General features: G+C 35.9%; 1 protein-coding gene across 1 annotated transcript; it reads right to left on the bottom strand.

The window, feature by feature from the left end:
- Nucleotides 1–55,696: 55,696 nt before the first annotated feature.
- On the bottom strand, nt 55,697–119,767 carry NETO1 (neuropilin and tolloid like 1). Its single transcript, XM_061995524.1, has 10 exons — nt 119,740–119,767; nt 116,198–116,251; nt 113,474–113,611; nt 105,034–105,282; nt 82,553–82,594; nt 82,306–82,433; nt 70,925–71,153; nt 59,738–59,851; nt 56,940–57,498; nt 55,697–55,757 (listed from the first exon to the last, which is right to left on the bottom strand). Exons 1-10 carry the CDS (start codon nt 119,765–119,767, stop codon nt 55,697–55,699), a joined length of 1,602 nt encoding a protein of 533 aa, XP_061851508.1.
- Between the last annotated feature and the right edge of the window lie 24,412 nt (nt 119,768–144,179).

Raw genomic sequence — 144,179 nt, 5'->3', positions numbered from 1 at the left:
AATTTAAATATCTGTATTACTTGAACTTTACTTTTTTTAACGTCATCCTAGAATTTAGTTTCCATTCCAGCAACTTGGTGTGAAAGGGCCACAAGGGTCAGATCTTAATTAGGTTTTGTTGGTACAAGAATGAAAATAAGTTTGAGAGACAAGGTTGTGAGACAACAAGATGTTGTGTTTTATACAAATTCATTCTTGTGTACACAAACCTACATGCATATTGTACCATATTTATCTCTAGACTTTCCACAGAGCAAAGGCTACCCGGATGAGGGCAATTTTTTCTTCCTTGGTAGGCACACATTTACATATATTTATTTACATATGTGAAAGCTGTAATATATGTATAAATGTAACATATAAAAACAAATAATTACTGAAGCCTTTTCTTGCTTGTCATTTTTTGGACTTCATGAATGATATGATAGGAAGTGTATTGGTGTTTAATTGTTTCCATAGATTCAACAACAATTCCTTCTACTTTTTAAAACAAATTCTATTGCAGATTGAATACTCTTTTATTGGAATGTAATACTTCCTAAGAGCTTAATACTTTTCCAGATGTTGATGCTTATGGTTTTTCTTTCAATACTGAAGATTTTTCCAAGCAGTATCATTCTTTATTTATTTCTGTGAATGTATTTGCATTTCTGCTCTTCATAAATATCAACCAGTAATATCAAAGGAAAGTCATAATTTGAAACCATGAAACATTTAATTTTTTCAAGAAACACGTGAAAATTATCTTATGGCCACCTATGCTTTATATTCCTGTTCTGTTAGATTATAACAAGCAGAACACAGATAATATGCCTGAAAGTAGTGTTTTTTCCCTGTGAAAGTGCAAGGAGTTGAGAGCAGGCTTTTTTCTTTAATGTTTTGAAATGTAGTATCATTTGCATAACTAAAATATTTCTGCTTAAATATTACTTTGAAAAATATTTTGTAACGACATTGAGAAAGTTCTTCAATATTTTACCTCTGGGGATGGAATTCTGACTCCACCAAAGTCAAACTTCATTCTCACCTTATCAAGGTTGAAAATTAGCTATTCTTTTTCAGAAGATTATATCAGGAGAAAAAAAAAAAAACATTTCATACATATTTACAAAGGATAATATTTAGAGATAGTGTTAAAAAAAAAGGCAATTATATATTGCTTCAAAACATTCAATAACAATGTGGAATCGAGATCCAGAAAATTCATTCTCCAACACACAAATTCTGTTCCTCAATAAGCTTAGAGTACAGTTTCCACTCTATATTCCGATCAGTGTGCATAGTTTGATGAAATTATTGTTCCTGTAAAGGAAAAATTCACTTGTGAACTTCTCATCCACTGTTCATTTTAGTGTCAGAATGCACTTCTTTTTGAGCAAGAGGAGAAACTGTTGTACAAGTACAGAGATGAAAAGTCAGGTAGGTCTTTTACCCTTAGTTGTTCTAACTGGAAGAACTACATGGAGCTGGTCTAAGTATAGGCAAGAAGACATGTACATTCATGTCATAAAAGTGGTTGAGATGCAATATTTATACCAACCTTTAGAGTCCAGTTAAGAGTTTCCTACACAGTAGAATTAGTGCAGAATATTATTGAGACATTCAAGTACAACAGAAAGCAATTAATTATGTAAAAAATGGAAATGCATATTTATGTACCAGATTCAGAAAAGCGCTCAATATGTCAATTAAAATATAGTAAACTCTAAATAATTATCTTCTTTGGAATGTGGAGCTAATTGCCAGGCAGGTTGAGAAGAGCTGCCATTTTTGGCAAGGAACTGTATAGCTAAATTTTTTTCAGTTCACCTATTTGTTTTGGGGTTTTAAAAAATTCTTTAACTATACATAGGCATGAAAATAAACCAGAAAACTGTCAGATAAATCTATCTAATGTTAGTTTTACAAACATTCTGCCTTCACAAAGATTGTCGATATTTTAAAACGAGGAAGAAATACCTTAAGGTTTCTTTGGTAGACTTTTTGTCTGAATTCTGAAAACCTGTGGCATTTTATGAATGTCTTTAATAAAAAAGAAAAAACCAAACTTAAATGAACTAAAAAAAAGACCAAAAAGAAAAAAAACCCAAACTTTTGAAGAACAGAGATATTGTTCTAGTGTATTGTTATGGAGGTTGATGATGATTTTACGCAATCATGTCTTTCATTCCTGAGCACTTACACATTGAAAGATTTGATGGTGTTATGTCTAGAATTAATATGAATTTATGGTTTAAAATGAACTTATCACAGGAAAAGAACACATCCACAGTGAAATTTCCATCTTGTGATATAATTTTGATGCAATGGTAAGTCAACTGTCTGTCTGAGGGGTTGTTATTATTTTCACATCTTCCAGTGAGAATGTCAACTTTTCCATAAGGAAATTATGCAGTTAAAAAATGTCAAAGTTTCTAGTTTCATCTAAATGATGATAATTTCTCTTCTACTCAGTCTTCAAATTAATTCTGTTTTCCAGCCAATTGTGGGTTTTTTTCACCTAAAACAGAAAAAAAAAGCCTACCCAATCCCCCAGATAATACAATAAAAGAAAACATGACTAGAAATCCCCCAAAGAAATAAATAACTCTTTAAGAGATTACATGGTGAAAGACAGATCATTGTTCAGAATGCAGAAAAGCCCGAGCAAGGACTAGGTTAATTTAATTCTTGTTTTCTGGGGAATGAGATGGCAAAGCAAGAGTGGCATGTCAGCTGGAGTGTGCTGAGAACAAAATCCACTAGAAAAAAATGAATGAAGAGAAACTGCAGCATGGTGACCACAAGGAAGATGGAGAATTTCTTCTGAAAAAAAGATGGATAGAAAAGAAAATATGAACTATGAGCCAAGAAACTGACTTCTCGTATTTGTCCCTGTTAGGTTCAAAGAAATAGTACACTCTCAGTACATCTTCTGTCTAAATAAACAGATCTCTACTTGTAAAATACCCAAAAGAATATCTTCTAAAAACAGGCTATCTTCATAAGTTTGAATCACAGAATGGTAGGAGTTGGAAGGGACCTCTAGAGATCATCTAGTCCAACCCCCTGCAGAAGCAGGTCCACTTAGGTCACTCAGGAAAACATCCAGGCGGGTTTTGAACACCTCCAGAGAAGGAGCCTCCACACCCTCCCTGGGCAGCCTGTGCCAGGGCTCTGTTACCCTTACAGTAAAGTCGTTTTTCCTTAAGTGGAACTTACTGTGTCCCAGCTTCATCCCATTACCCCTTGTCCTGTCACTTGAGACAGCAGAACAAAAAATGCCACCCCGTCCTCTTGACATGTACCTTTTAAATACTTGTGTTAATGAAATTACCTCTCAATCTTCTTTTCTCTAGGCTTAACAGTCCCAAGTCCCACAGTCTTTTCTTCATAAAGAAGATGTTCCAGTCCCCTGATCATCTTGGTGGCACTGCACTGGACTATTTCCAGAAGTTCAGAGGGGAGCCCAGAACTCGGCACGGGACTCTAGATGAGGCCTCACCAGGGCAGAGTAGAGGGGAAGGAGAACCTCCTTCGACTTGCTGGCCACATTCTTCTTGATGCACCCAAGAATGCCATTGGCCTTGTTATGAATCAACCAGTCCTCTCAGTTTGGTGTCATCAGGGAACTTGCTAAGAGTACACTCTGTCCCTTCATCCAGATCATTGATGAAGATGTTGAATAAGACTGGCCCCCAAACCGGATATTAATATATTCAAATATGAACATATCTATATCAGAAACCAAATATGCTGAATGAATACTAGTTAAATTATCACACGGAAAGGGAAAATATGTTTTAACATATACAATCACTGAATAGTTTATGTTGGAGTGACCTCTGGAGATTATCCAATTCAAACTTCTCACAGCAGGGATAATTTAGATCAGGTAGTTAACTGCCTATATTGTACTGTATCACAGCAAAACCTTTCTAGCAAGTAATCGGAATTTTACATGTTATAGACTGGTTTTTTTTGCCACTTATCTAGTCACTGTGTCCTTCCAACATGAGTCTGGATCCATCTTCAGCTCTGTCTTTTATTAGCGTATATGTGAAGACAACAACTAGATCCTCTCCTTAGCCATCTGTTCTTAGGATTGAACAAAGCCAGTTTTCTCTGCATCTTGCACTTCATGTGCTTTAGCCCTTTGACCATCTTGGTGCCTCTCTGCTGGATCCACTCAGGTATGTCCATGTCTTTCTTCTTCTGTAGAGTCCCAAACTGGACATGGTGTCATAACTATGGGGTAAAACTGCTATTACAAGCCCAGATTGCACCTGGAAACAAGGACATCTGTCTCGTGTTTAACTTGTGAACCACCAGGGTGCCCAAGGTCTTTTCTGCAGAGCTGCGTTATGCCCCAGCCTGTACAGTGGTATAGGCTTACCAGATGTAAGATTTCTCATTGCTTTTTGTTGAATTTCTTGAAATTCTGCTCAGCAGAATTTTTCCAGCAACTGAACAGCAGCTCTGCTTTCAAAAGTATTGTTCATTCTCCCCAATTTGGTCTAGTAGAAAACGGAGAAACATCTTTAGTAACCAACTTCCACATGGACTTTGGAGCTCTAATCACAGCTTTTTCAAGCCAGGGCTCCAGACAGTTTTCTTTCAAACTTATCCACCTATTCCATCTCTATCTTGTCACTTTACCTATAAGTATACTACGGCAGAACATGTCAAAATTCTTGTGGAAATCAAGAATCAAGGTTTACAACATTGAGGTGTCTCCCCTTGTACAGTGTGGGTAATCTCATCATAGAAGGCAATCACGTTGGTCAGACATAATTTGTCCATGGTGATTCTGTGTTGGGTCTTCTCAATCATATTGTCCTTCCTGAGCCTGGCCATAGCTTCAGCAACAAAACACTGCATGCAAACAGGAACTACTTCTAAATTATTTCCTTTGAGAAATATGTTATCATCTTAGACCTGAACTGGGTTTTTTCCCCCTTGCTTTTCTTTTTTTAATTTCTTTTTTTTTTCTTTTTTCTTTTTTTTTTTTTTTTAATACAAAGGCTAAATAGTATTTGGAGTGAAAAGCTCACTGTCTTGTTAGAGCTTTGTGTTATCAATAATAGCCATAATGTGAAAAAGTTCAGCTCAAACTTTTCTCTGGTCTCAACTGCTCTTAGCATTACTATCTTAAGAACGATTCTCTTTTTCTATGAAAGTCATTATTTCTGAGGCTCATTTAACATTTTCTATCTGCAAAAAATGGAAGATGTTCCAGGCAAACCCTACTAGCTTGCACTCTAAATCAAACAGCAAGCTAGGACATATTATTATGAACATTCATTGAGCCTGAAGGGTCTTGAAAGGTGCAACTCAGGTTTTCCTTTTTCCTTACAATTAAATTAATAGATTGAGGGAGTTTTCTGTCTATCTGACTAGCATATATTTTATCTGACAATGTTTTGTTTGAGAAAACCACAGGGAAATCCCAGGTTAGAATTTTGATTTCTTCTCTTCCTAATGGACTCTGACTGCTACCTTGCCATATAAGCTGTCAATATATATTGCAGCCACTAGAGAAGGAAACTCTGTCAGTACTTTTCACAGATGAAAGGCACATTAGAAACATTTCCACATCTGACTGGTAAAAGTGGAAATTGGCAAATAGAAAGCTATTACATCACTCTCCTGCATAATTATTGACAATTAAAGCTCATATTTTTTCCCTAAACCTACCTGAGACTTTTAGCACTCTCTCATATTCAAGAAATATGAAGAAAATTAAATTAATTGTCAGATAAAAGTCAAAAGTATGAATGGCCTGATAGCTATAATGGAAAGGGAAGAATATTTTGTGTAAGGTTTGGGCAAGGATTTTGGTCATAGATTTTTTTATTAATTACTTTAGTAAAAGATAGGGAAAAGGTCAGATAAGCTGAAACGTAGTATCAAGAATGACACTACAATTTTCATAGCCTGTAGTTGAATGCTGTGGGTTTTTACGTGGAACTGGCCACCTTAATACAAATAATTAAAAACAATGTAACAGACTAAACAAATAGATTAGCAAACCTCAAAAAAAAAAAAAGAAGGAAAATAGTATAGATAAAATAAGAAAGATGAAGGTGGGTGTCTGATTTCTCACAAAAAAATTATTGTGGTTAGTAGAGAACATGGAAACAAATCAAGATTTGTAGATGTTCTGAAAAAGATAAAGCCCCAAAAAGGTGGCAAGAAAAGTCCAAGAACAAGAGCAGGCTGAACTGACGAAATTAATTAACACATAATTGCCTATCTTGCTGGTTTAACATTTGGAATATTGGAGTCTTTTAATCCAGACTATAGGAGGAAAAAAAAACCCAACCAAAAATAAAGAGGTTTGTCATTTAGCAGAATTAATAGAATAAAATCATAGAATCATTTAGGTTAGAAAATCTTTAAAGTCTTTAAATCTTTAAAGTCTTTTAATCCTAAAAGTCTTTTCCAACCTAAACACTACCACAGGACTTGTAAATTTGTAAGAACTGACAGCAGCATCCATTGTATTCTGTCATGCTTTATAATAGAGGTGTAATTTTTTGGGGGAATGTAAACTTAACAATAAAATAAGAGTGAGTTAATTTAGTGCAACATTTGATTTAAATCACTTTCCCATGTGTGTGTATATAGACCGGAGTTGAGGATCAAAAGTTGCAACAATTTAAAATCACAACAATCCAAACTCCTTTCCAGCGCAGACTTTAAATCTAAGCCATCATCTACCCCTGAGTTATTTTTACTCTTCCATAAATGCCTCAACAAGTATTCCTGTATATTAAATGAAAGACATAAGTGAAATCAATAGATTTTTACATGATTAATACTTATTTAAAAATTGAGAGTTGGTTCTATAAATAATCAGGGCAGCAAGTTCATATTCCTTAAGTTATGAATTATAAATCACCACTGTGGAGCTCAGAGGAGCAACACAAAGAGAATGGACAACACAGTTGTCCTTCATTTCAAGACTAAGCTACTGAGAAAACCCCAGAGACATACATCTATGGTTATCTCCAACACATCACTGTAATAATATTACAATTTGTTGAGTTAGCCCTCAACATTTTGTGGACAACAACAAAGACATGATATCTTCAGAAGAGATATGGAGTAAGTGGTAGTTTGTATGTCTCATGACTGAATTCTTCAGTGTTGTTTTCATAGAATAACCATAACGCGGTAAAGCTGTGCATTAGAAAAGGCTGATACGTTTGTTCCCATTATCCTTTTGAGTACCAACTTTAAAGCCATGGAAAATAAAAAGCAGAACTTTTGGCTTTTAATGCCTTTCTTCAGTGAGAGTTTATAGACTGAAGAGGATGGTCTCAATGGAAATGTTAACATAAGAAGTGCATTAATGGTTGGTATCATTAAAGTGGTTTTGAAGAAGACTCTTCCATATTCTTTCCTCTTTTTCCTTCAGAAAGTATCAAGGACTCACTGGAATGTAATTTAATAAAACCCCTAACTACAATGAGTTATATGGACAATTTCTTTCCTTTTTTTTTCTTCTCAAATCCAAAACTTTAACATTTGTTAATGGTTATAAATGAAAAACTAAGACACTATAGCTGGAAGCAGCACAGACTTTAAACAATTGTAGTTTACATATTAAGTTAGGTAAAGACCAAAAAAAAAAAAAAAAAGCTTATGTACTTCTGGCTTGAAGATGGAAGAAGTCTGAGTCAGCCCAATGGTTTATTTTGCCCTCGGGAAAATTAAGATCACCACCCCAATGCTCAGTTTCTAAATTCCATATTACATTTGTGGTAGAAAAAATGGTACTTCATAACCAACATCATTAATCCTAACTATCAACACTTAAAAGTAATTGTGTTAATTAAAGACTCTGTGCATAATCTTTATTTCTTTTGGTGTATATGGTATTAAAACACATCTTTCCTAAACTGACATTGTTAATATCCAACATATCTTCTTTTTATAGCTCTTTCAGAGACTATCATTTTGATCATGTGAAGAGATGTTTTTAATAATGGCATAAGTGTAATGGGACTTTAAGCAGCTATATGAAAAGGCTCATTAACCCTGTACCATATAAATGTTAAAACACTACTAACTGGAGGGAAAAAAAAAAAAGTTATCTGCATGATACAAGAAATGAAAAAAACACTATCTAGCATTGCTGAAGGCTGCCAGAGTACTAACTTTCCAAATATCCAAACTATTTCTGGAGTATCACACCTTATATAGGATGGCAAAGTTCATCACATTCTGCTCTCACCTCAATGGCAGGTTTCTTTCTTCCTCCCCAAAATTGTCTTTAATATTTTTTCAGAATAAATAACACCTGTCTATAAGTCCAAAGCTGAAATTTAAATGATATTTTAGATTAAGGCTGAGAAAAAAAGTGATATCATAGTATTCAGTTTTAACATATATAAGGTTTTATTCAGGAATTGTTCAAAGTTCTAAAGCCTATTATGTAATGGTTATTTATGATGTCTTCAAACGTCAGCACTATGCAGACTAGTCAGATGCTAAAGTCTGAAGGTGCTGCCTATTAGATTTAAGAGTGTACAGAAAGAAGCAAACAAAATATCACAGTCGTAGTGTCATTTTCTTTTGAAATTTATCAAGCTTCCAATTATTTTTAGCTCCCACAGATTTCATTTTGGGGAACAACAGGAAAATCAGTAAAAACCCGACTGTAATTAAAATACTGAGAGCAGAAAAAATAACGTTAAAATAAAAGGACAAAAACTCCCCCTTATGAAAAGCGTTTTCATACCATCAGAGATGGTCTTCAAAGACTTCAAGTCTGAATTCAGGAAAACAGATCTACAAAAGAGACCTACGAAGCTATTGTCGTTTGGTTCTAAATGACTAAAATTACAAGGAACATCTTCTTTGGTCATCTCACAGGGACAGACAAAGGAATGAAAACAAACACAATATTCAGAGTAGGAAAGGGAAGAAGCACAGCCATCGCACAAGACCTGTGTGGAAATACCAGTGGAATGCTCTGTACAGTCCAGAGTACACAAGGAGCTCAAGCTGGGACAGGAGTAGGGAGGGAAAGCCACTGCATGCAACCTAATTTACAAGAGGAAGTTTCATCTCTATCTAAATGGATGGAACCTGCTGATGAGATAACAAGCCCTGCTGAGATTTTCTCTTTCTCTTCAGAAACATTTATGGTACTGCAACACAAATAAAAAACCACTAACAAACAGCTCAAAAGAACAGACCTTTATTTGAAGGCTAATTTAAAAAAAAAAAAAAAAAAAAGTTTCTGCATGATACATTTTATACTTCAACTAAAATTTCACATTTGTAAAGTAAATTCATGTTCCATGACTGGGATGTTATTACACAGAAAACATTACTATAGCCAGTGCTGTAGCAAAACATTCTCTTCAGCACAATTATACATAGAAAGCTTTCTGTTTTGCTCAGTGGAAACGGCAACATATTGAGAATATTGAATGCAAGGAAAGTTTCACATGATGGTAGCAACTTAACTATTAAGTATATTTCAAAGGCCCTCTCCAAAACACACATTAGGCAAAAAAAAGTAGTGTTGAGTAGTATAGCCTTTCCTAAGATATTTTAAGAAGCAAACTCTTAAAATGAATTAATCCAAGTTTACCTAGTGTATTAGAGTAATTGTGTTTTACACTTTTTTTTTTAAAGGAAGTAAAAACATAAGTGCCTTTAAAAGTATAAAAAGCTATTCTGTACCTTCGAGAGTTCAGATAACAGGTGATCCAAAGTTTCAGAAATAGCGGAGAACCATTTCTGAGCCAGGAGACAGGCTTACAGTGAAAAGGGAGATTACAGTTCAACAAAAAACTTTCTTAAAAATTCAAAAGCAATGTCAATTGTGGTGGTTTTGTCTGGATCGGGTTTTGGTAGTGGGAGGATACAGGAGTGGTCACTTTAAACAAAGAGCTGCTAGAAGCTTCACCTGTAGCTGATAGGGCTAATGTCAGTAAATTCTAAGACAGACCCCACAGCTAACCAAGATCTGGCCAGTTCATGATGGAGGTAATGCCTCTGTGAATAACATATTTGAGAAGAGGGAGAAGTTGCTGTGCAATTAGTAAACAGCAACAAGCAGAACAAAGTGAGAATGTCAGAACATCTCCACAGACACCAAGGTCAGTGGAGAAGGAGGGGGAGGAAATAGCCAGGCACTGGAAGTAAGATTCCCCTGTGACCTGTGGTGAGGACCATGGTGAGGCATCTGTGCCCCTGCAGTCCATGGAGGCCATCAGGGAGCAGAGATCCACTCGCAGCCCATGGAGGACTCCATGGATGCCTGAAAGAGGCTGTGACTCTGTGGGAAGCCCACCTCAGAGCAAGTTCCTGCCAGGCCCTGGGAACCCGTGGGGAGAGAGGAGCCCATGTCAGAGCAGGTTTGCTGTGAGGACTCATGATTCTGTGAGGAACTCAAACTGGAGCAGTCGGTACCTGAAGGACTGTTGTCCCAGTGACTGACCCACGTTGGGGCAGTGTGTGAGGGGCTGCCCCTGTGGGAGGCCTCATGCTGGAGGAGTTTATGAGGAACTATATCCCATGGGAAAGATTCACATTTGAGAAGTTTGTGAGGGATTATCTCCTGTGGGGAGGGATCCCACAGTGTAGAAGTGGAAAGTGTGAGGAGGCCTCCTCCTGAGAAGGAGCAGTGGCAAAGTCCATCTGTAATAAACTGACCATAACCCCCATTCCCCATCCCCCTGGACCTCTGAGGGGGAGGAGGAAGAGTCCTGGGAAGAAGGAGGAGTGGAGGGAGGTGTTTTAAGATAAAATTTTGTTTCTTATTTTTCCTGCTCTGGTCTGATTGTTCATTAATAAATGAAACCAAATCTCCCCAAGTTGCGTCTGTTTTGCCTATGATGCTAATTGCTGAGTTATCTCCCTGTCCTTATCTCGACTCAAAAACCTTTCGTTATATTTCTCTCTCCCCTGTTCAGTTTAGGAAGGGGAGTGATGGAATGACTTGGTGGGCATCTGGCACCCAGCCAGGGTTAAACCACCACATCATTTCACTGAGGAAAAAAGGTCATATTCTAAACCACAGAGAAAATACACTGTATGAATTGAAAATTGAACATTAGCAGAGTTAGGAGACAAGAATATGGATTTAATTATATTGAAGAAAATAGTAACAAGCATATCTAATGGATCACCAAGAATCACATTTCATTTTTGTATGGCACAAAATGCCATACATTTTAGAAGAGAGGGATAAGGTTCATTAAAGAAAATATCTTTGCTACATAAACTCAAAACAGAGTGAAGAGACTTCAAAAGAAGACATTTGCTGAAAACTCAAGTGGTACTAAATAAAAAACTATCAATTGAAAATTCAAAACGTTAATAAAGCAAGCTTCAACATGTAAGACAAGGAGACATTTGTAGCATGTTTTCTGATTATATCAAAGAGCTAAAGGTACTGTGCTCTCATGTTTATAAATGTATCCTCTTTCACTTAAAATATAGATAGAATTAATTGTATTTTGCACATCTTTTACTGAAGACTGCAATCGTATTTCTCCAGTAGATCCAGATGCCTATTACATCCATTTGCTCTCGTGCCAGCATTATTCCTTAACTGAAAACAAGACTCTACATAATATGCTTTCTTTTTCAGAATAAGCAAATCCTCTTCAGATATTTATGTCAGTACACTCTTTAAGGCATGGAAGACATTATAGATCACCTCTACTCTGATATCCCTGTTATGGGGAATTTACTGCAGTTGGCTTGTCCTTGAAGGCTGTTTTCAGGAAATTTTACTACCAAGCTGAAGAGAATAGGTTAAAAGAAAGCTCTGCACAAGGATGTTTTATACCCAGATGGCCATTTAAGGTGGATGACATACACACAAAATTGTGTCATTCCCTAGTGTGCCATGTGTTACACTCTTTCTGTTGGCCATATCTGTGGCTGCTTTTTCCTTATTCAAACATTATATATCAGTTTACTTTTTGGTTCTTTTTTTTTCCCCTTAAGCATAATAAAAAGTCAGTGGCATCTCATAACTTGCACTATGTCTCACTGATGTTTTTCTTTTGATCATATGTTGGTTACTTACTTTATACTGACATCTTACTTCAACTTAATCACAGAGGCAAAAAAAACCAACCCAAACTCACCATCATCAACAAAAATTCTCCCTCACAATCCAAATCAAATCAAATAAACAAAAGACACCATCTATTTTAGAATTGGTTGAGGGGTCTATACTAAGTGTTTTCTTACTACTTGAGAGTTTGGTCCCCAGACCCCAGAACTGTTTTCTGTTTCTTGAAGCCTGTGTGGTTTTTTTGGGTTTTTTTTTTTTTTTTGTATTAATGAATACAAATACTCTTTACAAAAAGAGAAGTTTTCTTTCACACAAGGGAAAATAAGAGTCAAGGCATTTTACTTCGTCTGTTCTGGAGCTATTTCCTCTCTGGGAGAATGTCACACTCTTCTGCACAACAGAAGAAATTTGAAAAATATGTCCCTTTAAAATATTGGATGGGCTTGAGACTGGTATACGATCAAACAGCAGATTGTACCTACACAGAAACACTGCATCAGACAAACTAATTCATGCACCATATTCTCACAGAATTTATTTTCATTATTAACGCATTTATTTGAAGAGTAATTTGAGGAGCTTAGCTGCATTTACCAAAGGCTACTTTTTTGTTCTTTCTCCCCTGAAAATGATAAGTGTAACAGAGAGATCAAAGTGAAAGCTAGAATATCTGATCTTAGTGGGGACTTACCGTTGTAGCAGTAGGTTGTCAAATTGAAAGGAATTCATGATAGCTATTTACCCAGGAAGATCTTTTTCTATTTCTTTTTATTTTTTTATCCCCAAAAAGCTAAGATTTTTTTCCTCACAATGAAAAATGACAGAGAGTAAAAACAAGAAAACAAAACCCACGCACAAGCCCGGCGTATATTGCCCATTAACTTACTTCAAACTTTAAAATCTTATAGCCTACAATAAAGTGATACAGTTTAAACAAAATTAGATTGGTGGCTAAACACTGAATCATTCATGAGCACATTACATAAATATATTTACATTTTGTGCTACATTTTTTGCATTTGGCCTAAAATGCAGCTCTGGAGTTTGACACTTTAAATTATCTTTTCTTGAAATCAAGGCCTTTAGATAATTAAAGTTACTTTTACATAAAATGAAAGTGAACTCTACAAACTTTCTAACTAATTTCTACATGGAACTTTAATTTTCATGGTTTTATTCTATTGCTTTATTGTTAAATAAATGGTAAAAATATTTGTCAACCAGCAATGTTTAATCTTTATACTTTTCTTTTCTCCATGCAGTTTTTTAATGAAGTGCCTTCAGATAGATTTAATTCCATAAATTAAAAGTAATACATTTTTTCAGAACTACCTAAATACCTCGAGAGAGATATGAATAAAATATGATAGTAGTTACCCACTTACCACTTCTGGCTGAGATCATATGGACATATGAAAATGGAGTTGAAATTTCTTGTCATGCATGTTCTTAGAAAATTATGCTTGGATTACACAGTAAGATTATTGTAACTTTTCAGAATTTAAATTTAATATATATTTTTTACTAACTGAAGGTTCTGTACATAGAACATTACCTTCTTGAATTTTCTGAGAAGACAACAGATAAATGAGATACATAAACAAGATTCCACTGGAATATTTTTTTACAACTTGCCATAAATTTAACTTCTTAAGTTTCAAGTACTGATGAAGGGTAAAAAAGAATAGATGAAAACATCTCACTGTAGCCCACTGGTATCAACTGCATGAATTTTGGCAGTATAGAATCATAGAACGGTAGGGGATGGAAGGGACTTTTAGAGATCATCTAGTCTAATTCCCCTGCAGAACCAGGTTCACCTAGATCAGGTCACATAGGAACATGTCCAGGCAGGTCTTGAAGACTTCCAAGGAAGGAGACTCCACAACCCCTCTGGGCAGCCTGTGCCACTTCTCCTTCACCCTCACAGTGAAATAGTTTTTTCTTATATTTAAGTGGAACTTTTTGTGTTCCAGCTTCATCCCATTACCCCTTGTCCTGTTGCTAGCTACAATAGAAAAAAGAGATGTCCCAACCTCCTGACACCCACCATTTAGATATTTATAATTCATACTTGTTCTGTTACAGGAACATGAAAGCTTTTATGGCTATTTGAATGATAGGACAATGGGTAATGGATATAACTGGAACATAAGAGGTTCCAAAGAAATACAAGGAAGAATTTCTTTACTGTGAGGGTGAGGGAACACTGGACCAGGCTGCCCAGATGGGTTGTTGAGTCTCCTCTCCAGGGACATTCAAACACACATGGACGAGTTCCTGTGTGACTTACTCTAGGTGGTCCTGCTCTGGCAGGGGGATCTCTAAAGGTCCCTTCCAACCCTTGAGATTCTCTGATTCTGTGAATGAAAAGAAGGAAATGTGAATGAAAGCCTCAAAGACAAAATATAGGCAGAATTCAGATGGACAAAGATCATAAACACCAATTGTTCTAAGACCCTATCATGTATTTGTGAGCTGGTGAGAACTCTACAATGTCCATGTGTTCAGACTATCTTCTTCTGAGTGCTCCCCATAAGGATCAAGACTTTTAAGTTCTAAAAGCACAATTTTATTAGATTATAAACTAAAAAGATAGTAATCTTCAACAAAGAAAAATCAAAGTGACTTGAGCAAGCATAATATGGATAAAAGGATTCATACCCATCCTATCCATTGCCTCATATGTCTTTGCAAGAGTCTTCCTTCTAAGCTTGACTTGAGTCACTCAGTATCTCTCTGAGCTGCAGCAATCTGAGCAGCTTGGAAAAGATTAGAGAAGCCCTTCCTTCTCCACTAAAAGTGAGTGACCCCTGCTCACTTCAGTAGCCTTGAAGGCTCGCTGTTTGAGTTGCTGACAGTCTCTCCTCTAGCTCTTCACAACACTCCTTGCAATTTCTTCTGTATTTGACCAGGGTCTATAGTCACTAAAGGCAAGGAATGATCTCCCTTTCAAGTGGCTTTAACTGACCTAATCTTTGAGGAATTAACATAATGTAACTATGAATAAAAAAGTAAAATCCAATTATCATATCTCTTGTTGACCATCTTCCTATTAAGTTGCATTATTTATAGAAAACAAAGCATCATAAAAAACAAATAAGATAATAAATTATGGTCAGATACTACCATTAAAAAATATTCAAATTTTCCACAAACAGCAAACAAATTTCATTAACACTGGAGGATGGTATGCTTTTCTATGTGTAATCTCACCCACAACGGAACTGACAGTCTCTTGAAATCAATCTGCAACTCCTCCATACAACATTTCAAACACTCTTGTCAGGTCAGAAATCATGGGTGATCTACTTAAAATTATTTTCCATCCCCTAAAAGATCTTCATGGAGTCTGTTATGGTTTAGGCCTAGCTGGCAATGAATGACCATGACAATCTCTTCCTCACTGCCCCCTGTTCACCCCCACCCTCCTTAGGATGGTGGAGGCTCCAGCAAGATCAGAGGAAAAAAGATAAGCAAGGTTTGTGTGGATTGAGACAAGGGCAGAAAGGGCTCATTGCCAATTACAGGTCTGGGCAAAAGAGACTCCAGTAATCGACTTAGAGAGGAAAGTAGGAAAGTTTATTCTACTACCTACAAGAAACAAAACAGAACAAAAACCAAAAAAACCCCATCCCAGAATGATGAGAAAAATACAACCAGCACATTAAGATGTCCCTCCCCCATCTCTCCTTTCTTTCAGGGCACAGTTCACTGCTCCCCATACCTCCTCCCCCCTCAATGGCTCGGGGGGGGGGGGGGGGGGGGCGGGCAGGGAATGGGGAATGTGATCAGTCTCTCACAGATGGGCTCTGCCACTTCTCTCTTCTCAGAGGAGGACAACTCCTTGCGTTCTTCCCCTGATGTGATATAGGTTCCCTCCCACAGGATACAGGCCTTAATAAATCTCTCTGGCATGAGTTCCTCCTAAGGACTACATCTTCTGCTCACAAACTCCTCCAGCATGAGACTCCTCTGTGGTCAGCAGCATTCTGGGCACCTTCTGCTGCAACGTCACCGGCCCACAAATTCACAGCCTCCTCTGGGCACAGTTACTGCCCCCAACGTGGGGTCGTCTGCAAACTGACAACAAATCTCTGCTTCACCACTCCTCTCCACAGGGTGCAGAGGGACAACCTGCCATTTCCCCACAGGATGCAAGGGGCTTTCTACTCTAGCACACCTCTTCCTTTCCTTGCTGACCTTGGGTTCCATATGGTTGCTTCTCTCCTCCAACTCCTTCCACCACCAGCTGGAAAAGAAGGAAGAACAGGTAGAACAGGAAGAACAGAAAGATTCCTCCTCTTTTTGCTGCTTCTTCTTAAAAAGCAGTTGTGGAGGCACCCAATTGGCTCAGCCCCAAAAGTGGGTCTGACTCAGCTGAGGAAAGTTTCAAGCAATTTCTTACAGGAGACATCTTTACATTCCCTTCCCCATTACCAGAAATGGCTCCACACAAACCCATGGCAAAGTCCTGTATGTCCCATTGACATCAAAGATAATTCTGGAATTCGCCTCAGGTCCCTCAGATGGCTCCTTTGCCTCCAAGACTCTGAAAACAAAGATATGGCTTTGTACCATGTGAATGAACCTGTAGTCAGTACCTTGTGAATGCCATGCAAACCCAGATAGGCAATTTACTGCCACTACTCTGTCACATTGCTAACAGTCTAAATAGAAAATTAGTCATTTTCATGTGCAAGTAGCCTTAAACTGATAAAAAAAAATAGTCATCATTTTATTTGCAAAATACAAAGATTTTCTGGAGGGAATCCTGCACCTGCTTAACATGAAGATCCAGGACAGATAGATGTCTCGCTGTGTTTTGCAGATCTGGTCTCATATGTGTTTCCTGGTCATGTGAGCTCCAGATCTGATAGGGTTTCATAAGGAAGTGAAGGACAGGTCACATTGCAAAGTCAGGATCTGCAACACAAACACTGCAGTGAATGGTGATATATCACTCCTGAGAACAACTGACTCCATGACTTCCTCACTAATGGGCACTTACAGTGCTTTAAAAAGACATAAGAGTTAATATTTTCCCACATACAGACAATACTTTTATAATGTATTTCCTCTGACTGCTTGGTCAGCTCTAAACAGAGACAGCTGTGTGGAAACACCTGACACCTTTTCTGAAGCTGGAGGCAGAGAATATGGTACAAGCACATTTAGTTATGCAAGATCCTTCTTATAATCTTGTGGACCTAGATTCAGCAGAGGACTGGGGCATAACTTTAAGCCTGTAAGATGTCCTACCACATTCAAAATAGGACAAATTTTGTGGTTAAAATACCAATATCTTGGTTGCTTTAGTGAAGTAGGCAACTACCATCACCCTTTCCTGCTGTTTTGGCCACGGCCAAAAGAACTCAGCAACCGTCCCAGTAGCCAAGAATGAGATTTACTGCTTATCACAGAAACACTTGTTTACCTGTAGCTCTTAACCTTTCTAAAACTAAGTCATCAGACAATTAATTGATTTATTATTGCTGTCCAGGAAGAAACTTAATTGCTGGAAAGCAGAGAAGATGTCAACAACATTACCTTGGGTCAGACATTGGTTTCGCATGAAATGTGATTGGACACATCAATTAATTCATGTACATTCAGATAAAACACAAAAGTATCTCAAAGAGAAACTGCAAGGCTAACTAGTATATTTCTGCAAGGATAGGATGCCACAGGGAATGGAAGTCTTGAGTTTAATTCACCTCCACTTTCTTTTTGCTCCATCTTCCTCTCAAATTGATTTTGGTATTTCTTTTGTGAAAATAACCACTCAGAGAAAATGAAATAATACAGTCATGGTGCTGGGTTGTTTTATTTTTTTGTTGTATATTAGTCTGCCCATTGGAAAATTCTGGCTACAGCCTGATCTGCCAGGTGTCCTGCAGGACTCAGGTATCCTTCTGTACAGCTTGCAACTCCCTCTTTCATCCAGGAAACCTCAGTCTCTTGATTAACTTCTCCTTCACTCTCTTCTCCATTTCTCCCCTCATCTTGGTATTTAAATGCCCTAATTTTCTCTAAGCCTTCGTATCTGGTGTAGGTGCCCAGACACTGACTGAGTTGGGGTGGGGCTGCCAGTGGTGGTCTCTGTGAGGAAAGGCTGGAACTACCCTGTGTCAGACACAGCAGGTTTTAACCAACTCACTCTAGGGTGCACTCAGCCATGCGTGGGGTGCTTCTGAGAACATGTATTTAAGAAAGGGTGAATAACGCTGCACAGCAGTTGAGAGAGAGTGAAAAAAATGTGTGAGAAACAACCCTGCAAACACCAAGGTGAGAGAAAAAGGAGGGAGCGAGAGTGCTCCAGGGGCACGGAAGCAGACATTCTCCTGCATTCCCTAGAGACTTCCATCCCCCATCGCCCTGCATGACTGTGGGGGAGGAAGTTCAGGTGTCTGGGGGGAAAGAATGAAGTTGAGTCTGGAGGGAAGGACTGGGAGGAAGGTGTTTTATTTTTTGCCTTTCTTTCTCATTTTCCTTGTCTTTCTCATTGTTCAATTCTTAACTGACAATAAATTAAATCAATCTTCCCTAAGGAAAGTCTGTTTTACTTGTGACAGTGATTGGTAAGCAATCTCTCTGTCTTGATGTCAACATATGAACTTTTTCCATTCTTTTTTCTATTAGTCTTGCTGAGTATGTGGAGTGTTAGAGCAGTTAGGCGAGCATCTGGCAGACAAAAGTTAACTCACCACATCCCTAACCTCACCTCCCCAGCCTCATCTCCCCCCAGAAATAGAAAACAATCAAAATAGGGCCACCGGTGCATTCGCCACTCTGCTTATTACAGAGCCTTTCAGTCCAGAGTACAGCTTCTATAAAAAAAGAAAACAAAACAAAAAACCAACCAAACAAACAAAAACCCAAAAACCCCAGAAATCTGAATTGTTGGAGCACAGACTGCTTTAATACTGTATAATTGTAACAGAGTACTATTACTCTAAAATGCTCATAATTCATAAGTGGTTCCTTCAATACAATTGCCCCCCAACCTATCTTCCTTTCATTATGTTTCCTACTAATGGCTTCTTTGGAGGCCCAGAGAAGCAATAAGGCTGTTTATAATGGAAGCATTTGCAGAAGGGAACAGCTGCAATAGCAGAGAGGAAAGGGCAAGGGGAGATCCTTATCAAGGCATTGCTCTATAACAAGGAAAACCTCCTGTATCATCACATTCTGTTAAATTTTACCCATGCAGCTCATGCAAAGATGACCAACGTCTCTGCACATATCACAGTTAAAATGCTACGCTGTGAGTCTGCTGCCTGCTCTGCTAGAATACCACTCCTAGCACATCTCTGTGTGCTCACACCTTGTCACCCACTTACCTGCAGATTTCTCGTCTGTGGAATATTGCGTGCTTTAAAATCACATTTGCAGTCACACAAATCATACCGTTCTCTGATCCTTTCTCTGCAGTTAGGCCCAGAGGCCCCTGATCACAGGGCAGTGATGTATGCTTTGGCTCACATGGCTTTATGCTCCTATGAAGTGTCAACCAGAGACTTTCGATGGTCAGTATAATGCCTATCACAATCTTCCGAACGTGTCCAGGCAGCAAATAACGTAGCGTTTACCTAACGAGATTCTGTGAGTAGTTGGCACCCTCTAGCGGTCCCTGACTCCAGTTGCTTGAGAACTCCTTTCCCCAGATGTCACAGGCCATGCTGAAAGTATGATACCGGTTTCTGACGTGATGACAAAATCGCTTGCAAGCACTGGGAAAAATGCCAGAGCTGCTCAAATCTGAAAGCAGACTCTACTACGTTGAACTGCTTAGATTTCAACCCACTATGCTCTCCAGAGTCAAAAACAATTAAGAAAAAGGCTTTGCTCTTCTTAATATCCAGATATTTGAAAAACAAAACAAAACAAAACAACAAAAAATTCAGCCTAAATTTTTACTTTTTCTTTGTTTTTAAGATGCTGAAATTTTACAAAACCACCGTAGGCAAGCAAAATGAAGTCAAACAGGGAGATAACAGAACTATGAAATTTGCAGTTGCTTTCTTACCCATTTGTCTATTCCTACAGGAAATATTAACGGTAAAAGTAAGATCTGGATTTAGCTTTTTGAGGGGTTTTTTTTAGTTTTACAGTAGCAAAGTGTAATGACAACAACAGAGTTAATCTAATTCAAATTTCAGATTGGTTTGATTGACATTTAGGAACAAGGAAGCTGGCTTTACCAGTGCCTACCCAGTCATGCAAATGATTATGTAAACTCCCCCAAAGCATTTATTCATAGAAAGGGCAACAAACAGAACTATACACATCACATGTCATGTTATGAAGGGCAAAAAGGCAACTATTATCATACCTGGGGCTGTGTGTGCCCTCATTCTTTTCTTTTTTTGTCAATGGAGCGTTATTGCTGACAATATTGAGAATGTCATGGCCATTACTCTGACTGCACATGAACTAGTGGGGTAGGGATGACCGATGTTGCAAAATTGTGTCATTTGAAGGCAGCCCTTCACATTTGTAAAGTCCAGGTGGGAGATGCAGTTTTATTCAATGCTGCCTCAACAACCATCTCAGCTGCCTGGAAGTAATTGTGGTGATGTATTGAGCAGTTTGACAAACAAACAAACAGCAAAGATTTCCCTATATAAATATGTTCAATGGAAATAATTGTCTTAATTACTTTTTCCTCATGAAAAAAGTATTTCCCCTGGTATTAACCCAGTCTTGTCACTATTTTCTTGGAAATGTGTTAAATCATGCTTCTTTGCCTTTCTTCCAAAGAAAGACATGGTGGCAAGAAGATCCACCATATTTTGGACCCTACTTGCTTGTTTCACAAGTAAGCTGGTATCTTATGCTGTCTTTAGCTCTTCCACCACCACACTGGATTACCACTCTTATGAAGAGGAGATGTCTGTTATCTCCACGTCACAAACAGCAAAACTGATTTAAAGATTCACAAGATGACTTGTGAAAAGTTACATAGCCTGTCTGCATCCTAGTGCTAATTTATTGTCAGTTTTGCTGCCCTGCATCCTAACATCTCTGTGAAAAGAGAACTCAACAATTTAATGGTCACTGTTCCCCAGATGGCCTCCAACTGTGACATCCTTCACAAGACCTTCTCTGTTCACAAACAAGAGGTCCAACAGAGCACACTCCCTGGTCGGTTCACTTACCAGCTGTGTGAGGAAGTAATCCTCCACACATTCCAGGAACCTCCTGGTTTGTTCCCCCTCTGCTGTATTGCATTTTCAGTAGATGTCTGGGAACTCCCCAACAAGAACAATGGCAAGTGACTGCAAACTTTCTCCCAAGTGCTTACAGAATGTTTTGTCTACCTCATTATTCTGGTTGGAAAGTCTATAGCAGACTCCCATGGCAATAGAAGCTGTATTGGCCTTGCCCCTTAACCTAATCCAAACACTCTCAAGCCCATCATCACTATACTTCAGTTCTGAACATTCAAAACAGTCTCTAACATACAGTTCATGCAGTATGTGGTCTTTAGAGTCAGTTAAGTTGAGGAGAATAATTCAGGAAATGTCAGCTGAGACTTTCAATGCGGATAATATTGTTTGCTAATGTCTGCACATGCTCAAATTTTATTTAGTTTTTTTTTCTCACTAATGACTATGTATGTTTATTTTCCTTCAGCTGGTAAGGAAAACTGTGTATGCCGTTCATCATGTTTACTTTTACTTTTTATTTCACACGTGGTGTGGTGGTTGGGCTCAGCTAGTACAGAAGCACCATGACAGTCTCTAGCTCAGTGCCCTCCATTCACCTCCACCCTCCTTAAAGTGGTGGAGGCCCCAGCGAAATGGGAGGAAAAAGATAAGCAAGGACGTTATGGATTGAGACAAGGGCAGGGAGAGCTTGCTGTCAATTACAGTTCTGGGCAAAACAGATTCCAGTACTCAACTTAGAGAGGACAGTAGGAAAGTTTATTCTACTATCTACAAGAAACAGAACCGAGTAACAGCAAAAAGGGAATAGGATGATGAGAAAAATACAACCAGCACTTTAAGATCTCCGTCCTCCATCCCTCCTTTTTTCCTGGGCCCAGTTCACTGCTCCTGATATCTCTACCTCCTCCCCCCTCAACAGCTCAGGGGGGCAGGGACTGGGGGATGTGGTCAGTCTCTCACAGATGGGCTCTGCTGCTTCTGCCTTCTCATATGAGGACAACTCCTGGCATTCTTCCCCTGCTTCAACACAAGGTTCCTCCTCTGGGACACAGTTCTTAACAAACGTCTCTGGTGTGGGTTGTTCCCAGCAGGTGCAACTTCTGCCGATACAGGGTCCCCCACACAGGACACAGTCCATAGTGAGTATCTCTGGCATGGATTCTTCAACATGATTGCAGTTTCGGCCGCTACAGAGTCCCTCACATGGGACACAGCCTCATCTGGGCATAATTTTAACAAGCTTCTTTGGCATGAGTCCTTCCCCACAGTTACAGGTTCTGTGAATATTGGGTCCCTCCCTCAGGACATGGCCTGCTCTGGCCATAGTCACTGTCCCTGACTGGGGGTTTTTAGTGAAGAGAATCACTGCCCCTGGCTTGGGGTTTTTAGTAAAATGAGACTCTGCCCTTGATGCAGCATCTTTAACAAAATGCAAACAAATCTAAGTTTCACCAGTCCTCTCCGTAGAATGCAGGGGAGTCTCTGATCCAGCACACCTTCTTTCTTTTCTCAGTGACCTTGGAGTCCGCTTTCTCTCTCTCTTCCCACTACTTGCACCACCACCAGCCAGAGAAGAAGGGACAGAAGAAGGAAGAAAAAACAGGAAGAAGCCTTTTCTTCTGACTTCTTCTTAAAAGTGATCATGGAGGCATCTAATTGTCTCAGCCCCAGAAGTGGGTCTGGCTCAGAGATGGGGAGAGTTTTGAGCAACTTCTTACACGGGCCATCTTTACAGCCCCTTTCCCCTTACCAGAAAAGACTTTCATGTCAAACCTTGACAGGTGGATATGCTATTTATGATGAATATAGATCTCAGATGTAGTTATCATAGCCATTAGGAACGAAAAATCTGGTCTGTCATGTGAGCTATTAGCTATTGAGTTTAGTTTGAGCATGCACAAGTTAAGGAACAAAAATATAATGATCCACACATACAAGAAATAGGAGAGAAAACAAGAAATCTTCTTTAGATGAAACTTGTAATTTGTTTTTGCAGACCTAAGAATAAAGCAACCTTTCATCCATCTGATGGATTTACAACAAAGTAATGTTAATACACGTATTTGAACACAGAAAAATCTGTGTCATGCATGACACTTGTTCAGTTTCTTTCCCCTGTGGGTCTCTGGATGTGGGAATCATTAACTATGTTTGAGATTTTGTATGCACATGCTTCTAAGCAATAGAGATGCAAAAGCCATTGCTTGGAAGATCCTTTAGGATTCAGTCAGCCCACCTTCCCTCAAAATCAAAACCTTTCATTTTAGTTCTGTGGAAAGAAATAATAAAGCTAGTCTGAATCAATTTTTCCCCAGATTTTATGTTTGAAGACAAGATTGTCAAGGCTAGAAGTCAGATCAGTATTGAGTCTGCAACTAGAGATAAATGTTGGGTTCTTGTGACAAGATGTCAATAAACTAGATTATGATTAGACTAGATAGCAATGTTTGCTCTTATTTATTGTGACACTGATACCAGAAAAATCCTAAAGCAGATTCTGGTTCAGATTGCATAAGAGTATGTTTGCATGCTTTATATGTCTCCATTATAGTACTAATGCATATATCATCAGAGATCTGCTTGCTTTGTTTTGCTCTGGAACTCCTATTGACTCCTGTGTGTAATTAAAGCTAAAATTAGGATTGGAAGCAGTGTTCAGGTTAGTAAAAAACTGTAAGATAAGAGCTGTGTCTAGAGAGATTGGCCAGCTTTGAACAATTCCCACAGCTGTTGCCTTTCTCAGTTCTGATTCTGACAAGGATAGCTGAGTTGTTTGGACTGTCAGAGACTGATGAGCCACAGCTTTGGCAGCTGTCTCCAAGAGAAAAAAAAACTACTACTTTGGGTTTGTTTTGTTTTCTGGAATTGGAACTGTGTAGCAGAAGGCTGTTGTAGAGAGCTGATTGTTCAAAGCTGTAGCTGTTTGTAAGGTAGATACTAGTATAAATTTAATGCAAGCATCTATAGCTACGGCCAGCTTTGCATTGGTCTGGCAGGGACTGCATGGCTGTTATAAAAGCAAGGGATGGGGTTAGGATTAAGTCAATAGACACCTCTGGATTCAGGTGGGTCTACTACATAGAGATGATTATGTCTGAAACCAAGTAATCTTAAGGATTTATGCAAGCAGGTTTCCTGACTGAAATTTTTATTTGAAACACTTGTTGTCTCCCTCTTGGCACAAGTCTATCCACATGATGACACCATAGGACTTGATGCCAGTTTGTAAGAATTACATTTAAAACATTTTGAGACACCACTTAGTATTTTTTAACTAGAAGTTTGTCAATAAAAGGTGTGGGTTTAAAAAAAAAAAAAAAAAAAAGATTGTGTAGCCTTTTGGAATGAACCATCTTTTAAACATTTCCTTAGATGTGTCACAAAATCTGTTCATTTTCCAAACCAATCTAATAGACATGGAGTCGGTAGTGTGCTAGAACTACAGCACAAGTACGTAGTTTTAATGATGTCTTTGAATATTTTGTAACTGAGATTGGCACTTTTGCTTCAGGCTGTATCCCAACCCTACAATCCAGACTAATTATGAAACAGACAGACATTCCCAGGGACAAAGAGGTGATCAGAACAAGAGTCCCACTAGCAGCTGACTTTGTGTTTTTCTTATCTTGTGCAACTTAATATCTTAGACACATTCAAGATTGTCCATGCTTTTCTTTCTCTTATAATGTGAGATTTCAGCATGTTTTGTGTGTTAGTCTTTACTCATTTCCATTCTATCTGTTGCAACCAAGAACCACGTGATTTCACCTCCACGTATCATAGCGATTTTGATGACCTCTCTGTTGATGCTAGTAAAGTAGCATTTACTTAGTGAGACAGCTATTACAAATGTGCTGAGTTCTGTATACTGTATGTATCTGATGTGCTTGTTTGAATTTGTCTGCTGATGAACAGGTAAACTTCCTTTTCAGTTGTCACTTGATTTCCACTTCCACCACAGTTTTAGGACCAAGACAGAGGAAAGGAGTGATTCCTCTTCAGCTGCTTGCTTTACTTTTTAAGAAAATTCTCAGAACACATTCCTTCATATCTTCTTGACTGTTTGAATTCGTACCAAAAATCTAAATAAATTAAGTTAAAGTTTTGATAAAGCATTACAATTTTTTTAATGATGTTTTGAAATAAATAAAAAACATTTTTTTTCACCACTAATCAATCACTTTTTGCCTTGATACTTGTAAAAAAGACAGGAAAATAAATTTTAGATTGGAATGAGTTATTTTGGAGGTAAGAACTTTGAACTAAAAAAACAATCAGGAGACAACGATCACCAGATATTATGCAGTGCATAAATTCCTATCCTTTATGCACTTGTCTTTATTACAACCAGATTAGAATATCAAAAATTCCTTTGGGAGTGCATCTCATATTACCTCGAATTTTCCTGCAAGGACTTTTTGTTCACTATGAACATTACACAAGTTCCCTCTCTCTGCCGATAGGTGTCTCTGTTATCCTTTGTAACATACAAAATGCTGCAAGTCTTTTTCAGTTCCCTCAATCGTGCCTAGAAGTCTCTTTATTGCTCTCTTATGCTTTTATTTGGAAGGAAGAACGTATGTATTAGTTTAAATTAGTTTAAATATGGTAGAACGGATCTCTCCCTACATAGTTAACGTTTACACAGAAAAACTAATTAGGAAAATATTTGCAGTGTTGCACCTCAACACAGTGCAAGGAACTTCTTAGTACTGGTATGTCAGAGTAAAAATAAAATTTAAATAATCATTTTAAAAACATATGAAAAGTCTTTTTACATCAATTTTATGCATATTTCCCCTCAGAATGCCTCTTTCTCAAGTGGTGCAAAACAGGAAGATAAGGTCTTGCTCCATGCTCTCACTGCATCTGTACTGTCATTTAATTATCATAGAATCATAGAATGGTAGGATTTGGAAGGGACCTTTAGAGACCATCAACTGGTCTTCCAATCAAAATGCAACAATCGTTTTTTTTTTCTCCGTATTAAAGCTTTCCAAAGTTTCCAAGTTTTTGTAGACTGTAAACCATTCAGCTAACTTTATACCAGACGTGTCCATACCACTGTGTTACAGGAAAAAAAGCTAGGAAAAGAAATGAAAAAGAGACAGCTGTAAGATAACATCTCTCAGTAACCCCTGTTACTTCACATGAAGAGATTAATCAAATCTGCACAATCTAAACAGGTAGCAGTGAGAGACAAAAATTTTTCATAATAACTTGGATTATCTGAGCAGCAAAGAAACTTCATCTGCCAGTTTAGCCAATGACACATGATCTGCCTAAGTTTTGGGTACTTCCTAAGCAAACACCAGCAACCCACAGTACTTTCTGAGGGATGATAGACAGCATGGCGGCAATCATAGCTAAAGGTTGATGTAGACTGCATTAAGCTGACAGAAATAGTTCATTAATTTATCTATCTGGTTTAAGAGAATAGTTAGTCATATTCTGTTTTCCATATTTTGGTCATCCTTTCTTGGGAAAGTTAGTACAAATCTGGGGACTGAGCTAGAATCTTTGTCCAACTGTAAGACATGAAAAAAGAGGTACTTAAATGTTCATTACAAAGTCTTTTTCCTTCGTACATTCTGGTACTATCAAAAATAACTTTGTTTTCACAAACCACTCTAGCTTGCAAGGACCTGAAAAATCCAATTTGTAACTTATAAAGAAGAGATTATTTTATCCAGGAATGATTGAGAAACAGTAAATCTGGGATCTACAAAGTGTATTTTATGAAAACCACTTTTCATAGCAGAAACACATTTTAATGTCTATGGAGTGCACGGTTTATGTTGAAGAAAAAACAGCTTAGTGTGCCATCTGTTACTTTTATTAGTAAATGAACAACATGAGTTGCAGTTAATACTATTGATGTAAAATATGAGGGATGTTATAAAACTGCTAACTGACATATATAAACACATTTTGAAATATGAATGATCTTAAACAATTCAGTATGCAACTTTTACAAGCCAGCTGTTCTCAAAAGATAAGGCAACATCAGAGTTTTTACAAATCCTGTGCCAGGCAAATGCAAGCTCACTTCGGTGGCTCACAAGACGATGGGAGAGGACACATAGGGTGACAGATTCATCCCATTTCCCTTAAGGGAAATAATTCTGTCTTCTGTAGAATTGTCACACTTCTCACAACATGAGAAGCAATACGAAAATGTCATCATTAGTGTGTATATATATATATATATATATATATATATATATATATATCTTTTTAGCAGACAAGCCTGTGACAAATTAAAGATTTTTTCACAGAAGTGTTCAGATCATTCCAAACAGCACTTCTTAAGCACTTCTTTGCTTGACATATGATGCTGCAATAAGATTAGTTATAACATAAGTCATGATCCTGTAAATACTTATGTACTGAAACGTCCTACATGAATAACAGGCCAACCAATCTATATTACATCTCCCTTTGACAAGTTCAATATTGAACTACAAAGGAGTAGATTTGTATTACTTCTCCCTCAGTTTAAAATGTAACGTTATAGACCCTGTATATAATATGTATTTTCAAATTTTGGATGATCAAGATTATGATTTAAGAAGTTTGCTTATTCATTGTTTTTCTGTGAAAAGTTCTTTCTCATCCTGAACAGTTTAAGAAAACAGACAAAAGAGTTTCTAGTCAGAGAACAAATTGCTAAACTTATTTTAATATTGCCTATTAATGTTTGGCCTTCTGACTGGTTTTGTTGATTTGTCTAGAACACAAGCTAGATGTTTTTTCTCTTCACAAATTTGAAATAATAAGACATAGAATACTTATGAAATCCAATTATTTTTCAAAGATTCTTCAGATTTCATTGAAAATATGCAAGTTATAAATTATTACAGGCTTTAATTCCACCATCCCCAATAGGGTGGGGAGAAGAATTAAAAAAAAAAAAAAAAAGATAAAACTTGTGGGATGAGATAAGAAGAGTTTAGCAATTGACATATTACTTGTAGTAGTAGTAGTATCAATGAAAAGATATATAATAAAAAAGAAGAGAAATAAAACTAAGACAAGTAATGCACAATTAAATTACTCACTGTCTAGTCAGTCCCTTAGCAGTAACCCATCCCTCCCAGACAACTATCCTCAGCTTATATACTGGGCATGATATCCTATAAAATGGAATATCTCTTCAGCAAGTTCAGGTCAGCTGTCCTGGCCGTGCTCACTCCCAGCGTCTTGTGCACCTTCTCACTGACAGAGCCTTGGAAACTGAAAAAACCTTGTTGTTTTATTAACATTATTCTCATTCTAAATCGAAAAAACAGCATTGTACTAGCTATTAGGAAGAAAATAAACTCTGTCCCAACCAAACCTAGGACGATTTCTTAGCCATGTATGAATTACATCCTATTTAACTAGAGCTATACTAATTTTGGTTCCAGTTCTCAGCACTTACACTGACCATTGGTCAATAATACATGCAAATTACCTGATAAAGTAAATTTAGATCAAAACTACTTTCAAAATTCTCAGAAAAAAAGGTGAGATCATTTCATTGAATCATAGAATGGTAGGGGTTGGAAGGGACTTTTAGATGTCATCTAGTCCAACTCCTTTGCTAAAGCAATCTACCTAGATAAGGTCACACAGAAATGCATCAAGGAGTCTTTTGAAGACCTCCAGAGAAGGAGACTCCACAGCCTCCTTGGGCAGCCTGTGCCAGTGCTCTGTCCTCCTCACAGTAATGTATTTTTTCTTATGTTTAAACTGAACTTTTTGTGTTCCAGCTTCATCCCAGTACTCCTTGTCCTATCACTAGATATAACAGTAAAAAGGTATGTCCCAACCTCCTGACATCCAACATTTATATACTTATAAACATATAGTCTCCTCTTATCCAGACTAAACAGCCCCCATTCCCACAGCCTTTCCTCATATTAAAGACGCTCAGCTCCCCTGATCATCTTGGTGGCCCTGCACTGGACTCTCTCCAGAAGTTCCCTGTTCCTCTTGAGCTGGGGAACCCAGAATTGGCCACAGGACTCCAGATGAGGCCTCACCAGGGCAGAGTAGAGGGGGAGGAGAACCTCCCTTGAACTGCTGGCCACACACTTCTTGATGCATCCCAGGACGCCATTGGCCTTGGCCATTAGGGCACATTGCTGGCTCATGTTTAGTTTATTATCAACCAGGATTGAATTTTAGTCATGTAGAATGTGTGTAGTCTAACCTACTCCTTTTGATTATCTTTATAACATTTGCCTTGGTTTGACTGTTGTTAGTTTTTTAAACTTGTTTGAAATGTGACTGTAAATTAATAAATTAGCTCAATGGCAGTAAAAAAATGGCTTCTAAAAACAATACCAAAAGGATCTTCCATAGATTAACAGTTACCAGTTATGCACAAGGTTTTGTTGGTCTTCTCTCCAGGCCAAAGTGCTGCATCCAGATGTGAATCTCTCTAAAAGCAGTATGAAAAATGCAACAGAGAATTTCTGTAACTAGGTTAGCTTAAATATGAATGTACACACATATATACTAAATTCTGCTTGGTAGTGACTCCTTACAACAAGTGAAATCATCCTTCAGCTTTAAAAGAGGCTTTGGATTTAGTGAACAGTACTGTAAAGCAAAAAGACGTAGTCTTTTAATTATATAAGACAGTAGCTATTGCTTTTGATGTAAAATAAGTTGGGAAGTAAATGACATCTGAATGATAAAGGTATTAGCCTGTGGTCTTCTTAGAATCATAGAATCTTGTTGATTAATTTGCACACCAGCTATACCCTTTTATACTTCATATAAAACACAGTTCCCTTCATTATATATAAAAAAAAAAATGATATTATTCCACCGGTTAGAAGAAATTGCCAAAATTTAGAAAGCGTTGGCTGATGGATAGAAAAAAAAATATAATGAAAAAACAGGTGACATAATAAAAATGAAGTTAATAGATTCAGTTGATAACACTGCTCTACTAGCTTGATTTAAAATAGCAAAATACTTCTAATAGGTACATTTTTATTTCTTTTTTTAGATGCCAGATGCTTGATATTAAAGGACTAAAGAATGACAGCCATTTTTTTAGGAAAGAAATGTAGAAGAATGGCATACCAGGCAAATAACTTTTTTTTTTTTTTAAAGTATCTAATTTATAGAGAAGATATGACTGAAAATTTGTCATTTAGTAAATTTTTGCTTTATGGAGCTAGATATCCCAAAGTTCCTTGGTTCCTCTCACAATTTACCTCTGCCTCTTTCTAGGACAGAAAGTGGGAATGAAGAAAAAAAAAAAAAAACAGAACTAAATTTTCCATCTCTAAAAGTGAAGTAGTAAAGGTCCTGTAGATACAAGCTTACTGCTCAAAAGCATACAGAACAAGAGCCAAGAGCTACTGCTGCTGCTCTCAACCCCAGCAGTAACTGCACAACTCCTGTCATTTCTCTCTTTTTCAACAAAGAAGTTGTTTTGTTCTACCATATACAGACACAACAGTAGGATCACAGCCCCAGTTACTTCACTCATGGCTACAGTCTTGTACCAAAGATACAATTTTTCCCTCTTTGAATGACATGTGATTCATGTCATTCATAGATCTTCCTTATTTAGGAAACACATTCCCAGAACATCATAAAATTTGTTACATTTTGGTCTTCAAGTATGTTACTTGTGCCCTGCTGGTAGATAAAATCTTGACTTTTTGTTTTCAAGGTCCCTTCTGTGTACACTAACTAAAACATGAGACTTGACTTTAAAAAACCTTAAATTTATCCCAGTATGAAAATTTTCACAGTGATTGTATCACTTCTTCCACCATCATATTCAGGAGTATTGGGTGCATTGCATTTCCTTGATTTAATTTAATTTAATATCAATACCAAGCAGTGTCAACGGTGTCTTTTCACTGTTTTTAAACTGCAAGTCAAACAGATTTCTACCAAGTTAGTTTATCAAGGTTTTCAGAACCTTTCCTTTTTTGCTGTGGAACAGAGACAGTTATTTCCAAAACCCCTTAAGGATCTATGAATATGTGCTGGTTACATTCAAATTATTTAAAAAACATTCGATATCTCAAAAACATTTGATGTATGTTGTCTTTTTCATCATAATCCACATTAATATTCAGTAATATTTTTCTGCATGAGTGATCTATATAAAGGTATCAAAAGTAGCCTTTTTACACTATAATGAGGAAATATGAGCTTTAGCTTTTGTCTTGTCTGTCATTAAAAAAGGTTGTAATTAAAGTTAAGATAATAAGCATTCACTTGTAATTTTAACCTTTAAAGATAAAATTACTTATTACACTCCTTGGCTTAAGGTATTTGTTATTAAGCTGTTCCCTTGTGGCCAAGAAGGCCAAAGGCATCCTGGGGTGGAATAGAAGGGCTGTGGCCAGTAGGTTGAGAGGTTCTCCTCCCCCTCCACTGTGCCCTCCTAAGAGTGCATCTGGAATATTGTGTCCAGTTCTGGGCCCCTCAGTTCAAGGACAGAGAGCTGTTGGAGAGAGTTCAGCACACGGCCACCAAGATAATGGAGTGCAGCATCACCCTTACGATGAAAAGTTGAGGGAGCTGGGGCTCTTTAGCTTGGAGAAGCAGAAATTGAGGGGAGATCAAAGTAATATTTACAAATATGTAAAGGGCAGATCTCATGAGGATGGAGCCAGACTCTTCTTAATGCTGTCCAATCAAGGGGAAATGGATACAGCTGGAACATTAGAGGTTCCAAAGAAATACAAGGAAGAATTTCTTCACTGTGAGGCTGAGGGAGCACAGGAACATGTTGCCCAGATGAGTTGTTGAGTCCCTTTCTGTCAGGACAATCAAAACCCACCTGGAACAGCTTCTGTGCAGCAAATAAACAAACAAACAACAAACTCACAAAAGCAAGCAAGCAAGCAAACAAATAACTCCCCCAAATTTTCTGTTCTTGTCTATGCAGATCAGGCTTAAGTAGTACAAGACGTAGTTTTGGTAGAGATTTTTCGGGAGTTTGTTTTTTTTTTTTTCCCCAGATATGTTTTATGGCTCTCAAAATTTGGGGCATACTGAATTAGGGTGTTGTCTTAAAGCTCTGTTTAATTTGCAACTTCTACTTTGTGTGATGTAATAATTATCTAGAAGAAACTAAGAAGTGTTATATAACAAAATATAAGGCCAAATGTTCTGCTACACGTTTTCAGATAATATTTCATTTAACCTCATCAGAAAGCAAGTCTAATGTGTTGAAAGGATGGTTTCATTCTGATTCTTTTTCAACAGAATAATTTCAGTAAATGCTCTTTTTCATTCTGAGTCCCCAAGAGATGTGCTACTCTGCTCCTCTGTTTGTCTGCTACATACAGAATCCAGCCTTGCCAAGGATGCACACAGATGAAAGGCATACACTAAGCTTGTGTTACTGGAGAGAGATACTTTCCTGATATGGACCTGGATCTGGGTTCTACAATTTTCTTTTTTTTCTCAATTTGCTCACCATAATACATTTAATATCTACCAGAATATCTTCCTCTTTTCCTGGGTGGGAAGCTGCAACAGTGGTAGCGCTAGAAACTAGATATAGCCTTTACAAAGTCTCACATAATTTATTTGCCAGGATCAATTAAAAAAAATTTCTACCACAGCATTGCTACAGAAGTATAGTCCCTAAAGGCAGCTATCACAATACTGATCTGAAAACTAGGGTTTTTTTTCGAACCAAGTGGATTTTAGTGACATGTTGAGTAAACAAAGTTTTTAATGTAGATTCTTAGGTTCTTTGCTTCCCAGACAGCGGGGATGAATCATGTCTGCTTTTATACCCGTTCAGCAATACAAAACACATCTCTGCCCAGTTCAGCTGGTAGGTACCAATGGAATTTTGCCCATGACGGTTCCTTTTTATATAGATGGTTTTAAATATGTTACTGGAAGAGAAAATAGCCTGCACCATGGGAAACACCTTATATAGGAGACAAGACTTAACAAGGAACACTGTTTTAATTTTTCTCTTCATCTCAGCTACACACTTGAGCACAATTTTACTGTGAGTTTTGAAAATTAATTTAAACTAGGTTTGGTTTGTTATGATTAGTGATGTAAAGATTTTTAACAAGATATTTTGAAGAGTCTAGTTGAAGATTCGTTAGAACTATGAATATTTGACTTGCCTATATCAGTCTCTCCAAAAGAATGGAAGGAAACTATTGAGGTGAATCACCTTCCACATACTTCTTCACACTTGCCTTTACATTCTTGGAATGAATCACTGTCTAGAGTGGCCTATTTCTTCCTGCTGAATGAAAGCAGAACCAAGCAAAATAAGATGTGGATAAACTATAGATCAAGTGAATATTTCATTTCAGATTCATATTGAAGTCAGAGAAAAGTTCCCATCACTGCCAGACATTATCTGGCTTCTATTGTTTGTCATGTGAACTGCCATTTGTAGGACTGTGCCTACATTATTACTGTGACAGTAATCATAGAATGGTAATAATGTGCCTCAGCAAAGTGTATACTTCTTTTAAAGGTGTGAATGGTAGAAACTATACCAGCAGGTTTTTCTAATCCAGACAAAGACTCACGCTCATTCACTCATGAAAACAATTTTTTCCTGTCTGCATTCATATCTGACTAATTTTACAGACACCTCACCATCACTACCAAAAAAACCAGAGCAATACAGAAGAGCTGTCATTAATTTTTGCCTTGGTCTACAGTGAATGTAAATGAGACAGATGAAATCTGTTAAAGGCTCAGTGAGCCTTTAACATTGACTTCAGGAGATCAAGGTTTTGTCCCAGAAAAGCTTCTCTTTCTGTAGCCTAAAATCGTAAACCATAAGATGTACATGAAGTAAAAATACTTTATGTGCAAATAACTGCCCATTTTACAATTACTTTAACTTCAGTAGATGATCGCCTCATCTGACTGTTATCAAAACATGTCCATAATACCTATATTTCCATTAGGTTCAAAATAACGATAGAATAACACTGCAGTTTGCTGTCATTGAAGTTGTTGAACAGCAACAATATGTAAGCCTGCTGTAACAATATAGATATATATGTTGGTCTACCACTGAAGCCAAAATGAAAAAAAAAAAATTTGCAGAAATTAATAGTTCATACCATTAGCTGGAATAATGGTACTGTATTTATGTTACACATATTTTCCAAACATTTTTTTGGATTCAAAAGTAACACAGAAATTCTCTTGACTTTGAAGTGAACTTTTGTACAATCTATTCTATGAAGTTAATCTACACTGAATAGAATTTATTTTTGAACTAAAGTTCAGTCAGCTTTAGATTAATCCAAATAATGACTGCATTGGCAGTGCTAGGGTGAAAGCTTTACGTAAACAAATGTGGTTTTTTTCTTTCTTCTAAGTAGAATTAAGATATTTAGGCATAGCACCTGTAGTACTTGGAAGCAATTCACTTCATTAGAGAAGACTGCATTAGGCCTGGTAAAATTATCATGAAAGAGATCTATGGTAAAGACAGAGGTTTGTTTATTGGTCCAGGGCAGAGGGAGTTCTATTCCAGGATAAAGGAAATAAAAGATAAATAGTGATCATACTAGAGCCATGGATATTTACCCCAAACCAAAATGTTCATTTTCTAGACAATCAGCTACTTCTGTGAAGGCACTGTATAGAATTGAAGTGTACAATTTTGTCCCTGCTGACAGCATATTGTACAGCTATTAGGTACATCGGAGAGCCATTTAAATGTAAATAGGATGTGAGTTTGTCAGTAACTAAAAACAGTCTTCCAGGCAACAGTCTTAGTAATTACAAACAATCTGGTATCACGAAAGCGTACAGTACTTTTGATATTTCCACAAGCCAAAATGATGCATTTTATCTCCTAGAACAACAGAAACACTTATAAGTTAGAGCTCTGACAATCAATATGTAAAATCCAATCCAAATTGCTATTTTTCCTCTGGATCACTCCTAGAAAATAAATAAATGAGGAGCTTGGTAAAGATACTGGCATGGACTACAAAAAGGAAATTTAACAAGAACAAACACAAACAAATGAGTGCCTGACAAAACAAAAAAGCCTTTTTGAAACTTACCTCTCTTTTACTTGGTAAAGTTATAAAAGACAGAAAACAAAATATAAGTTTCATAGCTCATCTGTCAGATCTCTTTAATATTAAAATTACATTCTGTATTTTCTGTGTATGGTATACAGAAGCAGATTCAAAATAAAGTGATTTATCTTAAACCTCTCTCTTCTCTGGGCCTAAGAATCCTAGGGTTTAGGATTTTAATGCTGTAGAGACTGAAATAAAAATATTCCAGTCCATCAGTCTAAACCTGAACTACCTTTCATCATCTTTTTTTTCCAAGCTAATATAGCCTAGAGAATATATAGGCTGGATATTTTCTATTTAAAAAAAATAAAATCACATGTCCAGCGCTAGTCTGTGAGATTAAGTGACAATAGATAATTTGAAATTTAATTAAATATTTTCTTTAATAGTTTGATTTCTCAGTTCCTGTAATTTTCTTCTTCAACATCATATTCACATGATATTTGCAATTTTCATCTTCATTTTTTCAGCTTTGCTCACTTTATTCAATATCACTGCATGTAACAGCTATTTATGAAGTTAATTTTCATATCAGTGCCCATTTATACTCTTTTTGTATATGAGGAGTAACTATTTTTATGCATGCTTTTGAGCTATTTTCTTGAATAAACTTAATAAGAAAGCAAATCTATAAAGATATTCAATTCCCCAGAATTTTGAGGGAAAATTGTTTTAAAAGGAAATAGGAAAACTGTTTTAATAGTTTCTTTGCCAGCTCATCCATTAGAATGGTTTTCTAAAGTTCATCCATTTCACCTCTAATTTCAGCTAATGCACACACATTAATTTTATACAAGAAACTAGTGATGAGATATTCCTGATGATTTTGAAACAGTGATAGTTTCATCAATAGCTATATATCTAACTTCATTTAAAAGATTCTTAAAAATCAGAACATGACAACTGTTAAGTGGTCTGTGGATAACATAAAATTTTGAGAATACATACAAAGTTTATGCATAAACTTTAGAGAGTATATATAAAGTTTATGCAGAACACTGTCTCAGACAAGAAAAAAAAAATATATGTATATATATATACACACATCACAGAGGCATACTTGAATGAACTCTTGCATTTCATATTTCTCTTTTATCTCAAAGAAAAATAAAAGAAGAAAATAAAAAGTTTTATTTTAACTAGACAACAGAAATGGAAGTGTATTGACTCTCCCGTAATTTAGTCACTTTGAATTTTTACAGTCTGTAAAATATATGTAGATTCTTCTTCAAGTTGTAGATGTAAATCATCATCCATAATGCTAAATAATGTCCTTCTTTCATAATATCACTCACTCATACTCCAAATTCCCATTCATACTTACACACGTATTTTCCTTGCATGAATTATCTTGCCAAAGCTGTTGAAAGGTTTATAGTCTGTGCCCTTCACAGCGTGTTAGTTCAACTTTACTGAATCAAAATCTAATAACATAGATGACAGAAATAATTTACACAGTATAAAGGAAAACAATTTGAAAACTTTTCATCAGTATTATCATAGTTTTTTTTTTCAAGAATATAAAGTCATGCTACCAACATTCTCTTGCAAGTTAAGGAAAGAGGTTCATTACAGTTGGTAATACATTAGTACTTTCAGTTACTGTTCTTGAATGAAGTCCAGGAACTAGCAATAAGAAAACGATAAACTGAAGTGAAGAGACTATATAAAGAACAAAAGACTGTAACATTTATTAAGAATTTCAACAATTTAAGAGCAAGCTTCAAAAACCAGTAGCCCAAAGCCAGCCTAAAGAATGCGTTTACCATTTTCATATACAGATTTACAGTTTGGTTGCATTATAAACTACAGTTGGATCAATCTGCCCCTCAGCATATAACTTTGCAAAACTTAGTAGTGCACCTTTCCAGTGTTCAAAGAGAATTTTTGACATATACAACTTTTGAAACTGCCCAAATGGGGTCAAGTGGGGTCATATCAATCAAGAGAGATATGAACTCCGAGAAGAGTCACCTGTTAAGAAATATAACTTTTTATAAGAAAACAAATTATGAGATGAAATAATACCAATTATATTACATGCTTTGACTATAAACTTTCCTGTAAAATTTGAATTAATTGACAATATTAATGGATTCAATTTGTAATGGGAAAATAAATAAGTAAATAAATAAATAAATAAATAAATAAATTCTTGAGGAGTTCTGCTGTATCATTTTATTTCTAGAATAGATTTTTGAGCAGCTCTGTTTCTATTTAAAATCTATTGCAATCAGTGAGAGACTTTTAAGAAATTATTGTAGAGGATCGAACTACCTCAAAAGTACTAACAGTCTGCCCCATAGCTATTTGTTCATTAAAAATGGTTAGTTTTTTTCCAAGATTCTGCTAATTAATCTCTCTTCAGAGATGCCAGATAGAGTAAAAATTTCAGAGACAGTTTCTTTCTCTATATATATCTCTTGATGTCTAGAAAAGAAGGATAAAACTCTCTAAAAAATTATGAATTTCAACTGAATTTTCTACAAAATACGAGAAAGTAATTGCTTCAGAATGTTGATCAGCAATGGAAGATATTAAGCACCTTCATGTGGAAGGAATGAAAGGAGCAGAAGGTATCAGAGTGTCTGAACTTGAGATGTCTCTGAACATTTGGCATACATTTTTCAGGCTTTGTCTTCTTCCCTTCACAAACCACATGTTTTATAGCTGTGAAAATTGCAATTAACAGTGTTCCCATCCTCTCACTGTTAACAATAAGGAAGTCCAAAGGCTTCTCAGCTGCTTAACTCTTGAGCCTCCAACCTTGAATATAAGCCTTTTGGTGGTCCTGATCACATTTTAAGGTTCTAAATTTGCATAACTTAGGAGGAGGGCAAAAGCAAATCATGTGCTCAAATGTGTACATGTGGTTTTGATTTGTCATATTTATTCCATTTATGGTGAGTGAAGAGACAGAAGTAATTTTGGGGCATAGTTCATCACACCAGCTTTAAACAACTGCATGATCATGATAAAATTTCTACTACAAAATTGCTGTTTGTAAAGGAAATCTTAAGCAACTAGCTCAGACAAAAAGATAGTTCTGCAGATGTTTAAGTGAATCATCATGTAACTAATCAAGACTATGAAGCCAAAAAGCTTGAAGCTGTTGTTCAGTCTGTGTTCACAGGCATTCATGATTTCAGACATTTACATAACTTGAAACAAAACCTTTTATTTGAAATTACATTGGTTCAAGAAGAAGGGGAGGATTAAAATTTTTTTTCTATTTACTTTTCAAATTAGGAAAATTCTTTAAACTTATTCAGGAAAAACAACAAAAGCAGCAAAAAGCCCAGGAACTTTGTAACTCTCTACAGTTTGTTCTTTTTAAAGAAATCCTTTAGTTTCCAGTAATTTTGTAGCATAGTTAGATCAGTTTTGTAGAAATAGAATTTTTGAAAATGGTCACTCAAAGAAAAATCAATGATTCCATGTTGCTACTATTAGTTTTCATTACAGTCATTGTGACAGAAAGTAAAGTCACTAGTGATATTATTGTTTTTTATTTCTGAATGTCAAGGATTCAAGTTCTGGGAGCTTTAAACTTTAAATCTTCCCTTTCTCTTGGGAACTAAGAAATACTCAGAAATGTATTTGCATTGATTCTCACAATTTACCAATTTATTTTATGAACATAGATCCCTACGTCATATATAGATTTCTAAGTCAAGAGTACTGAATACTCGCAACACTTAGACTTTAAGGTTTTATTTTTTTATTTTTAAGATACAATAGATGATCCCCACAAGCACTACGCCACACATATAGCCACACTCATGAATGAAGTATAAGGGTACTATTGTCTTCTGTATCTTCTAAGATCTCAGGAAAGGATGTCACTTGCTTATATCAGAATTTTGCAGGGAGTATATTCATTTTAGGAAGTAAAGGCTTGATCCAAACCCCACTGAAGTCAATGGAAAAAGACTCCCATTGACTACAATGGGCTCTGGATCATGCCCTAAATCCAATCTCTTCATTAATGCAGGATTAATAATCAGACGTGTTTCCAGTAGCCTGGAGTACCTATGGTCCTGGCAATTTCAGCTGAACACTTGCACTTTAGATTGCCATCCACTGGAATTTGAAAAGTGAAGACGAGGTCTTTTTCAGTGACAAAAAAACCTTAACTGGGGATATTTTCAGTTCCTAGTTATATTCCATCCCACAAGTTCAGTCAAAATCCTTAGGCAGCCTAATGAGAAAATAAGAATAAGTGAAGCCAAAAAAGTATATATTATTCAGTGCATGCTTCAGAAACACAGGGTAGGCTCTGGTTTGATTAAATAACAGATGTTTGTTGACGCTTTGAGTAGATTAGCATAGAACCTGAAAGCATAGGACAAATTAAAAGATTTCAACACAATTAACTATATAAGGTTTTTTGTTGCATTTCTTTTTAACTAATAGACAAGATGAGATACATTTTTCTCAGCTTACACAACAAAATACAATAATTCAAAAATAACAAAAATAGAAGAAAGACATTAACACTGTAAATAATAACAACACTCTTAAGTTCCTAGAAATAGTAGATGTGAATTATGTTATGTTAGTACAGACTTTGACAAACAATAAATGAATTACTATAATGCTATTAAATCAGATAATACTTGTATCATGATCAGTTTTATAAAAAACAAAAACCTGAAATAAACATATTTTGTGGTTTTACTGTTTAAAATTTGCATTTCTGATAAACTGTTGGACAGATCAATCATTCCAAATTATCTCTAGTGTTACACATTGCTTACATTTCAATAAATTACCATTAGCAATAATTATTATTTTGTATTCATTAGTCCACTGACAAGAGTGGCCCAAAATCTGAAGAATTTTCTTTCTGTACTGGATTACTAATTGTTCTACTAAAAAAATATCCAAGCTACCATGTATGTTATAATAAAAATTGTTCTAAATTTATATTCCAGAACCAAAAAAAAAAATCAATGCAATTTTATGATAACTTCCACAGGATTTACTATTAACAGATCAGAATGTTCACTGATCCATAAATACTTGCTGACATGTCACCATCTTTCCACTAAGCCAGAGAAATAGATCAACTTAAGCTCAGTTTTGAGTTGAAGAGGAATTGATTTTGTCTTCACTTTTAGTTCAGAAATTTTACTAGAGTCATTTCTAGAATACTGTTTTTCCACTCAGATTTAGCTTTACGTAAATCAAAAAAATGCTGATAACATTTATACAAATTAATATTAGAGATAAAGAGAGCAGATCTTAAATATGTAAATAAAAAAATGCCAGTTTTCCAGAGAAATAGGTTTATTTTTCATATGTATCAGTACAAATGTGCTCATCTAAGTACTCTCCCAAAAAACAAAAAAACCTCACATTTAGGTCCATCACCTCAGACTCATATATTTTTCTCCAATATTCCTGAATATTAGAATAAAAAGATCTCTCGTTTCCTTCTTGTATTAAAACACAATGATCATGTGATTATTTTGCTGTAAAAGAAACTTATGTCTTGTTAGAATTTTTTTCAGTTTCTGGCAGAGTGAAATTTTCCTTACTGTACAGTATAACTTTAATCACATCCAAAATTCACATGGTCGTGGTGACATCAATGAACATCTGATTTGTGATAAATATCTGTAACATTAGTTTTATTTTCTTCTCGTCTAACAAGTCCTGACCACATACAGTACTTCAGTTTAAAATCTAATATTTTGTAACATAAAAGCTAAAATGATTGAAAATCTGTTCAAGAAAAATAAGTAGAAGGCCTGTTTTCAGTTTTACAATCCCTTCATTTTCTTTAAATTGTTATCTAGTCTGTACTGTTTCATTCAAAACAGTCTATTAAACTTGACGGAAAAAATGAAAGCCTCATCACCTTATGGCATTTATATGTTGTTGACCGGAGCAAACATAGATAAAATAGTATTTGTTTAAATAAGAAATATTAATTTACTTTGAGGTGGTTTTCAGGTTATCTAAGGATGTCCATTTATCATTTTCCAGATGTATGGTTATAATGTATGGCTATAATCAGGAAGATCAATAGACATCAAAGCTCTTTAAACAAGTTTTAGCAACTGCTTGCTCTAGTTTGGCTACTAAAATTATTATAAATAACACTTTGATCTATGGCTGCCATTTAATTTAACTAAAAAAAATGCTAAATTCGTCCCCTGGAGCCTCATAGTGATAATGTGAATTCAAACTCTAGAAGTTGTCCAGGATCTACAGTGCACAACAAAATTTTCTCCATTGATTTTCAGACAGAAATAAAATGTTTAAGTCAAGTATTTCAAGCACAATACTGTATTGAGAACAATTTTCTTTCCCTTACTACATCTACAGCAAGGAACGGAAAGAGTGTGGGAGAATGCTGAAATGCACTCATTAGAGGAATAGTTAATTCCATGATGACATACAATACAAGTTTAATTTAGTTTTAAAGTCAACAATTAGACAAAGGTATTTGTACATTAAATAGATTGTTCTCTGCAGTTCTAAGTATTTCAATATACATCTGAGGCAGAAATGTCAGTTCAGTATGTAACGTTCCCTAGAGACTTAGAGAAACCAATAAAAAGGGTTGTAAAGAATTCATAAGATGGTTTTGTCATTATAAAACCTTGTAAGAAACCAACAGTTTAATTCTTACAAAGAGTGAAAATTGCTGTCAAGCATCTAAAACCCTAAACTGTGTAATTTAGGTTTTTAGAATAAAAGGAGTTAGTAGATTTAATTACATTACACATCATTATAAATAACTTCTTACTGACTTGACAAGACAGTAGGTTGCATGAAATTTCAGTTTCTCCTCTTTTATACCCTACAGTTATTAAACACAAGTAAAATTTATTTTTTCATTAATTTCAGGTGCTCTACAAAGGTCTTCAAAATCATCTTGCATATAGCAATATACTTCATGTACTTGCACAGTCAAGAGATAACTACTATCTTTTGGGGCTTGCACGTAAGGTCTAAGTCAGTAGTTGTAGTGCAACATGTTCACTTAGACGTAGTGCAACATATTCACTTAGATCAGTTATGATTTTCAAATATTTACCTGAAAAAAGAAGTTCAAGTATTAACCAGGCAGTACTATTGGTACATACACTGCAAGCCAATAAGTAAATTGTAATTGGAAAACACCTGAATTAAATTAAATCAAATAATTTCTATTCTCTCTTTCTTTTTCTCCATCACTCCATTATGTATCTTCCTCTTTATAGAATATGGTAGCAGTCAAATATGTTTTCAGAGTTGCTTTGCCCACATCTCTTTCTTCACACTCTTATCTGAATCTGTAGTCCCTCATATCATATTCTGTTCAAATGTATTGTCAGGCATAAAAACCAATGGCATGAACTGGATCAAAGGACATTACTTTTAGTTGTCACTGATGTAAAACAGTAATAACTGTTCTGATAAATTTAAAAAGAAGAATGAACAGATATGTATATAATAAGGCTTCAGAAATGAACCCAAATATCAGTAATACTAATCTTGTTTTCACAATGAGTGTTCTTTGAAAGAGAAAGGAGCTTTATTTTCTCTGGAGAGGCTTGATGAGAATCAGGATTATTATTAATCAAATGCATTCTTTTTTATTATTATTATTAAAGAGGAAAAAGAGTGTATGTTTGCTCTCATATCCCTTATTCATCATGCAATTTCCCAATTCATCCTCTGGCAAGCACATTTGGTAGATTAGGCCTCCACTAGAAGAAAATAATGTTCATATTTTCTCCCTCTTTAGAAATCATCAACACTGAAGCATATTCAAAAAAGTTTTAAAATAAAACAACAGTCCTTTACCTACACATAAAAGTACTTTTAATTAAAATTTAATGAAGGACAGAAGAAAAAGCAATAACACAATATCAAGGGACAGGTAGATGAGAAGGAAGCATTCACTCTGAGATATTGAATATTTTAATTGGTTATCTGGAAGAAATAAGAAATTGCATGTTATGAATCTGATTCTAAACTTATTAAAGTCAGTGGCAAAAAGCCCAGTGAGTTCAATGGGGCCAAGATGAAGCTCTAATTGAATTAGGAACGGACTTGAGATAAAATATACTACATTCTTCCCTTCATCTTCTCTTTTTATCAGAGAAAAATAAGAAAGACTTATTGAAAATTGTTGCTGAGGCAGGTAATTGAGTGTTTTTTTACCTGGATCAAGAGAAAGAAATACAAATGAGGAAAGTAACTTTGACTATGAATTAATTGGAATGACAATGCTGGACACTGAGCTTCCCGATAGAAACTCGGTGCTATACTGAAGTGCTAAAATCTGTGCTGCATTAAAACTGAGTTGTCTGAACACTTTCCAGACAAGGTAGCTCTATTTAAATTTGATAAATATTGAAACTTTCTCTGCAGAAAACAAAAAAGAATTCTGAATTTGTTGAGGGAAAAAGACACATCCCCTTGTGCTTATAGGTCCCTCTGCCAGTCAGCACTTGCTGTAAGTTCACATTAAGATCTGCTGAAGGAAACCTTCAGTCTCTTTTACTGGATGCAAGATGACTTCTCCGTTGTAGCTGGCAAAAGAGCAATAATAACAGACCAGGGAAAGACTTCCATTTCCTTTTGCCAATGACACCACCTCAAGGCCTTATTCCTCCAGATGCTACTGCTTGCTGACTGTAGCATCTCTGTGAGTGACGGAGCTGAGAGGAAGGGAAACTCAGCTATCTAAGACTTATGTTGGGGAACAACCCTTACTCTGTAAGAATTTTTTTCCAGTCATCAGAAGCATGAGCTTCCCTTGTTTTTACTGGAATAGCAGAATAGACACATAGAAAGACAGATGCAATATCAGAACCTCTCTTCAGCTGGAAGGTTTCAGATAGTGTTACCTAAAGCTATCAGTTCAAGTAACTTAATGGAAATAATTCTAAAGCTGTTCACCTCCAACTCCAGCTATTCTTATATAATTATCTGTTAAATTACTCTTGTGAGAATTATTCCCTTACTCTTTAAAGATGATCATTCGTTAGAACAAGAGAAAAGTAGAAGAGAGAGGACTAAGAAAGTCCAACTCCTTAGCCCAGTAGTTAGAGGCCATTTTCTTCATAAGGGAGGCTAAACTTGGAACCTCCTAAATTAGTTTAAGAAAGTGAGGTCAATTCTATTCCATGAAAATTAAAGCAGATGAAGAAATATCTGGTAATAAATTAGAAGAATGTCAGAGAGCTTGAATTTGCCTCTCATATTCTTTTTGATAGCCGCAAAATAAGAACTTTTACATAACAGGAACTTTATTATACTCTGCGTTGGTTTCTGATGCTAAGGAATCCAACAATCCTTTAGAAGTTTTTCAGACAAGACCATTTCCTTCCCTACTCTTCCTGCAGTAACATGGGCTTGGGGAAATGTAAAATACACATTTTTTCCTCTCAGTTTTGTCTGTCTCGATCCCAGTAAGGATCCAATCCATCTAAGATCTTTTTGAAGTAAAATTCCACTTTGAGACATTACATGTCTTTGATTAATAGCTTTTAGCATTTATTAGAAGTGATAGAAAGACATAAAGACAAATAAGAAAACACAAATAAAGTAAATGTAGTTTCTTGAGTCTGATCTGGCAGAATAGATATTTTCTAAGCTTCATGACATTTTAGCAGTATTTTTTTTTTCTCCCAGAATAAAACACTGCCAGCATCTTTAGAAAGAGAACAGATAAATCTTTTTTATTTTATGTTCGTTATCACAGCAATTGAAATACATTTTGTAATGCCAAGCATGAAATATTCTGGAAATGGATGAAAGGCTTCTTTTTTATTTCTCTGTCCAACTTCTTTGTGCAGTATCAGTCCAAATGCTGTCAATATTATCTTGGGCACATCTGCAGTTTTCAGCAATCTGATGACTACTTATTGCCGTCAGGGGACATATATGCTCTTATGTTCTCATGTTCCTGGGAGATATGCATAATACGTAATGGAGAGCATGTTATGTTAGAAAATTGATTGTTTATGTCAGCATACACGTCACATTTTTACAAATTAGTCCCCACTAAGTTCCACTATGTGCATGACTGAGGGAAGGAGAGACATTAATGACTTCAAACTCAAGCTTCCTGCAAATTATTAATCTAGAATATATTTCCTAGTGAAAACAAAGGCAAAATGTTGTAATATTCTCATGTTCATTTGATTTATGAATTTTATGAAACTTTAATAAAAAGTTTGTTAGAGGCTTATATAAGCATCAGCGTTACAGGTTATGACTGAAAGCCTGTATCAGCACAGAATTCTTCCCAAACAATACATCACACAGGCACTAGATGTGGAGATGGTACTACTATCATGAATGAAAAAAATCTCAATTATGGTTTTGTCTTTCTCCTTCACGATTCTTGTTATCATTTTAGACATCAGCATATGAAAAAGGACAAATTCAAGCTCCTCAGAAATAACTTTGCACTGCCTTTTCAATAAAAATGTCCTTTTCCAGGCTTCCACGCATTGAGTCCTTGAATGTGACCTTATCTTCTATCATTGCATTTTCTCCATTTTTCAAACAATGCACTATGATGACGGAAATGGTGAGATGCTTTAGCTATCCAGTGGTTTCCTAGGCTCAATGAGAGTTCCATAGAATATTTTCTAAAAGATTTATAAAGTACATAAGGCAGAGGAAAATGTTGAAACTGTCTGGCTAGCAGCTTTCAAAAGTATTTAGAAATATACAGAGTTCATCATTATTATAACTAGGTGAAGTTAACATAATTGAAATGTCAACAGGCAATACCTGACCCATGTCTAAAAAAGAAAACCCTGTAAACTTATTAGAAGATTTGTATATTGTCCAATAGAAATAGAAATTACTCAACTCCATGGTATGCTGTCCATACACAAGCATATGATGATTTATTTACTTACCATTGTTGAGGGCTTGGATGATTTTTTTCCTTAGCTATCTGCTTTGCTTTTCACTTTCTCTTGTATGTATGTTGAAGATAATAGGGAGTGTTTTCGAGCAGAGAAAAAACAATTATGGCATTAAACTAGCCAGTTGCTTCTCCTCTAACTGTAGAAGGATCTGTGTGGTAGTACTCAGATTCTCTTCACATTGAGAAAATCTATTAACAACCTTCAGATGCAAAGATTTTCTTCTTTCTTCTCATCCAACTGGTATTCATCACCGGTAAAAGTCAGCTCCAAACTGAATAACGGTTCCTGAGAGGCTTGGAGAGCTTTAAAAATCTTAAAGCTTTAAAATTTCAGAGCTTTAAACATTTAAAAGGGGTTAGAGGGGGGATAACACAGGATACAAAATCTAGATCTTCATGCTCAAGCTAAATGTTGTTTGAACCACGATGTTCGACGAAAATAGTTCAGAGAAGTGTTTAGTAATGAACATTTCCCAAGAATACTAAAGAAAATCCAGAGTGATAGAATGTATTTTAAATTAAATTAGCTACCCTGTTATTTTTACTTTGCCAAAATATAGAGACAGGTGATATATAGTTAAGACTTAGCTAGATCTAACTTTTGTTATTACCATCATAACTGGAAGTGGGATTTGCAGTGCTAAAAAGATGATATCAGGTCTCGCACAAAGAGTTCTGTGTCTGGATAATCAATACATTTAGTGCAACAAAGGATGACCAGCCCTTACAGACTCAATGATAAGATCCCAATTTAGGAACTAGATGAGAACCTCAGTAAGAAAAGAAGTTTCATAGTGACTTTATTTGATATAGCGCTCTTGGTAAGAAGCAGTTTGAAACCATATACCTTTTAGTAAGGAAACCATAGGGAGATGTTAAGTTTTGCAGTATTGCAGGGTTGTATTTACTAGTTTCAGAATCATACACCATACTCATGGACACTTTAACCACCATGATCAGCTTCTGTTACTTCACAAAGATTGCATTTTATACCTACTTTTTAAACATGTTGTTCATCATGATGCACAGATTCTACAGAAAGGAGCCTGTGCAGTCTATTTGACTAATTCTGGGATAGAAAAAACATTCATTTTCTTAAACAATTAAGAAAGATCTTAAATGTTCCATTTCTTTTCTCCATAGACTCCAAACAGACGTGTGTTTGAAAATTGTGCTATATAAAGTTTACATCCCTGTTGTGATTTCCACAAAGTTTATCCATTGAGATTTCTGTCTTTTGATCAAAGACAATTGAATAATAAAATTCTACAGAGCTAAAATCCTGCAGAGCTTCCATAGTACTTTCCTGTTTTTACGTATCTTGGATTGAATAATTTCCCAGTACAGCACTGAGTGATTGAGCTAAACTCTAATGACACTAGATAACCATTTATATGTTATGATGGTAAATATTTTTCTTTTTGAATACCCACTGAGATAAGCTACTGAAATGCAGATATATATAACTCAATAGACATATGCAGAGTAAAAAGTTTGCATTACAAAAGGGGTAGGAGGAGTAAAATTAAGAATTCTATCTGAATTTAAGGAGAAGAATCACAGATCTGAAAATCCTACCATATGTAATAGTAATAATATCACATCTTTTTTGTGTCTTTCTGCTATGAACAAAAATTTTTCCATGTCTATATCACTCTCTTTTTCAGTCACCAAGTTGTTGATGATAGTAACAAATGGAGATGCCATATTCATGTTATTTCTAATAAGTTACGATTTAAGTTATTGTTAACTAATACTCAATATTTGTCTAGATTGGTGTAGACTTTCCACCAACACACTAGAAGTTAACAAGATCCCTTATGTCACTAAAGTTACTTTCAAATGACAGCACAAGCCACTCAGTCTGAATCTTTGCCATGCAACTTAGATAACAGTTAAAGAACTTACTCCTGCAGGCAAAGCTGTAATGTACTGTTTCATTACTAAATAGGTGCCAGATACACTCAGAATATCAAACAAAGTCACCTCATGGGTGTTTCCAAGAATGAAACAGTCAGTAGAATATAGGAGAGAAAAAGTACGAAAGGAATTAAAAATTTCTTCCATTTGGCAAGGAAAACTCGAAATGTAGACATTTAGCTCTGGAAAAAAAAAAAAAAAAAGCCTTTCTGGCCAGCAAAATCAGGTGTATTTAAAAAGTCTGTCCTAAAATAAAAGATATCAGCTCCTTGTCACAGATTTTTAAATGTTAGATTTAAAATTTTAAACTGGTATAAAAATGTAAATTTTTTCATTTTCCTCAACTGAACTCCATTTGATGATAATATGAAGTTTGTTATAAAAATGAGGGTTAGAATTGGGTTCATATAGTAACTAAGTGTTCAGCTGTGAGTCTTCTAAATGCTAAAAATGTTATTACTGCATTGATCATTGGGAAAACATGGTTATTTTGGATTTCTGGCTTTTTTTTTTTTTGATGGTTTAATTTCTTTTGTATCTTGCATGGGTTGGGTAAGTATAGAGCATCAAATTTTTTTTGAATCACTGATTTGTCAAAGAAAGGGAAAGAGAAGCTCACTTATATTATCATTGATGTTGAAAACTTCTCTAGCACTAAGCAAGCAATGGATAATGAAGCTCTCCTTCCCCAATGTGAATTGCATTCTATGTCTAAAGACGTTAACTTTCAACAAATTGATTTTTCTTAATTAAAATTTCTGCTGAACTCAGAAAAAAGGGAGGATCTAGAGGAACGATGTGAAAAGAGCACGAAGCAGGCCCTGCTGTTTCATTACTAAAACCTGAGATGGAAGGTGTCTTCATTTAATGATGCAATTGATGCACCTGAATGGTTCTTTTTACCAGATACATGTATTTAGGATCTGTGCAACTCTTCCAATTATTTATTTATTTTTTACAACAACTGCAGCAAGTGCCATGGATGCCTTTCACATGCAACTAAATTAAATGCCAAGGTGTCATTTTAGAAATAGTTGAATTTGTTTGCTGTGCCTCTTATTGGAGCTGGGAAGGACAGACTGAAGAATGGTAAATTTAAAGGTCTGAGTAAGGAGACATTTCAGAACTGTCCACTGCAAATGGCAGCACAAGACTGCTCCTCTAGTCCCAGTAAGTCCCTATCTGCCTAGATTTATATAAGCATCTATTAATTCCTTCCATTGCTCTGAAAAGAGTTGATACTCACAGTTGCGGTATCCTCCTTCCTGAAATAAAGAAGGATTGCACTTCAGTCTTCCCTTATCTGAGAATGAAGAGATGTGATGCTCCTGCATGGTGTTGGTTAAGCCTGTTACTTTGCTAATCTGAGCAATCTTGTTCTTTCCATTTTTCATCATGGGGTACTCAGATAGTCTCTCTGTTCTTACAGTTTATTGCTTGAAGGCAGTGGCAGTTTCCCTTCTTTCCCATAGTGACCTTGTTGGGAGATAGCAGATCAGCAATGACTCCTTCTCCTGGGAAAGAAAAAGGAGGCAAGCAGCAACCCTTGCTTTTCTTGGTAGCTGATGTTCTTACCTTGCTGATCATAGCTCTGTCACACCAGGTGTTTGTCCGAATATGCAGCTCAAGTGTGTTTTAATAGGTCTGTGAAGGAGGCTAGGATAGTTATTTATTTTGTGGGAAGGGGTACACTAATATAAATAGAAAACATAGAAGTGCTTGAAACAACTTGTCTTGACAATGGTTCGGGTATCACTGGAAGGAGAAAAGGAGTGTAAGTGAGTTTCTTTTTGCAGCACATTGAGGTACAACTGTAGCAGAAGCAGGAATTCCAACCCAGAGGTAGATGGCCTAGACAGCACAGGTGCATAGTCATTAAAAAAAAAAATCCTGTATCCCTAAGAAGCCCTTACTCCAGTCTATCCAAATGCATCTTCTTAGTTTTTGTTGTGCTGCATAGATGAAATGTAATTAAAATAGTCTGAGATCATACATTTTTATTTTGCTGTTTATAGGCAAGGTAAGGTTAAGATGACTCTGAAGGGATAGTGTGGATGCATGAGTAACATAGGGTCAGTGAGCTGACAGGCTATCAACATTTCCAGTGAATCTGGAGCAGAGAAGGGAACAAAACTGAACTCACTGTGGACAGAAATGAAAGGCAACAGTAATAAAGGTGTAAAATGCTTATCAAAGAGTAAAGAGAGATGGTGCTAAGGTAATGGTGAAGGAGAGCAGTGGAGCCATGAGCCTGGGGCTTCTGATCAAATGTTGAGTGAGAAACAAGGAGATAAGAGACTTTCAGACAAAATATAGGCTTCTGTGTTAAAAAGAGTTTTGAAAGGACAATTTTTGTCCTTTGTATCACTTATCTCTTCAACTGTGTCCATCAACTTGAATATCTTTGTGGTATCAAGGACATTGTATATAATGTAGAAGACAAGAAAACAGAAAGCTAACTTCTTGTTTGTGGGACAGTATTCTACAAAGCAGAGGTACTACAGCTATCTTTTGGAGTTTGATATGGACAGTATGTTTTTATTTGGTGTCTAAGGAATCTGTCTGTCCTAAACGTGTCTGTAAATTTGAGAATGGATATGAGAAACAATCCTTCATACTCTTTTTCTAATGAACGTACCTCTCTCTATTTCTTGTGTTTCAAGCAGGAAAGTTTTCTACTTTCTCTTATTCCCTTCCATTAGCTACATCGTAGCTAGGTTCAAGAAAGTATTTCCAGCATAAAAATGGAGAAAACTAGAAGAATAAGATACTATAACTTCTCAGAGCTGTTTTCAGAATTGCAAAGATAGAAAATGATTACACTGGTATGTTTTACAAAATGGACGTCCTGACAAATTTAAATGATGTTGCAGAGAAGAATTCACACACTGAAAAGATCTTATTTCCTGAAGCAAAGAAAAATACTTGGGGGTGTTTTTTCACTATTATCTGAAAAGAAAACTATATGCATAATACTACACCATGGGAAAAATAATAATAATAAAAAAGCAGAACTGTGAGCAGTATGGCAATACGTCAAGATAATAATGTCCCATCTTTAAAAAGTATATAAAAAATACATATACTGTCAACATGGCTATACATCACACATATTGCACAAGACAGGCTAAAACAGTCTAAGCACCATTCTAAGTTTCAGCTTAAGGCAAACATTAAGTAGAATGCATGAAGCTAACATTACCAGCTCAACTAATCCATAGCAATTTACTGAGTTCTTACACAGAATACATGTAGCTGTGTTAACAAGCCCACTTTCTTTCTATACAATGGAAAACTTGTAGCAGAATATGTTAAATTTCACTTACAGTATGTTGTAAAATATCAAAAAATATAAAAAAATATCTTTGTAGCTAGTTGACTGATGTGAACTTGAAGTTGCTTGAATTAGCTTGTTGGAGTTGCTTTCTGCTTTTTTTAAAAAAAAAGTTCATAACAATAAAAATAGTCACAGGAAATTGTTTAATTTCCGTAACAACTCTTTTTAATGTTTTGGAGACCACATTTCTACCATGATATCAAAGAGTGGGCTAGAATAGAATGGTAGGGATTGGAAGGGACCTTTAGAGATCATCTAGTCCAATCCCCCTGCAGAAGTAGGTTCACCTACACCAGGTCACACAGGAACATGTCCAGGCGGGTCTTGAAGACCTCCAAGGAAGGAGACTCCACAACCCCTCTGGGCAGCCTGTGCCAGGGCTCCCTCACCCTCACAGTGAAATAGTTTTTTTCTTATATTTAAGTGGAACTTCTTGTGTTCCAGCTTCATCCCATTACCCCTTGTCCTGTTGCTAGCTATTATAGAAAAAAAAGGGATGTCCCAACCTCCTGACACTCATCATATAGTTGTTTGTGAATGTTAATAAGATCACCCCTAAGTCTCTTCTTTTCCAGACTAAACAGGCCCAGTTCCTGCAGCCTTTCCTCATATGAAAGATGTTCCTGTCCCCTGATCATCATGGTGGCCCTGTGCTGGACTCTCTCCAGAAGTTAACTGTCCCTCTTGATCTGAGGAGCCCAGATCTGGACACAGTACTCCAGATGAGGCCTCACCAGGGCAGAGCAGAGGGGTAGAAAAACTTCCCTTGACCTGCTTACCACATGCTTCTTGATGCATCCCAGGATGCCATTGGCCTTCCTGGCTACGAGGGCACATTGCTGGTAGAATTACTTGAAATGAAATATTTCAATTTGAGTCTTTTAATTGGTTTTGAATTTATTGTTGTTTGTTTTTTAATAGATAATTTTATTCTTTGACCCTGTTCCCCCAGTATACACACATTTTTTCACTTAGAATAGTGTTTTCTTTAAGGATCTAATTATTAGATAACATGTTTCTAAAGGAAATTCCAAGATCAAGTATGCATTATCACTCTTTCCTTGTTTGACCTGCTCTATTTTCACACATTTTTAGGTTTCTCAGTCATTTTCCCTGATGCAATTAGGTCTATTTAAGAAAGTAAGGATGTGCAAATAACATCATTATTAACAAACACGCATGTCTTTTCCAGTTAAGTTCTCTTAGTCAGCACTTCACTAGAAAAAACATAACATGGATTTCATTTTGTGCTTGTCTAGGAGGGACTACATTAATTGTGTGTTTCAGTGGAATTTAGGCACTTAAAATACTTAGCAACTTTAAAATCCAAGGCTTCAGCATTTTTTAGGTGAACAATATAATTCACTTAAAGTTTAATTCAAATATTTAAATTTCTCTCGATACATTTATTTATACACTATCTCTATTAGCAAATATTTATAAATATACATAAATGTGTGTGCATATATATGCATTTCTTTCAGCAAGTCTTTCATTCTTCCTTGATTTTCTAGTGGATGCACGGATACCGTCATTCTAAGCATGGATATGACAAATATTAACATAATATACTTAATAAAGGATCATGAGATAGAACTTGAAAAGAATAAAACAGAACTTGGAACATGAGATACATAGATCATGAGATATAAAGTGGAAGGAAAGAGCAGTAATAAAGTATGTGAACTTGGAAAGACATGCTGATCTGGAAATCAATTATTAATGCATGCTAAAAATCCACATAAATGGGACATGGTTAAATGACTCTCAATGACTGCAGAGGACAGAGGACTTTTTTACAGCTAATAAGTGATGACAAACAATCTAGTTAAAATTTAATTATTTAAAATATTTTGTAAATATACTGTACAAAAGAGGCAAACACTTGAAACTCTTCTTCTTCTCATGTTGTTCCTAAATCACATTTGTATAAATTGTTTTGTAGAAATCTGATTTTCTGTATTTTTATTTATGTAAATTACATGCTAAATTTGGGGTTTTTTTTCTTTTGCCATCTAGTTATACTTTGGGAAGATCCATGGAACTATTCCCACTTTTTCAATAAAACTAGTAAGATTTTTTTACAGACATTCTAACAACATCAATGACACAATAGGTTTAAGAAAGAATGGGAATTTTGAAAAAGAATTTGGAAGATACCACTTTAAATAGACAATGAAACTATGATTTTATGCATGATTAAAAGAAACCTTTCTCAGGTTTGATTTCAGAATTGGTTAGTGATGTTTATAGCATGAATTATGAATATAATTTTATCTTGCATAATTAAATTATTTATACATGTATCTCTAAAATTGTAGTCCAGCCATAACATCTGTATAGCTGATAAAGATCTGCTACTTTGCTGCACTGAAGAAAATTTCATAAGAATGGTCATGGAAGTAAATTAGTTAAGAGCACAGAATTGAGCACAAAGGTTATGAAAAACCTTTTAATTGAAACTAGGTGATAAACTTCATGTATTATGAATTTATTTAAACCTTAAAAAAAAAAGAATATATTTTACTTCTGAATAAGTGAAGGGATGATGGACAGCAGATTGTTTAAAGTATCTGGGTTTCAAGTTCCTAGAAGCTACATTTTGAACTTAATCTTCTAAACTGCACAAGATTTGTAAATTAATTAAAAGAAAGTATTGCCATTAAACTCAAGGTAAGAAATTATTATACATCATTTTATGTATCTTTATATAAAAAGTTACAAGTAGCAAGCATATGACACAGAAATGGAACATTAACAGCAATAATTGTGAATGCATGCTTTTTACAATGTATCTAATAAAGAGATTTTTGCCAACTCAAATATTCAGTAACATACATGCAGATTATTTTCTCAATGTAAAATTCAGTCATATTGCTAGATACTTATCCAACAAACATTTCTATTGAAGTGATTATGGATGGCTATATACCTGATTTGAATAAATTGCTCCTGAAATTGGGAATTTAACTTGCAACAGAAAGAGAGAAAAAGAAATTACCGATAAGCATAATAACCAAAATCTTATTGCCTTCTAGTAATTTTACTCAACACTGTTTGCTGAATTTTGTCATGATATGAGAATAGCTGGTCAGAGTCCATAAAACCTCTAGCTGGTGTTTCCAAGAGCGACACTTTCACAATTCATTGTAGCATGTTCAAAATCACCCAGGAGCGCACTATTCTCAAGCAGTCTATATAACAAAAACAATGTACATATAACAAAAGTTCAATGTAAATCTTACTTCACATATCACATAATATAAAAGTAAATAACAGACACAAAACATATCAACTGAAATAAAATTAAGATTAAAAAAAAAATGGACAGTATCAGGAGCTAATTTCTTCATCAAGTTTGCAGCAAATTTCAAAATGTTTTTAAGAAATAAGGAGCACTTGGTGGCCAGCAGTCAAATTGCAAAAGAAAGACATTATGCAATGGTAATATCTTGCTTAGGAAGTAAGATATATCTCTGCTTCTTAGGTTTGGATAAAGATGATGAAATTAAATTAGAAACATGTCCACTCTCAAACAGTTGAAATAATTCACCATACGTTTTTACATTCATAGTTTGCATGATTGTGTGAATAGTTGTTTGAAAGTAAAACAAAGGTAAAATATGTTTCCTTTATGAGAAATATACAGGAAAGTATTTACCTAAACTATCTAGAAGCAATAAAAGCATGAATTTATTATTTCACAATAAAATTTCTGTTTAGATATACAACTATATATACATAACTATGTTTATATATATATATATATACACCTATATAAATTGTCAGACTAGTAGTTACCTACAACTTTATTATAAACACCTGAGATTATCTTTATTAAGTGTCAATAAATTATTAAAAATGAAATCCCTAGGAAAATACCCAAAAAAAGAAGTTTAACAAACATTAACACTAGAATCTCTAAGTTTATCACTGCTACCAAATACCCTTTCCCTAACTCTTCAAAAGCTTGAAAGAATAACATGAAATGAAAACAGACAGTTCCACATCTGTCTTTATAATGTGTTTGGAATAAAGACTGTATTTAGCTAGGGGATGATTACAGTGCTGTGAAGACTAAGGAATTAATAGATTTTATTTAAGTTATAATGATGAAATGGTCATCTGACTCAGTTTTCTCTGTATTTAAACCTGATTCCCTCAGTATAAAGTAACATAAAACTGAAAAAGTAACATGCATTTTAGCAATATCACAAATAAAATGGAAAGCAACGTATGGTTCAATTGTTGTACAGGTAAGTTTACTTACCTCAAGTTTGTCTCCTAGACCCTAGTTGTGTTGTACTCAGACTCATGTTTGCTTAGAGACCCAATGAGGCAGAACCTGGAATGTTATGGCTATTTCATTCAAGATAGTAATGTTTGTATAGAAAAGATAAATATATGCATATATACTCAATAAACAGTATACTTTGATAATCTGATCACTATTCATGAAGAAATTCATGTTGGCATGCAATTAGATTAAAATAGTCACATGTTTTGTGTGTGTATGTGTGAGACAGAAATGCCTTAACGTGCAAAGAGAATACAGAAGGTATGTAAACAGTCACAATAAGTGCATCAATAATGCATGTAAGAGAAAATGCTTGTACAAACTTGTATAAAAAGTTTCTCTGTTCTTCTTCAAATAAATTGTTTCTAAATGTTTCTACTTTTCTTTTTCTTTTACTTTTAAACTTCTAATAATCCATATTTTACAACCATTAAAAGTGTAATATACAGAAGAAATAGCTTTTCTTAAAAATAGATATTTTTTTTTATTGATCAGAAAGATTCCTTTTAACTAGATCCTCATATGTAAATACATGAGTGTTCCCTATTTACTATGCTGTCTTATACTCTCTTTGTTATCTATGTGTCAATATGATGAACCAATATACTGTGATTAATAAGGGAAGAGGTATAATAAAGTTTGCAAATATTATCGGTCATTATATAAAAGATAATGTGTCAGGAAAAAGGGACTTACATACTCCAGGATTGTGTTTCTCATTGTTATACCATGCAACAGAATAGATTGTGTTTCTCATTATTATACCATGCATCAAAATAGATACATGTATTTTTTACTTGATATATTAATACAGAGTTGTTAGATCAACAGTGGATGATACTCAAGGCCACTTCAGTTACAAAGAAACCACAAGTATGTGGCTCTTTCAAAAACTAGATTCACACGAAATCTTTGGTTTTTGAAAATTGTACCTATTCTCTGTTGACCTGTGTGTGCATGCATGTGGGTATGTGTAAAACAGTAAAAGAAAAAGAAAGATATAAAGTACAAATATGAAACTGAGATAGAGGATTATTGAGAAAATAGTAGCAGAGATGAGAGAAACAGGAACAGGGAGATAAAATAATAATATACGCTATCAGGAAAACAGAAATTTAAGCAATAAGTAAAGAAGATAGAAAATAGATCTTTACTGAATAAAGAGTGAATATAATTTGGACAATCAAGTCTTTACACAATAGTCTTCATCAAAAATCTATTGATACTGACCGCTGAACAGCTTTATCGTGTCTGGACAGCCTGTGACTCGTGGTTGGTACGTCTTCAATTTCATCTATTTCGCACGCATCTGCAGCATCTTGTGAGTAGCTATGCTTCATGACAAGGATATTTCTTCTGTTCATGGGCTGAATGAGTGGTTTTACAGGCTGGGGTTGTATTTCTGTCAAGACAGAAGCATCTCTTGTGCTGAGGTTACTACGGCTGCCCTTAATGCTAGACACTTGTGATCCACAGTGATGGTCATGAATGCATTTTGAAGATGATCTCCGCAGTTTATGATAATTTTCAAAGTCATCTGTAACATCAGAAAGGTCAGCTGTATGTCCAGTCCCTCTGAGAGTGCATAACTCATAATGAGGAGGCTCAAACACCTCTTGGAATACTGTTTGATCAAAGTCTGTTTTCCTTTGGACAAATTTTTTACGAGGCTGCTTGATCTGTACTATAACGGAGATAACAATGAGGATGATCACAATGCAAGAAGTCACCCCAATTATAGTCCCACTGGTATTGGTAAGTTGGTCCAATAGGTTAGCTTTTCTTTTTTCTGTATGACAGAACAGAACAAAACAAAACAAAGTAAACAAAAGAGCAGAGCATTAATTGTAATTCAAAAAAAACCCCAACCATGCCAGGTTCACAGATTACTGCAAAACCGAGTCTAGTCTATGTCTGAGTCTATGTCAGGTATTTGTGAAAACCAAAAATATAGAGGCCATCTGTGTGTCTATTCACTTGGAAAGTGATTTATTCAGGATATATTACAAGCTTAATTAGAATAAAGAACTATTGGTATTTTTTATAAAACAACCAACATAAACAGATGGCTTTCATGTCACCCTTAGACTCCATTTGCTTGCTAAAGCCTTCAAGCCTGTTGTAGACATTCTCTTCATTATTTTTTGTCTCTTCCAGTAACTATATATGCAACTAGGACACTAGGACCAATGAAAAAGCAAGACTTTACAGGATTTAAAAACAAATTCCTCTTTGTGTTGGAAACTTTGGCAAAGTTCTAGTAATTATGAGCTGACTGAGACTGTTGACAGTATTAAAAGAAAAAAAAAAAAAAAAACAGGAGAAAACAGTAGAGTTATTTAAAGTGAGGCTCCACAAAGGAAAAACAAAAAAAAAGTGTGTATTTCTTTTGTTCTTGATCTACTAATTATCACAACTTTTCTAAGCGCTCATAAGGTGATCCTTCCTTCTGTCCTTTACTTGGGAGTCTTTAGGAAGTTAACCAGAACATTCAGCATTGTGAATGAAGAAAAACAGAAAATATGCAGTAAAATAACATAAAGAAAACCAGTTTAATTCTACGATTGTTTATGTTTCTCTGTAATTTGCTTTCAAATGTCTGCAGACACGAGACAGACACTGACTCATGTCTAAATCCAAGCTGAAAGCATTTACATCCATCTCTCACAGGCATAGTAAAACTTGACAGCTGTGATTAAGTTTCAACACAAAGTTTAGTGTAATTTTTCATGGAAATCTAAAACATGTTAAAGGATTTAATAAAAAGTCTTTGAAAATATAGTTATTGGCAACAAAACTGTATCATCCATCTCTTCATAATTTCCTAGAGATCCAAAATTAACTTTTCAGTACTCTCCATTGACTACTCTTGTAGATTCACCTGGGGTTTCTCTAAATGGCTGACACAGAGTCTGGGGAAGTATCAGAGTGAGAAAAAGAACACAGCAGCAAAGAATCTTTTTGCTGAAATGAATAAACATTCTTTCAAGAGAAGATAAATGCACAAGACTCAATAAGAAGACACTTGGCAAATGAAAGATGAAAATCATTCTGGAAATTAAAGGGTGGGGAAAGTTTCCTATTTTCCTCTCTTCTGAAGTAGAGAACAGATAATTTTTTCCCAAATGTATGTTTAGTTTCTTTGAAGAATATTATGCCACGCCGCAATTTTACAGTGTTCTTTTGAAGTATATTTTCATTTGCGTTTTACTCTATTGCACTACTTGTCAGGATTTTACAGGCTTCAGGAGACTTACGAGTTGAACGTTAATCCACCTCATTCTGATTTATTTGATTGCTTCCTAAATTTCTCATACTTCATGTTTCCAGGAAAAATCTGAAGCACTGAGGAGAGTGGGAAGGGTGAGGCATGTGGAAGCAAATTGTCTCCCTAGCCTGCAATGTAAGTTCATTAAGCTCTTTTCCCTGAAGACAACACAGATGTTGATTTTTCTTTTTCCCAGAAACACAGAGCAATATTTAGAAACTGCTAGCAGTAGTTGATTAAAAACATCAGTCCCTACCTATGAAATAGATCTTATGCCTGATTTCCAGTGCTTGTTCCTTGTTCTTCAATTTCACTTGGTTATAGGTAGATTTGGTTGCTTTCTCACAATGTTAATTCACCTGGACTTTTTAGCCCACCTGGACTATTTTGGGTATGGCATGGAGCTAAAAAAACACCTGCTACCCACATGTTACTCTACTGAAATGCTAACTATGACAAAGGAACCAAGATATGATTTTTAATTACATTGTAAATTGGAAACAGAAACCAAGCATTTAGAAAGCTGCCAGAAGGAGATAACCAACACAAATTAACACCAAGCAAAACAAATGTCAACACCAAAAGCAAAATTTGACACTTTTTTTACCTTTCTTCATTTTCTCTATTGCTTGATATATGCTTCCCCGAATTACTCTTCTAAGCTTTGATCCATTTAGTACACACTTAACAAGAAACTAAGGATAATATGCTGTATCCCATGAATTCTAGATGACTTGACATTTTCAATTCTACACATTACCTTTGCAGTGGTTTTCATCCCAAGGATACACACAGTTCTGGAGTCCATTGCAGACCAATGTATTATTAATACACATATTACTGTGGCAAAAGAATGTGTTGGCTTCACAAGGGGCTAAAAACAAGAGAAAAAAAAGCTGATATTAAGCAGTAAATCATTCAGTTCTTTGTGACAAACACACATAGGAGTGATCACATAATCTGTAATAGTAAAAAGTTATACAGCATGGGTTCCTGGAGCATTTTCAATATTTAACATGCAGCATTGAGAGGACTCAAGTCATACACTGTTTATTATTCTGTGGCAAGAGTTTTTCTGTTCTGTCAGACAGAACTTTCCCATAGTCTGACTGTCATGGCTGTAGTGGATTGATCCCTCATACATTGGTGGAGGAGTCATTGATGTGTTAATCAACATTTTTATACACAGATCCAAAACAGAACCCTATGGGCTCCTACAAAAAAAAAAAAAAAAAAAGAAAAAAAAAGAAAAAAAAAGTTAACTGTACCCCTGACAGATCTAGTGCATGGGAAGTAACTGATTTTAAAGTTTATTAACAAAACTCTAGTTTAATAAGAAAGCGTATGTGACTCAAAGAAAATATGTACTTTACTTCCCATATAAATGGTTCTTGAATATTTATGCACAGATAAAATTATTTTTAGAACTTCTTGACCTAAGACATTTAACTAATAGAAAGTTATAATGCTCATGTTATTGATATTTTGAATTTGATGCTTCGCGGCAATTTTTCTTCTCTGCAACTTTAAAAGCAGTTCTTATGACAACTTATATGCATAGCACAGAGTAGTTAAGAACAGATGAATGCTTCAGTGGTTTTCTAACTGAGAACAGTATAAAAGATTTGTATTATAGAGCTTAACAACTCCATATATCATGTCAAGAAATCCACTTTCCAGTAAGTGCTGAAGTTCAAATATCCGTAACTGATTACAACAGCTTCTTCAGAGCAGTTACAGTCTGTTAAACAAATAGTAAATGTCATCAAAACTTGTTTTGTGCACATCCCCAAATACAAAGCCATCCATTTAGATAGAACAATATAAATACACTTTTTCTCTTAGCCTATGCTGAAAACTGATCAGCCAGACTGGTTCTGCCCACTGCTCAATTTTTGGAAAAATCTGGTATATCATCTCCTAAGCTGCAGTGACCCTGGTCAGGTGTTAAGTTTGGTATAGGAAGGATTTTACTTTAAACTGTACAGAAAGAGCAGAACATGTGCATATTAGCAAGGAAGCATGCTGTGGAACAGTCCTTATCTGTCTGTTGCTGTCATTTGGAGACAGTGAGACTGAGCTTGGAGGATACTGTGTGACATCATGATGTGACACATCATATAGGGAACCGACCAGAGGCACTATCATCCTTTCACACTGTAGCTGCAGTCCCTGTTTCTGAGCAAGGCAAGTATCTTTTGGGACTGATTGTTTCTAACACATAGAAAGACTCTCACTGCCTGTTCTAAGCAAAATAGTGAAACAGAGAGGAAGAAAATTTATGAAAGAGAAAACTAAGAAGACCTAAGTAGCCACACTTTTAATATACATTATAACAAATAGGAGGTGCTCAAGAAAAGAAGATGCAAATGGCAAATAGAGAAAGAAAGCACAAGGAGTGACAGGGGAACAAAGGAAAAAAGAAAACCAAAATACAAGTGCAGGATTAGGAAAGCTTATGCTAATAAAACCATAAAAAGGTCAACAAAACAAATCAAAAAACCCACACCGAAACCCATGCAGAGTGGCATGAAAAGCTTTAAAAGTGAGGTGAGCCCTCAGGACCTCCTAGATTTCTATGACTTGGTCTTGCCACTTTAAAATTAATCTGACTTAATCCAGAATGCAAAAGCAAAGAAATGATTGATAGAGAAAAAACAACCCCTAAAAGACTAGAGAATAATTTAAGGAAAGAAAGGACAGTTTTATGAGGTAGAACTAAAGGAATTTAAAATTACAGTTGTGGTAAGTAGAAAAGGAGAAACAGACGATGGCAACAAAGGAAGTGGAAGGAAGAGGAAGAAAGAGAACTGAAGAGTAGAAATAGCTCTTCAGGTATTCTATTTCCAGGTATTCTGGAAAAAATGATGATAGATATCAAATATTAAAAAAAAAGGGAAATGTTTCAGAAAAAAAGAAAGAAAAAATAAGAGCAGTACAAAAGATTTTTTTTTTAGATTTACAAAGACAGGATAATTATGCAAAGTGATGGCAGGGAGATCTGGAAATGAAAGACAAGAGAAAGGAAGAAAAAAGTAAGATAATTTCAGTTTCTCTGAATTATACTGTTAAACTATGGAAGAAAGAAATAGTATGTGAATAAATGTCACAACTAGATGTATAACAAGACAGAGGAATTTCAGAATAAGTTCAGCAAACTTAGGATGAGAGAAATCCAACTATAACATTTATAAACCTAATGACAAACAGACGTTCTTGTTCATGTTTATAAAATTAGTATAGTGCAGTCCTCTTTATGGCCCCTTGAGCCTGGAATGATTAAGCTGAACAAGAAATCAATATGTTTTCCCCAGTCTATTGAAGGCTTCTTGTTGGAATGAATGAAAACATCAATGGAAACTGAAAACTTGTCAGTCCCATTATAGACTGGAGGAATTAGGGGATTTTCCCTTAAAGAGGCACAGCAAAGAGGCCTCAGGATGCTGCATCAAGTATATTCTAGTAAGCAGAATTATTTTACAGCAAGATGGATCTGGTCCTGAGGCTTTCCTGAAGCTATTGCAAAACCCAGGATGGGAGTGGGATCAAGTAGACAAGGTATGTGGTAACAACTCTTGATAGCTTAACCTAGGTCATCATCTATGACGTCATCTACGGCAATGCCTCAATGGGTAAACATTTAAACCAGAGGAAAGGTTGTGGATGTTTTCACAAAAGGAAGCTATTGTTATTAATACCTTCAAACAGATAAAGCAGCACAAACCTCTCCACTCAACAGAAGCCCTACTATCTCAGTTTGCTGTCACCTCCATAGCTATATAAATGCCCTTTATATGACAGAGTAGTGGGAATGCACAGAGCTCTGCCTTGGGTTGAATGGGGAGTCAAGTAACAGTTTCTAGGTCAGGATTAGTGAGTAGCCCAGTGTCAGACCATAGCTGTTAGTATTGTAGTTGATGTCTTTCTGCTACAGACTGTTTCATCAGAGACAAGAAGCAGACAGCTTCTTCAGACAGTTGGAAGAAATGTCAATTTCACAAGCCCTGGCCCTTACTGGGGGGACTTTAACTACCTCATGCCTATGGGGAGCAAGATAGAAGGACAGATCTCTCTCTCTGCAGTGCTGCTCTCCAGCAGGTCAATCCCCAGCTTGTACTGGTGCATGGGGTTGTTCCTTCCCAGATGCAGGACTCTGCACTTGTCCTTGTTGAACCACATGAGGTTCCTCTCTGCCCAACTCTCAAGCCTGTCAAGGTCCTGCTGAATGGCAGTAGAGCTTTCTGGGGAATCAGCCAGCTCACACAGTTTGGTGTCATCAGTGAACATGCTGAGAGTACACTCTGTCCCCTCATTCAGGTCGTTGATGAAGATGTTGAACAAGACTGGCCTTGTGGAACTCCACTGGCCACAGGCCTCCAACTCGATTCTGTGCCATTGATCACCACCCTCTGGGCTCTGTCATTCAGCCAGCTCTCAATCCACCTCACTGTCCACTCATCCAAGTCACACTGCCTGAGCTTTCTGATGAGGATGTTATGGGAGATAGTATCAAAGCCTTGCTGAAGACAAGGTAGACAACATCCACTGCTCTCCTCTCCTCTCATCTAGCCAGCCGGTTATGCACTCACAGAAGGCTATCAGATTGGTTAAACAGGATTTCCCCTTGGTGAATTCATGTTGACTCCCTCTGATAATCATCTTTTCCTTCATATGTATAGTGACAACATTCAGGATGAGTTGTTCCATCACTTTTCCAGGGATGGAGGTGAGGCTGACCGGCCTGTAGTTTCCTGGGTTGTCCTTCCTGCCCTTTTTGAAGACTGGAGTGACATTGGCCTTTCTCCAGTCCTCAGGCATCTTGCTTGTCCTCCATGATTGTTCAAAAATGATGGAGAGAGGCTTAGCAACCACATCAGCCAGCTCCCTCAGCACTCTAGGGTGCATCCCATCAGGTGCTATGGACTTATGAGAATTAAGCTTGGCCAACAAGTCTTTAAGCTCTTCCTCTTCCATCCAGGGCAAGTCTTCTGCTGTCCAGGTCATCCTATTATTCTTGCTGGACTGGCTTCCCGAGGGCTGGCCTTGGCTGTAAAGACTGAAGCAAAGGCGGCATTCAGTACTTGGGCCTTCTCTGCATCCTCGGTCACTAGGACACCCTCTGTGTTTAGTAGTGGGTCTACATTCTCCCTCATCTTCCTTTTACTACAGATGTACTTGAAAAATGCCTTATTGCTGTCCTTAACTTTCCTGGCTAAATTTAATTCTTGAAGGGCTCTAGGCTTCCTTGTTGCACCCCTGCATGCCCTGGCAATGTTCCTATACTCTTCCCAAGAAGCCAGCCCCTGTTTCCACCTCATAGATGGCTGCTTTCTGCCTGAGTTGTCCTAGCAGATCCTTGCTCATCCATGGAGGCCTCCTACCTCCTTTAAAGGAGCAGGTAATCATAAACTCACCAGTGTTTAAATTAGATCACTAATTAGAAGAAAAAAAAAAAAGTTCATTTTTTCAGTTTAGACTTGAACCAATTATTATTTTTATATAAAATGATACAAAATAATATATACAAAACAAAAAACTTCAAACACTTCCATTATAAATTATTTTCAGTGATAGTAATTTCTTTTTAAAATTTTGTGTGCTATGTGTACCTTGCATCTTGAAGTACAAACAAATTGTATAGTTGTTGAATTAATTAGTGAGTAACTTTTTCTGGTTTGCAACCAGTATTTTTACTGAACACAAGATGGTGCACTTATCCTAGAAGATACATAAACAAGTGCATTAACAGGCATAGGCATGATGTCCCTGACTAATTTTCAAGTTTAGGAAAACTATACTTTAAAAACTGGTACAATAATAACCTTATTTCTATTATCTGGCATGTAAATATATGCATGGTCGTTACAATGATCATATTTCCAGAAGATTACCATTACAATATTAGAAAAAAGCCTGATTTTAGTATCTGAAAGTTACTGCTTTCAAAATTTGTGAAAGGCAAGCCACAGAAATTGTCTATATTTTCTATTGGAAGGTTTTGTGAATGTGCAGGGAGACAGTAATCTAAACTTTTTCATTTATTAATGAAAAAATGATCATAAATTTTTTAAATCCTGAATAGCCCTAAGGCAGAGAAACATAAAGAGCATTAATATTTCTTCCATATGCCATGTATATAAAGCAACATTAAATAAAACATTAATATTATATATATCTTTTTTAAAAGTACTACTTTTACTGAGACAACAAAATAAGCAACCACAAGTAATACATGAGCATTTATGCTATATTAGTATTTATAAAACACTACTGAATTGCATATTCTGTGTGCTAGCAATCATTATTACTACTGTGATGTTATGATACAAATAATAAAGTAATTTATCTGTGTTTGCTGAGTATCATTTTGTTGGCTATGACAGGATAATTTGGGAATAAAATGGAAACCCAGATAGGATAAAACATTTTTATAAGATCAAGTCAAAAGCTGATTTGTTATGGACCTGGTGCGAAGCTGATTCTGCCACTTCAGTGCAGCACTTTCCCCAGCATATTTACACCGTTTCTCAGGATCATGCAGAATTAGTGCAACTTCTTTGCTTCTAGTGTGTGAACTAGCTCTGAGCAAGCAGGCTTGGATGTCTACATCAAACTTCATTAAACCATGTGGATTTACCCTCTGAGTCTGTTTCAAGAGAGGGATTTCAGTCTGGGACTCCCTAATCTCATGAAAAAGTCCTCCCCTAGTTGCTATTTTTAGGCTTCTCTCTCTTCCCTTCTCATCATAATATTTTTGAGATGTCTTGCTTTTTTTCTGAGGATGGGTAGGAAAAAACTGAAATCTTAACAATGGTAAGATGTGAGAAATATCTTACACTGAACTTGGTAGACATTTCACACCTACTCCTCACATACTTAAGATAGCTTGTTGTATCATATTCTGCACATAAATTCTTTAAGAACAGATTGTTTGGATTTTCCCACTGTTCCTTTCTTTCATAAGAGAAAGAAAAATTAAATTCTTCATATGTTCCTTGAATTGCTCTTAAATGATGAGGAAGAAGTTTTCTCTCAGCTTCTCCAAGGAACAGTTCATCAGTCACGTTGAGAGACAGTTTCACTTACTTTATTAAAATTATTAAGATGATTCTACTACTGTGCACCACAAGTATATATACTACAAGTACTTCTCATTTGCCACTAACAGAAAAAATCACCTTATTAAAATAAAGCTGTTGGAAACTTGAAAATTAAATGTGCTTAATACTGAATTTTCTTTCACTTTCACACAGCTCTGTTCACAACAAATATAACTTTATGGATAGTTAATACCAGATACACATCGATAATCTGTTCTTTAAAATCTTTTCTGTGGTTTCATGGGGTTTTTTTGATCAATGAATTAGGGAGAGAATGACAGCTCAAGAGCATATTCTCAGAGTTCCAGACTCTTCCGTTTATACACTCCAGGCACCATAAACAGTTAGATTGTTCAGGGTTAGAAAGTCATGGTGATGTTTTGCCATTGAGGGTTTTTTACTAGAGACAGCTAGCTGCAAATAGAGCAGAGGTGAAGAATATCACAGATGAGTGCTTGTGAGTAAGGAGTCAATCACAATGAAATTTTTTTATATATTAAAAAACACTGGACTAGGTGATCTCTTGAGATCCTTTCCAACTCCTACCGGTCATGATTCTGTGATTAGTGCGGAAGCAGGGAGAAAACCCAGCAAAGTTGCAATCTTTTTCTACTCCTAAGTCCTTGTGAAGGGAAATAATCTCTTCACTTATTGCACATCGTAGCATCACAGAAAGGTAGGGATTGGAAGGGACCTCTACAGATCATCTAGTCCAACACCACTGCAGAAGGAGGTCCACCTAAATCAGGTCGCATAGGAACGTATCTAGGCAGGTCCTGAAGACCTCCAAGGAAGGAGACTCCACACTCTCCCTGGGCAGCCTGTTCTAGTGCTCCCTCACTCTCACAGGGGAATAGTTTTTTCTTGTTTAAATGGAATATTTGTGTTCCAGCTTCATCCCGTTACCTCTTGACCTGTTGCTAGATACCATCAAAAAAAGGGATATCTCAACCTCCTGACATCCACCATTTATATATTTGTAAATATTAATGCAATCCCTCCTCAGCCTCCTCTCTAGACTATACACCCCTAGTTCCCGCAGCCTTTCTTCATAAGGAAAATGTTCCAGTCCCCTAAACATCTTGGTGGCCACTTGGAGTCCACTGGACTCTCTCCAGAAGTTCTCTGTCCCTCTTGATCTGAGGAGCCCAGATCTGGCCATACTACTCCACATGAGGCCTCACCAGGGCAGAGTACAGGGGGAGAAGAACCTCCCTTGACCTGCTGGCCACACTCTTCTTGATTCATCCCAGGATGCCATTGGCCTTCTTGGCCACAAGAACACATTGTTGTCTCATGGTTAGTTTATTATCAACCAGGACTCCTAGGTCTCTCTCTGCAGAGCTGCTCTCCAGCAAGTCACTCCCCAGCCTGTACTGGTGCATGAGATTGTTCCTCCTCAGGTGCAGGACTCTACACTTGTCCTTGTTGAACCTCATGATGTTCCTCTCTGCCCAACTCTCAAGCCAGTTGAGATCCCCCGAATGGCAGCACAGTCTTCTGGGGAACCAGCCAGTCCTCCCGTTTATTTCTATTTTGTTGCCTTTCTCAGTAGTTCTTTTTGCCTTATCACAACAAGCGTGCTCATTAATACTGCATACCTACAGTGTCTATTCCCCATCAGAGAATTGTGCATGCTGGGCTGGTCGTCTTCAGGGATTCTGGCTGTAAACAGGACTTTAGAGTCGTGCTCTTCTAAACACAGATGTAGATTTTTGACCAAATACAAGTTTTGTCATTAAAAGGAATTGGAGTTCCTTTCAGAAAGCCACATGTAACTGGGCTTTAATAATAGATTTAGAGCTCAAAGGGACACCAAAGTAAAAGAAGAAATATAGTTTTCTAGTATGGGGTTTGTTATGCAAGAGTTATGGATGGAGAAAAGCAGTGCTACCAAACAGCAGTCAGAGGTGAGAAATCAAACATCTTGCCTGCTGTGCGTACAGAGGGATTTTCTCTTATCCCATATGCCTTGGTTCTACAAATCCGCTTTTAGGTTAAAGTGTAGGTGTGTCTGCTCATGAGCAGCTCTTTGAAGACGCTGTAGGAGCAACATATCTGTCATTAATCAAGTTGCAAATCACTCTCACAGGCATGGAAAATGAAATTAACAGTTGGTCAGTGCATGAAAAAACAAACACTAATTTTTCAGGTCTTCTTATTAGATAAGCAGACATGCTTGATGATACTAGCTTTCTTATTTTCCTTTTTCTGATTCTTAAATTAGTTTATTGGACATTTGAGATCTATTCTAGATAGTGACTACCATACACAGCTAAAAATGTAAGGACATAAGCAGACAAAACACATAATGATAGTTGGAATAGCTAATAATGATGATCATAAAATACCAGTTCATCATTCTAAATTATCAGCTATTAAGAATTAATTGGTTATTAAATGTTACTTGGAGCTCTACTATGATTTTCGTTATGTTGGAACCATTACTGATTTTCTGGCCTAGGAAATTTAGCAACTTCTTGTGATGTATGCCTTTCCTTCAGACATGATCCTTCAGAATATCATTGCTAGAGCTTTGGAAATTTTGTTTGCCAACAGAAAAGATTTCTGTTTTACAGAAATGTCAAATCCCTAGGAAATGGCTCTATAACAAGAATTAACACTGAACAGACTTACACAGAAAGAAGACATTCCTCAGGCTAAGTAGACCATTTCCAGAAAAAAAAAAATCCCTATTTCCAGTTTGCAGAGCCTTGTTTATGGGAAGACTCACAATATCAACAGCTTAACTCCATGTTTAGCAGAGGAACATGAGAAGCTACAGATCATAACACATTCCCACAGCAACAGTAAATACAGGAATTTTAATTTGTCACTCCTTCCCATGCACATAACCAGAACTTAAATTTTGTTTTGATTTTTCTCTCAGCTCTAGGTGAACAAAATAGCTTTTTTCTTCTTTCTTTGCCCTGAGTAGAGACACAGGTGTTTGTTTCCTGATGCACATCTCCCTGAATGAGGTCTACATTCCTTCTCTTCCATGGAGATGATCTAATTATCCCCATAGGCTGCTGAAAGACATTTTGGGGGTACATGCTATGAGCTGTATGTCATGACGCACACATTGGACATCTGCTTTAGCTTACTTCTGACAGTCAGCACCAGTCTGCAGTATGGGGCAATGCTTATGGATAACTGACACGGCACAGAGAGTATAATCTACATAAGCTTTAAATCTGTGAAGTAAATTTGCAGCATTAAAAGCACAGATGCAGTTTCTTCTACTATTTATGAGCAGGCTGTGTACACATATCTCAAAGCACAACTACGTCCTTAATAAATTTTCAGCTTTTAGTGCACAATGACTGTTCAGAATAAATTTACAGAAAACACATCATGTTAGTATCTTCAGCTTCCCAGTCAGAATACCATGCAGTGTAAACTATCATCTGTTTAGGAGAACAGAGTAGCTCGTAAGACGTAGCTTGTCAAGTAAACAAATTAGGAACACTATAAGAGAAAAAAAATCTATTTTTTCCTTATTTTCCTTTAAAATATGAAAGTCTTGCAAACACATGCTTATTCAAACCATTTCAAGTTAGTCATAGAGCATCACTTCAATTTCTTATATTCTGTGAACCTCTAGTGTCTATGCAGTTGTTTCTAAGGTAACAGATCAGGATGCCTTGTGGAAAAAAAAAAAAAAGAATCAGATCTTGAATATTCAAGACATCTCCAGTTGCAGAAATGAGAAAAGGGCAGCATCATCTCAACCGAGGTTTCTCAGCATCTTTTGCACCCTGGCTTGATTTACAGATAAGAAAAGTATAATCCACCCTAAGGTAACAGTGTGTGAGTACAGTAGCATATGCAGTTTCAAGCATGTGGACTGTCAGTAGTTTTTAATCAGAGACATAATTCAGGAATTACAGAGGCTGTTCTCAACAGTGTCATTGCCTCATTGCCAGGTATACACACAGAGAATACAGATGAAGGATGTGTTTGGTAGGATTGTGCCTTCATTCCAACCACTGACAGGCACACAGAAATCTTCCTGTCAGACATGTGATGCACAAACCAAAATATACTTTAAAAATTAACTTAAGGCAGTGTGGAAAAATAAATATGTGTACTCCTTCCTCAAGGGACCAAATATGCATTATTACCATCAAAGAAAACAAATCAATATCTTTCACAAGGGATTACCTGAGTCAACGATTTTCAGTGAATAGGGTTATTGGGTTTTGTTGGGGTGATTTATTTGTTTTAAAATGGCTAGAATTACTTTTTTCTTTTTCTTTCAAAGGCTGTTCTGCATATTATCTGAATCCAGAAATTATATCAACATATGAATGTAGGCAAGGTGTATAGAGAGACTATTAGCCAAAATACTAAAAACTTTTAGAAAATTTCTGCTACTACTACAAAAAAAAAAAGTTATATTAACAATATTAGATATATATATTTATTGATGCTTTTTTTAGTACAAATGTACTCACCATCTATGATAAAATAACCATAAGACATTTTTTAAATGTCCATCATAACAAGATCTAAAAAAATCAAATTCATAGAAAAGGATCAAGCTTCATAAAACCTTTAAAATGGTATTATTTTCCATTTTGTATGAGGAAAAAGTGAGACATAGTGGTCTGGTAGCTTGGGTATCAGATGAAAGTCATGGTCACATGACTGGACAGGTTGTGACTGCTCATACTGTTTTCCTGGCACACTAAAAATGCTTGGAATAAAAACTGTTTTGAATATTTATATAGCTCACTTTGGAACATCCTTCCGTGACTACTCTTCACAAACAAGGCATTAATAGTTTAGTGGACTTGTATCATTTAACAAATTGAACAGAGATGCTTTGATTAGGGTCTTACGTTCTTGGAAAGATGTGAAGAGCATCTGGAATCGGCTGCTTCGACTGCCTTCATCTGCCCACATGCGGATTACACCAAGACCTGTCCGCAACATTACATCATTAGCAACAGTGCTGCAAAACTTTGCCTTCAGATCCTCCACGGAGCTACTTCCATCATAGACAGCTACAAAATTCCGTTTGCATTCATTGGAATTCTGCATCTCATAGTCCAGGAATCGCAAATAGATCTATGAAAACAAACAAAGGCAACATGTACAGACATTTCACAATGACTAAACAAACGTGAAACACCTTTGCTCTACCTTGTGGGAGAAAAAGTACACAATACTACCAACAAAATAATTTTTCTGGAGCTGATGATCCATAGATTAGTTCCCTGGAAGGGTAGTAATATGGAAATTGAGCATTGTTTATGCTTCCTGGTGTTTTGTCATGCTTCAAAGTAGAATCTAGGGAATATTTTGACATTTTTGTTCTTTTTTGCAGTAAGGTCCTTATTTCCAAATATATACTCATCTTTAAGAGGTATGTACAACAGTCCTTCAAGCTGAAGGACAGACAAGCTAAAAATTTCTTCCTTCACTAGTTGGCACGATATTGCACTATTACTTGCCTGACATGGAAAATAATAAGGCAAGTAATTGCTGCTTCTTCCTCAGAGTGAATATATGTCATCTTTGTGATATGTCTCAGCTACACTGATTCAGGAAGTGAGAATCTGGGAGCCAGGCAGAACTCCATCATTAATCTTGTCATACTTCCTCAAGCAATTTGGCCACCACCTCAGCTTTTCTAAACAAAGTCTTATGGTATCCATCTTCATAATTTAACAGAGTTGAAATAAAGTGTATTTCATGGAACTTACTAGAAAACTTTCCAGGAAAGCAAGGGTGAAGAGAAAATGCTATAATTTGATATTCAACTGTCTGTGGACTTTAATAGGAAAACTCACTCATTTTAAAAGCTATTGATGATACAAGCAACATCAAATATTCTTGTAACAGAGAAGGCAAGTAGTATTTTCAATAAACATGATACATGCTCAAAAATCCAAGCATGCCCAGGAAACTTGGGGAGAATGATACGAGAAAAATGAAGTAGGGCAGAAGTAGCACAGAAAGCCAGTAAACATATCCAGCATCTAACTACGTGCATCTTCACTTAAAAAAATAACTAAAAAGACACTCCCCTGTATTAGCTCAGATTTTTAAATACACTTTTCAATAGTGTATTATGGTACATTTTCACTCTTTGTTCTGCTTTACAATTGGTCTCTGAAAAGACTATTTGTTTAAAAGTTTTTATTGGTATGTGAAACTTGGTATCTTAAATTTTACTTTTGTTACATTTTTCTAATACATTGTTTCTTACAGTAATTCTTACTCATGTTACAGCATTCTCATCCTCCAGAAGAACTCAGAGGAATACATCTCTATTAAATTGCAGTTAAGTGAAATTTACTTTCACCATGTGTCCTGTTTTTAAAATACTATAAATTAAGGAAGCTACTTATTTTGATCTCTTAAAAATGGAACAGCAATATACAAAGTAATATTCATATAGCAATATCTTATATAAAGGGATACATTTTTTAGTGTTTTTCTTGTCATTTACTGGTAACTCCACCCATGGAGTGGAATATAAAGGTACTAGAGTTTAGTCACTTGGCCTAGCTGAAATTTTCTCACAATAGTCACCACTTTTTATAAAATGTGGTGTCTTGAAATGTCTTGTCATTTCCTCTGCTACATGCAGTTTCCATTCCTCTTAGAACAAGTTGCCTATTTCCTTGGCTAAGTCACACTTAATGGTTTGCTCTGAATTCTGAAGATTTGTTGAGTGCAGAACATACAATTCTGAAGTTCTCTGCAATAGGTGTATCCCTTTACAAGTCTCTCTTTCATTTTCATCTCTCTTCCTCTCTTTCACAGGTGCTCAGGCACCTGATCTTTTACTCCTTCTCATGCCTCATATAATTTTTCTTGGTGTCCTCCAGCTATTTAGAGCATTTCTATCTTGCTGATGCCTGACTACTGTAGTCCTTCAGGTAAACTTAATTTTCAGTGTTCCACTTATGTATGGCATCAGCCAGTTCCATGGCCACCAGGTAGAAGGCTGACCTTCACTGCCAGTTGCTTCCTAGAAACTTTTACACCTCTGATTGGAAGTGTATAAAAATGTGGAGAAATTAGCTGGAACCAAGCAAAAATACGAAGCAAAAGGCCAGTGAGAGAACTGCAGACAAGAATTTTGGAGAACTCCTTGACTCGAATGCAGCCATGCAGAACTGGGATGGCCAATGTGAGATGAGCTCTTACTCTTCACTTTCATGATTTGTCAAGTCTGTCTTGATTAGTGATTTCTGAGCTCCAGCTGACATATGCATGCTATTTCTCTACCAGAGCAAGACTACACATGTAGGATTGAGGTTTGGAAAGAGGCAGAGTCATGATATCCACATCCAGCAACTGGCCATAGTTGGGATGGACCAGAGAGCTGCTTCTGTGTCTTAGAGTGAGAGTTTGAGTTCCTGCTCAAAGCAGAGCTCAATAGCCACTGTACAACCCTGACACCTGGTTTCTCCCGTGAAGTTGCAAAGATAATCCATCTCTGCATAACATTCCACTTAGAAAAGAGAAGTAAATGTACACTGTTCTTTTCTTTCCTCTGCTAACAGAAGAAGCCTGCTTCTGATGAGCACTTCAGTGCTCGACTGTTTTGTCACAGGTAATGTAGTAAAAGTTTCTGAAGCTGATTGTATGCAGTATAGTATACATACAACTATTTCCCAAAAAGATAAGCGTGTCAGATAAATGTCTCAAGAAAGCACAGAAGGCTTCCAACGTTTCATTGTCATTCATCATTATGTCATATATGTCTACCATATGAATACCATCTATATAATATACCATAGGTAGATATGATAGATCATATAGATATAATGAAATGTACATGTATCACATTTTTATCTTAGACCACTCTTCAAGAGAACTCTTACCTACTCCACAAAACTCTCCCAGAAAATTTTAGCCTGATTGCAGAACAATAGGAAAACTATACTAGATATCTAATGAGGGAAAAGACCTCTTGTGCTTGCTCACTTTATTTCTACCCTGTTGTCCTATATATATATATCCACTTATATATACACATGTATGTGTGTCTATATATATATAAGGATACATTTATCTTGTATAGGATGTCTCATTTGAGTACTGAAATGTAATTTATAGAAGTTTTCATTCTTACAAGGAAGGTGTGTTAATCCTTGCTGTGCGATTTCCAGTATTCATCAATTATTGCTGACCTGTGAAAACAGATTGTTCACAGAACAGTACAGCTTATCATTTGGCATTCCCTAGTTTCAGATGGCACAGTAGCCTGAAAAGAGTAAAATTTTTCTTAAAGGAAGAGAACAATAACTAGGCATTTCACTTTGAGTCGTTCAGTAGAGATGCCACTACTTTTAGTCCTTCCCAAGCCTGAATACTGTTGTCAGTAATACCAGTTCATTCCAGTTTGTGATAAATTCATCAAAGATCATAACATATATAGACTTGATAGGTAGTGCAACCACTGGGAAGAAATATTTGACTCAAAAATCTATCTCCAATCTTTAGAAGAAAGGCAACGCCTTTTCTAATGTCATGATTTTTCATAAATTAGAGAAATTCCTGATATTCTGAGGTGGGGTGGAGTTTCATTCTTACAGTCTTCTTTGGAGAAAACCATTCCCAGAACTTTATATTAAGTAACAAGGACTTGACACAAAGCTCCCTGAAATCAGTGGGTATGTTTCCATTTACTTATTTAGATCAGACTTATAGATTACAACCGCAGTGCATTTTTAAATACTGGAAATTGATTACACAAGCTGACAACCTGATGCTGGATTGGATTTTATTTTAAAAATATGGAATAATTTAATTACATCTGCACACCTCTGCCAATTTTTATGGTTTCATTACTATATATTTGCCATTGTTCCTGTCACTGCCTGTAAGACCCACACTGGCAGAAGAAAATGACTAATAAATTGAATTCCCCAGGGAAAGAATAAAACTGATTATATAACAAACAGATTTCTAATGCAAAATGTTCCTGATACATAGATTTCTGAAATCTGTGGCAATGTTCTCATTATTTGCACTGGCATGTAGGTCTCACTAAAAGAAATTAAGCAGAAATAGAGAAAAAATATCAATATTTCTGGTTATTTTGTTTACTGAGATCTTAGTCATTACTTCTACCAACAGTGAATAAGAAACTTTGCTACCTCAGTGCAAAACAAATTAAGAAAACAGAGGTCAGAAACTTAAATGCCACAATCTGCCTTCATTAAGCATTTTTTCATTAATGTCAATTGGAGCTTTTGGAATTATAACATTTCCATAGATACTGACACATTATATTAGCATAATCAGGATACTCTTGTCAAAGATAACATCTTATTTGAAAGAAGCAGCCTAACAGTCATATCTTCTTCCTGTTTCACATTATTGCTGTAAAGTTTTAATAAGACACTTTTCTGAAATCATCAGTTCAACATTACCTAGAAGAACAGGCTGCTAGTGCACAAGTATTAACTTTCTTGACTATCAAGATGTCACTACAAATGCCAACACCATTAGCAACAAAACTGATGAAGCCTCCCTGACACTATGGCACATATAATTTACATTTGGTCAGTTTATATTTTAAATATTTCTCTTGTCACCTTTAAGGTTTATATTGCCATCCTAACAATGAAAAGTGAAAAGCAGAGTTTTACTATTTCTTTAATTTAAATTTGAAAAAACAGAAATTTCTCACTTTGTATATCATGAAAAAAAAAAGAATGATTGTAAACTATGAATAATATATCACGCAAGAAAAGCGGTCAGATTATAATCCTTCCCTACTGAATCACTTTCTATGAATACTACTTTTTAATCTGTCACTGAAGGTTGGGGCTGACAATGGGATTGATCAGGCCAGTCAGGAAAAGCTTCAAACCACATCCCAGTATATCAGGCTTAATATATCTGCACAGACATTTAGTCCCTTAAAACCAAAACAAAAAAAAAAACCCAAAAAAAAGAAGCCATCGTTCAACTGCCAAAAGTAATTTAGATATAAGACAAAAATCTCTTCTTTATCAGAACCTAACACCTAGATTTCATATATTCAGCTTTTAAGTCCAGTTAATTCTCTTGTAAACACAAGACTGGTTTAAACGGTCTTGTGTCTTTCCGTATCACTCAGTGATCGGTTACAGCTTTTATTTAATTCTGCATCATGTTCAGGTCTGTGTAATTAATAAAGGAATTTTAAGGTGATACTTTTTTTTTTTTTTAAAGCAGATTGTGCAACACTAATTAATCTCATTCTAGTATACCATACACAAAAGAATATACTACTATCAGTGTTCAAATTTCTCTTTGAAAGTAACCTGTGCTGTTGCTTATTTCCTAAACACTAAACTTTATTTTTTTTTTTTTCTAAATCATCATTACTTCAACACAAAATTGTTCATATGTTTGGTTTGGTTCTTCATTTGGGTTTTTTTTTACATTTTTGGACCATTTTGACATTTTGTTGTTACCAATCTGAGAACATGCTGTGCAAACAGATAACTCTATACCTCTCTTCTGAGGCTTGAAGAATACCATCTTGATGAAGGTGCACCTTATATGGGTTTTTCATCTAGTACCCTGTGATTCACAACCAAGCTCAGTCATCAAAGTACCATTCTGGTGGATAAGTACAGCTCTTTGGATTTTTTTTATTTGTTCTATTTGTTTCTTCAGACTTCTGTGAGTCTCCAATAACTGACATTTATTCTAAGAGTCAAGTCTTAATTTGACTTAATTTGACTCTCGAGTCAAAATTCTTGCAAGTGACAACCCTTACAGCTCTTTGGTAGTGGTGTGTTTTTTAACGCTGAAAACTAGATCACAACCTGATTCTGCTGTTCACTTGAGCAGTTGTTTCATTAGTAGCTTTTTAAAAGACATTTCCTAACAGTTACTTGGTTTAAGGATGCTGAGATTAGTAATATTTCTATACCTCAATGGAATAGTTTCGTGCTAACTTAAAAGTGGGTTTATGACAATGATACTCTGGGATATGCATTACCACATCTGCTGGAAGAGCTTCTAAGTACACGATTCTACACACATGCTTGTCTTGCATATTCTTCTACCAAAATTGTTTCAAATAAGTGATTTTACTAGTTTAACATGTCAACAATATTTTTTACTTGTTTAAACATTACTTATTTGCCTTGTTCCAGGGTTGCTACGTGAATTTTTATGGGTTTTTTGTTTGTTTGGTTTTTTTTTTCATTCATCATACTATGCATTAACTGTGTTAGCAATCTTCAGAGCTTCTTCAGTGATAGAGATTTTTTGAAACCTCTAAAAGTATCTCTGGATATTACTTTTTCAGTGTCTAAGTTAAATTTTTCTGTAACTTTTCAGAAATCATGACTCAAATAGCTCTTATTAAGTTTTAGTGTGCTACTTAAAGCTTCTGTGCAACACCTGATTAAGAAGCCTCCAAAAATAAGGAATATGTTAATCTGCCAGTGTAGACAATTTAAACTGTTTTTTCTTGCAGGTATCATCCAAGAGCCTAAGTTTCCACTTAATATGTAATAACAAAAATGTTTTGGTTTATTCAGATCGGTTTATCTAGAATTGCAGCTCTACAATTTGCTTCACCATGTGTTTCCTCCTAACTGTCTAGAAAATGCATACACAACAATTCGGTCTCTTTCCAGACTACGTTCAAACCAAAGTCAGCCACGTGGAACCAAAAGTATGATCTCTTGATTTGGTCAAGTATGTGGATACAAGGTCCAACATGAAAACAGTGACAAGTGACTTAGAGCCTCTAGCAGGTAGCAATACCTATCCTTTGTAAAAATTGTCTGAATCCCACTTGGGCTTTTGCTCCATGTCTTGCCTTGTACCTCACAGCCCCAGACTTGTACATTGACATTCTTCTTCCTGCTTTCATCTCTGACTGGTCCCATTGCCACAGGCAAGTCCATCCACCACTGCATCCCAGCCACCATGGCTGGACTTGCCCAGATCTCCTCGTCAGCCATGTCCTGCTCCTGTAATCATCCTTGCCCTGGGACCTTCCTGTGTGCTGCCCAACATCTCTGCTCAAAACAAACATCAGCACTCATAGGCAGGCCAGGTTTAAAGATACTGCAATAATATGTAAAAACTAGATGCCTGTTAATTAATGATTTCAATTTCTTAAGCTTTTTGTTAATATTTGCATCCAATAATCTGTAAATGTATCTTCTTTGCCCACTGGTATGCTCAGGTGGGGTGAGAGAATTAGGCATCACTTTGCCTTACTAGCTTACGATTTCATTTTATTTCTCATGGTGTACACACAGAGGGTACCTCCACTGTTTGCCCAGTGTAAATGTACCTCTTGCACCTTCCTTCTGAATAGATGACTTCCACTGTACTGCATTCATATTAGTGCTTCTATATCTGTAATTTGGATTTTTTTTGCAGAGCTACCCAGAACTTCTGGTCCTAAGCACTGCTTATTGTTTTGTTTGGGTTTGTTTTGGTTTGTTGCTTTTTTTTTCCCCAGCATCAGGACTCCATCTTTCCCTATATTTTGTTAATTTTATTGTCAAATTCTGATTTTTATTTTTTTTTTTCCTCTAAGACCTCTCAAAGACCCAATGGTACCTTTCTGGGAAAGTTACCACCAAAGAGAATGCTGTTTGAGCACAAACAGAATCACAAAATGACAGAATCTTAAGAGTTAGAAAGGACCTCAAAAGATCATTTAGTCCAACCCCCTACCAGAGCAGGTCTGTCCTCCTAGGAGTCCTTGTCAAAATCTGCTGAAACATCCAATACAGAATAATACTTGTAGTTTATATTATCCTCTGACATTTCACCCTTAACAGAAAGAAATAATTATTTTAATTTTAATTAGTTCTTCTAATTTTAATTTTCTTAGTTTCTATTAATAAATAGAGATTCTTTGCTTATCCCCTGCTGTAGCCAATAATATCTCTGAAGTGTGATAAGCTTATCCAGTTCCTCCTTTTTGCTTTGTTCTACAGTGAAAGATTTTGAGATCATAGAATCATAGCATGGTAGAGGTTGGAAGGGACTTTTAGAAATCGAGTCCAACCCTCTGCAGAAGCAGGTTCAAATGAGGAGGTTGCTCCAGTACTTTACTGTTCTGGGTGGGCTGGCACATTTGGTCAACAGCTCTCCATTTCCATTCTTGCCCTGATTACTGATTGAAGTCAGCTTCTACATGAAGTGCAGAACCCTCACTATTTCTCAACTCCAGATTCACAGCTATTTTGCTCAGCAGGAACTGTCTCTAAATGATTACAAGAAACAATTTCCAAACAGTCACTGTCAAATATAAGGCTCTGGGTCTGCATAGAGATTGAAGTTGTGTTTAAACTGCCTTCTGCTGTCTTCTGCACTACCAGAAAATTTCAGTTTTGCATGCATTTTCAGCATTGTATTTTTTGTGCTATAATCAATGATGGCTCTATTTTAAGTGTGTGAAAGAAATTACTGTTTCCTGTCTCATTCCAGCTTGCTGAGGATAGGAGCAATATTACACTCAGACTGACAGTTCAAAGCTCAGGCTTAGAGATCTCAAGTTCATACCCCCTGACTGATCTCATTGCTCATTTGTTGAGCTCAGACTTGGCTTGAATCTGGAATTTGAAACCAAGGAAAGAACTTGCACCTTGCTTCTGTAGACAGTTTAAAATGGATGAGCTTAAGCCAAATGAAATTGCAAACAGTCCACATTCTGGCACAGTTTTAATTAACTAACTGAAGATGTAGAGTTCGAACCCAAATTCTGTCTGAGAAACTTTGGCCTTTTAGGCATAATTCCCAGTAACAAACTGTGCAGTCCAGAGTACAGGAACATGTGGGACATTTGCTGAGTTCTTACTGTTCTTAGCAGTAGAGCCTGTTTTCATAGGTGCAAGCTGACATAAATTAGGATGATGTCATTGAATTATTGTGCTAAATATGTAATCAGTTCAAGGTGAAATAAGCACAAAGGAAGCTATCTGTAATATATGGACAAAGGAATCCGGTTCAACTGAATCAGGCCCATAAAAAATCTTCCTATAAATCTTACTTCATGTAAGGTTTTTAAAATCTTTAATCTGCTAATTACTTCACTAATTTTCAACATGTCTCAGTATGGCCATCCCATAATGGTATGTGTATACATGGTGAGTATACATGTGCACATGTGTGTATATATACATGTACATATTTGTATGTGTACATATACGTGAAAACCACACTAAGAAAGTTCAAGTACTAATTTAAGCTTCTTCCTATAAGATTAATCCCGGCTTGCAAATTGATTTTTTTTTCCCAGCTTGTTGAAAACATTTTGAACTCCACATGTTACAAAACACCAATTTATATGCTTTTACATTTCCCTATCTCTCTATCCAAACAATTCTGTAAGCAGCAAGATTCATCAAGAGATGAATCAGTCCACCTCTGCTTAAAGATGTGATTAGTAGTGTTTCTCTCATTTCTCATAGGTTTTTGCCTTACACACACATAAAGAAGCAATGCTGACTGAACAAACTTCCTTAACTAATAATTCATAATTCTCTCTCTGCTGTTTTAAATTTTATTCCCTAATATCTAAGCTGAATCTTTCAGAGTGCAAGACCATTAATTCCTATAGACATGCACATTAGAGCATTCCTTCTTTGTTGTAAAAGACTTTTACTGTCTGGTATCACACTCCTTCACAAAATCTAGATGACATTAAATAACTTTTAGTGCTTCCTCAGGTTTTCTAGAACTCTCTTTTTGCTCTCCCTTCCAGATGCTCTTCATCTGGTATACACTTTTTGAAATGCAACACAACTAATTGGAGATATAGAAGCTTGTGAAGAACTAAGCCATCCTTGATCTTCTGTCAACAGTGGTAGTGTGTCATTCTTCTGAATGTACTGTGTTTATGGCTAGGCAGCTCACAACTTGTTTTCTTACATCAGGACTGGAGGGTGGGTAAATCCTGCAGGTAAGTAAATATGGGATTTCTACAGGACTTTGAATCATATAGAACTCTAGAGTTAGATCAAATAAGAAAATCACAATGATATTATCTGACCAAATAAATTAAAATTGAGACTATAGGGCAACTTTATTGGTTTATTTAGTTGTTCTAATTCTAATAAGAAAATTTAAATTTCATGTTTAATTTCTACAAACACCTGACTATATAATGTACGCAATAATCATTCATCAGTACAGTCATTTAGTATCTGTAGCTACTTCCTGTAGTGGGAAAGTGGGAAGCTTACCTATTTAACTGGAAATCTCTATCAATTTTTAATTTATCAAAAAGTTTAAAAATAATAGAAGTAAGTGATCTGTAATCTTTATAAGCCAATTATTCAACTCCTCTCCTAAACTTTCGTAGTAGAAAAATGCTGATACTAATGACTCACTTTTCTGGAAATCCTTTCTCCTTCTTGTTCAATACCAAATGCTGAAACATACATTCAGTACAGTCTGAGATAAAAACAAAACAAAACGAAACACTCTTATCTATTTAAAAATGGGAAAAAGTAGTGGATATATAAATTCTACCTTGTAAAACCTTTCCTGTCCAACAAAGACAACTAGAAAAAATGTAATGTGGAGTTGTCTTTAATATAGTGAGTGAGAGAAGCTGGGAGGAACAAAGCTGTACCAACTGCAAAGAGAGGAGAAACAGTTGCCACAATTAATCCATATAATAACTGATAAGCCATATCTAAGAGAAAAAAAGAATCAAAGACAAGAATAGTAAATTCATTGCACCGCTCTCCTATTTGTCACAAAGGTGTGACTTACTGACTGTAGTGGAACAGAAATGAGAATAGTACCTCTTTTATGGCTCTACACCAAAGGAACTAAAGATCTCATACAGTGAAAGGAGAATTTACCTTTGCTCCATTTTCACAATTCTCAGATTAGAAACAGTAATGACCTTAGGGGACTAACAGTAGTCTCTATATTAGGTATTTGAAATAAATTGAAAATTAAAGTTATAAGATTGCCTCCCACTTAAGAAAACATATCAATTCTTTAAAAATATGAGCAAAATTAAAGATGAATTTAAGAAAATTACTTATGGCACAAAAAGCACATTAACGCTGCCCACATCATTATTTATAGAGATAGAAGGTGATTTTGCCTGTGGTGATAAATTACCTTTCTGCAGCAGAAGGAAAAAATAGTTTACAAGTTCAAGCTGTAAAGTTATTAAACAAGATTTGACTGTACTAAGAAATGCACAACACATTAGAAAAGTCAATTTCTTAAATTAAATGGCAAATCAGTAAGTGGATGAAGGACTGACCTTGGATCTGGGTGGTGCTCGGATGTACCATTTACAGTCTACTGCTTCAGTTTCAGAAGCTTTTCCATCTTTGACAATTTGTACAGATTCCACAATTCCTTCTGGTCCTCCCATCTCAAACTCACAAACTGAATAACAAAATACCAGAAAAAATGAAACCTGAACAGCAAACAAAAATATTTTCTACATCACAACACAAAGGTCTCCAAGTTCAGAAAAAACAAACTAAAAAAACCAACATACCAACCTGGCAATGGTTTCAAAACTCCAAGGTCCTTAAAATCTGGATCTTAAAAATTGAAAAAGAGAAAATCAGTTTTGTTCAATGTCTTGGCTATAATGTCAGTGTACTAAAATTTTATAATGCACAGCAATGATATAATTGTACATATATTTATTGGAAATGATAAGTGTTTCAAAACTATGCAAACACACTGATTATTAATGTGGAAATTATTGATGCTGTCATACCAAGTTCTTTTGTTTTTCTGTTATGAAATTCTGGTTTTCACTATTTCTTTCAGACGAGTGAGTTCAAAAATATTTCTGCATACACTAGTAAAGAAGAACATCACAAAGCTAGTCACGTGATATTTTAATATATCAGATTAATGAAAAAGTGTATATTTAAAAATCCATTCAGAATCCTTTTGCCTCAACTCAACTAGAGAAATCTAAACTTCATTCTGTATTTACACATATTCTGCCATCCCTACTGACAAACAGGAGATCTTCTTTGTCAGATACATTGATTTGGTCTTCCTGGAATAAACACCATAAGGATTTACCAGAGAATTTGTTGTGCTAACAAGGTTAGAAGTCATATGTGTGCTACTTTTGATCAGAGAAACATGATTATATTTACGATTGGAGATGATTTGTGTCATGCTTTTATGGACAAGTGTAAAACACAGATGAAATAAATTTGGTCTTCGACCTATGTTTCACTGGACAACTATTGATAGACAAATCATTGTTTCACAAAATTTGGACAACTTTGAAGATGTTGTCGGAACAGATTGGTCTTGTCTGGGAGATTTTTAGCACTTGCACTGCTTTTCTACCTAAAATGAAAATTCATCACTATGTTTCTCAATTTCAGGGGAAAAAAATTCTCTGCCCTTTACTTCTTCTCTGATTTTCCAAAATCAATGATAAACACTTATACACGTACAAACACTCTGCAATAAGCTTCTCCTGCGCAACTTATATAGTGTCCAGGCTTCCAAAGGAATAGAAAAACCAAGGTATAGAATAAACCCTGTAATCTACTTGTGGAACTGATTTTACTATTTCAGGATTGCGTCACTGTAGAAAAATCTATAAATAAACAATGAAGAGAAAGTTTGGAAGTAGGAAATATATCAACTGAAAAAAAAAACCCACCACAATTCACCACCAAAATGGTTGTTTCCCTCTAGCTTTAGTCAAGTCAGGAACAGTAAGATCCAGCCTGTGTCTAGTGTAACCATTACATTTCTTCCATTTGCTAAGTTTACAAGGATCACTCTGATTTACTAGAAACAACACTACAACACATTAGCAAAGTACAGAGGAAAAAAGGAGAAAAAGATCTCAACATGATTTCTTCCATTTGAAGGAGATTTCATACAAAGGAGTGTTGCTAGCAAGAGTCCAGGCTGAAGTGCGATCTAGACTTTGCAACTTGACCCATAAAACAATAAAAGTATTCATAAAAGTATTTTCTCATTTGTTAGCAATACAGTAACATTAACAATGAACATAGAAATGCACAATCTTTTAATATGCAGAAAATATGGTAGATCTCTCCAAGTTTAGAAAAAAAATCCTATTGCAAGCTTTTAACATCTCAAAAGTGATAGTGAAATAAAATCTGCAACACCTGAGGTGACACATCATTAAACATCAATAATATACCAATATTATTTTTAATAAAAACATCAATCTCTAAATAAAGTATTATTAGAAATGCTGCAAATTCAAACATGTTTAAGCATATTTACCCAGTAAATGTTTGATTTTTAAACAGTCAACTATTAAACAGATTATATTTTAGCAGCTCTTTGCACCTAATTGGGTCAAATTTTTATTAACAGTCTGGCTGAGTCAGAATCCTTTTCATAATGTCTAAACACTGGCTAGATCTTCAGATAGGCAGTCCTGATGAAAATCATGTTCCAATTAGGAAAACCTTCCAGGATAAGAAATTTTTTCTGTCAAAAAAACCCACCGAGAATAAGAGACAAAAATATAAGGCAAAGGGCTTTGAGGGGAAGGTAATGCATGTGAAAGATTGAGAACTGGTTGAATGATAGAACTCAGAGGGTGGTGACCAATTGAACAGAGTTGAGTTTGAGGCCTGTGTCCAATGGAGTTCCACAGGGATCAATTCTGGGGCCAGTCTTCTTTAACATCTTCATCAACGACCTGGATGCGGGGACAGAGTGTGCTTTCAGCAAGTTTGCTGATGACACCAATCTGGGAGGTTTAAATCTGATTCACCAGAAGGCTGTGCTGCCATTCAGAGGGACTTCGACTGGTTTGACACTTGGGCAGAGAGGAACCTCATGAGGTTCAACAAGGACAAGTGCAGAGTCCTGTACCTGGGAAGGAACAACCTCATTCACCAGTACAAGCTGGGAATTGACCTGCTGTAAAGTAGCTCTTTGGAGACAGAGACCTGGGAGTTCTGGTTAATAATAAACTAAACATGATCCAGCACTGTGCCCTCTTGGCCAATAATGTCAATGGTATTCTGTGGTGTATTAAGAAGAATGTGTCCAACATGTTGAGGGAGATTCTCCTCCTCTACTGTGCCCTGGCGAGGCCTCATCTGGAGTACTGCATACATTTTTGTGCTTCTCAGCTCAAGAGAGACAGGCAACTTCTAGAGAGAGTTCAGTTCAAGGCTACCAAGATGATCAGGGAACATCTTCCTTATGAGGAAAGGCTACAGTACCTGGGGCTGTTTGGTCTAGAAAAGAGAAGACTAAGGGGAAAACTCAGTCTTGTAAGTACTTAAAGGGTGGAAGTCAAAGGATGGGACAAGACTGTTTTCTGTAGTGTCCAGTGACAGAACTAGAGGTAATGAATGTAAGCTGGAACACAATAAGTTCCACTTAAGGAAAGCTTCTTTCCTGTGAGGGTGGGGAAGCACGGGCACAGGTTGCCCAGGGAGGATGTTGAATCTCCTTTAGAGGTTTTCAAATCTACCTGAGTGTGTTCTTGTGTGACCTGATCTAGGTGGAAGTGCTTTAGCATGGAGTTGGACTAGATGATCTGCAGAGATCACTCCCAACCCTTACTATTCTATGATTCTATGAAAATATATGTACACAACCAAGAGAAATCTGTAATATTTAGGACTGATTTCAAATGGATCCACTAGGTATTCATAGGAACATCTAAAGGATTTGGGATCTGGCTCTGGGACTTGTTCTATACCTGGCTCAGTTAATCACTATTTTTAGTTTCACTGTTATATGCAGCAAGTCTGGCTTTTCTAATCATCTGGCAAACATGGAATTTAAATGCAAAAACAGGAGGACAAATGATATGAATTAGAGCACTTGATTGCTCAAAAATATAATGAAATAAAGGAAATTGTAAAGTAAAAAGGAATTGTAGGTTAACTGTATTAATTTGTCAAAAAGTATGTAAATTACTTTGTTTACAAGTAAATGGCAGCACCTTATGTGATTGCCCAGCTAACATATGTACACATAAACATATTTATCCACTTATGTGTACATGAATGCATGCACTTCCTCACTCTAACTAACTTGCATAGAAAGTGAAATTGTTTAAAATTCTATTATATGAATGATTTCTATAAGAGATAGGTAGACAGTATCTAAAAGAAACAGGGAAAATATATAAAATTCAAATTGATTCCTTGCAACAAGATCTTGTGCAAGTAAGTATTATTACAAATCTGGTTTTAAAAATCAAACTTTGAACAAAAAATCCAGTTATCTAAACTGAAACTCATCAATGAAGACAGATATTGCAAGGCTTTAAAAAGTAATTTTAAGTAATACAGGAAAATTACAGTATTTTTTTCTTACAAATGGACAAATCTGTAAGTATCACATTTTCTTAATCAGTTTTTTTAATTTTTCATATCAAGTTAGTTTGGTCACTTTCTTACATTGTCAGTATCAAATCTGCTGCTTGCGCTGATAAAAATGATATTACACTCTTGGAAGTCAAATGATATAAGTCAACCGATGTTTTAATAACTCTTTCAAGACATGGGAGATTAAGCTGATATGTTCATTAGCATATCTGGACTAGAATATGTTTATATATATTTATATATCTTTTGTATTTAAGCTCTTATAGTTTTTTATATCTGAAGAACAATATATGCAGTGAAGAATATGAGCAACTATTATATGATCAGAAATCAAGATGAAGAAAATGCATAACGCAAAATCCTGATGCAGATACAAGACCTTATTGTAATTAACTTTTGAGGCGTATTGCTTTCTTTTCTTTTATATATGAGAAATTAAGGAATTATTCGATCAAACTATACATTACAAATGATTGATGCGTGAAACATAAGGTTTTTACAAAAATCTTCATTTTCAATGGATATATACATAAAGTAGTCACAAAAAACTGTATTTCAAAACAGGGAAACTGTTCATTTTTACTCAATGAACGAACAGCTGTAGATACATCTTTTTACTTTCCTGTCTTTCACTGAGTAGAAATAAGCAACATCTATCAATGTTTAAGAAATTTTAATGCATGCACACAGTTCATTGTCATAGAACTTATTAGAGACCTAATTTTACAGGTAAAAGCTCATGAAAAAGTAAAGAGAACTATAATACTCAGTAAATCACCAGTTATTTATTTTCAGGTTTATGCAATCAGGTTCTTTTGAAATAATTTTGGGGAGCCTAAACCAGACCTGTCCACTTGAGTGGTGAAATATAATTCTCTGTAAAAACAGAGCTTGCATAACTCAGTGCAGCAGGATTATTATATTTTATGTAGTCACCTCCTAGTATTTGATGATGAAAAGATTTTAAAAGCATAAAAATCTACTTAAAGAAACACTAAAGCAACTATAAAACAGAAAAACATTTCTATAAGTAAACTTTTCTCGTGAGTAAACTTGCTTATTTTGCTGAGGAAAGGAAAAATACTAAGTGAAAAAACCCACCAAAATAAAATTAAATAAATGTGCAAAAATACACAAAATATTGTCTTGTTAGTAAAAAAATGAAATTTGTTCTAGTTAATCTTTTCAGCTTTGAAGGTTTGTTGAAATGTTCATGTATATCTTTATCTGTATTAAAGATCTCAAAGGTTCTTCAAAGAAAGCCTATAGCTTGCTAAACATCCTGAAAAATAGCTTTATAATAATTATAGCTGGTAATCATATGTTCTGTATTTGGTCTTTCTTTTCTATGTTCTTTCTTTTAAGGACAATATTATGAGAAAATATGGTTGTTTTGGAGGCTATATCTTTATAATCCAAAACAATGCTGATCAAATTTTTCACTCCTTAGTATAATCATGGAAGAGCTCAAAGGTGGTAAATGTAAAAATTAAAATTACTCTTGTTATTTAACCTTGAATTTCTATCTATTATTAGATCAGCTAGAAGTCATATGAAGACAAATAAACTCAGAACAATTGTACTCTGAAATCTGAGAAACTGTTTTTGAGGATATAGCTCCATAAGGAGAGATTACTTTGTCTTGCTTTTGGTGATTTGACATACATAAAAATACTCTAAGACTATTATTTGTGTTACAAATAAATGTTATAAATTAACATTGCAAGCAGTAGGTGCACTAAAGTTTACTAATTTCAGCTCATACATACAATCAAAGTATCTTTATAGCGCAATTAATATGCTGATTTACAAACCGCACAGTTATGGTGACCTTAATATCGGTTATACTGCAAGCGTTACCAATAGCCAGACATTTGTATACTAAAAGTCAGTATTTTGTTTTCAACATCTATTTGGAAATGAAAATGCAATATCATCAGAGAAATAAAATTCGTGCCTTTGCATAACTTCTTGCTAAGATTCGTCAAACTGAGCAGACAAGAAATGCCTGAAAGAACTCCATTTGAGCAGATCACATGATTACAGAGACTGTAGCTAGATTTCTCTTCTCTTTTCATGTATGCAATGGCAGGCTTTGATATCTCGGTGTGCTTATCTCCCATATCTACTCTGTAAACTGTTTAGAGTAGACTCTTTCTCCAGTATAAATTTTTTGGGGGAGGGAACTACATTAGAAGGCAAGATGATTCATGAGAGTCTGAGTCTTGTCCTCAAACAGTGTTTGGACTTCCATAGTATGTGCACCTAAATCTTGGAACTGATCTGGCAAGAAAGGAAAGAAAGAATGGGCAATGTCATATTCAGGCTGCTGCATGGAAAGAGGAAGCCTGGGAGCCTTGATGGTTTGTATGCAATTATTTGGCAGATTACTTACTATGTTAAAATTTTTACACTAGCAGCTGAATCCAGATAGCTGACTATATGCCAGCTACAAAATGTGTACTGTTGGCATATTTTTTAAGATAAATGCATCTCACATGAGAAATTCAAACATATCCTCTAGTTTCCACCCATAACTAGTTTACTGCCCACTTTAACAAGACACTTCTTGAACTATCTCCAAATACTTTTCTCTTACAGTCTAGCAAAGGACCAGATGGACTTTTGCTAAAGTGAGTAACCCTGTCAGAGAGCACTTGAAGGGAATTGAGTGGTGTTTATATAAACAACTGATCGCTTAATCCTCTGGCCCTATAAGATACCAGAAAGAGATATGAACCGCACACAATACCCTAGAAAATATGATCCTTAGAGAGGAAAAAAAGTGAAATAGCCATAGATAAAAAGCAACTAGTTTACTGTGCAGCTGCTAGATATTTGAAAGATGTTGGATTAATTGTGTTGCAATACTCTTCTATAAAAAAGTCTTAGTATGATTCCAAAAGTCAATGTCAAAGGCTGTTTCTACAGTATACTATATATACAGAGTAGAAATTTGTTGATGCTTAGCATCAAAGCAAGAACAACATGAAAGAATAGAACTATAGGTTTTCATTCTCACTGGATCCCAAATGCTCTCTTTCTAAAGGAAAAATTGGAGATATCCCTGCACTCTCTTTTATTTCTACATCTTTTTAACAGTACAGGGTAGCAGCTTTCTCTGAGAAAGAGTCTGAGCATATTTGTTATCAGAAAAAAAAGATAACTCAATTAAACCGTGAATTGGTCCTTAAAGTACCCACAAATTTCTAAATTTTACATTTTGTTATCAAAGATGACATTTGGATATTTAAGGGATATAAATAATACATGGGAAGGGAGTAATACCCCTTTCACTCTTTTCAGTAATATGAAATTCAACTACTCCTGACATTATGAGAGAAAAACATTTTGATAAATTTTTGGTTAAGTAAGGTTTTACAACTAGGTTTTGGCCTTACAGTTCATCTGTTTCCTATTGGCTACAACTTCATGAAAGTGGCATTCCTTTTTGTTCAAATAGATTGTTTTTCTCCAATTTTATGCAATTAAAATTGACAAAGAACAGTCCAAACCATGATTAATTGCTAATACTGACCTAGCACAGACATAGTCTCTTAGAAACAAGACACTAGGTCAGATGTGATTTTTATTATTTTGATGAGGAAAGTCCTGCTGTATTCTTTACTATGCATTTGACAGAAACAAACATTATGCCAACCGTAGCCTCAAAGTTTTCCACATAAATTAAAGAATAGATATTGTTGCTCACTAGTAATTGTGAGATACATTTTGCTATATACTTACACGAATAAAATCAGCAAGATGAGAAATTCTAAATCAAAGGGTGTTGTCTTCGACCTTGTAAGCTTTTGCTTTAAACAGGAAAATCCTTCTGTGGAATTCTCAGTCCTCTTGGAGTATCATTTATGCCACATGTTCTTGTGTTCACTAACCAATCCCCTAACTAGTTTGCAATGGACATCAGCAAACAAACGAGTCTGTGCATAACTGAATAAACTGGAGTTTTAATAGAGTTAGATTTCTGTTGATAAAAATTTATTTACAATTAACTTTTCCGCACCCTAGAAATTCCAAATCCAGCCATCCCTAAACAGTAATTATATTCAGTATAGATTAGTAGATTTTTAATTTTATTACCATAACTAGACAATTTACCGTAGGAAATTATAGTTGCCATAGTATTTAATGGATTTGCAGTTTTTCTCCTCTATTTAAAAGCTACCAGTCTGAAACAACAATTTGATTTCCATTGTATTTACTCATAGTTTAAATATTGATTCTAACAGAAGCAGGTTTAGACCCACAACCTGAGGTGAATTTAGCAATTGATTTATTGAGTGCTACACTGATTGACTGGCTCAGTCTCAAACAGCAAACAATATCTGGCCTTTTGCATCACATTCACCGTGAAAAGTACATTGTGATTCATTGAATCACAATTTAGACCGTCCTTATGTCTACTTTATTCTATACTTTATACAATATACTTTACAGTATATACTACTTTATACAACACTTTATACTATACTGCCATTAAGTGGCTGAAGAGACAGGGAAAAGAACAGCAAGGTAGGTACTGATTAGAGATTGTCTATTTCTTCCACTAATGTGGTAATATTTAGAAGAAATGAGGTATCAGAACAGTTTTCACTTTCAGTAGCAACAGGTCAAATATGATAGTAACAGCACTCAGGATTTTTAAGTATGGGCCAGCTGCTTATCCAACGAGCAGGCAATAATTAAATTTCATTTGACCAGATCAAGTTTTTGACTGCCAAATAGCAGGATTTTTCCTAGCTTGATTTGAAACAGTCATTTAAAGCTATAGTGGTATAAAAAAAAAAAAAAAAAGCTTTCATTTAAAAGTACTTGGTAAAACATTGATCAATATGTGCATTGGAATATCACTGTTGTGCAATATTCTTGAATACAGACAACTATATTCATGCTACAAGTTATTTTTGTGGGGAGAGCACTTACAATTACAAAGATTCAAACTATTCAAATCTGATTTTTATACAACTCAGTCAGTATGTATTTTATTGAAATAAACCAACGTACAAATTTATTTTCTATAACTTCAATATGAACTTTACAGTTAGTAGCACTTAATAACCAACTATCTAACCCAAATAATGAAATCAGTATTAAATTAAAAAATCTTTTAAATAATAATTTTCTGCATTCACTTGTAGTATTAATGTTCACATAGAGTAGAGAAATGAGCCACAGGAAAGAAAAGAAAAACAAACAATGAGGAAAAAAAGTAGTATCATACAATCTTTTATTAACCCACATACTGCAACCAGCAGATTTGATAACATTGTCTCTCGAGCTTCAACCATCAGATAACATCTGGCAAATGATGTTTCTAAGTCCTGTTACACAACATCTTCTGCTTTCTCAATGTTATCTAGGGGATTGATATGTGACTAGAATAACACATTTCCCACTGTCTGTTTCTGTCATGCTAGTACAAATTTTAATAACGAATGTACCACAGACATCAGTTTATTTGAATCTAAATTCTCAGAAACTATTTGGCAATTCTGTTCTCGTCGTCTTACACATAACTCAAGCAATCTTTCTCAGTACAAATTGCTAGATATTAGATATAGTCTTTTTACTCAAAATGTTCACATAGGCTTCCTATATCTCTGATGTGTAATGATGTTCGAAGAAATATTTTTTAAAATGTTGGTCAAAAGCATTTGCTTACTTATTTTCCCAATTTTACAATTAATTTATTCATCTCAATAGCATTGTCAATTTTTTGAGTACATCTCATCACCCAAAGGACTGAAAAAAAATTTAACTGAAAGTCTATTTTATACTGTATAGCACAGGTCAAAACATTCTGTCTCACTGAAGTTAAATTGTCCTCTGTAAACCTCTTTGAGGAAACATTAATGTTAGACACTCATTCACCTAGTGAATTGCAGACTATGCAGTGAATGTGTAAACTATGTACATTTGACATAATCAAATAGAGTCATTAGCCTAAGAATAATTTGGGGGAACTAGATCTCTCAGTTTGAAAAGATTTTTATGTCTTCAATGTTTGTGGTATTAATTATATAATGCATTTTTAGTAAGAAACAGAAAATGTCTGTCTTGAGAATTACTCTCTAAGGGCAGAAGCAATTTTGCAAACAGTAACGTTATCTGATTTGATTATGAATGACTAGCATGTTTTTAATGAAAAGTTCTCAATTAGCCTACGTCCGTATGATTGTAAAGCACTCTTAAATCAAATTGGTTATATCATGGCATACCAGAATACACGACTAAAGCAAACTTGCATGACCATGTATCCAACTTTGTTGGTATAAACAGAAGACTCATACTTAAAGTAGAGAAGAATTAGCTCTGTTGAGCTGAAAACTTTTCTGCATTGCATAAAGTTTTAGGTAATGCTTTTGTGCATCAAATTATACTAGTTAAATACCCAGTGGACTGCAGTGAATACCATTTGGGAAGAAAAAATTAAAGTTCAGGAAGAGGAATTAAGGAATCCTGTAGTTTTCATTCAGTAATTATAAATACAAGTTTTGAAAATAGTTTTAAACATTTCCTCATAACAAAAATTAAACCAGTATATTTATATTAACAGTATCATCCTAAATTTAGTTCTTTTGAATTGATTAATTGCTTATTTCAGCAAATATCTCACCACCTAAATGTCTTTATGCTTGATCCTAAATGGAGAAAATAAATCAATAGAGAATGTAGGCACTTTTAAATGTCTGCAGATTGCTGAATAAATGAATGAGTAAAGAAACCAGTGATAAATAGTCAGAGCTGCCAACAACATACAATATTGGAAGACAGGCATCATTCTTTGGAAGATCTGCAACTTAGCTAGCTCAGGCTCAAGAGATCAGAGTTTCTTCATTACTGGAAAGGCATGCAATAAAGGCAACTCCTAGATCCTGAGTTTTACTGAGTTCCAAAATCAGTTAGGAAGAGGAGATGAGATTTTGCAGAAACAGCAAGATACTAAAGATTATTGTGGGTTTCCCTAGGTACTTCTTGTTTGTGGAGATTTTAGAGAAAAGAATACATAATAATCAAAAAATCCATATCTTTTTTACTATTAATAAATAATTAACCCTTTCAAAAATTTATCCTGAAGTACTGCTCCATTTTTATTTTAAAAAGCCCATTTTTCAATGGATGCATTACCATAAGTTTAAATAGTGGAAATGTGGTAAAAATCTACTGGAAAATTTATTTTATGTTTTAAACTCAAAATCCAAGGAGTGGAACCAGTACTCATTGCAAAGACTTGCAGAACTAGTATCACTTCATTTTACAGCTTGTAAATCTGATTGACAATCTAGTTGGACTAAAAAACTTATTTGTATTAATTCTGTTCTAAGCATGGTTGAAGAAAATGGTATATTTTTACTCACAGAAAATAATTTTGTTTTAGGCAAATTAAAGGCAATATTTTAAGCATAAGGATATCTAGAGGAAGAATATCACAGGAAAACAGACCAGATAGTAATCATGATATTCTAACTCGACCAAAAATTCAACTTAGTGTAATGGAATATGAAAACAACTGAAAACTGTGAGTTTAATGAATAAACTGAGCTCACTGAGGCTACATTAGTGTGACATTAATACAAGAGGCAAACATTGAATTGATATATATGTACCGCATAATTTGTGTAAAGGTAGAAAATTAGCTTTTAATCCATGACAACAGTTGATGAAATTGTTCAGTTCTCAAAAATAACCAAATATTTCATTTTGCTTTAGTCAATGGATAAAAAGGTGGACAGCATTTAAACATGCTTTTAAGTAAGTACCCAAGCCTAGAGACTGCTCGGATTTAGGCACATGCTTAAACATAGGCTTCCTGAAGTTCTTTGCTAAATTGGGACTAGATTTAGTGGCTTGTCAGTGCAGCATTTGAGTATAGTAAGATTAAGCAACTGTTCTTTGGAATTATCCTTGGGCATATCAGAAAGTAATTTCAGAGACTTTTGATGGATTACAGTATTAAATAATAGTAATTGTTATTCTTATCTGGCCTGAGGGCCTTAGTGAAATGCACAGGTTTTGCAGAGAAAAAAAAAACCAAAAACAACACCTAGCCACAATAAAAAAGTGTGTAAATTGATAACATCTACACATCAAACATAAATTGAACAAAAATGGCTTACTGACTTTCCTCCACACAGAAGAAAGCCATTATCTGCACTAGTGGCATTCTGCATGTAAAGATGATTCCAAAGATTTGCAGGAATGAAAATTATATGCCAATTGTTTGTTGTGGTTTTTTTTTTTTTCATTTAAAACCTAATAAAACATCTACAAGATACAGTGTAAATTACATTATTTGACATTATCGTAAGACACACACTACAGGAGTCTAGCAAATTCTGAAACTTTAAATAGGAATGTCAGACACTAGGTATCCTTTATTTACTGGCTGAACTTTTTGTCAGCCTTATCCCATTGACCAGAAGAGTATGCTACTTAAGAGATTTTATAGGAATATCTCTACATAATGTGAATTAACATTAATATTAATGTGAATGAATATCACATGACTCTTGCATGAATTTATTATTACTAATAAATACCTGTTCATCATAGTATTTCATATTTAAAAGTTTTTATTCTTCAAATATTGGGCTTTAAAATGTCAAATTCTCACTTCCTCAGTTAGTCATTATCATTTTTAGAATAGCATACCTACATTTATTGTGTACATCACACCAGTTAAAGTTACTGAGAGGAGGTTTGTTTATAACTGTGTATGCAAAAGGTAAAGGTATATTATGGTAAAAAGAGCTTGTCAGTAGCTTGAGGTAAGTTTTAATTATAGAGAGAAAGACAGAAAGGAAAAACAAAAACAGATAGAAGAATGTCTAGGTATTCAGAAGCTAATTTCAAGCTCTTTATTTTCCAGCAGGTTTGTGTCTAGTAATACATGCATTGGCTAGAATTAGCCATACAGATAATGTCTACATCTCACAGAAATCTGTCTTCCCCACATGGAAGGACTGTGTATGATTGTATTTCTCTATCCCAACATGGAAAAGACTACGCATGATACTACTTCTCTATCCCACAAGATCAATATGATATAAAAGATTGCAAGCTCTTTAAAATCCCATAATAAGAGAGAAACAGAAGACAGATCAAAAGCATAGATACCCTAATGGGTCAGATAAAGGTTTATTTACATAATATGACTACATTCCTATCAAAGTTCAAGGAAGCACTATCTTACTTTTGGACCTGAGCACTAAAGAAGTTCAGATGTGATATCTGAAATGAAATAATTACATAGTCTGTCTTTCTCAATAGACAGAAATAAACCAATTTGGGTCAAAAACATCAGTATCACGAAAGTTACATTAAAGTGACAACATACACCTAGACATATACTAGATGTATATCAGTACTACAAATACACAAAACAATATTCGATTACATTTCAGTTTCTGTGATTTACCTCACTACTGGTAAGCAAAAGAGAGACTGTCTGGATTGACTTCTTTGCAAAAAGTATGAATACTACTCTCAGAAAATGAGTCAATGTTAAATAGTTCATGAGTATCCACAACAAAGGCTGAGAGGGAATATATTTTAAATTTGACACCTTTATTTATTTACTAATCATTGCAAAAATATTAAATTTCAGAAACAGAAACATGACTGACTTTTGAGAAGACTACAATGTGCAGAATCAGAGCTACTACGTATTGATTAAAAAACACTTTATGTTAGTTACAGAGGGCTGGGAGCTCACCAATAATGGTTTGTGTGCATTTCTTTCAGGAGAATTAGCTAGAAACACTATTCAAAGAGCAAAAAATCTGCTAAGGAAACCTAAAAATGTCAATAAACATCCTTATTTATTGTCATCAGAATTGATGAATGCTTCATTAAATGAATAAATGATATCAAAGGATTCAACAATCAGAGTTACTTGAACCTATGCAAATGTCAAGTTAACAAATATGGGTGACTGAAAACAAGGAATATAAACATGGCTTTCTATCTAACATAATAGCATAATTTTCTATACAAACATCTAAAGAATCAGACCACTCACAACACGGTGGCTAGATGTCATGGATTGACATGACAGCATTTTCTGGTAAGGGGGAAGGGGCTGTAAAGATGGCTCCTGTAAGAAGTTTCTTGAAACTTTCTCCAGCTGTGACACAGATCCATTTCTGGGACTGAACCAATTAGATGCCTCCACTATAAATTTTTAAGGAGAAGCTGTAAAAGGAGGGTTCTTCCTGTTTCCTCCTTCTTCTGTCCCTTCTTCTTTTACAACTGGTGGTGGTGCAAGGAGTGGGAAGAGAAACAACCATGCAGACTCCAGGGTCAGTGAGGAAAGAGAGGAGGAGGTGTGCTGGAGTAGAGATTCCCCTGCATTCTACAGAGAGGACTGGTGAAGCTGAGATTTGTTTGCATTTTGTTAAAGACCCTGCACCAGGGGCAGTGATTTTCTTCATGAAAGACCCCATGCCAGGGGCAGTAATTATGGCCAGAGGAGGTCGTGTCCCGTGTGAGGGACTCCATGTTCACAGAGGCTGTAACTATGGGGAGGAACCCACACCAGGGATGTTCACTGAGGACTGCACCCCGTGTGAAGGATCCTGTATCGGTAGAAGCCACAGCTGCTGGGAAGAACCCACATCAGAGAAGTTCGTTAATGACTGTGTCCCATGGGAGGGACCCCATGTCAGAGTAGGGGAAGAATGCAAGGAGTTGTCCTCATCTGAGAAGAGGGAAGCAGCAGAGCCCATCTGTGAGAGACTGATCACATCCCCCATTCCCTGAGCCGTTGAGGGGGGAGGAGGTAGATATATCGTGAATATATGTGAAACTTGTAGATACAATACATAAAGATGAAAATTCATCAGCTTAAGGAATGAGTAAATTAAGAAAAAGAATTGCTTTGATATCAGCAGAATCAGTGCAAATATCCACATCATCAAGGTCACTAAGAGAAACTACTACAGACAACAGTTTTGCCAGGATGAGGCCACAACACAATCTGCCAGAAGTGCATCCCAGTAAGAGCTACTAAAAAATCTGCCAGATAAGGAAGCCAGATAATCTGGAATAACTTTGAAGAGTATTCAAAAACTCTTTACTCACTATATATAAGGCACAAAGTTTATCATTTTGTCCCTGAAGAAATAGGTGTTAAAATATTTGAATGACAACCAGCAAGTAAGATACTTAACAACCGGTTTTGGAGTTGCTATTCTGAGTATACCAAGTAGTGAAAATTCTTATTGTAAACAAGTTGTTTTCAAAGACTTAGAGAAGATGACTACCCAGGCTGTTCTGTACAAATTACATATTAACTTCCCTGCTCTGCTATTTCCAAATGTCTCTCAAGAATTGCAGGTAAATCAAGAATTAATGGACAAGGCATTGGTTATTTTCATATTTTGAAAGTCTTTAAAGAGTAATCACTCAATACCAGACATATTAACATAAGGTTAAGCTAACCCAGCTTAATATTTGCATAAAGTCAAAAGTGTAGCAAGGTAAAAAACACATGAAAAAGAGGCCATATTTAAGAAAAAAATCCTCCTGTCTCTAAAATTTAGTAATAATATTAAGTAAATAATAATATAAACTATTCTGAGAATTATGGCAATGGTGTTATAAAAACACAGCTTAATATAAAAATTTTTATTTTCTGCTATTATTTTTTAATGCATATCTAAACTTGCTAAAGGTTCCTCTCAAGTCCTTGTCAGTAAAATGTGATTCCTCTATAAATAAGATTTAGCAGAAACACCATCACCATCTTTCTTGGTATAATCACCTACATATCAGGAAAGCTATTTCCTGTGAAGGTAGAAAAGAATAATTTACATTATACTGCACTGCACCACAATATCTTAATAAACTTCCTTTAAAAATCTGTGTTCAATTTGTTGTGGAATGGACACAGAGAAGAGATTCTTGGAGACAGGAGAAGTGGTACTGATGGCAAGGCATTAAAGACAGTCAAACTGACATCTTAAAAAATGAGATGACTGCCATCTTTAGAACCATGATGCAGTGGCATATAGTGCTGGTGAGAAAAGAGGCTTCAAATCTAACAAGTAATGTTGATACAAGAAGGCAAAGACACAAGCTAGCTATTAAGAATTTTAGGTAGGAAATCAAAAGGACATTCCTAATAATTTGGATCCTAGAAAAGGTCTTCCATAATAATGGCCGAAGTAGAAAATACTCAAAATTAACTCTGAAAGTCTTTTAAGATCTATTAATTGATATGAATTTAAACATTTATGACATGAGTTGGAAACCTGCTTCTTGCAGTCTCAGTGTGCAAGACAACACCACATGACTTGGAAAGCCCCGTCACTCTGATATTCATCCACAGTCATTATAAATGCAATCCTAATGCCCCTAGATAATGCAGCTATTGGGTTTTTTTTCTTTCTTCCAATGTTATAATACTTAAAACTGTCTTATATTTCTATTGCTCTTCTGTTTACAGCAAAGCTTAACAAGGTAGAAACTTTAGTGTTCAACTTCTCTCTGTGGGTAATATAATACTCCCAGCATTCAGGGATTTCTAAACCATGAAGTCTGTAGCTGCCTTATGGGCATTGTAGAAAGAATAATATAAGTGTCTGATAATCAGAGATAATACGGAACCTGAGAATCCAGTGAGATCTTTCATGTACTCATTTGTTCCACATAAAAATTATTTTTCACTTGAAATTTAAAATAAATATAATTTTTCATTCTCACACTTACAGTATTGGAATACTCTGGGCCACAATTCTTGTAAGTTAATGGTATCTACAGAACAGCACAACACAAATCAGATATCCGTGAAAAGACAATATTTTTGTAGTAGATTATGATTTTCAGTGTAACATGCAAATGAGTCATACTAGATGATAGTATGAAATTCCTTCTCATTCGGAACACCAGAAGTCCTAATAAATTGTAAGCAGCAATGGGAGAACACACTAAAATGAGAATACACTAATAGCTCATAACTCAAGAAAGCTGCTTATAACAATGTGAAGTGCTAAGTGCTAGAAATCTCAATAAATAAAACAAATCACAGAATCACAGAATCTTAAGGGTTGGAAAGGACCTCAAAAGATCATCTAGTCCAATCCCCCTGTTGGAGCAGGACCACTTAGAGTAAGTCACACAGGAACTTGTCCAGGTGGGTTTTGAATGTCTCCAGAGAAGGAGACTCCGCAACCCCTCTGGGCAGCCCATTCCAGTGCTCTGTCACCCTCACAGTAATATGCACTTTAAAAAAAGCAAAGCACAATAAAACTCAGAAGGTTTTGGCTCAAAAGGTTACATGAAAATTTTTAATGAACAGCTTATAATTTCAACCAACTCTGATCCTAAGGAAAAAAGACTGACTTATGCAAAATCTCATGGCTCCGAGATTGCTTATTTTTTCTCAAAAAAACTGCTGAATTGCAAGTTGTTTAAGTTATTGTCATTGATGATATTAACTTAGAAGCAATTAGACAAAGTTCAGAAGAGATTAAGAAAAGAAACATATAAGTAAAAGCAAGTGAGAAAGCTCCTGTCCCACATACCTGGGAAATACCCCTTCCGTAAATGCAGACAAGACAGGACATGGACATTAGATGTAAAAATAATTTGACAATGTTTTCTCTAAATTCTTTAGAACTGTGATTGAATTTAATACATTTACATTAATTTTTTTTATCAGTCCTAAAATTTCCCAATCAAGAAGACTTCGATTTTGAGGTTTTTTCCCTCAAAATAGGTGATATCATTATGCTATTACATTCACATTCTACAGCTATTTGTACCACAGCAAAGAGGATGTAGAAGCACTCTTACTTTGATTAGACAGTGTTTTACACTCTACTTTTGAGGACGTGAAAGTATAAAGCTTTTTTTCTTTTTCCATTATCAGGTAATTGAACAGAAAACATTACTGACTGCCCTTTATATTAATGAGGCTAAATAAAAAAACAGATGGCTTCTACTAAGTGAAGGAACTGAAAGTAATGATGTGTTATCTTAAGCCACTGTCCTGCAACATCAGAGACCAGGATAAACAGAAAGCTGATTATTCTAGCTGAGTAAGAAAGCTCAAATAAACATGCCCTCTCTTTCTTTGAATCCTTGTCTACACTAAAAAATGACTCATTCTAAAAATAGTTGTCAAGACATTTTCTACACTAACAAGTAATTCGACACCATTTCAAAAAATGTTCTTCAGAAGTAAATTTTTAGGAAAAATTAGGGCAACATTTAAAATTCAAGAACCCAGAGATGTGAAATCAAATTTCAGGTGTAGGTCTTTTAATGGCCCTAAAATTAAGAGCAAGAAAGAATTAACATGTGACTTGTCTCATGTCTTGCATCTGGGAAAGAATAATCCCATGTACCAGTACAGGTTGGGGAATTAACTATTAGAGTATAGTTTAGAGGAAAGGGACCTGAGGGTGCTGGTGAACAGCAGGATGAGCATGAGCCAGCAATGTGCCCTCGTGGCCAAGAAGACCAATGGCATCCTGGGGTGTATTAGAAGGGCTGTGGGCAGCAGATGGAGAGAGGTTCTCCTTCCCCTCTACTCTGCCCTCGTGATACCACATCTGGAATATTGTGTCAAGTTCTGGGCCCTTCAGTTCAAGAAGAACAGGGAGCTACTGGTGAGAGTTCAGTGCAGGGTCGTCAAGATGATGAAGTAAGTGGAGAATCTCCCTTATGATGAAAGGCTGAGGGAACTGGGACTCTTTAGCTTGGAGAAGAGAAGACTGAGGGGTGACCTCATTAATGTTTAGAAATATGTAAAGGGCGAGTGTCAGGAGGATATTCTGTGATATTTCGATATAAAATGAACCAGAGCAACCTAAAAATGTTGTTGTCTGATGTTATTTCTTTTATACATGACCCTTGCAAAAAATCAGCAAAACTTTTATATATATTTGTGAAGTTTTCATAGGTTCAGATAGTTCAGATAGTATAGAAGTTGTCACAGTTAATCCTCATTTAACAACAACAAAAAATAAGATTAAAAATAAAAGTATGTAAAGAGTAAATATATTTTGTTTTGCTTATAAACACTCATAAATCAAATGGTGGAAGATCTGGAGGACTATCTAAGTCTAGGATTCCTAGCTCAAGAGGGACAGAGAACTTCCAGAGAGGGTGCAGCACAGGGCCACCAAGATGATCAGGGGATTTGAGTATCTTCCTTATGAGGAAAGGCCGTGGGAACTGGGGCTGTTTAGTCTAGAGAAGAGGAGATTGATGGGGAATCTCATTAATATTTACAAATATCTAAATGCTGGAGGTCAGTACGTTGAGGCATCACTTTTTTTCTGTTGTTTCCAGGACAAGGGGTAATAGGAAAAAGGTGCAAAAGAAAAAGTTCCACTTAAACATAAGGAAAAACTATTTTACTGTTCAGGTGAGGGAGCCCTGGCACAGGCTGCCCAGGGAGGGTGTGGAGGCTCCCTCTCTGGAGGTTTTCAAAACCCACCTCAACATATTCTGGTGCAACCTGATCTAGGTGGACCTGTTTTAGCAGGGGAGCTGGACTAGATGATCTATAAAGGTTCCTTGCAATCCTTACCATTCTGTGAATCTATGATTTTGTGATTCATTTGGATCCATATTGCATCTAGTTATTACTGGTTTTCAGCTGCAACAAAAGACAAATTCTTCCCTTAACCCAGAGTTTTGTCATTTAAAATAATTGATCCTTATACCATACAGAAAGATTCATTGTCACATCTTGCTTATTTTATAGAAGTCATAAAATTAATGTATCAGAGTATGAAATCACAAAAATGAAAGACTAAGTTTTCTTCTTAAAAAGGAACTTTTCTGAAAAGTTTTCAGCAGTTTTAACAGTTACTGTGTGTGTTTGTGCTGGTTTTTTGTGTAGTTCTTGATGTTCTTTAAAGAGAGGTTATCTGAAAATTTTCTTATCTCTCTGTTGTTCATAACTTAATTTCTTAAGTTGTTACTACCCAAGATGGATTTAGACAGTTTAGGTGACAATTTCTGGAGGCAATTCTTCTCTATGCTGCTCTTTTATACATCCTTGAAAGCTCACTCTTTTTGATGAGTTGACTATGACCCCTCCCACTGCACACTTTTGCAAAACAGATCTCAAAATATCAAGCCTTATGCATGCTTACATAATAAACAACTGCTCAAATAATCCTGTAGAATGAAAACTGCTTCCCGCTACTGATGATCAAGGAGGTAGTAGTGCTGTTTTGCACTTGTCAAATTAGTCACATTCTCATTTTGATCAGTATTCCTAGAAACCCTCTATCATTTGCAGAGCTTCCTATTGAAATCGGGGGGGGGGGAGGGAGAATCACAGTGCTGTAGGGTTTGGAAAGGACCTTTAAAGAGCATCTAGTCCAACTCCATGCTAAAGCAGGTCCACCTAGATCAGGTCACTCAGGAATGCATCCAGATGGGTTTTGAAAACCTGCAAAGGAGACTGCACAACCTCTCTGGGCAGTTTGGGCCAATATTCCTGAAAGCAAAGAAGTTTTCTGTAAGTGGAACTTTTTTGTTCCAGCTTTTGTCCATTACTCCTAGTCCTAACACTGGATACAATTTAAAAAAAAAAAAAAAAAAAAAAAGTGTCACTATATTCTCTTGACATACATCTTTCAAATACTTGTTAAGTATTAATGAGATCCCCCCTCAGTCGCCTCTTTTCCCAGCTGAACAGCCCCAGATCTCACAGTCTTTCCTCATAAGGAAGATGTTCCAGGCCCCTGATCATCTCAGTGGCCCTGCGTTGGAATCTCTCCAGAAGTCCTCTGTCCCTCTTGAACTGGGGAACCCAAAACTGGACACAAGACTGCAGAGGAGGCTTCACCAGGGCAAAGTAGAGGAGGAGGAGAAGAAACTCTCTCAACCTGTGGGACACACTCTTTGTGGTGTATCTCAGGATGGTTTTGGCTTTCTTGGACGGGAGGGCACATTGCTGACTCATGTCTAATTTATTATGAACCAGAACTTGCAGGTCTCTCTCCACAGAGCTGCATGTTGGCCCCAGCCTGTACTGGTGCATGGGGTTGTAACTCCCCAGGTGCAGGGCTCTGCACTTGCTTTTTTTGAAACTCATACGGTACAAAAATGAGAGGGAGAAAAAAAAAAGAAGAGAGGAGAAAAAAGACACAGCTATTCCATCTGAAGTCTGGAATAATTTGTGCTGATATAGGTAGTCACCAGCATTGATCTCTGTGTAGAAGTCCACCTTAACATCAGTAGAAAAGGAATGAAGATAAACGTGGTCCATGAAACTATATTCCACTTCAGAGTGTTTTAGATAGAGTAAGATGAAAAGTGTGCTATCAATATATTTTCCACCATAACACATAACTCTTTGAAACAAGGACATGAAATCTGAGGTACAGAACTTTTGGTAGAAGTGAGAAGGAAAATGGTAAAAGCCCATAGAGCTATGGCAAATGAAAGAAAACAATTGAACTCAGTTGCCAGAGATTATATCAGATTCCAGTAACAGAGACAAGTATGTGTGGATATAATGAAATTTCATCCATTGTCTTTACTTTTACAATAGATACATATATTTGGCTATGAGAATAGTTGCTACAGAAATTCTGTGTTGTGTTGCTATTTGAGCTTTCAAAAAATTTTTATCCTTCTGAAGACAGTATCTTTAACCTAAAATGAAATTAAACTATCCTGGGTAATTTTATAACTATTTTTTCTTGAATTGGGAAAAGAAAGTTGCACAGAGGATAGTCCCACTAGATTCTATGACACTACTGGAATAATTAAGCAAGCAGAATTTGAGGCCTGTTAATTTTAGCAGATATTCTAAAGAATATATTTCCACCTAATACAACAATTTATCTGAAACAAGAGTGACATAATTGACAAAAATATATAATAATTATGGTGCTTTAGAGTCAGCTATATTAAGGTATGACTCATCATTCAATACACAAGAAGGTACAGAACTACGTCAAATCCAGTGCAGTACAGTGTAGCTGGAGCCAAAAATGAAATTTAAAATCAGCAATCTTTTGTTAATAAGTGGAGGAAGGAGGGGAATTAATGGAAAGTATGACTATGAATTTTGTTTCACTTAAAAAAAAATAAATTTAAAAAATGACAAAGAATAACTGTACAATTACAATTTAGATTTACATATTTTTTGTAAAAATATGTAATACAATTTATTACTTGAACTTCACAATTCCTCTGGCAATAATTGTAAAAATTTACTTTATTAAAAGGGGAGAACTATTCCACTACTCAGTTGAGGAAATGATTGGTGAAGAAGAAAAGCAATGATGGAATATTCTGAGATAATTACTTCTTTTTGTTAGAATACCACTTTGAAAGAAAAGCTACACGGTGTAACAATCAAGTTTAAAACACATAATTTCCCATGAAACATTTTTAATGATTTTCTATAATAGAATTAGACTGATAATAAGCCTTTTAAAAACTGGAGAAGCTGGATATGTGAATTTTGGACAAAATTATATTGAAAATTTCTTTCTATGTGTTATGCAAAATGTATGTACAACTTTTATCATTTTCGTATCTTTTAATACTTACCTTAATAATAAACATAGTCCCAGTTAAAGATATACTTCAATAGCACAATTATACATCATTAGTGAAGCTACAATGCTAAGTTTTTTCTAGCAAAAAGTGCCATGGTTCGTACTTACCAGGTGTAAAATTATACCGAGCAGAAAATCCAATAGATTCCAGCTCACCATCAGCAAAAAATTTAATCCATAGGAATCTGCCACTAGATTTTATCATAGGCGGATTTTGCTGTCCACAGAAACGTCCAATGATTGGGGAAAAGCCAAAAGGTCCATCTCGTACTTCAATATGGTCAAATTTACACTCCCAAGAAGGCTCTATGGAATACTTTTCATCAAAATGTAGCTCAATGCATTGTCTAGGGGCAGCTAGAAATTAGAAGAAAATAATCGTATTATTTTCTAAATCAAGACTCTTCTAATGTAAAACAAAATTAAAGAAAATCAAATATATCAGTTTTGTATGCATCATTGTTTTGTTTGAAAACTTGTTTGAAAATTAGTACGGATATACTTTTATGGATTTTACACCATTTGCTTATTTGTCTGTTATTTTCCTTTTAAAAAGTGCCCCTGACAGCAGTACTTAGCAAAACTAAAGGAGATAGCTATGATGTAAAGCAAAATACACTATAGGAACAATTGGTTCAAACACAAAATCTTTCTGAGAAATATGCATCTAGAAAACCAATGTTTTCATATATTTGGAATAAGAAGTTTAATCAGAAAGCTTTTTTTTCTCTAATACTCACAAATGTAAAGAAAAAAATGATCAGAACTGTGCTAAAGTAAGAAGGAGAAATTCTGTTTCTATATGTATTGCAGTCAATAACAAACTGGAGTGTTATTGCTTATACCTAGAATTACTTATTTTCTCATTTGAAACATAAGGACAAGTGTAGTGAATTCTCACTTAAACTATAAGGATGAAGAAAAAGTAATGTCTAATTAAAGAGTAAATGATATTGTATTGAAAAATTTAAGAAACCTTATAGTCATGACTTGATTAGACACAAAAAGCTGTTTATTCATGGATATTAAGGCTAAGGCTAGTGGCAGTCAGAATGATCTCTAAAACTAATAATGCCTGGCATCTCCTCTATAAACCAAAATAATTACTGGTTGAACCACAGTATTTTCTTAAAAGAGAAAAAAACAATCCCACCAAATCATGGTTTTGTCTAAAAATTTTAACAGATGCATCATCCCTGGTATGTGTTGCTCCTATGCTTAATCCAGTACACAGCAAAAAAGTGTGCCTTCGGTATCTAGATCATAATGAGATATAGCCTTTTGCTGATAAAGTCTTTTGCTAAGACAAAGGTTTGCTGTGCCACTGCCTGCTCTGCCTCTCATGGAATCATGTCCTACACTTTACACAAATTAGAAGAGGCTGAAATTTCTGCAAGCTTTGTAGGAGCTATGATTCTTTTCACCCAAAAACATGCAAGATCAAACTCTAAAGTTACTGTAATAAGTTTGACATGGAAACTGCTACCAGTCCAGCAATCAGTATCCTTCCACTTCTTTCCTCAAGAGTAGTAGGAAAAGTATCAATGTGACCCAAATCTAGATCTTGTACATATTTGGAAATATGTTTTGGGATAAGTTAATTACTCACATAAGAAGACAGACAATTTAAAATGAACTAAATAAGAATACTAGTTAAATATTACAACCTTTACATGAGAGCATGTGGTCAGATCCCATTTACAAGTATTTCACCTAAATAAATAGTCTCCTTTTATAAATACTGAAGAAGTATTTTAATAGCTTTACTTTCAACATTAATGTTGATGATGATTGTTATTATTGATATTTATTGAAAATCTTATCAGTTGTTCTCGATTTGAAGAAATTCACAATTAGGTAAATACTTGCTATTTATAATAATTTACAGGAAATTTGTGATCTTTGTGCCCAAACAAATTCAATGGCAAATTCAAACTGTAAACCTTTACATATATTGCACCAAATTCACAGTTCATGGAAATTAAATTACTTTGAAAGTATGAAAAAAACCTTACAAAATTATAAAAATAATAAATCTTTTAATGAAGACCTTATTAATGCTACCCTTGATGGGATTTGAAGAGCAAAGTAGATCTTTTAGACTATAGTAAAAGACTAAATAACTGGAAGACATCATTGTCTTTATTCAGATGCTTTTACCCTTAACTTGATGTAGTTATATCAAATATTGACTTGAGTAAGTTATACTAGAGCAGAAGACAGAAATCAGCATCTTTCAATCTGTGATTATATTTTTATGCTCTTATTTCATTCAAAGAGGTTTGTTGAGAATTACTCATCATTCAGCTAGGAACTGCAGAGTCTGGGATCAGAAACTCCATCCTGACAATGCTTTAGGTAATCTTAAGAATGCTCATTAAGACTTAAAAATCTTATATACTCATAATTCAAATATTATATTCTTTACCCATCTAAAGCTTTATTGTAATATTTCAATGTTGCAAACTAGATATGAAGATCAATTGTACTAGTGTTGTTGGTGTCAGACAGCATCATATCACAGTGTATGGCTGCTCTGCTAACCATTGGAACAAAGAGATTTGTTTCAAAAATGACTTACACCAGTAAAATAACACATTTGTGCTTTATAAACTTCCTATTTTAAGCCTTCACTACTCTATTTCACACCAAGAGGAGGTTTACAAGTGCTGACTCAGTTAAATCCTTAAGAGGTCTTTGAATCCAAGACTCACATAACATCATAATAAAAATGGTCATGAGGCTCCCTCTGAGTTATAGCTCAGCCATTTGATATAATTTTTGGTGTTGAAAATGAGCTCTAAAGTCAATTAGACACCCAGTATAATATAAAATGAATCTTTGTGAGTAAAAGAGAATTGGTCCCATAGAGATATGCATAAGATCTATTGACTTGGCGAAAGCATGATCTGACAAAAAATGCACAATTTCCACAACCTTCATGTAGCTTCCTGAATCACACACTGCAAACTACAATCAGCATATTGCTATAGCTTGCCCTTCTCTGCTTTTATTTATTTTTCAATAAAGTCAAGATGAGGCTTTTCCTAGTGAAGCTCAGTTCTTGCTAGAAGATCAGAGAGATCAGCTCGAGAAGCTCTCAAGAATTTCTACTCTTTGAGTAGAGCCTATACCATTTTAAGAATGGAACACTGTTTCTCTACTGCTAACTAAAAAAAGACCGGGGAATTAATATGGGGGCTGCACCACTGATGATTCACACTCCTTAAATGTTAAAATCACCTAATGGCGTCATTTTGTTCATGCTGGTCAGAATCGCCAAAACCTCTTAGACATGATGTGGTGGTTCTTGTCAGTTATTGACCATTCACCGTAAGCAAATTATAGCTGTACTCATGACTGGGAAGGTAAGTGTTAACCCATACTTGCATGATTATGCCTAGCAGCTTTAAGGATGGTTATAGGTACTCTCATAGGTACCACCTGTGTCTTGGCCATCTCTGCAAGTAAATTCAGACAGGATGAGGTCCCTTCTCCTAACTCTCCAGAGGAACACAACACTTTGTGTTTCTGTAACTGTGAGGATTGTGGTGATCACAAAAGATTGGCAAAAGGAGAAAGGGGTGCTATGGATGCATTCAGGCACTTTTTCGTCATGTGCTTTATCTTATTACATTTAAAGGTTAAATGTTTTGTTTACAATAATCTAACTAGAGAAATACAATCAATCAAATCTTCCTGGAAGTGACCATAAGGGATGAAAATACACAATTTAAACTTCCAACTTTAACTTCTTCATTACAAAAAAGAGTATCACTTCAGACTTACACGTTGGCTTTAGCAAAGATCTTCCTTGCCAAAGCTGAAACAACTGGGCATTGTGTAGATACATATCTTGTGCAACAGCGATTGAAAAAAATCACGTGCAAATGTGATCAAAGTAAAACTTATTGAAATAAAGTGAGAACAAGTCCAGAATAATGACTAAAAGTAATGTATGTGTAGTTACATACAAAACAAAACAAAAGGAAAACAAAAGCCCAGAATATGCAGTTCTTGAAGGCTGGATTGGAATCTGGCCATCTAATCAGAAGAGGAGGGATGAAGTGATCAGAAAAGGAAGGATGGAATGGTCATTTCTGGTATCCTTATTCACAGGTAAAGCCTGTTCACATCTTCAAAACTTTTTCTGTGGCTATGATGTCAGAAGATGTTGTTATTGAGTCCAAATGAAATATATTGAAGCTGTCTCATAAAATGCCTTTACTTGAAATCTTAAACAATCATATTTAGCTTCCAACTATTTTTCTTCAAAATATTTTAACACCACGGTAAGACTACTTAATGCTTACATTCAATTAAAAAAAAAAAGGTATTGGTTCCCAATTTGTGGTACAAGAACAGTTACCAATATACCACACAATTAAGGTATTAATTCTGATCAGCCTCTAAGCCTGTGTAACTGACAGTTGAAGTTAAGCAAAAAATCTGTTTACCAGACTGCATGCAAATGAAACATTGACCTCAACGCCTACCCCACCTATCTTTGCTGCTACAGTACTACTAGTGTGTCCAGCTATTATTGATAAGAAAGTAATCTATATCCTTGTTTTAAATCACTATGCAATACAAAAAGAGTGGAGATTTTTTCGTACAGTGATATGTGACCATTTTCAAACATCTATGAAATATTTAGGATCAAAGAGTTTAATGGTCTTTAGTGAAAACATGGAAGACATTGAGAGCTAACTGAATGTCCACAAATGTATAAAATGAAAGATTTCTTTCATATCTCTGTAAAACAATTCCACTTCAAACATATATTTACAAATAAGCCTTTAATCATTACATCAGAAGTAGTATTTTACTTACAGGATTTCCAAACTGATTTTTAAGATATATTGTGTAAAGTATGACTATCCCAGTCCCCAAATATTTTTAACACAAACAAAAACCTTTGTTCCTACAAAATCTCCTGTGCAAATTTCCCTTTGGAGCACATGTGCCAAATTTTCTGCAGTCTGGCAAAGGCTAATTCTGTCACTGCTGCAGTTGTTCTGGGCAGCTGTGAATTACGCCAGGTTAGAATCAAGAATGCAAAACAAAGTGAAATGGGACCCAACAGGGAATTTAATGTGTACTCTCAGCTATTTCCTACATTTTCTATATTCTCAGTAAGACTAAAAGAAAAATAAAAAAATAATGCATTTTCCACACATTTTGAAAGGCAGGTGGATTTATCGGTATAATATTTTTTGCATTGAGTACATGACTTCTGGATGACCTAAAGGATTCTTTTAGAAAGGCATCCAATCTGGACTTTAAAATTTCTAATTATTGCAATATTTAATTATCTTTGCACTAAAATAAAATGAAAGGAGAGGAAAAAAAAAAAAAAGGAAAAGAAAAAGAAAAATAAACTTCTGTTTGATTTGCTTATGCCTTTGACTGCTAAAACCAAAGCCTCTTCAGTCAGAAATTCTCTTCTCTTTTACAAACTCACAGCCTATGATCATGACAATTTTTGTCATCTCTGTTACTTCACTGAAGTAATTTTGAAATTATTAAAGGCTTGGATACATCTAAGATGAGCTACAATGTGGTGGAAAAAAATGTATAAAGAGATGAAACTCAATTTTATTGCCACACACTACACACTGCAGATCTCTCTCCACTAAAGTCACTAGGAACTGTGTTTGAGTGAAGTCATCAGAATTTTCCCTAGATTATATTCGATAACAAAAAATAAAGGAATAAAAAAAAAGGAGGCCAGAAGGAATGTGGTAATTCATACATGTATTTAAAGTGGTATCGTAGAGCTGTCACTATGGTATATATAGCTGTGGTATGCTGAACTCTCTAAGACATACAAAGGGGAGATAACCAATGTGGAAGTGCTATTAGAGATCATATCAACTGTTCTCATAGTTTGGTACTTGATATTCAACAGCAGGCAGAAGCTATTTGAAGCATATTGGAATCTCAATAATAAATATGGGAATAAGATGCATGTGGATATGTTTCTGTTTTACTCTTAAATGGAATGGTTATTTATGTCCTGGATTAACAAGGATTTTCCAATCCATAGGTTGTTATCAATATATTGTTATCATTAAAATAATTAATCCTCTTTTTTTCAATCCTTTAACTTTCATGTCTCATGACAATGAGTTCCAGAAAACATAAAAGATATAGGGAAAAGTTTTCACTTGCTAGCCTTCTTCATAGTTGTCTGCCATTTTGGTATGTTATAAAAAGAATAAATATATACAAAGAAATTACTGTAATTAAAAAATAATTGTTATTGCCTTCAGTGTTTTTTTCTTTTGCCTTTTTTGCAAGCTAGCACTTTAAAAATGTTATTGCTCAGACATCTTACTATATCTCTGTTTATTTTTGTGCCATTTTTCAGACATGACTGAAGTAGTTCAAGATCTTTTCAGAAGATAGAAATAGACACAGGAAGACCAGAGATGAAAATGTCCAATCTACATGAATCACATCAAAATAAATACTGATAGAACTACTATCATCATAGGTTTTAAAACACTCAGTTGCAATCCAAACTGTTAATTATGGCTGGAGAGGACGCAGAAATATTAGTGTTGTAATACATTATGTGTAACTAAGTTTTGCCAGATTTTTTTTTTCCCCATAAAATATCTTAAAAAAAAAGTCTGTTGAGTTCAGGTTACTCTTTTTAATATACACTGTTTCTAACTTGCAACATGGAATTTTGTCTTCCTCATAGATGTTGATTGATTATATTTTTCCTTCCTAAATTGTTTTTAGACATTTTCAATTTGAGCTATTCTATATCTAGTTATTTCAACACTGTATTTCATCCCCTTTCAGCTTATTAACTATATTTCTAGAAGTATTTTATTAATACAATCAAGTCAAAGGTCTGTACAATAAAGGGCTTTCAGACACTTTACTAAAGGAAGAAACACTTTTTGGCCTGACATATTGGACCAGGGTTTACAAAAATGGTTTGTTTGTTTGGCTTTTTTTTCCCCCACATTCTTTAATGATAAAACACATCCCTATGTTTTGGATCTTTGAAGATAAAGGAGGCTTACTTGTCAGCCACATAAAAATGTTAGAAAGATCATTTGATCAATATATGCAAAAAGACCTGGACCTAGGAACACTGGTGTAACAAAAATATAATACTTAGTAAACATTGAACCCTTTTCTTTTTTAAGTCATTTTTAATTTCAAATTAATGATTAAACTATGAAAGAACTTCAATGTTTACCATTTATCTACTTAAATTGTGAACTCAAGGGGGAAGAGTGGACAAGCATACATTTTCTTTTAATACCTTGACTCCATGATTTATAATCACCTCTTTAGACTTTAGTCAGGATACCTCGTACTAAAGTGGGATTCAGACATCTCCATTAGTTTGCTATTATTTTTTTTTTTCCTAACGATACATAGAACATTTACTCTGCATCATTTCTCTAGAAGGTTTTAAGAAAATAAATTGCTTTTAGTAACTCAGCACTAGATTCAGAAAGACAAATTTGTTTCTACAAAGGCCTAGTGGGGAGCTCTAAAGCAGCTCATTCAATTTGAATCAGCTATACGCCTTTGGAAATCTCCCTTTGTGCTACCTGCATGTTTAGTAAAATAAGTGTTTCTGTAATTTCTGACTCCATCATTTGTAGTTAATTGTTCTGTCCAACCAAGCACGGACAGAATAGGCATCAGTGTTGTACTCTGCATGTATTCACAAGTCATGAATAGATCTTTTTGGTGCCAGTGACTTACCATGACTTCTGTACCTGATTAATCCTTTCTGCTACTAAACTCTGACAATATCTAATCTCTATAATTTTCCACAGATTCGTCTTCACAACAATCCGTTCAACATCTGTTATAGTAAGAGTGATGAAGAGAAACCACCTAACTTGCTTGTAACACACCTACAGTCTTTCATAAATCATCTCCATGCTTGCAACTGTCTACTCTACTTTTAAAAAACTGTGTCTTAGAGCTGTCTGGTATTACTGTTTACTCCTTTCTGGTTTTGTATTGGTTTGTTTTTTCTTTTTATTTTACTTTAATTTCTCATGAACAACTGGATTAAAAATAGTTTTTACACTCACTATATGGATTTTTTCTTTATGACTTTCTTTATTATACTTTGGCTATGCTTGTCATCCCTGATTCACTTTGAAGTTTAAAGTATCTATAGGAAAGTCAAAGCATTTTTTGTGTCTTGTGTTCACTTTTTTACTAATTTTAATATATTCTTTCAGCTGTCATGTTACAGAATTTTAGGTTCTATTTTTTTCCCTGAATATCTTGAAATAAATTTTACTGTTTATTACTAAGTGGTTCTTGTATACTTACCAACTGAACTAATTTATGAGTGATGTCAGGAATTAACTACTTTCCAGTATTTGTTAGTAAGTTTTATAAAAGCTTTGAATTAAAAAAAAAAAAAAAAAATCTTCTCTTGTGACATGGAAAGATTTATCATGATCATATATACCTACTCATTACCTATAATAAAAGAAATCATTTTTTTTTAATACAGTTGTTGATAGAATATAAAGATTCTTCAGCTGGTCACCTTCTATAATGTAGACACACTCTCTGTCAGGAGGATACTTGTTGGGGTAATTGGGAGAAGTGAAGATGCCTCCTTCTGCATATTTTGTCCAAGTTCCACACTGCACTGGTTTCTGTCCTTCGGAAGTAGTTTGCTTTTCTGTGAAACAATCATATAAGGATTATATAATTACCTCATAAATTATAATGTCCCTATGACACTTGGAAGTTTATTACATAATGAAACAGTCTCTTCTGTCAGTGGCTTCAGCTTTTTTTCTGTTGAGACCTAGGGGAAAAAGTGTCTTTTCTTTAGGGGTGAAAACATATAATTTGTTCTCAAAGCAGTTTTTCAAACCAGAGAAGAGACTAGAATGTCTGGGGGAAGACATTTTTATATTACTTTTTAAATAATAACTTTTCATCGAAAAGGTGCTCAAGAAATGGGAGCCATGAGTTTCCCACTCATGTATCTCAAAAAGCTCAAACGTGCTGTATCAGCAAGCTAGATGCCTTAATACAGGAATATATCAGAGTTGCAAAATAAAGAAAAGCACACAGAATTATGATAGAATATGCAAATTATTCTAAAAGCACAGCAGCTTGACTCTATATTCACTAGGCAGAGAGAGATGAGGGAATTCCTGGACTATGCTTTATAGTTTATTTTTGTCTTGCACTTTGCTGTAAAATTAATAAATAGCTCTGATGCCAGGAACCACAGCCCAGAACTTTCCTCTTCCTAGGTGAATCATCAGAGAGCAGAGTCAGACCCTCTTGTTTGCTTTCTTCCTAGCCCTGAAACTCTTTTCTAAGCAGCAGCAGTGATCCTGGAGATGAAGGTTTGAGTCTATTCAGGCTGAAAAAGATGAAGGATCACTTTCTGGGCATCATGTTTGAACATGCTAAAATAAGATGAAGTCTTCAAAAGGAAAAATACCTAGGGTGGTATTAAAAGGAAGGATAGAAAATTCCTATGTGTTACTCCAAATGAAGTATCTGTATCCAAGCAGTGTCCCATCTAACTTAAGTCTCTGATGTGAAGCACCAAGTTGTCTGAGGTTCCCTCTTATGATCAGTGGATGAAGACAGGCAACTTCCAAGGATTATTTTAACCATCTGAGACCTGCCTTATGATCTGTAAATATTTCTCTTTCTTCCTGGTCTACAACTAAGCTAAGTACAACATGGATCCTAATATATTGAAATGAATTTGTGCCCACGGAGACTGAGTATTCAGACACAATTTCAGACCCATACTGTGCTCAGCAGCTCTCCCACACAGAGCAGTCAGGAATTTTAAGAATTTCTTTCTATCCCCACCCTGCAGAAATGCACTCATGAAACCCTACTTCAGGTTTTGAATTCTACTGCAATGAACCTGGGAGTCCTGATTGATAATTAACCAAGAGCCAGCAATGTGCCCTCATGGCCAAGAAGGCCAATGGCATCCTGGGATTCATCAAGAAGAGTGTGGGCAGCAGGTCAAGGGAGGTTCTGCCCCACCTCTGCCCTGCCCTGCTGAGGCCTCATCTGGAATAATGTGTCCAGTTCTGGGCTCCTCAGCTCAAGAGGGACAGAGAACTTCTGGAGAGAAGAGCCAGAGAAGAGCACAGAGCCACCAAGATGATCGGGGAGCATCATTAATATGAGGAAAGGCTGTGGGAACTGGGGCTGTTTAGTCTAGAGAAGACTGAGGAGGGATCTTATTTTTACAAACATCTAATTGGTGGGTGTCAGGAGGTTGGGCCATCCTGTTTTTCTATGGTAGCTATCAAGAGGACAAGGGGTAACGAGATGAAGCTGGAACACAAAAAGTTCCATTTAAACATAAGAAAAAACTACTTTACTGAGAGGGTGATGGAGCCCTGGCACAGACTGCCCAGGGAGGGTGTGGAGTCTCCTTCCTTGGAGGTCTTCAAGACCCACCTGGACATGTTCCTATGCAACCTGATCTAGGTGAACCTGCTTCTGCAGGAGGATTGGACTAGATGATCTCTAAGGGTGCCTTCCAACCCCTACCATTCTATGATTCTATGAACTAGGGAAGTAGTTGGTGCAGATTGGGGTTTAATTGACTGGAGATCAGCTCTGCAGAGAGAGATCTGGGAGTTTTGGTTGACAGCAAACTAAACATAAGTCAACAGTGTGCCCTCATACCCAAGAATGCCAATGGCATCCTGGGATGCATCAAGAAGAGTGAGTCCTGCACAAAAAGTTCCACTTAAGGAAAAACTACTCTACTGTGAGAGTGATGGAGCCCTGGCACAGACTGCCCAGGAGGGTTGTGGAGTCTCCTTCTCTGGAGGTTTTCAAAACTCCCCTGGATGCATTCCTGTGTGACCTGATCTAGGTGGACCTGGTTTAGCAGGCAGGTTGTACTAGATGATCTCTAGAGGTCACTTACAACCCCTATCATTCTGTGATTCTTTGAGCAAAAAGATTATTAAAGTGTTGATAACTCAGTGGTCAAATTGAATTTGAAAGCAGGGGCACTTTACAGCTTTTAGTTAGAGTCAAGTTGAGTCTTTAGTTGGATCTAGCTATGGATCAGGTTACTAAATTGTCAAAAAAAGTACCACTGGATTTTTGTGTGTATACAGACACACTACTACTCAAAACAAATGAACAAGAGACAGACACTCTAATTAGGTAAACTACTGAAAATTTCAAGAACTAAACAACTGAAATCCATACTCTGGGCTAAGATAACGTTTAAAAAAAAAAAGGTCTGAAGTTTACATACCTGTTCCTTTTTTGGTTGCCCCAGACAAATGTAGAATGATTAGACTTGCTACAACTGAAAGAGAAATATGCATTAAACATCACAGTGTGATAATGCCTGCAATCAAATCAGTTATAAATATCTATCTTAGAAGAATACAAATCAAAAAGGATTACAGTAAAAATATGTTTTGTGTTCACTTGCACATTTTGTCTAAACAAGTTTCTTAGTGATCTGTCCTTACAGGTAGTTTTCTTTGGATTTTAAAAAAAATGCTCAGGCATTAATGTTTCTCTCTTTTTTTTTTTTTAATATTAAAGACATTTCAGTAATATTTCTGTATATAATCATAGTTACAGTCAGTAATAGAAAAATGGCTGCTTTTAACAGACAAAGGTCTGCTAAGTTTTAGTGCTACTAGACCCATTAATGTCTGTCACTATGGCATAAAAAAAATTGAAAATGAGTACTGAGAGTATGAAAGGTATAAAAGAAATGAGGGGCTGGGTTCTTCACATCCATCAAAGCATTTGCAAATCCCCAGTGAATTAAATTATTGTGCATGTTCAACAGTCTTATTAATCTAGTTTGCTCCGTTTGTTGAGAGGGTGTTGCTTTGTGCTGTACTGAATCTGCAGCAATTTTACAAAGAAAAATGTACTATCTCTAACCATGATAGGACAGGTCTGTCTCTTGGGAACAAATCTGACCTTTTTGAGGTGGATTTCAACCTGGAGATAACTTCTGAGTTTCCAAATATAACAATTTAACTACAAAAAGCTAAGAGGCACACACTTGGGCCAGCTAGAGTAAGACTGCTTTGGAAGCTCAAAGTGAGTATCTAGCTACTTGATGAAGAAATCATGCACTTGTCATCATCCATATCTCTGGCTATTTAAGTAGGATAGCATCTTCTGTTCTTCAAGACCCCAGGTAGTCTGATGTCAAGCCCTGACATAGTGCTCACACTGCACTGAAGTTGATGTGGATATGAGGTTTTGAGTGTTTTGCATGGAACAACTGCTGTTTTTGTTGTTGACTATGACGAGAAATTTATGGGACCTGTGGTCTCTAGCAAATGTAATTAAATGCCATACTTTCCTCTTCTTACCCCCCAAGAGACACCAAAATCATCATGGGCTAGTAACCAGATACTCAAATGATCCTTCAAAGATGGTGCTTTCATCATTTCCAGCTTTTAAGCTTCAAATTGTGTGCAATTTTTACATTGACAGTAATCTCCATATTTCCAACATTCTGATAGCATTAAGATATCTATTTGTATGTCTTTGACCCTGCCTATGTGACAGGGTTTGAGGCATTAGTGATGGCTACCTTATTAAGCAAGAAAAGGCTGAAGTTCTGGGAAAATGAAGGCTTGGCAGCATATTCACTATTTCTTGGTCAGGTTTTCAGTCCCTGTGTCTTTTTGAATCCCACAGCTAAGAGAGATGGATGTTGGCAGAGCTGGTAGTTAAAACCTCTCCTGCGTCATGGGCATTCAATGAGAACATTACATCTTCTGCTGAGATATGAATGCTATCCAAGCATTCATGCCCTTACTCTCCTCAGGGATGGATTCTGGAAATATGTGCTAGCTGGGATCCTGCTCATCAGCTATGTCAGAATTTGAAAGCAATGTGGGAGCATTTACTAAGTTGTTCATTTACTTTAGGTATGTTTCATGCAGTGAACATACTGCATCTATGCCTATAATCCTCACCAGTCAAAACTTAATTTCTCAATAGCGTAAGGTGGATTGGTGTCAAAATATGGAGCCAACAGCAGTCAATCCTGAACACAAATTTGTGGAAGCTTGAATAGGAAGCACAACAGTCAAATAAACTCCATATAAGAAGTGTTTCTTCTTAGGCAATTAACAGCAATTCATACCCGATTCTTACAAGTTCATTTCAAGTACTTTTATCTACTATCAATCACCTCCTTTTCCATGTGGAAAAGAAAAAAAAAAAAAAGTTCAGAGAAGTAAAGAGAGTTAGTCCAATCCACAGAGATATTTTAACCAAGATGACAGAAAAAATCCACAAGTCTTTTCAATTCCAGCTGTAACTCTGAGGAACTATGCTTCCAAGTAACAGAGCCATGTTATTGCAAAGCAGAGAGCTATATTTACATATCTATACTACAGAATAGATTACTAATGAGAAGTCAAAATAATCTTGATAATAAAGTGTAATAGACAAGAAGAGACTAATTTTTTTCTGAATGTATCTTTTTTAGCATTTAGATAGATGAAGTAAAATACTTCTCTCGTATTTCAAAAAAAAAAAAAAAGGAGAAAGCTTCTTGATTTAGTCGCATTAACACTAGCATCACCAAACTTTGGGTATTGTCAGAAGGTAATTCAAATTGCAGGCTTTATGAGAATAGATAACACTATTTTTTTACTTAAACAGTCAAAGCAGTCCCCTTCATTCTATGACCCTCACCTTTTTCTTTATCAATCCACAGGAAAAGAGCAGTGTTTTTCACAGAGGGGGATCAAAAAAATAGTTCCCAAAAAGGTCAATCATGCAGTCTCCACTCATTGAAAACTGGCATTTGGGAAGCTTTAACAGTATGTCAACAATATTGTGATTATCTGGGATTGGGAATTATCTTAAAGAAGTTCCTACCCAATTTCTTTTATTCTGTCTTCCTCCTCCCCCTTTCCCTCCTAGTCACAGGTATAACTATAATCATGCTTTCTAGTACGACTTTGATTACGCATCTTTGCATCTTTTTGGATCTGTGTATTTTCCATTACAAGCTTTACATTAAGCGATTTATCTCTTGGATAGGTAGCGTTTTGGAGGCTGTGATTTAGAACAGACAAGGCTTAGCCTAGCAAGGAGTTGTTGGACAGCATTACCCGGCCAGAGCAGTGCTATTTTACACGTATGGACATAGAGATAGGTGCGGGAAGAAGCTGTGGCCAGTCAAGCCCCTTCAGTAGAGCGGACTCTGCAAAACTGAGGGGGAAGAGAGGGTCCCATTCACACACCCTAGGGCCCCTCGGGGTCTTTGACGATTAACTGTTACGTTTCGGTGCCTCCCTGCTGCTCCTGCAGGATTTCTCCTAAGGAGGCCGCCCCCGCCCCACAGCCCTCTGGGATCCGCACCCGCTGCAGCCGCCCCCGCCGCGGCGTTCGGCGCTGCCCCGCGCCCCCTCGCCCCTCCACTGCCGGTTCACGCCCCGGCCGAGGCTGCAACACACCGCCGTGGACGGCGAGGGCCGTTCTCCCGTCTCTTTCCTCCGTCACTCCAAGAGCCATCAGACCCGTCGAACCCAGGTGAAAACATCCAACCCGCAGGAGCGTGCCCTCCGCCCCACGGCGCTGACAGACACTGGCTCTCCTCCGTTACACCGCAGAGTGGTGGGGATTGGGGTGCTATATGTGCGTAGGGAGAGTTTACCCCCACGCCGCGGAGGCCTGGGCGTCCCGTTACGCTAGTTCTGGAGGCAGCGGGAGCAGGAGCCTGTGCGCGGCGGCGGAGCTCGGCAGGGGGTGGGGATGGGAGGCTGGGGGGAGGTGGTGGGGCGGGAAGGGGGGGATACTCACTGTGAAAGAAGCTGCGCCCATGGGTCATGTCTGTTCCTTACACAAGGCGCTTCGGTCTCCACTAATTCCATTTAGATACGGGAGGACTTCCAGTGGCTGAGAGAGGATGGAAGTAGGAAAAGAAGAAAAAAAAAAATAAAAAAAATCCCGAAGCCCACACACAGCAGAGTGGAGCAGCCCTTCCTCTCACTCGCACTCCCTCACCGCCTTCAAATAATCACCGCCGGCTCAATCCCATCACACCCGAGCTATCATCAGCACCACCATAAGCGTTGCATCGCGGCGGCGGGTAAGGCGGCGGCGACCCGCGCATCCAGGTGCCGGCGGGCGGCAGCGCCGGGGCGAGCCGAGCCCCTAGTCACCAGTTTCATACAAAACCAAAAGCAGATCGAAGCATTTCCTGCAGGACTCCGAGCCCAGCGACTTCCAGCCCTTCGGCTTCTTTTGATGCATTGAAGAAGGGATTAATGGGTCCGTCATCAGCTCCCTGTGCTTGCTCCTCTGAAAGGGTGGGGGCGGGCGGGAGGGAACCCAAAGAGGAGGGGTAGAGGGAAGAAAGATTTACCAAATAGGGGATTTAGTCATATTTGTGTGCAACGCGATCCGTATTAGAAAAGAAATCCTTTAAAATCGAACAGATCCATTTTTGCAAAACCCTCTCCCTGAGCGTAGCATAGTATCAAGCGGTAGTAGCGGCAAGAGGCTGAAAACACGTTGCACCGTCTGAAATCCTCTCGGGAATGGATGTAGGGAGATAGAGATGGATGAGGACAGAGAGATGTCCCCTCATAGTCCAGGGCGAGAAGCAGAAGAAAACCCCGGAGATTCTTCCATTCACTCAGTGCAGGGGAAGGAGAAGGGGAAAGAAAGGTTGGGAGGGTGGTGGTGGTAGGGAAATAGTGATTTCAAAACTGGGAAAGGAAGAGTAAGAGAGAATCAGACAAAATGCTCGTGAGTTCCTCCTTGAACTGCACCTGCCAAAAGGAGACGGAAAAGATTTTTCCTCTTGCGACTTCTCGGTTTACGCACCCCCTCACACACGCACGCACACGCACACACACATGCACAAAAGGGAGCAATAAAAGTTTAGCTGCTAATCCTCCGGCCGCAGATACAATGATTGCCTCTTCCAATCAGACCAGAGACGACAGCAAAATCTCCCGCTTTCACTCCCCCCTCCCTTTCTCAGGCTTATCTTCCTCCCCAGTTACATCCCATCCCAAACACCCATCTCTGACGAGGTTGCAGAGGGCTAGTGGCCAGGGCGTGAAGGGAGGGGGGGGGGGAGCAGAGTAGGGAAAACATTAATAATAAGAGTACTGAGAGAACCTGAAATTATCTCAGCGATAAACAACAGAGGAGGAGATGGACAGAAAGGGCAGTGTCCCCTCCTGGCCCCGGGAGCCGGCCCTGCAGGGCCGCGGCAGCCGGCAGCCGCCTCCCGAAGCCCCGCGGCTCCGGCGCCCCCCGGTCCAGGCAAGCGGAGAGCGGCTGGGACAGACCGGGGGGCGAAGCGCACCGCTGTGGCGACAGGAAATGCCGAGGAGAAGGGAAGAGGTGCCACGGGGTGCGGTGGGAGTAGGATGGGACCCCCGCGGCCACTCCGCACCGCTGCTGCGGCGGCGAGGTTGGCGAAGAGCCGGCGCACGAGATTAGCCGCCGCCGCTGCCCCCCGCGGGGCCGGGGGACACAGCTAAGGGCCCCGGGGACCACCCAGCCCCTTCCCCGTGGTCTCCAGCCGCCGCCACCACCTCACTCCTCGCCCGCACCTGATGCTCACGCCGTTTTCAATGAGAAAAGTGTCTGGAAGCGCGCAGCCGGGGCGGAGGGCCGTAGGGAGGGTGTCGGGGAGGAAGCTGTAAATCAATTAAAAATACTATCCGGGATCCACCTTTGCGCGGATCAGAAAAGACGAAGGGGAGGAGAGTGCAGGTCAGCCGGTGCCAGTGGGGGACTGACTGCGGTCTCCGCGGCTGGGCGCGGGGCGGAAGGGTTGTGCGCACCCGCGCAGCCCAGCTGCCCGCCGGGGCCAGGACCAGCAAGCCGGGATCTGCCGACTACCTGGTGGGCGGTGAAGAACAGAGTCGGGCGACCTGTTGTCTTTAAAGCATCTTTTTAATGAGGCATGCACCTTTTCTACCTTTGGGACAGCGCTGAAAAGCATAGTTGCTATTGTGAAGACTCGATTTATTTTATTTTATTTTATTTTATTTTATTTTATTTTATTTTATTTTATTTTCACCATGTTTTGACAAAGGCCCTCAGGGCTTTTTTTCTTCTCTTTTTTTTTTTTTCTTTCTTTCATTTTTTTCTTTTTTTTCCCACTCCCTGTGGATTATCTGCTCTGTACTCGGAAATCAAGAATAAATCTGCCATCGATCCTTATGAATGCACAAGGTCAGCAGCAGCAGCTTTAGGATAAGTCTGAGGTGATCTTGGCTAGCAGAATTCATCCATCCAACCAGCCAGTCAGCTATCACCTCAGCCAGCCTGATTGAGCATTTAAAAATCCTACTGAGTGAGAAGGATCCAGCTATAGGGATCTTCAATAAGCTCCTTATAATAAGGAATATAGAATAAATAAGACATTGTGAAAGGATTCACCTACGTCTTTTTGTAATCTGTCTTGCTATTAGCAACACTGAATCTGCAGCTGTTAATATAATGTCCTACTTTGCTTTCTAACCCTCTCAGCACTTTCTGTGACCTTCTCTATTCTCTCCCACCACAAGTTACAGAACTTTATTTGTACAATAACTAAACGTCACCTGATTTATCCATAGGATAAACCCTTCTAATACAGATGTGCAGTCTGCCTTAGTCAAGCAACAGTAAAATAACTGAAAAAGCATAGTATTGAAAACAGTAAGATGAGTGTTTATAGACAGTCAGATGTTTCTTCTGCAGGATGATGCAGACATCCATATGGCTAAGTTTCAAGTTATAGTTACTCAAAAAAAAAAGGTTATAGAACAAGTAGGCACAAAACAGCTGATTTTGCTGTTCTCGGGAAATGTGCTGTGTCACATCATATAATAGTGAGCTTCAACATTTTCTTTTTTTCTGAAATAGAATGTCTTCATCTTTAAAGACCTTTGAACTATTTTGATTGACACCAAATGTTAAGGACAACATTGCATTAGTATTGACAAGTAGCGTGTGATATATAATCAAGTGTGTTTGAAATATACCAAAATATAATCAGTCATCATCATTATGGAGGGAAACATCTACAAAATAGTTGAGGAATGGACATGGTGGCCATTATATTTTCTACTAATGAAACCTTAAGAGGATATCTTGATCTACATAGCTGGATGCTAAAAGCTTCTTCAAATATGTCTGTAAAAAAACATATAGAGGTTGTCAGAAACTGGTTAGAATTCCTTTCTGCTTCAATAGATGTCCCTCCTGTAAAGAGTTCGAGATTTTGAACTTCATATAACTGCTAAGGTCCTCATCTCCACCTTTTCTGTGTGTGCTATCTCTTTTTGTTGCAAAATATCTTTGTGTGAGTTTTGGCAAATACTCCATCTAAAAAGACAATAGCCTACAAGCCAGCACACACCTTTCACAGAAGATGGTTTTGTATGGCTAAATGTTTACATACTTAGCATGTACTTCTTTGCATCCTTAATTAAACGATAACTGTACCTTTACATTTGTATTAGGCAGTGAAGTGAAAAAAAAAACAGGAAAGTGAAGTGAAAAAAAAACCAGGAGAGAGGAATTCACATTCAATAAAACATTTAATGTTAAAAAAAAAAAGAAAAAAAGGAAAAAGATAGTGACAATAAACATAATACAACTTAGTACTCTTTGGAGTCCTTTGGGTTTTAATTGGTAAAAGTCCTATTGATCTTTAAATAGCTTTAAGGTTTAAGTTTTACATTTTCTTCAGATTGAAAACCTTGCCTCATTTTGTTACATAGAATAACAACCATATTTTTAGATTAGAAATGTATTTTTATTAGTTCTTTATTGGATATCAACTGAAGTCTTACTTTTAAAAACAACCAAGACAAGCAAACACAATTATGTTCCTTGTTTCAGTACATATAATGTTATTTTTTGATGTTTTAAACGGTAATAGAATATTGTATTGCATGGTAATATCGTCATATAGCATGTTGTGTTAGTCTCTCTCTTTCACAGATGAGTTTTTCTATTGGTATTTATGGAAGTTGATTTGAACCTAGAATATTTTATTCAGCAATATATGAAACACTGTAGTCTACCATCTTTAGTCTAACCTCATACAGTGTTCAGCTTGAGGATTGTTAGCATGGCAGAGAGGAGATCAAACATTTGGAGACCAATTTCAGAACTATGGATCATTTTCAAATTGAGATTACAAACTTTTAAAAGACAAGTATGAAAATATTTCTGTTTCATCAGAAACAGTAGTATGCAGCCTCCTCTTGAGAGCTAAGTGAATGACTGGACACTTTAACAGACAGAATAAAAGCTTTTGCCTCTGATCTGTGTGATACTGTTGTTTTAAACAAGAAAATAAAAATCTGCCTTGCTTTCAGTCTTCTGTAGTTAATTTATGTCTTTATATGGCAAATAGCAGAACTAAATCCTGTGCAACTGACTGTAGGTGGTCTTGCCGGAGTAGAGGTGTTGGACCAGATAATCTTCAGAGGTGCCTTCCTGCCTCTACCATACTGTAAGCTACAGGGGACAATGGAGCATATAGGAACAGGGAGAACAGCTTTGTTTATAAGGTTAGTGAGGAATAGAAACTCCTTAATATTCAGGATTGAATTAACTTGCTTTCTTTTGTAACATATAATAGAATTTGACAATATATCTGGATTATTTTCTCCTATAACCAGAGAAGATTTTTTTCAGTCTTAAAATGGAAAATTATTCTGTCTCAGTAAAAATTCCCAACATGGGACATCCTAGGTAAATTTCTCCATTAAAATTATTTTCATGTGGAAACAAAATCTGTCCAGCCTTTATCTCTTTTTCTGGCCATTTCTGATAGTCTTGTCTTACCGTTGCTCTGCTGATGACTACTGTTCTTACTACGCACCTTAATAACTAAGTGAAATAATTTTTTTTTGTGTAGATAAAAGATTGAAAGGATTCAAAGTATCCACAAGTTACTCCCACATTCCTGACAAAAGACTCCTTGAACTCCTTGAAATGGTGACATTACGAAATGGAGGAGACATTGGCTTCCTGGTTTGTGGAGAGCAATTTACCCTTCTGAGGGTGGGAAAGAAGAAATAAGAGAGTGATATTTCACTTCTCTACACTCTCTTTAAAAACAGTGTGGATTCTGTGCTGACGTATGCAATTGCAGATGCACTTTTTGTCACAATGTCTTTGTGAATGATTTTTGTTGCTAGAATGTAGCTCAGAATAATATAGCTATACACAGTGTGACATTTTGAAATGCTAAAATGAATCACCAAGCTGATCAGCACATCTATATTCGTGTTTTAGTTCAGATGATGAGTGTGATTTTGAAGTGAATCTCCCAATTGCCCCCACTTACCACAGTTTGGATTGCAAATTGGAGAGTCTGTGACTGTGTGAGCTGTTTTACTTATGGATGAAACTAAGCTGAGAGATGTGTTCCAGGAGCAGTCTATTTTCCAACTTCTGAAGACTGTGCAGTCCATAAGAACAGGGTAAAACTAATGCTAAATAAATATCCCTTCAAATAGATAGAGAGAAAGCACGGAGATCTCAGTACCAACCATTTCACCTTTCAGATAAGCTCCTTTTGCACTGAGTTATTTATTCATGTGGACTTACACAATATTTCTTTCAACTGGAATAGATTCTGAAACAAGAAAACTGAAATATACTGCATTCTTTTAGTGATAAAACATCTACCAGGAGACATAACACATGTCCAGGTTTGATATCGTGATAATGGAATTTTCTGGTCCCTTAAAATAAAAATTCCCTCATTATCCCTTTTCTGGTCATTTACAGACTCCTCTCCTGTAAGTGCAGGACTATTCTGGGTCTGTAAACTTCAAAAAAAGACTTAACACAACAAAGTTAGAGCACCTTGTCAAACAAACTTTTATTGGAAATCAAAGTGTTTTTCCCTTCCACAAGCCAGTCTGGGTGATAATACTTAACTATAAGAAGAAAGCAGTTTAAACAGGGAAATAAGATAAATCTGATACTTTTTAATATGAAGTTGTTCATAATTAACCAAGGATTTACTAAGTGCATTTTGGATTTACATGATACATTAAAATTTCAAGGAGATAAAAAACTCTTCTACAGGATGCTTACCTTCCCCCCCCCCCTCCCCATTTAATTGATCTCACTCTGAAATGGAATTAATGAAAAAAAAAGATTGCCTACTGTACTCAGTCTTCTTTGCTTTGCCTAGAACAGTGGTGTCCGAAATGGTGGGAGATTATAGCCTCATGGGATGCACAATACAACCTGTTGGGGTGTGGGAAGAAAATACTTTGTACATCATTATTAAACAAAATCATTTTTAAGAGTGTTTATTTCATCTTTATCCCATCATTCTTCGTTTTTATTTGTGTTTATGTCCTATAATGTACAAAATATATTAGTACAGTAGTGAATGTATTTAATTGATAAAGAAAGAAAGAAAAACAATTTGGGGTTGTATGTTCAAAAATCTTTTACTGATAAGGGTTCACAATCAAAACAGTTTGGAGATCACTGACCTAGAAAACCATGGCTAACTATTCTGTCTGGCACAAAAGAGGGTTGCAAAAAGTGCTAACCAGGACTCCATTTTTTAATGTGAGAGATATTTGGCATTCAAATTGAGGGTTTCACAAACCTTTGATTTTACCATTTCAAGAATAAGGGTCATTCCTGATGTAATTTCTTAGTCATCCCTAATGTAATTTCTTAGTAGAGAATCTGAGACTTTTTTTTGTAATTCATATGTTGGTAAGTTGGTTATGAATTAAATATAGACATATTGCCATTTGAAAGAGCTCAAGAAATTCCTTGGTTATCATTGAGAAGATCTAGAAAAAGCTGTTAAACAGGAATATTTGAAAATATTTTCTCCTTTCCAACTCACCCACATATTGCCATTTGAAAGAGCTCAAGAAATTCTTTGGTTATCATTGAGAAGATCTAGAAAAAGCTGTTAAATAGGAATATTTGAAAATATTTTCTCCTTTCCAACTCACACAGTAGGAATTTTATGATTACTGCTCTCTGACCAAAATAAAAAAGAAATCATCACAGTCTTCAAAGAAATAATTGTAAGAGTGCATGAATCTCACAGTAAAGTTTCCCAAGATTGTATTCTGAATCATCAATCACAGGCTAATAACTTGAAGACAACTATGTAAGACAATCCATGGGAATGTGCTTAATTGAAAACTGAAATGGCAGAAGCCAAAATTAGTCTTAAAACTTAATCCTTACAAAACTGCAATTTAAAACACAATGAAAACTTATGTTTAAATTGCTAGTTGCATTTTCTCTAAAGAGTAGCTACCAGCTGGTTTCCACACAACAGATATGTTGTGTCAAATCTAAAATCTCTTTTACACAGATCAGTGTAATCCAAATCACTAATACTATGGTAAGAAAATGCTGCTAAATTTGGGTACCACATAACATTGAATGGCCCATGTTTGCGATGGAACACTCAGATCTTTGACAGTTAAGGGTGATAAATCTGATGACCACCATATAATTGGTGTAATAAACTATACCAATAAATTAAAGAATCAAATACAACATTTTTTTCCACAGAACATTATTTTGGGCAAATGCATTAAAGAATTAATACTAACTGATATTCATTATGAGATAGTATATTACAAATATATCATTAAATATGAATCGCAAATATTTTAACAGTCCTTCTGTGGTTATTTTATTATTAAACTTATTATTTAGTACTAAGAAAGACCACGTTAAATTCAAGAATAATATGATATTAAAAGATTCAATGAATTATTAAGAATGGTTCAAAACACTGATATACCTACCTATTTTTAAATCCTGAAAGCTACCCCTTGGATGGGAAAATTCACTCCTCTGTAATTCATCTTTACACAAGAAAAAAATAGTGAATTTTTCAAACGTGTAAAATATCTAAACTGTCTTTCACTTTTATATCCTAAACTATATTTCACATTTTTAAATCTTACTAAAATCAAAAGTTACATCTGTGCATGAACATACACATGCAGAAATCTTGAATGATGTATTCATAATAGCACTGTTTTATCTTGTGTGACAAAGACAAGAAATAAGCCAAATTTAAGCTTTCCAACTTCATCTTTTTTTAAAGTATGCCATTCAAGTATGAATGCTCATGCAAGTCAGAGCATTCATTTCCATATTTATTCTAATTAAAAGGATACCTTGCAGAGATTTTGCTCAATCATAAAAAAAGGGATAAGAGAAAGGAATCCTCTCTATATGATGCAATGTAGAAAATGTTAATCCAAACAGAAGCATCTGATAAAACTTCAATATAAATTGTAGGATGAATTTCTCAATAAAATCAAGTGATGGTGTACTCCATGGGAAGTGTCTAGTGCTTGTAGATAGCCAACAGAAGCTGTTGATGAGCTACAGGAAATTTCTGCTTGTGCCAGTAAGACAGTTCTAGGCATCACTCCTGTTGCTCTTCTGAAGAAGAACTTCCCCTTTTGAGTCGTGGGGGAATAAATAATTCCTCCTCTATCTTTTTCAACTAGTTATGTTCAAGTATTACTAACAGAGCATTCATTTGCCTATTAGTCTGACATGTATGAATAGAAAAAGTCTGGAAATACGGCAGATAACTACTGTGGTAATAAGTTATAACCTAATGATTGATTGCATTAGGATCTCAGCACAATATGCAGATAAAGCAGACTGTATAGGCATGTTCTGGTGACATTGTTAGCTGATCAATCTGGACTTACCTCTGAGCAAATTGCAAATTTCTCTGTATTCTTTTTTCCTATAACTGTATTTAGGTTAAATGTATCAAAAAACTGATTGGTCATTCAATTGGGCATCCCACCTGGATACTGTATTTAAAAATAATGTGACATATGTAGGGAGTGTACGTACTTGTTCTTTATTGTGTCTTAAGGGAAAGTTTAATTTAGTTTTAAAGGTACTTGCATTTTTCCTGAAGCTCATTAAATATTCTCTTCGACATTGATAAAAGAAATTACCTCCTTAGTAAGACAAAACAACACTGTTTTTCCAACTTAATAATGTGGAATCTTAAAAGGATTAATTGGAAAGTTCAACTATTTTTATTTCATTAGTGTTCCAGCAGAATACTGTGATTAAAGGCATTTATTTCAGGGAACCGTTAATAGGATTAAATTTACATTTTAAGACAAATACTCTTTTTTATGCTAGGGAAGCAGGGTGGGTCATCTTTATTATTTTATACTAAATGTTTGCAATATCATGTCGTGTTAAAAAGAGCCTGAATCATGCTCTCTTACCAAAATTTTCATCCTTGTAACAGAGGAAGTGGCAAGTCACACATTTTGGACTCAGTTACTGTTAGGAATCATGAAAATATTCATTACTATAGGCCTGGTTCAAAAAAAAGCACTTATTTATAATCTCTTTAAAAAAGGGGATTTGCAATTTACCAACTTCCAAGTCAGCACACAGTTATATATGTATCATATACAGAAAAGCTACAAGTAAATAGATGATGTACTGAAAACAAGATTGAGACGACAGTAAAAGAGAAAGAGTTATATGGGAACACAGAACTTGAAGCAGAAGCCTAGCTTGGTCAGCAGATGTAAATCAACAAAATTTCACTGAAGATGTTGGATACACATTGATCAGTCCAAATTAAGTCTTATTTTAATTACTAGCTTCTAGATTAACACATACTTTAGACTTTCATTGTACTGTCTCTTCTTGATCTTGAGGTGGGGAGAAAAGGGAAGGCTGGCAGGGGATGAAGAAGTATATATATATGAAGGCAAGTGTGGCAAACTCCTACAAGCTCCTAATGGAGGTACTTGTATATTAATGAATAACATTGAAGACTTAATGCTTCTCAAGTAAAGTTGCTTCATTAAAAATACTAAAAAATCCAGGAAGTTCCGCTATTAAATATCAGATCAACATTTGGCAGTAGAAACATAAATACTTCTGCAGACCTGAATTCGCATGATAGAAGTACTTGGAGACAACCTCTACTAGGGTAGGACTCATTGAGAATCATACCACTCAACATATACCCTTTAGCAGGTGTTTGAGTTTTAAACATAGTGACAATGAGTGAAAGGAGAATCACACTGAGGTTCTCAGCAATAAAAGTAAATCCAAGCAGTAGAGCTGCCCAAATGGGGACACTTTTACTGAGCAGGACATCAGAAGCACTCCAAAGATTCACTGCCCCAGGAGTACCTGCAAACGTGAGACTGGTAACTGCTGCTGCAGAGAGTGTTGGTTAGAATTGCAAATGTCCTTAAGAGGTTGCAATCTGTGTATCTTTAGTGGTTTAGGATGGGATAGAGTTAACTTTCTTCATAGTAGCTGGTATGATTCTAATGTTTTGGATCAGTGACTAAATTAGCACTGATACTACAGCGATGTTTTGGTTATTGCTGAGCAGTGCCTGTATAGTATCAAGGTATTTTCTGCTTCTCACCCCACCAGCAAGCAGACTGTGGGTGCATAAGAAGTTTCAGTGGGATACAACTGGGACAACTGACTTTGACTGAACAAAGAGATATTTCATACCATGCGACATCATGCTTAGCAAAAAAAATTGTGGAGAAGAAGAAAGAGGAAGGAAGGGATGTCCAGAATTATGGCATTTGTCTTCCCAAATAACCATTATGCTTGATGCGTGATGAATCACTGCTTTCCTGGAGCTGGGAAGCTCTACTTCTCTGCCTGCTGATGAGAGGTGGTGAATGAATTCTTTAATTTGTTTTGCTTCCATAAGCTACTTTTCCATACCACTGCCAGGAGAATGAGTGAGCAACATTGTGCAGCTGAGCTGAATGTTGGTGTCAAAACACCAGAGCATCAAATGTGGTTCACACAGTCGGTCCCTGTCTCTAATGGCACAGGAAACACTGATGTCATATCTGTTCTTGGCTTTTTTTACTGCTTCCAGAAGACAGTTGCCTTATATAGGAGTCTGCTTTATTAAAGTCTGACATTATCTGGAGTGTTTTTCTTGTTCTACATACCCAAGGATTTTGCTTTTAGGAGATTAGCATCAAAATATTCTAAGGAAGAACTTTTTCACTGAGAGAGTTATTAAGCATTGGAACGGGCTGCCCAGGGAAGTGGTGGAGTCACCATCTCTGCAGATACTTAAAAGATGCATGGATGAAGTGCTGAGTGATACGGTTTAGTTTAGTGATGGGCTTGGCTGTATAAGTGTTAGTGCTTGGACTTGATCTTAAAGGACTTTTTCTGCTGAAATTATTCTATAATTCTATTCTATGTTTTTAAATGAGGCAAAGTGATTGTACTAGGCGTTGAGAGAAAGTGTTACTATGTATTCTGATTGTAATTTCTCTAAGAAAATAACTAAACACACAATCAGTCCTTGACTATTATTTACATCATTAAGTAGTTATCAGGTGGAAATTGTTCTCAGTTTCCAGTCTAATATGCATGTCCCGTCATTTAAGTTCTATAAGACCTATTTGGATTTAAGAAAAATACAATAAATCCCAGTATTTTTAGTACATATTACCTATAAAATGCAAACTTTTTCTTTCAAATGGCTGGGGTAATGGAAGAATAATCAGCTGTTTTTAAAGACATAGGTAGAACAAAATTTAGTATCATTAGGTTAAGAATGTTAAAATTAGCTTTGATTTCCATCATTTGAATGGTCATTAAATCACAGTGAGCATGTCCAAATTTTCTTTGAAGTCTTCATGGTTAAACAAATAGTATGTACTTGGATATGACAGTTTTTTAAATTACACTTCAGTTTACTCAATGTATTCTGCATCAGCTTTCTAAAATTAATAGCCTCAAGTTTAGCTATTCTATTTCAAAATTGCCAAACATTATTAGTAAAGCAGAGAAACCATTAAAAAAGTAATTAATTTCAGGGCTTAGAGTAAACTATTTTAATTAAAAAGAACACTAAATACTGATATCCTGCTTCTTTATTGTCATAGTTTGACATGACAGCCATTTCTGGTAATGGGAAAGGGACTGTAAAGATGGCTTCTCTAAGAAGCTGCTCAAAACTCTCCCCAGCTCTGAGCCAGACCCACTTCTGGGGCTGAGCCAATTAGACACCTCCACGATCACTTTTTAAGAAGAAACCAGAAGAGAAGGGTTCTTCCTGTTTTTTCTTTCTTCTGACTCTGGTGGTGGTGGAAGGAGTAGGAAGAGAGAGAAACAACCATGCAGACTCCAAGGTCAGTGACGGAAGAGAGGAGGAGGTGAGCTGGAGCAGATTCCCCTGCATCCTGGGAAGAGGATTGGTGAAGCTGAGATTTGTTTACATTTCGTTAAAGACCCCACATCAGGGGCAGTGATTCTATTCATTAAAGACCTCATGCCAGGGGCAGTGACTATGGCCAGAGAAGGCTATGTCCCATGGGAGGGACCCCATATTGGAGCAAGGGAAGAATGAAAGGAGTCATCCTTCTCTGAAAAGAGGCCATCTACGAGAGACTGTGGCCATCTGTGGCAGAGACCATCTGTGAGAGACTGACCACATCCCACATTTCGTACCCCCTTAAGGTGTTGAAGGCCGAAGAGGTAGAGATATCAGGAGCAGTGACCTGGACCCAGGAATAAAGGAAGGATGGGGGAGGGAGATCTTAAAGTGCTGGTTTTAATTTTCTAATCATCCTACTCCCTTTTTGCTTTTATTCCATTCCATTTCTTGTAGGTAGTAGAATAAACTTTCCAACTTTCCTCTCTAAGTCGAGTACTGGAATCTGTTTTGCTTTGAACCATAATTGTCAGCGAGCCTTCCCTGCCCTTGTCTTAATCCATACAACCTTGGTTATCATTTTTTCTGTCATCCTAACAAGGGTGTGGTTGGATCCGGGACACCAAGCAAGAGACTGTAATGGTTCTTAATTGCTGGCTGGGCCAAACCATGACATTTATACTTAGAACATGAAGTAAAAAAGTCTAAATCAGTTACATTTAATACATTTAAAATTGATATATATTACAAATGAGTCAAAAGAAAAAGAGATAATATATAATATTTCTTGGTTATACTGTGTCATTTTTCTTACTGATTCTCTTCTATCTTGTACTGAGCAGAAAAATAAACTGGTACACAACAGGACTTTTCAACGTATTACTGTTGCACAATGTCTGAACTCAGTTATGCAGTTATGACAATTGCCGTCTATAGGTCCACAGAAGATTTAAGTTACAAAACACTTCTCATCTGAAGCTGTGAAGTAGTGATTTCTATGCTTTTTTAATTTACAGCATCTCCAGATTGCCCCAAATTTAGGCTATACACAAGGAAGGCACTCTACATATGAAGAAACATGAGTTTTAGGCAGTTCGTTTTCTACCTCTATTTTAGTCTGCTATTTGGCAATTCTGTCTCATCGTGGGGCCATGAAGACCTCAGCAGGTATGTCTGCAGTGTCACTGCTCCCAAACTAGCATTGATCCCACTCATTGCCAAATAGGTATCTCCAGCAGGATAATCATCATGATCTGAAGAAGCTTGAGCTACAAGGCACCAATGGGGTATGTGGTTTATTTTCTAGAACAAGATGCTATATATGCCACATGATTGCATCAGCACTTCTTAGGGCTAGCTCAGTTATATATGTATGAAGCTCTTTTGCATCACATTGATCTGCCTTACTACTTATGCCTGTAATGTTTATCTCATTTCATAGTTGAACTATAATGCAATAAATGTCACCACAAAACTTCCCATGTGGAGAAAATTCCAGGTTGGGCAAGATTTGAGAGGTACATATTTCTGACAATAACAATAGATTAGGCTTGTCCTTACCACTCTATGACACTTGACTTTCCCTACACTTTCTAATGGAATTGCTTAATGGTCAGATTAATTCAAATTTAAGGAAGACACAGAAAACAGATTTCCTCCTCTATTAAAAAAAGAACCCCAAACAATCTGTTGTAGATTACAGGTCTTAGACTGTAAGGTCATCAGATAAAGTTCAAGAAACTGACATAAAGCTTATCATCACTGTGAAGCAGAGGACAGAAAAATACTTTCCTTTCTTTTCTGCTACAAGATTCATCTCCTTGACTTCATTTTGTCTAACACACTTTTACAGTGTTGGACAGAAAATCCACATGTGGAATCTGAGAAATCTTAGTTCAAGGGTTTTGTTGTGGTTTTTTTTGTGATTCAGAGTACAGATGTAATCTAGGGGCTACACGGTAGCTACAAGGTTCATAACCTTGACCTTGTCTTGTCTAATACACTTTTAAAATGTTGGACAAAATCTTGCATCTGGAATCTGAGAAATCTTGGTTCAAGATTGATTTTTTTTTTCCTGATTCAGATTACAGATTTAATCTAGGAGTACTGCATACTAAGTGATTATCAGGATGTTGACCATGGCTGCTTGTTTACTTATCTACTTTTCCTGAAAAATCCAATGCTGGACATAAGCAACTTTTCCCAAAAGATGTTTTCTTGAAACTACCTCATTGACACAAAAAATTTAACTTCAACAAGTCATTATGTTTTAATTAAAACAACCCAAACAACCGTCTTCTATCAAACTGCTGCAATGGAAAAATACTAGTTCTTCCAAATTATGTTTGCAAGCTAGAAAAACTAAAGCAAAGCATTCCACTGCATAGTCAAGACAGTGAGATATAAAATATTTAAATTGTTAGTCACACTAATTGATGCATCAAACAAAGTGTGTTGGGCAGTCCATGAGGCTTCCTCATCTCAGGTGTCAGGTAGAATCAAATGCAGGACTAGAGACTGAAATTCCAAGTTTAAAGCATGAATATCCATACCAAGAACATTTTTTTAATTTGGCTCCTCAATTTACATACCCAGAGAGGGATATTCAATCATCCATTCTCTGCTCAGAGAATGAGTTTAACTATTCAATGAGCTGGCAATTCAGTGATACAGGATCATAAATCTGTTTTACATATACTGCACTTGGATTACTGTTCTTTTCCTACAGATAAAGTTTTATGTCATTTTTTTAAGAGGGAAAAATTTATAAGGATTATCATGGTATATATGAGACAGAATTTTTTACAAGCTACACAATTGTCATGTGACATGTTAGAATTGGCCCAGTGTTATTGATATGACCACAACTCTGAATGCTGTATCAAGGCTTATCTCAAATTTTTCTGTATTTTCAATTTTAAGGTCCAGACTCAGCTTCTTATACTTGTCTAAGCTTTATCCAATTGGGTTGGCTTTTTCTGCCAAGTATCTGATTTTATCGTCATACTTTGGAAGAATGTCAAGAATGGTTCAGCCATTTCTCAGACTGATGTAAAAGAAAAAAGAACTCTGTTAATTAATTCTCTATGATAGTCATTTCACTTAAACATTTTTATAGACACCTTATTTTAAATATCTGAAATTGTAAAATTTCTAATATCTTATGGAAATAATAAAAGTAGTAAGAGTCTACCCAACTCTGACCAAATTAGGAGACTAAGCACATTAGGACTGTCTTCCCCTAGTGAGAAGGAAAAAGGAAAAAGATAGATACGAATAAACTAACATATGGCTGAAAGTATACTTCTTCTAGATGGTGCTGTTGCTTCGCTCTTGGGAAAAAAGAAGTCTTTTCTGAAAAAAAAATAGATTGTGGTATATTAATTAGGGTCCACGGTATTGTTATACAAAAAAGGAATATTATTAGGATATCAATTAATCTCACATATAGCATACTTAAATTCTGAATATATATTATATTTTTGGTTACTTTTTAATGTAACTTTGAATTTTATACATATCACAGAATCACAGAATTGTAGGGATTGGAAGGGACTTGTAGAGATCATCTAGCCCAACGCCCCTGCTAAAGCAGGTTAACTCAGATTGCCATGACTAAATTGCATTGCAGTAATTAATAATATTGATTGGATGTAATCCTTAAAATTTATGCCAAAATGAGCCTTTGACCACAGAAAACTTGCTTTTTTTCCATTGACAATAGTAAAAGGTTTAACAGCCAGAAAAGGTGCATACAGTCCTCTGAGATCTGTATATATATGTTATTAATTAGATGACCTGCACAGCAATCAGAATTGAAAGAAGTCTCCAAAAGCCAATATAGAATTAGCTTAAATCATAAAAATGTTCATTATAGAGGTATTTACAGTTATATATTTATCAGAATTTGTTCCCTCTGCTCAAATGCCTGATTTATTTGTATGGATTTAAGAATAAAAGCTTCAGTGGAAATAAACTGAAGAATTCAATAGTATAAGTGTTCAGAAAAGCTGTAGTTTAAAATCACTTAGCTGGCAAAAGTCCCAGGAAGACAGCATTGGTGCCATCTATTCAAAACATTATATGGCTCCTTTACTGCAGTCTCTGAACATCTCGAACCTTTTATTATATTTATTTTCAAATCTTCATACAATCATAGGAAAATAAAGATGAGAGAGATTTTAAGAGGTCACTGAGTTCTCTGGCACAAGGCAAGATGAAATATATCTTTGTCATTCCTGATGCGTGTTTGCATAGCTAGTCTTTAAATTCTCTAGTGGAGGAGATAATAAAGCCTTGATAGGCAATTTCTTCCCATGCTTCGATAAACCCTATTATTATGACAGAGAGTTATGCCAATATCCAACCTCAGTCTTTCTGGATGCAAATCCACCATATACTGACAAAATGTCATGGGCCAGTTGAACATTTTTAAGCATCACGAATCTCAGGTCTTATACCACCCTGAGTGCAGTGGTGCTGCTCAGCTGAAGTGGTGCTGCTCCAACATTAAGGGAACTAGATTTTGCACTTTAACACTATAATCAGTCTAGTCTTTGGCTCAAAGAAAGATCACAGATGAAGAATAAAAAAACCAGAGATCTCAAACCATAAACTGTGAGCTAAACACTCATTGGTCTTCCTTCTAAATTACCTGCAGAGGAGCTCTACCAAACTACTGTCCGTACAAACTTCTGTAGGTGATCCTTTAAGTGGTTTCTCAATGGTTTATAAAAAGCATTGTAGTTTTAGTTCAGTTACATCATTTCTGCTCTTTGTGCTATAGGATGTAACATGGCATCACATACATTTGAGACATTTGAGGTGTCAAACATTCCTCCTATGTTTCTCTACCGGCTGCCTGGTGCGGCAAATGAGATAATGTCCCTCACTGTTTCTCACCTGGCCTATTTTGGTTGCTGCTTTTAATCAGACTTTGGTTCTCTTCACTTCTGCGTAAAGCTTTAATAAGAAAGAAAAAAAAGATAAATTACAATGTAGCAAAAAGATCTTTGTTCTTTATCAAGAGAATATAATATTAAGGTAGAGTCTAGCACAAGGGCCTGAGATCAGAATATGCTTACTGAAATCTAAATAATTAAAAAATAATCTCTACATTTTCTAATAAATCTCAGGAACAGTCAGATGCTGGCATTTGTAAAAATAATAAAGTAATGATTCTCATAAATAATACCAATTCACTATCAAAATAGACAGAAACTCACTTGCCATACCGAAATGGAAAAATTACAGATGAAAACATTTCTGAGATCATTCAAAAGTTAATTCAGGATTGCTCTGAGAATTAGTCTGCTCACCTTTTTGTATGATGATTACTGTGTAAAAAAAAATTATAGCATCCTTAACTTTTCTGTGAAGTACACTTTTAAAAATTAACCCAGTTTCGACAATAAGTTATCTTTACTACTTTAAAATAAAGTATTTAAATAAAAAAAAATCTTATTGATCAAGTTTCATTTCCACAGGAGATCTGAACTGACAGGACACGGGGTAATGGCATGAAGCTGCAACGCAAAAAGTTCCATTTAAACAAAGGAAAAAACTATTATACTCTGAGGGTGATGGAGCCCTGGCACAGGCTGCCCAGGGAGAACATGGAGTCTCCTTCCTTGGAGGTCTTCAAACCCGCCTGGACATGTTCCTATGTGACCTGATCTAGGTGAACCTGCTTCTGCAGGGGGGTTGGACTAGATGATCTCTAAAGGTGCCTTCCAACCCCTACCATTCTATGATTCTATAAAACACATCATTTGTTTTGTTTAATGAAAATCTGAATTTGCCAAAAAAATTCACCACAAACTACATTCATGTTCTGAATTATAACATGAAAATTTTAATAAGATTAGCATTAGGTTTCATACTACTTTCCAAATTGTGAATACACAGTGTAGTGGAAAAAGAAATGTGTTCATTTAGTTTCCATTGCTGCATAATTTAGTGAAAATCTGACAGGACAGATATATATGACATACATATAATGGAAGACACAGTCAATATGTAGAGAATATGCAAGAAAACTAAAATTTTATCAGAAAAGGAAGTTAATAATTTCTACATAGTGGTTTTCATCACAGAGGATGTGAGGATGTTCCCTCTTTGGAACTCTTCTATATTGGTGAGATTAAAGTACTGCTTAAACTGGAAGTAGAGGAAGAAAAGATGACAGTAGCAATGCCAGCTTGCGAAAAAAAAAGGCTAGATAGTGATTTGGACAACTATAGATCATCCTGAGCTCCACAATTGGCAAAATGGTAGAAATATGAGGAAAAGGTGACATAAGGATGAATGCTGCATGCTACAAAGCTTTTGTAGAAGAAAGTCATGTCTAATGCATTCATCAGAATTCTCTAAGACAGCAATAAACTCGTGAGAAAATAAAAGGCAATTTGCTTAATACACTATTCTTGTCTTTTCTGTACAATCTAGGCATAAATTTCTAAATAAATTAAGGTATCAGAGATACCTGGTAAGATTTTTCCCATGGTAAGAAACAAAATATGAGAATTAGTGGTCAATTTTTACAACTAAGGGACTTCTCAGGGGAATCTTTTTAGATCTCTGTTGTTAAATATGTTCACAAATAAATCTGAAAAGTATATGAGTAGTGATGTGATATTGCTTGCTGAAAATACAAAATCACACAAAAGAGTCAAAGTTGAATGTGAAGTATTACAAAAGGATCCTACAATATTTGGATGAACCTTCAAGAAACACTATTTGCTGGCCAGTTACTAGTATATCCTGGTACAGACTTCCATCGGTTGACATTGGTTCTTTCGAAGGTAGATATTTCTCTGTCAGGCATCTAGTTAAAACAACTGCTACGGAAGACCTGAAAAATTCTTTCTTTTTTGTCCTGTGTATTCTCAAGTAGAACACAAGGACTTGAAGACATTCAGATTCTCAAGCTCCAGGGGAGACTTGCCAAGCAGTCTTCCTCTGCTTTGATGACCACAGAGCTCTTGCAATGTTTAAGGTTCCCTGGGTTTCTTGAAAGTCTCAAGGGCTCTTAGTATTCCTAGGTGTCCTTGAATGACATTAAAAGTATGAAGTTTTCAGGTTTCTCTCACTCTGGAAGAGTGCAGGAAGGTCCTACATCCTTCCTGGGATTTCTGAAGTCCCTTATTTAGCATTGAGCAACTACATAGTAAAAAAATTCCATTTTCCAGACTCACTCATGGCACATTAGTAATACCTCACAGTCTATGCTTATTCTGAATTTTGGATAAAAATCTGTAGCCAGTTGCAGAGTTTTAGTGCTTGAAATATATAGTCCATTATTTGATTTGATTAATTTACATTCCCAGAGGTAAAATCTCCAGTAAATTTAGTCAATATAGGGATCAAACTGTTAATTCTACAACTCAGGTCTGCTACAGACTGCTGTGAAGAGTGCAGAGAAACTTTATACAACCATACCAAACCCACAAAACCGAAGAGATCAACACTGATTTTATAGAACTTTACAGAAAAGTAGAAGAATGGCTATAACAGAATCTTTATTTTGAGTCAAAACTTCCTCTGTTTCACAACTCCAAGTAAAACACTTGCAAAAATAGAACTTCAGTATCATAGTGTTTCCCCATGGCTGTCCATGCTGATGTTACGGGGGAAAAAATAGATACCATGAGAGAGTGCAGATGATCACAATATGCAATCTACAAAACAATCTGTTCCTCTGACCTTGAGGGAGTAAAAGATGACTAATTAGTCTTCTCTGCTTTGACACCTATGGTTCACTGTCCTTGGGGTAACTAATGTGTGGCAATTTATCTATCCATTCTATAGTATCTTGAAAAATGAATTGATAAGACATATCTAGGTTTGTGACTAATGTCCATATGGTCTCAAGAGTGTCTTACATTGTCAGATATATTAACATAACGTTAGAATTTCAAAATCATCAGGGTACATTCCATAATGTAAAAACATTCTGTGCAGAAAATACCTTTCTGTCTGCAAAATATCCTTGAGCAGAATATTCTATTTCTACAGGATAGCCATTGCAAAAAGAGAATGTAATTCTTCCAGGAGGTAATGAAAAGTCAGACAAGATTTCATTTAGCAATTACACCTGCGGACACTCATTTTGAAATCCTTCACATGATGTCAAATGCTGATGGTGTCAAGAATAATAAGACAATTCTGAGTATATTGAAAAAGGTCATGTAGGAAAACAGATGTTGTTAATGTATAGTCACATGTCTGGGGATGTGAAAGTTTTGATAGTGATTTATTTTTGAGGGTGATACATATTATATAAGCCATTCAAGTACCAGTTTGTGGATAAATACCACTTAAAATGCTGTTAAAGGCAGCCTAGTAATGGTGACATTAATGACAAAGTGATATTTAATAGCAGGTCCTTGGGTCTTTTTATATGTTGCTACAAGTTGGAAATAAGTGACCGCTTGAATTCCCGGTGTCTTATGAACTGACTGCTGTAATCCTTTGTAAAGCTGATATAGATCATTGCCTTGAGCTGCAAGATCTGTGAATAGAACACAGTAAAGATAATAATTGCATTCCTCTTATGATTTAATATCATTTTTTGATTCAAAATAAAATATGTGTGTCTTTCAAGCGTAAAAGTTAGGGTATTTTCTTGGATTATAAGATTCAAAACAGTTTTTGGTCTACACTACAAAATCTCACTCTAAATATGTTATATCTGCAGGTCAGGACATTGAGCAATCAGTCTGAGATAACATTTTCACCAACACAGGGAAACAGTGGAGCACAACAAAAAACGTTCTAAGATGAGGTCACAATTATTTCTTTCTGAGAACATTTTTGTCTCAGAGTCTCCACTGATCTATTTTTATCAAAACACTTTCAGAAGACCTCTGAAAGTCACTGCCACTGTATGTTTCCTGGCAAGAACATTTTATTTCAAATGCAGTAAAGTAAGAGTTCTCTATCATATGGTTTAATAGTCCAGAGAGAAACAAGTCTAATTGTATTTACTATCAGTACAGGAATATACTTCCATTCATATCAATTTTAGTGAACCAGGACACTGAATTACAAAAGTATAAAAATGACATTTGTTAGGATTCTCAAAACACTTTCTGAAACATTTATTATGTGCTTATGACTAGGACAGAATCCTGCATGTGTAGGATAGCACAGCAAATTTGATCTCAAAAGTTCTCCTCAGGAGCTCAAGCTACCAGGAAATATCAACACATCCAACTTGCATCACTCCATAGACCGTAACTTGCATTTCACTCATACGTGAATTTCACATGCATTCAGTTCTATTTTGAAACATGTTGAGAAAGGACAGGTGGAATTATCAAGAGCTACCCTCTCTCTGATCTTCCAAAGCAGTCTCATACTTCAATTACTAGACTCAGTTTGGATGAATTTCTATAAATTCAAGTTGAGGAATAACTACAGACACCATTCAGTGTTTGCTAGATGGATAATTGCAGTCTTAAGGGAAAATCAACATTAAATCAAGGCAGATGAAATTGTTTATCCTATTAAAGAAACACATCCATAGAAATTGTTTAAAATTTTATCACAGATATATAAGTTTCAGAAGAGTACAAGCTTGGACAGGTAGTTGTCTTAAGGCAAAAATATAAATTATTGAACCATCTTATTTTCTCTGCTCAATGACAGTCAGAAAGAAGGAATAGACATTATGGATGAGACAATGCCCAGGAATTTTTCAATGACAATTAAAGCAGTTGTTTGAAGTTAATGACACACCTTAACAGCACAAGTAAAAATATATTTAAATTAAGTAGCTAATATTTAGATGTCAGGAGGGTGGCATGACACTTTTTTTCTGTTGTTTCCAGTGACAGGACTACAGGTGAGGGCATAAGCCTGGACACAAGAAGTTTCACTTAAACAGAGGGAAAATCTTCTTTACTGTAATAGTAAGGGAGCACTGGCACAGGTTGCCCAGGAAGGGTGTGGAGTCTGCTTCTCTGGATATTTTCAAAACCCATCTGGATGTGTTCCTGTGTGACCTGATCTAGGTGGACCTGTTTTAGCAGGGGAATTGGGCTAGATGATTTCTAGAGGTCCCTTAGAAACCTTACCATTGTATGATTCTATGATTCTGTGATACAAATGAAGACATGAACAAAACTTATACAAAGATGAGCTAACAAAAAGTTTTTTATTCACCTTGTTATCCTATTTTTTGCATCTTATTTATTGTAAGCTTCTGAATCTTTTCTTCAAAATTGCAAATATTTTATTATCTTATTGTCTCACAGATAATAATGAGCATCTTATCCCAGAATGGTTCTAGAAAACCAAAAGTAGTATATTCCCATTAACAAATCCCTGTACATTGGCCAGTTGAAAAATGAGTCACAAACCATCAAATATTATAGAAAGAATAAACTATACATTAAGATTCTCCACAGACCATGCTTAAATAGACAAATTAGACAAGTTAATTCCTTAAATTCTAATCAGATAGAAACTTCTTGAATGGAAAAAGTAATAAGAAAACTTGGTGCTATGTGACACAGGTTATTAATATGTACAGAAATCATCTTCTATGCACTTTCAAAGTTCAATTACCCTAATATACATTAAATTTATTCCTTAGTTTCAGTGCATTTTCAGTGCATTTGGTTTCAGATTTTCAGTCAGTAAAAATTCAGTACCTTATTTCCAGCTGCACTGCAGTAATTGCAGAAATAATTTTATTATGTTGTACAAGGTGAGGTGAAATACACCATAGCTTGTTTATCTTCTGCTGCTCGTGAACTACTGTATAGTAGTTTTGTCATCTAAACGTCCTCTTCCTTCTGTGACTAACACAGTGGCTCTGTTCATATTGACAATGAGGACTCTATGACAAGGATTCTACTTCTCTTGGGTTTTAGATTATTAGGCTCATTGCAATGTAATTGCCTTTATCTGCAAAGATCCCACCATATCTTTCCATAATCTAGTTTCAGAAAAAGGATTTTTCAAACCAATCAAATGTAAATCTAGCAAAGAGATAGACTGGCAGGTTGTTTCAACTGTTGTTGATCTTATGTATTTTCAGACCTTTGGCAATGAGTGTAAACTTACAGTAACATTTCGGTGCATTGATTGTTACAGGCAAGTCAAATACAAATTTAAGTATGTCTAGTTTTATTTACAAAAATAATTACTTATATTAACTTTTTCCCTATAGTATTTTGATGATTATCTTGTCAAGTTTTTACATCAGTTAAAGATTTTTGGGTAGTATAATCATATGACATACGTTCTCCTTTGTATCAAGCAGTAAAGCACACTTTTTAAAAATACATACATTTTCCTCCCATCTTTTTCTGCTCTTAGATGAGCTGCAATAGAACTTTGCTCAAGCTACAGCAGATATATGGGACATGAGAGATTTTTTCTTTTTTAAACAAGATACAAAAGAAACATGGAAGTTTTTGAAAAAGGAAAAATGAATATAAAAAGCACATGAAAAAGGTACTTTAAAATATAACCATCATGAGGGCTAAATTGTTCCAACTGCTAGTGTCACACATAAGAATTGTACATGATTTTATGTGCCTTTTGGAAAATACATATAAAAGCTGGTTCTTGCTTTCTTCTCGGGGACACTTTGGTGGGACCTGAGTATTAGGCAGTGAAAGTAGAGAAGGACAATGGACTCCTTTTTTTCTTTTTTTTTTACTTTTTTTTGGCAAAATATACAGTGACTTGAGGTTTTAAAGAATTTAAAAGTTTATATTTATGCCATAAATGGCATCACTACCAATTGAAACATCTTGGTATGCTAGTGAAAAAAAAAAAAATCAAAAACAAGTAATAAGATCACTATCAGCAATAAATATCTTTGTTTTACTATTCAAGAATAACAAAGAGTCTCACTAAAAATAGTAAGATTCACATTTTTTTTAATTATATAAATAGTTAGTTCAATATGATCAACTATCACATTCCTTGAAACAGTTAATGGCCATTCATATTCAATGAAAACAAGAGGATTTTAAAAATTTGTTTACTCTGTCATTTATTCGGTAAGAATTAATATCTTAAATGAAATGTCTCGTAACAT

Source organism: Colius striatus, chromosome 4, assembly GCF_028858725.1.
Source record: "Colius striatus isolate bColStr4 chromosome 4, bColStr4.1.hap1, whole genome shotgun sequence".
Taxonomy (NCBI): domain Eukaryota; kingdom Metazoa; phylum Chordata; class Aves; order Coliiformes; family Coliidae; genus Colius; species Colius striatus.
Note: the sequence above shows the minus strand (reverse complement) of the source record. Positions and strands in the feature narration are given on the sequence as shown.

What these genes read in the sequence shown, in the direction of transcription:
- NETO1 (XM_061995524.1), bottom strand. Translation starts at nt 119,767, where the DNA reads ATGACCCATGGGCGCAGCTTCTTTCACA. An exon ending in TGGGCGCAGCTTCTTTCACA is followed by an intron (nt 116,252 to 119,739) that starts GTGAGTATCCCC and finishes TTTCTCTTTCAG; the next exon opens with TTGTAGCAAGTCTAATCATT. An exon ending in GGCAACCAAAAAAGGAACAG is followed by an intron (nt 113,612 to 116,197) that starts GTATGTAAACTT and finishes ATTGTTTCACAG; the next exon opens with AAAAGCAAACTACTTCCGAA.